The sequence below is a fragment of the Vipera berus genome (genome assembly GCF_964194415.1).
Source record: "Vipera berus genome assembly, chromosome: 1".
NCBI classification, from domain to species: Eukaryota; Metazoa; Chordata; class Lepidosauria; order Squamata; family Viperidae; genus Vipera; species Vipera berus.
The window spans coordinates 326,628,698-326,750,831 of NC_138202.1; the positions used below are offsets into that span (position 1 = coordinate 326,628,698).

Here is a 122,134-nt window from a genome sequence, read left to right on the forward strand (position 1 = left end):
TTGACCCAAAGTGTCAAGATATGACAAATATAAACTGTACTGGACAATGATACGTGAACAGAGTGCCAACACTTCATAAGCTCCTCTGTAACACTATTTGAGACTGCTGAGAAGGTAAATTTCACTGGAGACAGAAAACACAGAAGATTGGGAGAAGAAAGACAAGAAGTGAGGTGTAGTTTGTTGAGAGTGATTCCAACTCTATCATGGTTCCTAGAAATCTCTTAATGGGTTCAGGAACTTAAAGGAGAATTAAGATGCAAATACCTACACAGAAAATTGTAATTATACTAATAATAGCAACTAGTTCAATAGTAAAACTACAGAGGTTTATACACCTAAAAACTTAAAAGAGACCATAAATAAAGGGAGCAGAACAAGATTGAAACAAATAAAACTACAAAAAGTGAATATGGATAATTGCACTGCCTCTGATCCTACAGGAAATTCTTTCCATTTAAATTGTCCATCTCTTCTACTGTAGCAGCCTCAGTCTAACTGCTTTCTGTGACTCACACTATCAGCCCTCTGATGTAGACAAGGTCAAGATAAAGAGCAGGAGAGGTTTCAGGACTGTTCTTTTTTATTGTGGGGTATAATAAGAGCTTTGGAAATTACCATATATTCTCTCTATTACATCTTATACCCAAATCAAGGCAGGATTGTTTTGAGTTTCTTTCTTAAATTTTCTTTTCTTCTAGGATTGAGTAATTTTTCCTCCCTTACTGCTTCTTCATCTTTTTCCTTTTTTCAGTCTCAAGGCCAGATTTACATTCAGAATACCCATACCAACTGGGAAAGTGCCTGAAATAGCCATTGCCTATGTTGCAGGAGGACACAACTGTCTTTGACTGAAAAGTGATTTGCTAAGATCTATTAAGTCCTACAAATCAGTTTTCCCTGCTACAGTGATATCTTTTGAATGTGTGTTTTAATTATTTATAAACAAGAAATACAAATGCTATTTGAAGGAGGTCAAGGTTTCTAAATATTTCTATTTCTGCCTTAAGTGCTTGCTAGTTTTGAAACATTCATTTTACTTATTAACTGTCCCTACCCAAAATAAAGGGACGCGGTGGCTCAGTAGGTTAGGATGCTGAGCTTGTTGATCAGAAGATCGGCAGTTTGGCGGGTCGAATCCCAAGTGCTGCGTAACAGAGTGAGCGCCTGTTATTCATCCCATCTTCTGCCAACATAGCAGTTCGAAAGCATGTAAAAATGCAAGTGGAAAAATAGGGACCACTACGGTGGGAAGGTAACAGCGTTCCGTGCGCCTTTGGCGTCTAGTCATGCCAGCCACATGACCACGGAGACGTCCTCGGACAAACGCTGGCTCTTCAGCTTTGAAACGGAGATGTGCACCGGCCCCTAGAGTTGGAAACGACTAGCACGCATGTGCGGGAGAACCTTTACCTTTACCTTTACCCAAAATAAAATTAAAAGAGATCCTAAATTTTTTCACCTTGTCTAAGTTGTCAGGAATGCATGTTACAGACAGCTCTTTCTTCATCAAAGCAAAATTTGAAATGATCAGATATGTCCCTTTTCCCTAAAAATGACTTAAATCTGCTTTAGCTCCAGCTAAATATGAACACAGGTGATGTAGAATGCCCAGAATCCAATGATAGGGAACAAGGGAGAGAACCTCTAAGAAATGGATTCTTCTTTTTGATTTCCTCATTTTAGGAGTCTTACCAGAAGTCTCAGTGAAAACAGCAGTTCTCTACTTTCTTGGAATATTTTGGCAATTTCCTCCAAACCCTGGTTTTTAATACATTGTACTTCTACTTTATGCAATTGATCACCATACACAATGAACCAAGCATCACATGAGCACTCCAAAATAAACACTCTCCAGACAGACCAAATCAACATGACAGCTTTTTTTTCCAATTCCATTTTCTAGCATCTAGTAACCTTATTTGGACAGTAGCTTAGTCAGAAATAATAAGGAGAAAGAGGGATTGCCAAACATCAATGCTATGGAGGAAAATCAATTAAGTATATTCGATTTTCACTTGTGGGTGTATGTTTCTAAGAAACCAGGGCCTTTACAATTAGCTATCTAATTGTAAATACAAATTATTATTTTTTGCATTAAATTGGAACTTTTATATCAGTACTTAAATGAGAAATACTGTAATTAGAGCAGTTCAGGCACAGTACATACTATTGTTAAGTCTCAGAGATAACTTTTGGGCCTCAAATGTATGTATTTGAATCTTCATCTAAATCTGATGAAGCTACATTCAAAGATAATAATAGCTGAGAGAAGAGAAATATAAGTGCAATTCCAATCCTTTGTTTCTGGTTTTATATAAATATCATTAATATTTTGCATATCCTTGTCAGAATATAAACTTTTGGTTTATATTCTATATATGTATCAAAGTATGGGTTTCTCTGAACATGGTCTTATTCTAATTTTCATGTATCTATTAAATAAGGATAAATCTAGTTCAAACAGAAAATGTTATTTATTTGTTTACTTACTCAATTATATAGCTGCCTATCTCACTTTTACATGACTCTAAGCAGCTTACAATGAAACAAATAAAAACACTAAATACATAATATAAAGCAAAAATAAAAACCCATAGGACCTGGACACCAGATAATCAATCAATCAATCAGAATAGAGCTGGAAGGGACCTTGAAGGTATTTTAGTCCAACCTCCTGTTCTCAAGCAGGAGACCTATACTGTTTCAGACAAGTGCCTGTCCAGTCTCTTCTTAAAGACCTCCAGTGATAAAGCACCCATAATTTCTGAAGGCAAGCTGTTCCACTAGTTAATTGTTCTCACTGTTAGAATATTTCTCAATTCCAGGTTGCTTCTCTCCTTGATTAGTTTCTTGTTTTGCCTTCTAATCCATCTAATCCCTCATCCACATAAGCAAGAGGGCATTCTAACCCATGGGCAGGACCCCAAACCTGAGCACAAAGTCAGGTTTTCAAAGCCTTCCAAAGGTCAACAGGGACAGGACCAATCTAATCTCAGAAGGAATAATGTACCAAAGGGTAGGTGCCCCAGTAGACAAAGCTCTTTCTGGGCCCTGCCAATCAATACTCCCTAGCTGATGGTACATGGAGCATGTTCTTCATGGAAGATCAGATAGAAACAACAGAAAGAAAATAATCCCTCAGGCAAGCCAATCCCAAGCCATGACCACCAGCACTTTGAATTGCAACCAAATGCACACTGGAAACCAATGCAGCTTGCCCCATGTAAAGATTATCACATTATGAATCAATGGATAAAGCAAGATTGTCAGCCTAAGATAAGTGCATTATTTCCTTAGTACTGACAGAAAATGGTTTAGTTTTTCACATCTTTTTTGTCCTACTTACTTATAACAAATTGCATTCATTTATTGTAACATAAAAGAAGCTAGGAAATAAATACCAATCCAGGTATTTCTCACACAGCTTAATAATTAAAAATAAGGTTGGAAAAGTATAGGTAGTCTCTCAATCAACCAACCTGGTCATAATTAAATAGTCCCACATTTTTGAAGTTCATCTAATTCATTACAGTACCAGCAGCTTTTATGAAAATGGCCAATTATGGTGTCAAAGGCTTCAAATATATGAAAACTCTTCTTCAGGCTGGATATTATGTTTAAAAAAGAAACTGTGAAAATGACATGAAGGGGGAAATCCTCTAAAAAAGAAGGATTATGTAGATAGAAATTCTATAAAGAGTACAGAGAAGAGCAACAAAGATGATCAGGGGACTGGAGGCTAAAACATATAAGGAACAGTCGCTGGAATTGGGTATGTCTAGTTTAATGAAGGGTGACATGATAGCACTGTTCCAATAACTCAGGGAGTCAAGCTATTTTCCAAAGCACCTGAAGGCAGGACAAGAAGCAATGGATGGAAACTAACCAAAGAAAGAAACAACCTAGAATTAAGGAGAAATATCCTGACAGTTAGAACAATTAATCAGTGGAACAACCTGCCTCTGGAGGCTGTGAATGCTCCAACACTGGAAGTTTTTAGGAAGACACTGGACAGCCATTTGTCTGAAATGGTATAGGGTTTCCTGCCTGAGCAGGAGGTTGGACTAGATGACCTCCAAGGTCCCTTCCAATTTTAGTAGTAGTAGTAGTAGTAGTAGTAGTAGTAGTAGTATGGTGGTGGTGGTGGTGGTGGTGGTAGTAGTAGTAGTAGTAGTAGTAGTAGTAGTAATGTTTTAGACTAGACTACTACGAAACAATCTTAGAGGTGCACCTAAAACTAAAAAGAAGCCACAGCAGCACTTCTTGGAAAAAAATAGCAAAATTAGAAATAATTTGAGAAACATCAATTGGCTAAAATTCAAGGTACATTTCTAAGGTAAAGAGTAGATGTCAAGGATAAGAAAATATAGTTGCTATTTCTATTAATGTCATAAGTCTCATGAAAACCTATGAAAAAAAGCAGATGGGAAGACATCACTTTTTTATTTTCTCATAGTGATGCCCTTCATATTGTTTCACTAATTGTTCAAAAGTTGTTTCTCCCATCCCAGTGTCTTAAAAATAACAATGACCTTCTAAGGAGTCCATTGGCCTTTGGAATATAGGGGACTGTGGTTTTCAATTTGTTCATTAAAAAGGTAAAGGTAAAGGTTCCCCCGCACATGCGTGCTAGTCGTTTCCAACTCTAGGGGCTGGTTAAAAGGTAAAGGTAAAGGTTCCCCCGCACATGTGTGCTAGTCGTTTCCGACTCTAGGGGCCGGTGCTCATCTCCGTTTCAAAGCCGAAGAGCCAGCGCTTGTCCGAGGACGTCTCCGTGGTCATGTGGCCGGCATGACTAGACGCCAAAGGCGCACGGAACGCTGTTACCTTCCCACCGTAGTGGTCCCTATTTTTCTACTTGCATTTTTACGTGCTTTCAAACTGCTAGGTGGGCAGAAGCTGGGACGAGTAACAGGCGCTCACTCTGTTACGCGGCACTCGGGATTCGACCCGCCAAACTGCCGACCTTCTGATCGACAAGCTCAGCGTCCTAACCCACTGAGCCACCGCGTCCCTTAGGGGCTGGTTAGGATGGTTCAAAATCTATATAAAACCATTAGGTGAGCTGAGTCCCACCTTGCAATCTTGCTTGATTGCCTGGGCACCATCTCCATCTCCCCCCCAGGCTGTATGCCATTCAATAAAAAATTAAACACACACACTCATAGACAGAATCAGAAGGGGAAAGTGTTGGTTTCCAAATTGAACTTCTGGCAAGTTGCACGTACACTACTTTAGGGCATGAAAATCCTATTCTAAAAATGTTAACGGGGGGGGGGGTTCAGAACAATAAAGCTGATTTCCGCACGCCATCCTCTCTCAAAAAACCCTTGAATAGGAAGGAGCAAGAGAAGCCTATCTAATCTCCTCCCTTCTCCATTTCCCTTTCTATAGATAATTCCAAAGAATGAAAAATAAAATGAAGATCGAGGCTTTGAGGGTCAAGGGAGCTTCCAAATCTCATAGTACAGAATGGTCTGTGTTAGGCATTAATTTTCTAAGACTACACATATTGCATGAGGAAAGATGTATGCAGTGGCATCTGGAAGAGCTCTTTACTTTCCTCAGAATAACAAAAACAGAATTCCAACATTGCACCCAATCTCCCCTCCCCCAATGCAACATTGAAATATATGTAGCAAAGGGTACAATTGCCTTGTACTGCAACTCCACATCATTATAGATATCAGTCTGGCCATCTTGCTCCTCCTGCTGACACTGCTGAAAGCATGTATGTCAAAATTCAAATCACCTCAAAATGGACTAAATAATAATAATAATAATAATAATAATAATAATAATAATAATAATAATAATAATAATAATAATAATAATAATTTAATTTCTATACCGCCCTTCTCCCAAAGGACACAGGGCGGTGTACAGGGCAATAGATACAATGAAAATACAGTGTACAAAAGTTAAGATAGAATTAAATATTAAGCCCAATTACAGTAAAATTAATTAATATTAATATTAAAATTCCCAAACCCATCAGATCAGGCCAGCTAATTCAAATAAATAAGTTTTTAGGTCACGGCGGAAGGAGCGACGGTCAGGAGCCATCCGGAGCTCAACCGGTAAAGGGTTCCAAAGGTCTGGCGCGCCCACAGAGAACGCCCTCCCCCTGGGGGTCGCCGGTCAACACTCTCTGACCGACGGCACCCTGAGGAGGCCCTCTCTGTGGGAGCGCACTGGACGAAGGGAAGTTGATGCCGGCAGCAGGTGCTCCCGTAAGTAAACCGGACCCATGCCATTTAGGGCTTTATAGGTCATCAACAGCACCTTGAATCTCACCTGGAGGGCAACCGGAAGCCAATGCAGCTTGCAGAGTAGAGGTGTTACATGGGAGTATCGGGAGACCCCCAACACCACTCGCGTGGCTGCATTCTGCACCAGCTGAAGCCTCCGCGTGGTCCTCAAGGGCAGCCCCATGTAGACAGCGAATAAAGCAAATAAATGATGCCAGGCAAAACAGTGCTGGCTTGGTAAAGGAATTATTGTAGGATTCCATTAGTCTGAGGTAGGAAATGTTTCCTCAGACTTTCCAAACCACTATGACTATTTAGCAGCTTATTTATTTTTATCTAAATGATTTTTAAACTCCATAAAGGAGACCCATATAGAATGTTACACTACAATGTAAGCAAAATTACATTAGAATGTGTAACCAACAACCAACAACTTCATTCATCCATTCATTCATTTCAGCAAAAAGTCCATAAGGGATTTCTAGTCACTGATAAATATAGTTATTGATCTTTCTTCAATCAAACATGTTACTTTTGCCACCTCTGATCGTGGTCTACACTAACCATTCCTCCATTGTGGATATTTCAAAGTCTTTCCAATTGGGTGCATATAGTAGTCCCACAGTAGCAAATTTCTACTTTTTCAAAAAAATATTACTGTTGTTGCTATTGTTGATAAGCACAGTAGTTAACCAAAGAAAAAAGATTAGTATACAACAGTGATGTTAACAACATAAAGTAACTTCAAAATTAATAATCATGATAATAAAAAGGGGAAAGGAAATAAATTTCTTAGAAAGTCTGAAAATTGTACATATTCCAAATTTTATTATAGTATGATATTTGAAAGTTCCCTTCTTTCCCCTTTTGTCAAAAATATACTATTAGCAAACAGTACATATTAACAATCCATTGTTGCAAATCAGATGTAGATGCCTCCTTTCAGACTTGCATCATAATTCTTTTAGCCAGTTTTCCTATGTTCCCAAAGCCACATGCTGATTATAAATATGTCAAACATAGGGGATACAGCTAAGAAGAAGGCTGACATCTTTAGTATGCATCCATCATTTAGACAATCATCTTTATTTTAGTTCTAAACAATCTTGCATGCCTGATCATGCTTCTATGTTAAAATAGATTTTTTAATCTATTTATCAAAAAGAAAATCTGTTGTGTGCTGCTCAGAATCACCTTGGTAAGATGGGTAGCTATATAAATTTGATTAAATAAACAAATAAATTCTACATTTTTTGCCAAATCCAACCCATTCATATCCTTACTGATGTTGCAGAGATGTCATTTCCTATATCCAGGGCATGCAGTCACAAATAGTCTAGCTCTTCAGTTGGATAATTAATTTTGACTCCAGTTTTGGTTGGGCTAAACTTCTGTTGGCATCTTTAGCCTGGAGTTCTGCTAAGATTTCCAGTGCCCTTCCTGCTCTGATATCAACAAGCGGAAATGAAAGGGATTGAGGGTATGGCATAGGCAGATTGGAGAAGGCAGTGAATGGTTTACTAGATTCTAACTCAAAGAAACACTTAGACTCATCTTGGCACTTCCCTCCCACAGCTTGTCAATGATGCAAGCCAATTTGTGAATTTCCCTTTGCATCTCGAAGAAAGTTCACTTGGGTTCAATTGGAGACACAATACAAATGGTATTGGATAGGCAATTTAGTTGTTTGGGGGCTAAGGGAAAAATTAGTTCTGGAGAATATGAAAAAAATAGTTCTGGAGAATATGAAAGAATACACGGAGTATTCCTTTTTTATGAATCTTGGAATCAATCATTATTATTATTAATAGATTTACATGATGCACCCACTCAAGAAATTTATTTAATGTTCAAGTTGCATGACATGAGCTTTTCCATCTTATTTCATCCTGCTGTTTCCTCTCTGTTGGAAAAAGAGGCACCACAGCTGCAGATATCTGAAGCAGTAAGCAGGAGATGGTTGACTTCTGCTGACATATTTTGATGCTATACTGTTATAGATGGCTGATCAAAGCTGCCTGCTATTGATGAACCAATTCTGAGAAAAATAATGAAATGCCTTTTCACAAATTGACAACTCAGTCATTGCTATAAACTGAACACCTACAGTGGCTGGCTAACTCCTCTCACAAAGTCAGCCTTAGTGTCTTTAGCTCATGTTAGAGAATGGTAATCAATGGGGTCCTGCAGATATGGTAACCAATGGGGTCCTACTCAATGTTTTTATTAATGTCTTCAGAACAGAACTGATAGGCTGTTAGTCAAATATGTGGATGACACAAAATAATCCAGGATGACAGTATGAGACAGCAATCAAATCTAAGGGGAACAAGGAATCCTTCAAAACTGGAAAAAACATAAGGGAAAAAGATGAAGTCTAGATACACAGAATGTGGCACTCTGGCTTTGATCTGTCTTTCAAAGTGTGCAAATAAAAATCTGGATGGTTCTTTAAATACCAATTAGCGGGTGAGTTCTGGTGATTTCCCAGAGCCTTTGGCTGCTCTGCAGGACTAACAGCTCACAATTTCAGGCAGCCCATAGGAATAAAACCCTTACGTATACTAACAGTAACCTCTGGATGTTGTTCTTTATGTATCTAAAGAGACTAAGACACGGAAAGTACCACAGTTAGAAACAATTCTAGAGAATACAGAGGAAAGATTGCATTAAAAAAGCAAGTATAATTTGGGCTTAATTGGGCCCCAGAATGCTATCTATTGAAAGGGAACAAGGGAAATGACATGGAAGAGAATGGGAATGGAACCTAAACAGAAACCCATATAGGGGTGGGTTGATGTGCTTTTTTGTACAGCATTATTTTTTTCTTGGAAGTTAAATCATGAGTTTAAATGTCCTGTGATTTCCCCAAACCTTCAACATATATTATGTGTTTTACTGTAAAAGAGAGCTGGAGAGAGAGAAAAAGAGGTTGTGAATGTGTGCCATGTTGCATTTAATTCTATTTAAAGGTAATTACATAAGAAAACCAGACAAATACATCAGTATTCATTTTAATTCAGCATTTCTGTTATTATAGCAACAAAATGCCATCAAGAACCCAACAAATATATCACTTGATGGTGTCAACTTTACCCTGCTGTTGCCAGGCAGCAGCCTGCCACTAAACATGGAGGTTCTGTTTATCTAGAATTATGATAATTGCTTGTGAGCAGTGAGTGATACACACATGGCTTGCTACCCAATAGTATGGTAGCCTACACAACTTGCACTGTTGTACATTTGAGATAATAGGTCTGCATACATGCAATCATACACAGACCTGTATGCTGAAAAAGAAACAGAATATTTCTTCTCTTCTTTTTCAAGAGTGAAAAAAACCTTTCCATGCATCATCTGAGAATTTCACAAAGCACAAAAGCTGATTAAAACTCATGAATTATTCATTTGGCTTCAAGTGAAAGAGATCAGATTTAATTACATTCCATGGGGCAACTCCTATAGAATTAAAAACAGCTTTTAAAAACCCTTCATGGGTCTAATATGGTTGTTTAAAGCATCAGGGTACAGGGAACTTTAAATGTTCATACATATGCATATCAAAATGAGGGGGGGGGAAGTATTAGTTCACAAACTGAACAAAGGGATGTAATTAAAATTGTGTAAATGTCTTGGCAGTACAGTCCTCTACTTAGAGAATACTTTGATGCAAAATCAGGAAAAAAAGATATGAGCTCAACATTGGGAGGGGCAGGAATCTAATAAAAAATAGTTTTACCACTACCAAGAGTGGAAAACCAGGTAACATTTATTTGCTCTGCTTTCTAACTTCTGTAACATAATAAATACAAGCATTCCATATGTATGCTGAAACAGAATATTGATTTCAATGAGACTCCTAGAATAGTTTAATCACCATTAAACTATTCACACCTATTTTAGTAGATGGCCTAAAATTGTAGTGTTAGATGTTTTCCCTAAAATTATTTCCAGAAACATTTTAAAAAGGAATTGCACTTAATGTAAAGAGAAGGTAAGCCCTGATTCCAGTAGTGAATTCCAAATTCTCCCTTCACTTAGGTAAAAATACTTGTTAAAGGATCTCTGTCCAGTGCTCAGATCATAATGGATGGTGTTGGTGGGACACAGGACACCTTGTTCCTCCAAGCATCTCCTTAGAAAGCCAACGTTAAGTAAAAAAATAGAGGTGAGAGGCAAATCTATGATTATAGAAACCATAGAAATTAAGTGTTTTATTAAGATCCATTTTGTTTCCTTCCCCAAATGTTAATTCATTTTCTTTTTCTTAACAAAAGGTTTTGGGACACCTATTCTGGCAGATTCTGCCTGTCCCAGAGGAAAAAGATTTTTTTTTAATTGGAAGTTTTTAGGCAGAGCAAGGGACGCGGTGGCTCAGTGGGTTAGGATGCTGAGCTTGTGAATCAGAAGGTTGGCAGTTTGGCGGGTCAAATCCTGAGTGCCGCATAACAGAGTAAGCGCCTGTTACTTGTCCCAGCTTCTGCCAACCTAGCAGTTCGAAAGCATGTAAAAATGCAAGTAGAAAAATAGGGACCACTACGGTGGGAAGGTAACAGCGTTCCGTGCACCTTTGGCGTCTAGTCATGCCAGCCACATGACCACGGAGACGCCCTCAGACAAACGCTGGCTCTTTGGCTTTGAAACGTAGATGAGCACCAGCCCCTAGAGTTGGAAACGACTAGCACGCATGTGCAGGGGAACCTTTACCTTTACCTTTTAGGCAGAGCAAACCTAACTACCCTTCTCAAAGTTCTTCTTTTCATCAGTAGCATGGTATCTACAGGCTCAGAGGAACTCCAAAGTTTACCAAAAATAGAAGAGCGTTCTATGAAGAAAGACATCCAGTAATAATATTGAAAGGACTGAGTAAGTCAGTGGGATTGCACCATGGTGGCGCAGTGGTTGGAATGCAGTATTGCAAGCTAATTTTGCCCACTGACAGGAGTTCGATTCTCACCGGCTCAAGATTGTCTCAGCTTTCCATCCTTCTGAGGTTGTAAAATGAGGATCCAGATTGTTGGGGGCAATATGCTGACTCTGTAAACTGCTTAGAGAGGGCTGTAAAGCAGTGTGAAGCGATATATAAGTCTAAGTGCTATTGATATTGCTATTGAGGAAGAATTAATTGCTGGAGAAAGGACCAAAATGAGAAAAGACATTGGAATGGAACATCCTGTTCCTGGCTTATCCAGAACTAGCATATTGCAACAGTTGTACTCATCAAATACTGCTCATAGAATTATGCTTATTTACAGAGGTATTTCTGACTTATTTCTTTCCCATTCACTTGACAAGGTTAAAGACAATACATAAAATTTAAAGCAACAGAGAGATAAAACACCAAGCACACCGATTACATTTCAAAATCCATGTGAAAACCATAGCATAACTTAAGTATTCTAATGCTCCCTTCGAAAGTATATGGAGATTCTCAATCATCCAGGCCATGGTTGTCCCAAAGATGTTTTTCAAAAGGCAACTGGACTTTCTTGTTTTTTTCCTTGAAAATGTTTTGCTTCTAGTCCAAGAATTGAAGAAGCTTCTTGGATGAAAAGTTGCCTTTTGTAAAGCACCTTTTTGGCCCCTTCAAAAGAAACAAAGGGACAAAGACATGGATTATTATAAAGTGTTTTACATGGAGACAAGCCTGAAGACTTTTCAGAAACTACAGCTGGTCCAGAATGCAGCAGAGATGGCAGTAATGACTTTGTTATGCCCATGGGACTCCTTTGGTCCATGAGTTGCACTGTTATTTCTGAGTGCAATTCAAAGTGCTGGTTTCACCTACAAAATCTTTTGTGGCACACGGCCCAGTTATTTGGGGGCTGTTTGTCTCTAGCTGTTCCTGCCCATCTTGTGCATTCAGAGTATATGGGCTCTAGGACCCATCAATTAAGCAATGTCATCTAGTGCGGCTCAGGAAGCATGCTTTCTCTGTGGGGCACCTGTCCTCTGGATTGATATCCACCCAGACATCCAGATGGCTCCCACCATGATGATGTTCAGGAAGCTATTGAAGACCTGGCTGTCAACTGAAGCTTGAAGACAGAATGAAGGTTGAGCTCGTGCTGAATGGCTTTTTGGTTACATGCTGTTTTGGGGACCATTAACAAATTCTTTTTGTCTTTTATACAGGTAGTTCTTGACTTACAACAGTTCCTTTAGTGACTATTTGAAGTTACCATGGCAATCAAAAAAGTCACTTATGACCGTTTTTCCCATGTATGACCGTTGCAGCATCCCCATGGTCACATGAACAAAATTCAGACTCTTGATAGCTGACTCATATTTATGAAAGTTGCAGTGTCCCGGTGGTCATGTGATCCGCTTTTGCAACCATCTGACAACCAAAGTCAATGGAGAAGCCAGGTTGACTTAACAATTGTGTTACTAACTTAACAACTGCAATGATTCACTTAACAACTGTGGACAGAAAGGTCATAAAATGCTAAACCCAGTCAGCCACTTACACTGTCATTACTGTATACTGTTGAATCTTGCAGTAGAGAAAGCCCTTGACTTATAACAGTTCATTTAGTGACTGTTCAAAGTGATTAATGACAGGTTTTCACACTTATGATCGTTGCAGCATCTCCATAGTCATGTGATCAAGATTCATATTTATGGCGGTCGCAGTGTTCCAGGGTCATGTGATCCCCTTTTGCAATCTTCTAACAAGCAAATTCAATGGGGAAGCCAGATTCATTTAACAACTGTGTTATTAACAAGTGCAGTGATTCACTTAACAACTGTGGCAAGACAGGTCGTAAAATGGGGCAAAATTTATTTAACTGACTTGCTTAGCAACAGAAATGTTGGGTTCAAATGTCTGGTCATATGTTGAGGACTACCTGTAATTGTTTAATTCTTTAATCGTTAACTTCTTTAAGGCGATGGGAGTTGGACAGCCTATGACAGTAAATTTATACATTAAAATATAAAATAATACAAAATATAAAATAAGAAACAATATAAAATAATATAAATAATAAAATAATAACTTTCTCCCTGGGAAGAGAGTTCCAAAAGGACATCACAAGTTGTGTGCCATCTTCTTTTCATCCATGGAGAGGCCAGTGGTCAAAAGTTCAAGATGGTAGTGGAAATCACATGATCACAACCCCATTTTCTAAATGTATCACACATGTATTTCTTGTACACAAAGGACAGGGTTGTGCCATGACTGCTGCCATGTTGACTTTTCAACATCCCTGGACTCTTCTGCTCCCCATCCTAGCTTTTTGGTGGAGATTTCAAATTGGAGGGAACTTCATATAAAAGAAAGTATTCTTTCTCTCAGATATTTTATATCTAAAGCCTTTTGGGCTTTATAGATCACTTAACTAATGCAAAACAATGCAGTACAATCACCTAAAATCAAACTCAATCTATATAAAATCAACCCCAATGCAATATACTTTAATTTTGCACTCACTAGAGTTTCTACTTTTGGTACTGTCCATAGGGTTTTGTTTTATTTTATTTTATTTTATTTTATTTATTTTATTTTATTTTATTTTATTATTTTATTTATTTTATTTTATTTTATTTTATTTTATTTTATTTATTTTATTATTTTATTTTATTTTATTTTATTTTATTTTATTTTATTTTATTATTTTATTTTATTTTATTTTATTTTATTTTATTTTATTTTATTATTTTATTTTATTTTATTTTATTTATTTTATTATTTTATTTTATTTTCCTGGGCTCCAAGATCACTGCAGATGGGGACTGTAGCCAAGAAATTAAAAGACGCTCTAAAAAGCAGAGACGTCACCCTGTCAACAAAAGTACATATAGTCAAGGCTATGGTCTTCCCAGTTGCAATGTATGGCAGTGAAAGCTGGACCATAAAAAAGGCTGAGCGCCAAAGAATTGAGGCCTTTGAACTGTGGTGCTGGAGAAGACTCCTGTGAGTCCCTTGGACTGCAAGGCGATCAAACCAGTCAGTCCTAGAAGAGATCAACCCTGACTGCTCTTTAGAAGGCCAGACCCTGAAGCTAAAACTCAAATACTTTGGCCACTTAATGAGAAGGAAGGACTCACTGGAGAAGAGCCTAATGCTAGGAAAGATTGAGGGCAAGAGAAGAAGGGGAGAATGAGGTGGCTGGATAGAGTCACTGAAGCAGTAGGCGTGGGCTTAAATGGACTCCAGAAGATGGTAGAGGACAGGAAGGCCTGGAGGAACGTTGTCCATAGGGTCGCAATGGGTCGGACACGACTTCGCAACTAACAACAAGAGTTTCTAAATACTCTTCAAGGGCAACATCTTTCAAGGTGATAGTTATTCCATAGATTAAAACAACCAGAGTTTAAATCTGCTCACTCTTTACAGTTTTATTAGATCTATGATTCTCCCTATCAGATCAGCAACAGTCCATTCGCACAGTGAATGGAGGAAGCTGCATCACTCATGTCAGACTATCTGCTTTTTAATTTCATTACTGGCTGCAGCAGTCCAGGAGAAGGCTCTTGTATCTCCTGCTATCTGATGCTTTAAAAACAAAACAGAATGAGTTGATAACTGGAGATAATGAGGGCTGGACATGAGAACTTCTGCCTGGAAAGCATATGCTCCATCGCTGATCTACAGCCTTTCCTTGAAAAGCAAGATAAGAACCTAGAAAGTTTTTCAAATCAGCATTAATAAAAGATAGGGGAGCTAAGAGTGTTTTATGGAAATCATACTTCCAAAATAGGCTAGGAAATAGTGGATGTATATAGTATGTACTCTCTAAAGTGTGTGCAGAGCCACACTTTTTTACCACATGCACACCGTAAAATGTTCAGTACAGATATGATTAAGTTACTCCCTAAATTTTAATCAGGCACCATAAACCTCTGGGTGTGCCAGTCACAACCCACAGAGTCCTGCAGAAGCTCAGTACCTTGACTTAACTGTAGCAGTGAGGGTCACTTGATAGGAGCCCCTGGAAGATGTGCCTTTTGTCCAGGACAGTGGACCAGTAGTTGCAGGTGCAGCCAACCTGCTCTGGATCAGGTCCAGTGAGAGACACATCAGTCATGACCTCAGAACAACCAGTATATGAAGGAGATTCCCTCACTTTCCCTCAAAAAAAGGTTTAATATCTATTGAGTTTCAGGCTGCACAGGTCCATAGCCGTTGCTAACTTTACAAAAAATCAATTTTAAAATTCATAATAAAGTTTAAATAAGTTCAGAATATATCCAAAGAAGCAGGAACAAATGGTGAGAAAGAATGAAAGAGAGATGGCTATCTAAATATTTTTATATAATGCTTTTTTCCTTCCTTTTTAATGTTTCTTTCATTAAAATATCAAATTCAAAACCAAATGTAAACGCTTAGAAAAGATTGATCACAAGTATCAGTTAGCATTGACTAATTAATTCCTTATAATCCATAAGTAGCTATGTGTAGAGCCAGTTTGATGTATGCTTATGGCTTCAGGCTAGAAACTAGAGAGCTGATATTCATTGTATTCAACAGCCCATGAAAACTGCACTTGCCAAAGAATCATTATCAGAATCATAGAATCATAGGAGTGGAAGGGACCTTGGTGTCTATGAGTCCAAACCCTTGCCAAGCGCAGGAATCCTTATACTATCCCAGGCAAATGAATGCCCAATATTTCCCTGAAAACCTCCAGCAATGGAGCACCCACAACTCCAGGAGGCAAGCTCTTCCATTGCTGAATTTGCTCTCACTCTCAGGAAATTTCTCCCTAGTTCCAGGTAAGATCTCTCTTTAACGAGCTTCCATGCGTGGCTTCTTGTTCTGCCCTCAGACAAAAGCAGGCAAAGCCAATCAAAGTTTTTCTAAGGAAAAATAGTGAAATATATTGAAAAATAGAAAAATATATTGTAGTGAATACTGTGACTTCTGAGACAGACAGCCAAAGACATCAACAGGATATAATGTTCAAAAGCTCTTATGAGAGAGGCAAGGGGCTCTGCCAAATAAGGTGCAGGGAGAAGATTGAAAAGAATTGGGAAGGAAGGGCCTGGAGCACCGAACTCACCAAGGGGTCCTTTGAAGTTCAGTGGAAAAAAGACAGGAGATGCAAGGAGTGCCTCATGTTTCAAATTTGTTGACATTGATCCCGAATGCCAGCAGACTTTAGGAAGAGGGCCTTTTGTTAGTCTGTTGGTTTCTCCAAATAAAGCAGAATTTCCTTTATGGTAACTACTGTAGATCTGAGCTGAGATAGACCATGTGTCTATCTTCAAAGGAATTATTACAACTGTTACATCTTCAAAGGAATTGTTTTAACAATTCAAAGGAATTAACAGCCACTGAACCTTTTTTTCCTTCTGTCCCCAAATCATAAACATTGTTATTGTATGAACCCAGTTCACTTTTCTATACATTTTAAAAAGAAAAGGGAGTATTTCTTAAAAAAAATAAAATAGACCGCCAGAATATGTAGCAATTTGAACTGTACTCTGCTCTACATCATCAGAAGAGGAAGGCCAGATAAGCCAAATAAATAAATATCTTGCAAAGTTCATCAAATCCTGTTAAAATGTCATAAATGCTCTTGCTATTTGTGCATTTCCAGTACTACTAAGATGTTCAAACCTCACTTTAGAGTTAACCTTAATTCTAACTGGGTGAACTACACGTGGTCTGAAAGGAATTAAGTTGTTTTCTTTTGTGCTAATATTTAAATTTGCCTGGTGGTCAGTGCAAGTACTTAATATTTCTAATTTCAAAGAAACAAAACGTATCTAGTTGGCTGGCCATGATTGTTTCAAACCACTGTGGACACAGCCCATCTTGGCCTTGGGACATAATGGCTGTATTTGCACAGGATGTTCAACCACGAAATATGAAGCTTGACAAACTCTAACATTAGAATAGAATAGAATAGAATAGAATAGAATAGAATAGAATAGAATAGAATAGAATAGAATAGAATAGAATAGAATAGAATAGAATAGAATAGAATAGAATAGAATAGAAGACCATGGAGGTCTTCTAGTCCACCCTACCACCACCCGTTCAAGCAGGAAAACCTATACCATTTCAGACAAGTGACTGTCCAGTCTCTTCTTAAAATCCTCCAGTGATGGAGCACCGACAATTTCTGAAGGCAAGCTGTTCCACTGGTTAATTGTCCTCACTGTTAGGAACTTTCTCCTTAATTCCAGGTTGCTTCTCTCTATGATCAGTTTCCAACCATGTTTCTTGTCCTGCCCTCTGCTGCTTTGGAGAATAATTTGACCCCCTCTTCTTTGTGGCAGCCCTCAGGTACTGAAATACTGCTATCATGTCACTCCTATTTCTTCTTTTCTTTAGACTAGCCCACAGGTCTGCAACCCGCGGCTCCGGAGCCGCATGCGGCTCTTTCAGCCGTCTCCTGCGGCTCCCAGTCCTCTGCCATGTGCAGTCCCCCCCAAAAAAAGTGGGACTAAAAAAGTTCAACCAATCAATTCAAATATGCAGGGTAGGTGCATATCTCACCTTGGCTCCACTCTTCAGTCAAACCCTGTTCTGCGCATGCGCACATATACGCGCATGCGCGCACATTTTCTGCGGCTCCCAGTTTTTCCTTTTGTGAAGGAACCGGTTCTGAGTGGCTCTTTCACTGTTTCAGGTTGCTGACCCCTGGACTAGCCAAACCCAGGTCTTGCAGCTGTTCTTCATATGTTTTAGTCTCCAGGCCTTGGATCATCTTAGTTGCTCTTCTCTGAACTTTTTCCAAGGTCTCAACATCTTTTTTGTGGTATGGTGACCAAAATTGGTTGCAGTATTCCAGGTGTGGTCTCACTATGATTTTATAAAGCAATAGTAATACTTTGCATGACCATGATTCTATGCCTGTGTTTATGCAACCCAGAATTATATTAGCTTTTTTGGCTGGTGCTGTACACTGCTAGCTCATAGTCAAGTGATCGTCCATTCGGACTCCAAGGTCCCTCCCACAGTTACTGTTTTTGAGCCAGGTCTGACCTAATCTGTACTTATATCTTTGATTTTTCCTGGCTAAATGTAAAACTTTGCTTTTCTCCACATTAAAACTCATTTTGTTGGATAGGGCCCATTGTTCCAGTTTGTCAAGATCTTTTTGAATTCTAAGCTTGTCTTCTGGGGTATTGGATATTCCTGCCAGTTTAGTGTTATCTGCAAATTTGATGAGTTCCCCTTCTATTCCCTCATCTTTGATGAAGATATTGAAGAGTACTGGGCCTAAGACAGAGCCTTGCTTACTTCTCTCCATGTGGATCTAGTGCCATTGAGGACTACTCATTGAGTACAGTTTGTCAGCCAGCTACAAATCCATCTGGTGATGATGTTGTCTATTCCACCTTTTTCTAGCTTACCAAGCAGTAGATTGTGGTCTACTTTGTTGAATGCCTTACTGAAATCTAAGTATACTATGTCCACAGCGTTTCGCTGGTCTACTAATTTGGTCACTTTATCAAAGAATGAAATAAGATTGGTTTGGCATGATCTATTTTTAACAAACCCGTGCTGGCTACCAGTTATAACTTTGTTTGCTTGTTTGCTTCTAGTAGATCGCAGATCTGTTTTTTTATTATCATCTTTCCCAGGATCTTCCAAGGTATTGATGTTAGACTGATTGGTCTGTAGTTTCCTGGGTCTGGTTTTTTTCCCCTTTCTTGAAGATGGGAACCACATCAGCCCTTTTCCAATCCTCAGGTACTTCCCCAGTGCTCCAGGATTTTTGAATAATATGGTGCAATGGTTCTGAGATAACATCTACCAGGTCCTTCAGAACTCTGGGATGTAATCTGTTGGGTCCAGGTGATTTATATTCGTCAAGGTCAGATAGGTGTTCTTTACCATTTTCTTGCTTATTTTAACTTTTGTTTCTAGTTTGTCTTTTGCAGGGTTTTTTTTTGGTATGTTGTGCTATAATTCTTTTTGTGTGTAGACTGATGCAAAGAATGAGTTAAACAGCTCTGCTTTCTCCCTGTTGCTTGTTACTTCCTTGCCATCTTCTCTATTTAGTGGACCTACAGTTTCCTTGTCTTTTTTCTTGTTATTAGCAGGGGTTTTTTTTTCTCATAGAACGCTCAGAACGGCATTACGGCACCTTTTTTTGGAAAAAAAAAAGCTTTTGCACAAGCTGTGCTGCTATTGGCTTAAGCCTATTGCAGGCTTTGCTCTTTTATGACTCATGGACTTCAACTCCCAGAATTCCTGAGTCAGCTATGCTATTGGCTTTCGAAAGCCAATAGGAATTGCTGCTGAGCTTGCCAAAAGACCCGGCCGGCAAATGTTGCACAGGCAAGTTGCAGCAAAGGCAGGAACTTTGCACTCCTCCCTGCTCCCCAACTACACCATCTCAACTAGGTAAGTAAGATATTATTTGCAAATAGGATATCCAAGTATGATTCAAGGAAATTTTCCCTGCATGGAGGGAGTAGTGGTTTGTTTCACTTTGTTTTACTTTTCAAATTTCTGTAGGGAAGAAATGATGATTAGAAAAAGGCAGGAAGTTATTTTTATTAGGAAGAATTCATTTATCCCATGCTAGATCTTTGGGAGCTTAGTACCACCAGGACAGAACATTTGCTTTTCTGAAACCTCATTCAAATTCACTTACTGATAGGAGCATTTGAAAAAAATTATTTATTAAATTTATATCCTGACTATCTCAACAGGATGACTCTGAAGTCAACTGTGAATCCATGCACAGTGGGGCCATTAAGCCCATTTTTTCCACTTTATCAAAAAGGAGACTATGATTTACTTTATCAAATCCCTTTAAATTAACTTCAGCCCTTACAATTGCTAGCAACCCTGGCTCTCAATTATTATAATGAGAGGATACTGTATTGTGAAAAAAAAGGAAAAATCCGTGTTGAATTGCTTTAACACACTGCATTTAAAAGTTGATATCTAAAAAAAAAACCTCACAAAGAAAAATAACAGAAGGAAAAGTCCAAAAAACAGAAATGGTTCATCCAATGGAAAAGTGAATCATACATTAGCTCAGAAGAAATAAAGTTTTGGAAACAAAAACAACAAAGAACAACAGATTTGTTCCAGGTTCAAACAAGCCACATTAAAAAAAATGAAAGACACCAACTCAGCCCTAAATGTCAGCTGACATTGTGTGTCAGGAAGTGTTCCCAAAACCACATTAAGTCCTTGCGTAGATCTTCCATATTCTTTGTACATTTCAGTTAAGAATCTCATCTCTTTCTCTCTCTCACTCATTCACCCATAATGTCTTCTATTTTGAAAATGCTATTATAGAAATGGCTAGTTTATAACGTTATAGAAAAGTAAAAACTTGAGGTTCAATGTTAATGCTTCCTTCTACTCCTGCAACAGAGGAAGTCAGAAGTCAGTGCCTTTTCTTTTTCCCTTCTCCCCCTCACTTTTCCCTTTTTCTCTCACCCTTCGCTCGCAAAAGCCCCCCCCCACTCACTCACACTTTGCTCACAAAAGTCTCCAGTCGCTCTCACTCACTCCTCCATCTCTTTCAAAGGCACCTCGTTCAGTCTCTCCCCCACTCACTCCATCTCTTTCAAAGGCCTCTTGGTCACTTGATCACTTACTGCCCAATCACTTCCAAACGCCATTTGCTCGTTCACACACTCACTTACTGCCCCGTTGCTTCTAAACACTTCCAAATGCCATTTGCTCATTCACTCACTCACTGCCCCGTCGCTTCTAAATGCTTCCAAACGCCACTTGCTCGCTCACTTACTGTGTTTGGAAGCGACGGAGCAGTAAGTGAATGAGTGCCGGGGCCAGAGGCCATCAGCTGTTTGGCGCTGGAGATGCCGGGTGGCCCGATGCAGAGCTCCGTGGCTGGGGCGTCTTCAGCTGGTGTCAGGGACAGTGCCAGAGGCCGTCAGCTGTTCAGCGCCAGAGACCACTGCCACGAGGAACACAGCTCTGGCTCAGGGTTCGGAGCAGCTCTGGGTGGGGGTTCAGCATGGGCTGCGGCGTGGCAAATGCAGGGAAGGGAATCCCCACGGCGGCTGTGGGAAAGAGAATCCCCGTGGCCTGTGGCTCCAAGCCGCAGGGGCGGGGGTGCAAAGGACAGGCGGCAACACCGTAGCAAGAGGGGGTTCTTACAGACACCGGCATCACTCCCAGTGACAGCACCTCTGAGTTCCGGCACCTTTTTTTTTGGAAAAAAAAGCCCTGGTTATTAATATGTTGAAAAAAAACTTTTTTTATTATCCTTGATTTCTGTTACAGGTCTTTGTTCATTCTGAGCCTTTCCTGATTTCGTCTTTGCATGTTCTGGCTGTCTGCTGATAATCAGACTTAGGTAGTTATGTGTCTCTCTTTCTATTTTTTGTACTTGTCCTTTTTGTCTTTCAGTTTGTCTGAGAGATCTTTGTGAAGGCATGCTGGTTTCTTCTTGACTTTCTTGAGTAGTTTGAGGCAGCAGAACAGAGTGGTTAGCACGATTTGCAGCTTAATTAGGTAGATTATGACTGAATCTATTGTGCAAATCCACAACCCGGGTTTTAACTCCGTAACCTAATTAGACATAATTTTTTAAAACAGGAGATGCAATGGGTCAGTCATCTCACATCATTGAATTTCAATCTGAAAATCACCCTCAAGTTATGTTGATATAAGCAACAGAAGGGAGACCTCCCAACTCTATAGAATGCAATTTGCTAATATTGCAAAAAATAAAAACAAAGAATTAAGGGAAGAGCCCTCCTAGGACTAAGATTATTCCAGATTAATGCAAGCACTATTGACCATCTATTTCCTACATTTTAATCTGGACAGCAGAATCTGGTTATTATAAATATTTACATATTTGTCTACTGTTATTTTGAAAGGGGGGGCAACATATGTGTCATGTACAGCCTCCCAGCCCTTAGGATCTCCATCCCCAAATTATACTGTTGAAATTGAGAAGGGCTCTGCTGAATTGGGTGCAATTACTTATGCCTTGTAAAAAAAAATCAACTAAGTGGCAAAACAAATGTGTGAAGACTTTAATAGCTGTAAAATACCTGTAATACACAACAGAACAGAAACACAACAGAACAGAACATAAAGCTGGAAATTCCAGTACCTTCCCTTCCTGTGGTGTTACTGCTATAGATCCTCTGGTATTTGGAAGTAGGAAAGAAAGTTTTGAAAGTATGGTTTTTGAAGCAAAACTATTGTCCACCTCTCTCTTAAAGAGAAGCTTCTACGTTTTCTCTGTTTATAGTCAAGAGTGTTTTAATTCTATCTTCCTAAGCTAATAGAAATGTTCAGTAATTACTGTCAAATCATATATTTGCAGTCTGATTTCACCAGTTGTATCAGTAGACCCTAGAAATGGACACATGATATAGTGTCCATTTCTATAAGTACTGAGTACTGGAAATTCTGACAGATACAATTGTTCATTATTTAAATCAGTGTTTTTTTCACGTTTGGCAACATTGCATATTGGCTGAACAATTTTGGAAGGTGAAATCCACAGATCTTAAAAGTTGTTAAGTTTGAAAAACAGTGAGTTAAATGAAAGGGTAAACCCTATGTATTATTTATTTGTCACAGTTACTTTTTTAAGATTGGCTCAAGTGAATCAGGCAAAGCTGAGAGATGTTCATTTGCAATAATGTCTAAACAGCATCCTCTGGTGGTCAATCAGATTTTGCATTTATAGTTGGTAAGAATTGAAAATCCGTTTTCATTTCACTGAACTGTATAATGCTAATACACTCATGAGTACCCTATGTATATAATTATTATTAATCAAACGAATGGTATGACATTCACACTCAACATTTAAATTGAAAAGTAAATCCAAAATTATCACTTCTATCCCTCCAAGTCCCAGGGTTAATGGATTTGCATTCTTATCGAATAGCTATATACCCCGTAAATTAAAAGCCAGTCAAAGTTAAGTGAAGATTTCAGGGTTATTAAAAACCATTGAACTTGTAGGCAGACAGGCGAGGAGACCTAGCTTATTCCATGTGATCAGCCAGAATTTGTCTTGGTCCTTTCATGAAGTTTCTTTATCCAAAGATAATTCCTAGGATAGCAGTCTCTTCAAACTTTGGGACTTCCAGATTTGCTGAATCACAATTCAAATTCTCCAATGTGGGAGAAGCTGTTTTACAATGAATCAAATCATTCACCCATTTAGGCCGAACCTTGTTTTATCCCAAGCTACTTTAATGATGGTTCCTTCATTGAGATGATAACTAACTCCTCAAACTTTGTGCTTCCCAGTTGTGCTGAATCACAAATCCCGTCCTCCCTGGCCATCGTGCCATCAGTGAAAACAGTTTTGTTTTTTCTTTTATATTGGTTTGTGTTAGTTTTTGTCTTCTTTTTAAAAAGCCTTTAATAAAATTATGTATATGTGTATGAGCGCACATGCGCACATGAATAACATGTGAAATCAGCCAACAGATTCCCCTCAAGCATTTTTCCCCTTCTTTGGCAATAAAAATGCTGAAATAATTTAAATCACAAATAATTTGATGACTCTTCATTATTTCTCAACCAGGCTGCTTGGGGTAATCATGATCAAATGGTTGATTGCTTCTTTAGTGTAATGGAAGCAAACAATTAACTAAACCCATCTTTATTGAGTACTTAATAGGGAGTCTGTAGATAAAAATTAAGGGAACTTAAAAGTGAGAGAAATGGCAGCTGTCAACTGAATAAGAAAGAGAAATAAAAAGAAAATAATCACATTTATATAAAAGAAGTGTATATAAAAGAAATGAAGAGACATTGATAGTTGAAGAGTTTACTTCTGAAAAAGTAAAGTATTATTTGATAAATGTATATATTTCAAATCAGAAAATATTTATAATTATTTTATCATGAGATGCTTTTGGTAAATGTTTTAATTGCTTCTAAATTGGTCCTCTATAAATTGGGCATTTTATTAGTGTATTTATCCACAAAATAACCATAGAAATTATGCGCCCGCACACACACACACACACACACACACACACACACACACACCAGTCCCATCAACTCAACATGCTAAATTTTAAGCCAGGCATAGCAAAAGTGAAGTGGTCTTGTATGTGATGTGAACATACTATGCCCTCCCAATAAATCTTATCATGATATAATAGGGTAGCTGGATTCATACAGTGCTGAGATTGTGGTTGAGTTACCACAGGTGATTCTGTTTTAGTCTAGTCCAGTGTACAGGTGAACTCAGCTATGAGGTGCTGCATGGGAGATCCAAAATGGTTGGTTTTATATCTGCTTTCTTTCTCTCTGCTATTTATCTGCTTAAAATCCTCTACTTTTATAGAGGATTTTTATTCTTGTACATAAATAGTAATTAGAGATGAAATTGGCATTATAGAATTCAAAGACTGACATACCAACCCCATTTCACTATTATATTTAACCATACAGTACCCATAGACACATGCACCTGTGGATACATTCATTTTGCTGTATTTTTTTATCCATGGATTTCCCCTCCAACTATGGAATTATGGAATTATTCATCCAGTCAGAGGAGAGCAGTGACTGTAGGATCACACTCTGACTGCTTGTTATTTTGATGAGCTGTTTCTGTTTTAATTTTTTTTATACATCCTGTACCTAAACATTATCAAATTCAATTCAATGCTTTTATTTAAGACATTTTTATGGTTTTCCTATAAAGGGCTCTAGGTTTCTTGGAAGAACATAGAAATCAAAGGGAAAAAAATGGCAAACAGTAAAAGAACCATTTCTATCAATAAGGAAAGTAATAATTATTCTTGATGCACATTTGAAAAATATACACACATAGAGCTCCTTTACATTGCCTTCTGCCATTCAAACCAATCCTCCATACAAAACATGTAGTAACAATAGTTTTTGAAGATTACAGCACCACTGTGCAAACAATAGTGATTTTCTAGACTAATTATGCCATTAATTTCCAGTCATTTTCCAACAAACTTTCAGTTATATTACCAGGTCAATAACTGCCCCACAGCTCACTGTCACCCCTGTGTTGTATTTCTTCCATCAAAGCAGTGTATTAATATGGAGAAGCCTACACAACTGAAGACCTTTATTGACTTGACATAAATAGTCTGTGAAATTTATTCCCTGGCCAAATGTTGAACATTCCTCAGCTGCAAGAACACAGTTTTAACTGTCTTGGTATCTGGCATCTGAAGAGGATTTATTGTCAGTCAATAAGCAGCTCACCTTACTGTGCCAGTAAATAGTTTCTAAACACACAAAAATTTATGATACAAAAGAAGAGATAAGATGGTATGGAAACAGTAACTTATCCCCCTACTGAAGTTCAGTAGGGGTTCATTACTTTTATCTTCTGTTTTGGTCCTTATTTGATAATATATTAGGTGTCTCTAATACCACAAGGTACCCAGTCGCAGTAAGCAAGTCAGCAGTATACTCTTTTATTACACTGTGTTTCCTGTTCAATTAAATCCCTTTGCCCATCTTTCCTCAGTGCTTCTTATGTCTGAACTTTCTGGTCAGGACACCTACAAAGCAGTATCGTCTTCTCATCTTTCCAGCATCAATCCAATCATGCCATATCCTGGGAGAGTAGGCCGTCTAGTAGTAAGACCAAAGGGCCTATTACCACTTTAAGCCAGTACTAGAGAGGAATGAACGTTGCCAGGCACCCATTGCCCAGTCTCCCTGCCTTTTTTATTGTCTACTTAGCATATCTCTGTTACAAGGCATGCCAGCAACATGAACTAAAACCGAGACAACTACAAGTGACCATTTGAAGTTACGGCTCTGAAAAAACTGACTTATGACCCTTTTTCACACGACTGTTGCAGTATCTCTATGGTTATGTGATCAAAATTCAGATGCTTGGCAACTGACTCATATTTATGAGAGTTGCAAGATCCCAGGGCCAAGCGTTCACCTTTGGCAACCTTCTAATGAGCAGTCATTGGGGAAGCCAGATTCATTTAACAACCGTGTTACTAACAACTGCAATGATTCACTTAACAACTGTGCCAAGAAAATAAAATGGGGCAAAACTCACTTAACAAATATCTCACTTGGCAGCAGAAATTTTGGGCTCAATTGTGGACTTACCTGTATTTGAGTGTTTATCAACACAGCCAGAGAATGCATATGAATTTAGTTAGCCCTTCTCAACCATATTTTTATAAGCACATAACTGCTTTTAAAAGAGCTTGAAAGTTCAAATGCACTGTTGTTTGCTTGTAAAGGGGCTTGAGAATGGGATGAAAAGGAGGGGAAAGAAGTTTTTGATCTTTCTTTTTATATATATAACATTTGAGCAATTCCTAAAGTTTACAAAATATAATTGAATTTGAAGGCATGTTAAAAGGAAGCTTTAAAAGATACATTAGAATTGATTTTAGTTATAGATGAAATTTTTAAAGAAATGTTTAGAATCTTGACTAGATAAGTGTTTGAAAGAGCATATGATTTTTGTTAATATAGATCGTGATTTAGAAAGATTAATCAATCTAAATAGAAATATTTATTTATTTATTTATTTATTTTATTCCATTTATATACCGCCCTTTCCCGGAGGACTCAGGGCGGTTTACAGGGTAATTAAAAACCAAAAATACAAAAGTTAAAAAACCAAGTTTAAAAAAGATTAAATTTATCCCTGTATAAGTAAAACCCCAATTAAAATAAATTAATCCTCAGCCTGGGACAATCGGAAAAAGGAGGAAAAAATGGCTTTAACAGAATTTAACAGAATAATGGTTAAGATACGATGTAAACTTTTAAATAAAGAGATTTTATTTGGTTTTCTTTCTGTTGGGATATTGCTTCTGGTATTTATGCTTGAAACAGAAAAAAAATTAGTTTGAAAATTTAATAATTGTGTAGTTATAAAACTGGCTTATAATAATTATAGGTAATATAAAATGTGGCTTCAGCAGTTTACCATCTTGAGGAAGGAGAATATTGCCTGCCATTTTTAGTAATAGGCAGACTGTTTACATGTAGGTGTGGTCCTTAAGTCAGATGTTTTTAACCTGGGGAGTGTGTGTGTGTGTGTGTGTTATTTTTATATATAATTCAAGGCAGCAAACATACATGTTACTCCTATTTTCCTAGCAACCACCCTATAAGGTGGGTTGGGCTGACACAATGACTGGCCCAAGGTGGCTTTTATGCCTCAGTCAAACTCTGGATTTCTAGCCTGGTGCCTTAAGCAAGCATAACTATACCAGTCTTCCTTCAAGAAATTCAGACTAGACTATTCTTCTTCCAGCTATTTTATCTAACAATCCTATGAAGTCAGCTACTGTGAGAGACAGTAGTTCTTTTTCCTCTCACTGAACCTCCTGAATCCATGACAATTTGAAATAAATCTCCTCTGACACTCTGCCGCATGCTGCAACATGATGCCATACAATCAGCATAACTTACATAAAAAAATCAAGAAAGTACCATTTAGATGTGGACACACAGCAGTCATCCTCCTCTGCTGTGTCTCCCTTCGGAGGAATCAAAATGAAATGTATTTGATTTTTAAAAGGCAAAAATGTAGTTTCACAGCACAATATCACTGCAGTCCGGCAAATACAGAGACATTGTTCCTGCCTCTGCTTCTACCTTCCATGCTCTCAGTCTGGATGAGACATCAAATATTTATGCTCTCTTCTGTTAGCACAAAAGCAGCCTCACTATATTTTTCCCTGGAGTAGAATTGCATTGTAAAAAAGAATTGATCTGTAAATTTAGAAATTTGGAAACCATTTGTGACCTAAATCCAGCAGTAAAGAACCAGGGATAGTAAGATGAGAAGCAAGGTAGATGCAGGGATAGTAGTTCAAGCAGGATCTCTGAAAAAAAAATGGTTGTAAATATAATTTATCCAGAGCATGGGGGTGCATACCTTTTAGCAGTGAATACTGGAAATATGACAGTATCTTTTAAAAAACAAAATCTTTATAAAGAGGCTTGAAAGAACCTGAAAGGAATATCACAAGCCAGGAATACTGTATTAATTGTTGCCATATGTATACTAGTCACTTTACAAAGTATTGTGAAATCTGAATGCCCTCAATCTTTACAGATGTCTTGCACAAGCACACAACCTTTGTATGCATACATGCAAGTGTAGGGAGCTGGTCTCAAGCTATTTTTAGCTGTGATGGCGATATACACACAGCAGACCTATGCAGTTGATTTTGTTATTTGGAGAATAGCTGTTGATAACCTAATTTGGAAGAAAGATACCCTCCCATCTTCTTTAAATTAATGCACTTTATCCACAATTTTTAGTCACAGCAACACACCAAACAGCAGCATCTTCAAGAATCTGCCACTTTTCTTAAAATGCATGGCACACAGAGAAGAGAGGCAGGTCTTGATCACAATGCAGCATTTGTTCATTCCGCCTGCCTGCAGACATCCCTGAAAGTACTGTGTATTCATGATTTGTGACTACCACTCAAGGGCTGGAATTTCTGAAGATGAATTGTAACTATTTTGTATGGGAGGAGAAAAACTATTTCACAATGAAACAGATCATTCATCCGTTTAGGCCAATACTGTCTCCTCTAACTGGCAGCATGTCTCTATGATCCCAGTCAGAATCCATCCTTGTCTTTAACTTATTTTAATTAAGAAGCTCCTTTCATTGAGAGAATGACAACCTTCCCAAAGTCTCAGATTTGCTGGATCACAATTCCCATCCTCCCTGACTTCAAACCAATGGCCATGCCAGCCATCAGTGAGAGAGTAGTAGTCCAACACTTCTGGAGAGTACAGATCAGGAAAACAAGATATTTAGGACAGAACTTGTTATAGTGAGATCCCTGGCAACACATAAACTCATTAATTCTTTCATAAATTTCATTTATTATCATTAATAAATTTGTATTATTGTGAGCAAACACAACAACAATATACTTTACCAAGAATACTCCCAAGAAACTTATTTTAATTTTGGAGTGACCACTGCCATCAGTGTCCACTGGAGGGCAAATGAATAACACATGTTCAATAACAAATGACTCTGTTTTATACAAAGGAAGTATTTGTATCAGATGTCATGGCACCATGAAAAGTCTGTGCCATAAGCTGAAGTCACACAGGTTGTCGTTTTGATGTCATCATAGCTTGTTTTAGATGCAACTGATCATTGACGTCATCTATGTTTACATGCTATTTTTATTTATTTAAATTCTAAATTTTTGAGTGGGAACTCGCAAAAGGTTTATCTGAAAGCATCCACGCTGCATTCAAAACATTGCTGACCAGAAATAATTTAGGTCCAACACATCTGAGAGACATATGAGGAAATTCCTTCTAGACTGTTGAATAAAATTATCCTACAGTAACAGAACAGAAATAAATACCTTTGCAACAATAATCAAACAGAGCATAGTTCATTCTTTATAAAAGTGGAAAACTCTATAAATGTTCAGACGACCTTGAATCCATTCTATTTTTTCTCTTCTTTATGTTTCGAATTAGAACTAGATGGCAGGGTACTTTCTTCATAGATTTCTCCCACCTTAAGCCAAGATTCTGAAATGGAGTATGTTCTTAATACATCCAAATAAAGTAAAAAGTCTTGCAGGCAAGTAGGTATCGGCAACTGGTGGATATGCTGGTCTGATTGCAAACAAACACTTGTTAAAAGTGACCGAATCTTCAGGCGGCACAGATGAGACAAGGATGGGATATGTTCTGTCACAAGAGAGAAACATGCATTTATCAGAAACAAAATAACTGAGTGTTTTGAATTTTCTGCTTCAGTGGTAATCACCAAAGGCCTGCAGTGGGAGACCAATACCTTTCCTGACTCAAGAATTACACTTGGCTTCTGAGGAGTAAGTATGTCCCAGGCTATACACCACAGAGTAATAGAGTCCAGAGCAAAATTGGATTTTATTTCATCTAATTCCAACTTAAAAATAGCAAATAACTATTATTGACAAGTTATGTAATGTAATAATTCTATTTTTCTGTCACATTAAAAAATATCATTATTACCATTTGGTAACAATTTTTGGTGTTCTGGGGGACATAACCAGGGCTTTGGGCTCACTTCTGTAGTTTACAAAAAGAACAAGAAGATAAGGGCCCCATACAAAGCTTCTACAGTCTCGAACTGATGTATTCCGTCGTGAATTGAGGGACTGACTCTCAGTCTCAGCCATTCTTTGACTTTGTCTTTCTTGGGGGTTCAGACAGTCTTCTGAACTGGTATCTGGACTTCCTACTGTTTTACAATAAAATTTATATATTTATATTTCCTCTTTGATAATAATAGGAAAAAGGAGTTTGTTTTATTATTTACTGAATGGGAAATCCTTGACTTTCTCACACCTAATCTTCAAAGAAAGCTACATTCTGGGCTAAAACAATAAGAATGAACAGTGTTTAAAATTAAATAAAATAAGACCAAAGTACAGCCACTGACAAAGCAGACAAGATTTAAATCAGGACTTGAAATAAGGGTAAACAGCAGGCTTAAGTGTTGAGACAGCAACTTTTCTTTTTTACTTTCCTTTTTTTTCATTCATGCTTTCTGATTTATTCCATTCTTTTTCTATTTCATGTATGTGCTATATGTGGGTATGGTTCTGCCTGTGTGTGGATGGATGGATGGATGGATGGATGGATGAGAAGGAAGGAAGGAAGGAAGGAAGGAAGGAAGGAAGGAAGGAAGGAAGGAAGGAAGGAAGGAAGGAAGGAAGGAAGGAAGGAAGGAAAAAGATAGGTTTAGATGTCTAAAACTTACATTTCCTATGCTTTTAAATATGAAAGAAAACAGAACTGAAATTTCAGATACCAGACTGAAATATAAGTTGAAGGAAGCCAACTGGGGAGGGGTTTGATGACTCACTAAAGAGATTCACATCGGAGAAAGCTATTACTATTGTCCCAGAGCGCAGGATGCAATAATGGATTTAACTGAAAGGAAGATTCCTTTTAAATGTTAAGAAAATTATAAAGCTAACAACATTTTGACAACTGGGACCAATTACTGAAAGAGGTGGTTCACTGAATATGTTCAAGTAGGAGCTGGATAGATATAAAATATGAATGCTTTAATCTAGATTCCTGCACTGACCGAAGGACTGGATGGCCCCAAAAGCTTCTTCCAATTTTATCATGGGAATGGAAAAATATTTGTGCTGAAAGAAGTTATGGAAAATACTTACATTAGTTGGAAGGAAAAGGAAAAAAGAAAGGAAAAGGAAAAGTGTGCTTTGGCTAACATTCTCAAATAAACAGGCTCAAGTTGAAGAACAAATTATTTCCAATAACATTTTGGTTACAATGAAAACAATAAGGAAGGCAGAAATCTTTATGGACTGATCAAAAATATTTTGGCCTTCAAACAAGTACATTTGTTAAGACTTTTCTTCTGTTTATACAAAAACTGTAAGACTGCTGATTGGGAAGCTACTTTGCAAAGCTGGAAATTGCATATCCTAAATATACAGCTTTACACATAGTACTTGACCAAATTCAGTCCAGAATTTAAACTATAAGTCACTGCAATCCCAAAGTGAAATGCCCACATGATCACTTACTCAACAACCACAATCCTGACTCTCCCTGTCATGGTGATTAAGTGATCATGTGGGTCATTAATCAGAGCAAAAAAATTACCTGTTTTTGCAGGTAAAGGGGGGGAGGGGGCAGGCAGTTCCCCTCTGTGAGCAGAAGGAAACTCTAGCACTGGGCTGGAGAACTCCATCCTGAAATCAAAGCAGGATTTCGGCATGAAGTGTTTGCAATATGGTGCATTTGGAGCCAACCCCCAGAAATGAGGGAATCTTCTCACTTCTGGAAGCTGGCTGCAAATGCCTCATGCTTTAAATGCCCTTTGCAACATCCTGCTTGGATTTTGAGAGGAACGAGTTCACTCAGCCTCCTTGCAGAAACTCTCCAGCCTGCAACATATTTGGAATGGATCTTTTTCACTTAGCCCCCAGGAAGCAAAGGGAAGGGCGTCTTCTAGGCAGGAGACCATGGTTGGCGACCTTTCCTCTTCAAGATTTAACGTACTGGAAACCCAGTTAGTGGGAAAAACAAAACTGAAGCAGAAGAATAGATGCCTCACATAATGTTCATTCAGAAAAAAAAATGGTTTAAAAACCTTCTGAAAACCCAGTGATGGAGCACCCACAACCTCTGAAGTCAAGCTATTCAGATTAATTGTTCTAACTGTCAGGAAATGGAGGCAATAGGAACAACCACATTGTTATCCCAAAGTTGGAGGTGAGGGCTGGGTTAAAATTCCTAGCTTTTGGTTTTGATACGCACAGTCTACCATCAGCTGGGTCTACTACACAGGTATATACACAAACGTATTTTGTGTTTGTGTCTCTGTCTCTAACATGTGTACACATATACATATGCACAATACATACACATTTTCAGAGGAAAAGGGAAACCTCCAGGATTGGTTGCAGCTGGAGTTCACTTTACTGAAAACATGGGGAAGAACACACTGCAAAGGAGTTTTGAATGGTGATCATGCATATATATATGGCACATATTCTTCCTTTGGGAGATCATCTTAAAAACAAGTTCCATATGGGTACATGCAATAGGTGATATTGGTGGCAGTTAAGTAAGAGCAATTTCAGAACATTACCCATGAAAGAGGCATAAATTGGTCAAGATCATATATTTGGTTACTTTTACTGAGATTCCTGTGCAATGTATCTGAAGGCCATATGCTCTAAAACAGTGCTCAAGGGGATTATTACTTTTTAGCTCCAGAGTTAACTGGCTGGGAATGGTTAATTGTGAGTTTTCACTTTGCAAGTTTGTAAGTTATTAGGGGTATTTAGAATAAAAAAAGTGATAATAAAAGTGAGCAGAAAAAGTAAGAATGATAGAAAATAAGGGTGATGGTTTGACAAAAGATATGGCAATGAATCCCACTGGATTAAATACGGGAGAAATTCAGGGTGTATCTGAAAAAATAAAAATAAACGTGACAGCAATACTCAATTGCAGACGTGCCTATTTATTGCGAAGATTTTGCTAGTTTTATGGGTTCACATATGCCCAAATATTTGTTCTCATTGATCTACTCTTAGGTTCTTTTATAAAGGCTTACCTTTGGATCCCTTAGAACATAATTTAATAAGCATTCTGCAGGATCAAACCATAAGCCTATCTAGTTCAGCATCTTATTTCCCACAGGGGCTAACTAGAGGACTCTAAGAAGTACATAAGTAAAATATCCTGGGTCACTCTTATCTTTCTACAAGTAATATTCAGAGGTATATTTGGACATGGAAAATTTTCATTTCATGTAGCTAACAACCATTTATAAACAAGTAACAACTTGTGGCAAGATGGGCAGCAAATGCATTTAATAATAATAACTATTACTGCTCTCTAAATCTATATTTGTTAGAGCCAATCATATTTTGCAACAGCAAATGCAGATTAATTCTATTTTACGCAGAATCTAACAATGAACACAAGCTTTTTCTGACTTAGTGCTTTCTAGATATACTAGATTAACAATTGCCAAAAATTCCCCAGGCAACATTTAGATGACAACAGGTAAAAGACACTGGCTTATCAGATATATCAAGCCAGTTCCTGTTCTACACTACAGCAGTATATTTTAGATTTTCAAGGCACTACAAAATGTTCAAAACTCTTCTATGTGGCCCCCAGAAACCTTCAAAAGTTATTAACATATCCCAATGTTTAATGTGACAGAAAGGCAATTAATTAATAAATGAATGACTAGAGACTAATATTATATTTAATTCTAATAGCATAATATATATTTAATCATACTTTCACTTAATTCTTGAAGTCAATGCATTTTGGAATGCAACCATGTAAGTGTTCACTGAGAAAGTTGTGCATCCTAATATTTAAAAAGAAAATATTAGAAGTCAATTCAGACCATACTAACAACCATACATTTGACTTTTTAAAGAGATTTTTAAGCAGAAAAAAATAAGAAAAAAGATCTAGTTGGCAAGCTGACAGAGACCATAAAGTGAGATTAATTAAGGCACCATTCAGGCAGAACTCTCTCCATGAGTTTGCTGGATTTGAACACAAAAGAAAAGAGACATTTTCTGATCAGAGGCTTTCCTAACCTTTCCATTATTAAAAGATGGTATTTCGGTCTCCAGGGTATCTAGTTAGCAACTGATGATTGCAGACTATATCTGCACTCTTCCCCCCCACCTGGTAGGCAGTCTGCAGCTTCACTGTTGCCTGCAATAATTGGATGACCTTTATTTCCAGAGCAGGATTAAGCAGAGCCACAGGATCATTTATTAAAAACACAACAGCACACTGATTTCAGAAGTCTAATTTGGAAGGGGGGAAAAAAGCCAAGTTGCACAAATGCCTCTACTTCAACACTAGCATTCACTGTTTAGAAAATCTTAGCCTAGGCCACTTAGCATATGCCCCAGAATAATGTAGATATTCCCAAGGTCTACTTAAAACTAGAAAATCCAGGATCTGAATCTGGATCCTTCAATGTTCAAAACATTTGCTTCATTAATAATAATAAATTGATGTTCATGGCACATTAAGCTGACCCCAGGATACTATCTATACATCTGCTTTCTCTTTCGTATATCTTTTTAACACACAAAAACACAAAAGTGCTCCTACGATGCCTCACTGTGACAAGGGGTGTGTTCGTGGGAGAAACATGCAAATAATGCTAAGACTAAATCTCAAGAGTACCTATTCCCAGCAGTGAAGCCTGAAGGTCACCCCAGTTGCTGAGCTAAAGCAAGCCGAAACCTACATTAGGCAGCAGCAATATTGGAAAATTGTGGAGGAGGAGGATCATTTAAGTACTATAACAAGGCATCATTTCATACCATGCTAAGAAAAGCAATGATAAACCACTCCTATATGCTATCAACAAAACCACAAAGGCAGAGAATCTAACCTAAGGGTCAGATTGCAGTCAATATACTACTTAGGTCAGATTGCAGTCAATATACTACTGAGGAAGAACTAAGGATTTTTCAGAATGTTAATAGCGTTTATGAAGTGGCTACATTAAAGCTTTTGGAATGTCCAGTTGCTGGTGCTGTCATGAAGGGGGAAAAATGCAAAGCTTCGTAAACAGAATTACAGTGAGAACTTGAAATGGAAGAAGGACAAATGTTTCTAGGCCTCAGAAACAGAATGATAGAAACTGAAAAAAAGAAGTCAGTCTTGCCAAGAAAGACAAGATCTTGGGAAGAAGAATGTCAAACAACTCTTAAGAAGGATTATTACAACCACATTTCTCGATATTGAAGATGGAAGCATACACAGAAAAGGGCAATAAACAAAGTAAATTGTTTCAGGATAAGTAAGAAAGTAAAAAAACTATCAAATAGAAGTCATAATGTACTTTATTGATTGGCATCTATTACATCAAGCTGTAGAATAAAAATGGGAAACTCACAACTACAAAACCTAAATGAAACAAAGCCATAGTCAATGGCAAAGCAGTCTCCAGGTCAAGAAATAATGAAATTATATACTCTTTCCTTATTTATTCAGGTGTATGCTTAATATTTGTTGAAAAAGCCTGGATTATAAGAACATGAGCATGATTTTGAAATTGGAGGAAGAAATCTCAGTAGCCTTTATTCTGCTGATGATACTACTCTAATAAATACAAAGGATCTGAAATGAAATGAAATTTAAAAAATCAAGGGGCACTGAAAAAAATGGGACTTTAAATCTAAAAAAGACCAAACTAATACAATAAGCAAAGCAACCAACCTTAAAATTGACAGCAAAGGCATTCTAGAGGCAAACAGTCTCTGTTTTATAGAGTTGATTATCAATAGTTAAGGAACCAGCAATAAGAAATACACCATAGACTAGCACTTGGTGAATAGCAATAAAGGCTTGAAAAAAATTTTAAGAGGTCATGACAAAGATCAGAATTGTACAGGCAATAGTTTTTCCTGTGACCCTCTCTGGATGCAAAAGTTGGACTTCAAAGAAGCAGAACAAAGAGTATTGCCACTTTTGAATGTTTGCGTTGGAAAAGACTCTTGAGAATGTCATGGTTAGGATAACAAATAGATCACAGAACAAATCAGTTCAATTATCCTATTTTGAACACATTATGCAATGATTAATACTTTATTTTTATTATGCTCTCTAAGCATGTATATCAAGGTTACAGTCCCTTGCATTATCGACCAACAAATATCTGTTATTTAGACACTAATAAACAGACGGTATAAAAATAAGCTGGCTCATTCTTTACTTACCAAAGTGACTACGGGGCATCCACATGGAAGTGGCCTTGCGGCTGGAAAGAATCTGCTCTACATTCCACGGGAGCCTCTTCCAATTAGTAAACTCCAGAAGGAAGTTCAGAGCATCACTGCTTACAGAGAAAACCCTAGAAGTGAACAAAAATAAATTACTATAAGAGCCACTGTATCATACTGAATGGTGTCAACTTCTAGTAAAAGACTTCAAGAGTTCAAATTCCTAATAAGCCAGGAAATCAACTGAAAGATTTGAGGTCAATTACTGTCTTTCAGATAAACGTATAATATTCAGAGTTTACAAAAGAAATATAAAGCTGAATAGTAGTAATTTTTAGAGGATATTCTGTGATGTACTCCTAAAATGCACTTTATTTAATTGGGAAATATACTATATCAAATATATCTTAACAGAATTCATATGAGCCAGTACTAGTACTCTGTTCAGTAGAATAAAATGATTCTAATGCTGTACTCCTATAATCCAAATATCTCTGTAACAGATCTTCACTACAGAATGTTTACATTCTGGATATTAATACATAACACACATACACACTCCACTTACAGATGTAGTAAATTATTCAAAAATCATACTGCCAACTGGAAATCCTAACTTTGTTCAACTACTGTAATCAGTCAGTTTTATTCTCTCACATATGCAGTGAAGAGTATCCACAAAGGATCAAAGCAGTTAAGAGAATCATACCCAGGCTGTGTTTCTTGTGACCTTTGATGATATTTGGCTTCAGAACACAAGGCTCTTTTTATTAGTTTAAAATGGCTGTAAATCTAATGTATTCTGCAACAAGATGACATCTGCCCTTTGAAAGCAAAAAGAAGATATTTGGTCCTTTCTACATGGGAAGGAGTGTACATATGTTTCATTTTTTTGTATTTGTTCAAAGCTTTAGAAAAGCAGCATAATGCAATTTTCCCTATCACTTGAAAAAAAATCAGACCACCTGCTTTCACTGAGGAATCAACCCAGTTTGAATTTCACAAAGAACACAGAACTGTGAAGGACCAGCACAATGGTCTTTCTGTGAACATTTTCCACTGATAATTCACCTCCAACCTCATTGTCTTCCAATAATTTACGGTACTTTTCTTCCAAACTTCCTCCTATTCTAAGATCTTAAGATAAGATAACCTTTATTGTCATTTTTTTTTTACTGTGGGCACAATGGCACACATCAAAAATGAAATTTAGTTGCCCACTCTCAAAGTGAAACACATGCATGACACACACACACACACACACACACACACACACACGTCTTGGCTATAGATGTAATATTAGGGAGTTGAGGAGCAAGATCATAGGCTTCTTCCCTAAAGCCCCTGACAACTTTTCACTACTCCCATTAGAACATTTAATCATGGTGCAGCTTAACATAATAATCATGGCTAAATGCTAACTCAAGTTTGCTGTTCATGAGGCCTAAGGCAGAAATAATTTTTCTTAATGTCATAATTATCATTAAAATTCAACAAATGCTATTTGCCCTAACTCACATATTTTCTCTGTAGTACAAATTCTCTCCTTTTTCAGCATTAACTGTGGTATTGTGTTACATCAGCACTCATATTAATGCAAAAGCTGATTATCAGAGCTTGACACTGAAAGCTGAAACTGGTTCACAGAATTAACCTCTCTATCAACCTGGCATATTCCACTGGGGAAAACATGCAATTTGCAAGTTCATTTCCAATAGCTTTAACCATAATTATTTACTTATTTACTTAGGTCATAGAGTTTCCATTCTGTAATTCTAAATCTTAGCTCAGGCTCTGAATTCTAAGTATTAGCAGGGTCAGCTGCAGAATCCCAGAAAGAGGGGACAGACTGGAATGGGGTTTAAACCAAGATAAAAGAAAAGCCAGTATTATTTTCATGGCATTTGAAGAATATGCCAAGATATGCCAAGCTACTTATTTGATAAACGTATATACAGGACAGATGGCAGACAAGCCAATAAATGCAAAGGAGCATTCTGTTAATTTGCTGCAGTAACAACAGTAATATCATTATGCAACAAGCCCAGATAACAGCATGAGACTACCTCCTGGACATCCAGAATGGCAGAATTCTGGGTTATAAATCCTGGTGGTGCAATGGTTAGAATGCAGTCTTGCAGGCTGACTCTGCCCACAGTCTGGAGTTCAATAATGATGGGTTCAAGGTTGAATTCCATCATTTCAAGCACCCAGATGTTGGGGGCAATATGCTGACACTGTAAACTGTCCATAGTGTGCTGTTAAGCAACATGGGGTTTATATAAGTCTGAGTGCTATTGCTATTATAATATTGCTTTCCATACCCATAGAATAGAATCCAAGCTGACATCATAGGCTTGCAAGTGATTCCTGATACTTTGGTAAATGGCAGATGGAAAGCTGAGGTACGCAATAACCGTATCTATAAACCACCAGCCCACCTATCAAAATGCTTACATCAGTCAAAATAATACTTATTATCTTGTCCCTGACTAAATACACTAGGTCAGTTTTGCCATCTCTGCTAGTTCTGCCATCTTCATAACCCTTTCCTCCATTGTGGGTATATCAGTATTTCTCCTTTTTTGTGTATATAATAATCTTGCTGCGTTATCATATATAAAATCAATCTTCTGTAATTTGTCTCTAATTGACAAACCCAAGTCCATATAAAAAGAATTCTGATTTCATTTCAATATTAATCTTTAAAATTCTTTGCATCATCTTATGCACTTAATAATCTTTATGCATATAATAGCCTCCCTGTAGTTACCATATACAAAAACAATCTTCTATGAGTGTTTTCTAACTAGACGTCCAAAAGTCCCAATAAATTCTGATTTAATCTGAATATTATTAAAATGCATTGTATCAACATTTGTTTTTGTATTCATTTTTTTTCTTTTGCAAATTCACCGTGTATGAAAAAATGATCCCTTTGTGCTTTGCACATTTCCAACATTGATTAGAAATGCCTTTATACATCTTAGATAATTTCTCTGGTGACATATATTAGTAGTACATTATTTTATAGAAATTTTCTCTTAAAATATAACACAATGTGAATTTTAGTCCTTTTAATCACATTCTCTCCCTTTGGTCCATCTGTATATTAGAACCCAAAATCTTAGTCCATTTCATTATGCACTTGTTAACATGTTCTTTCAATTTCAAATTTCAACAAAAGCTTGTACATTTAAATAATCAAATGTACATAATTCAATTTCCAACTTCATTTTATATTGTTCCATTCCAGTTAGCTTTTTAGCTACATTAAATTTCTCTTAATTGTGCATAGAAATACCAAACTAAAACCCTCTGCAGTTAATTATTCTGTTGATTTCATCTTGAGCTGTACATCTTCTTCTATTAATGTCTTGATATGATAACCAACTGTCCAATTGTTTTCCAAGCCCAATTCAAGACACTCACAATGGCATATAAAGCAATATTGGATACCATAGCCATATATTAAAATTCAGTTATAGAGTCTGCTCCAGACAAACATATAAAAACATTTTCATGTTTAAGTAGCCCAATCCTACTCTCCAAGACATTGAACAAGGTTCTGAATATTCTATTTAGAATATCGCATAATAATAGGTATCCCACCTGAAGCGACTCCTAGACACATGTGAACATACACTTGTAAAGCATCCTTCATGGACAAACTGAAGCTGATGAGATCTGTTGCAAAAGCTTCATGCATTTATGTGCAAACATATGCAACATTCCATACATAGCAAGACTGAGGATACTATGGTACGTGAGACAGAAGTGGGCAAAAGCTATTAGAACTTACTGATCTACAAGAGATTATGGATTTCTGATAAACGACTTTTAACCACAGTAATAACAAAATTACACATCTCTTATTTTTTGTTATATGAATGGATAAAAGAAGTCTGGCAGGTGTCAGGAATGGATTCTAACTTTAGGAAGGACTTGGCAGTCAGTATAGTTCTGGTATCAACTCCAAATTAAGGCCTCAACATTTCATAATCCTAAATAAATTTGTTTCTGTAATTTGTTTGATTGGTGAATTCCTCTGGAGAGGGGTAGAAATCTCATAAATTTGAAATCCTACCTGGACTACCCACTTATACAACTAAGCATTTTCACGCAATTATACTGAGCAATTCCTATGATATAAAAGGTATGGATGCATGCATGAACAGATTTTTGTATTTCTGCCTACAAAGAGATGTACATAAATATATTTACATAGTGATGAGCTGGAGCCAGCTTGCTGAGCCAATTGATACGTTTTCTTAATTTTGTGATCTGGTTCACAGCAGAGTGAGCCTCAACACCTAGAACATTAATCAGCTGTTCCGCAGCTAATATCAGTAGCAATTGAGCCAGCAAAGCTGTTTCTTAAAACATTTAGCAACACACCAGTATGCATACACAATCATACAGTATACTTATATGCCTATATTATCTTGCTTACCAATCATGTGAGAGAAGATTCACAGGATTAAACCCAGCTAGCAAGAGTGATGGCAGCCATTCTCTGTACTCATGTCCTGCAGTGACTGCATATTTTAAAAATTCTGCCAGGTGCTGTTGACATGGGAGCTTGCAATCCTTCCTCAAGAAATGCCGAAATAGACTGTATCTTCTATGTAACAGGCAGAGGCCTAAATCTATTTCAAGAATTTTGATTCCATATTTCAGAAGGATGAGAATTATTTCACTTCTGCAAGAAATATACACAACATATACATGTTACACCTTGCAAGCAGCCCCACGTTGCTTTGTAGACAGATGGGTGGCAAATAAATTTAATAATAACCCCAGTGAGACACTACCTTGACATGGTTATGAGGCTTGTGTGTGCTCTGAGGAAGATGAGAACTATGCCAGAGGTTCAACCATACTGGACAGGTCTCAGACAGTATTTCCCCCTTAAAAATATATGTGAGACGTAAGTTATAGAAATCCATATTGGCTCAGTCATCACCCGGGTTAACAAGGACCACACTAGATGTTGGAAGGCCTGAACATCTAGTGAAAAATGGGCTACAGGACTCAGAACTATTGGCTGAACAACTAGGGCCAACAGCTTCAGAACTACTTGAAGAAAAGGTATTTACCCATCACAAATATACAGTGATTGAAAACAAAGAAGGCAGATATTCTTACAGATTATTACAGATCAAGTCCAACAAGAAGAGGATATTTGAAACAAATGGACCAGTTCTGGAAAGAACAACATCCAGATAAGAAACAACAGAACAGAGTCTAGCGTGGTAAAACAAGCAAAGGTAGTACCAATAGTAATAGGCGCCTTAGATGCAATCCCATTACAACTGCAACACCACTTGAACACCATCGACATTGACAAATTCACCATCAAGCCAATTGCAAAAGGCTTTACTCAGAACATCTTTCATCCTGTGACAATATGTGTAACACCATAAACATCCACATCCATCTATCCCTTGGACTCAGCAGGTAGATAAAAATGCCAAATCCAGTCTGAACATCTGGCTGATATGGTGCAACAAATCTTCATAATAAAAAATGTTAACACAGTATTTATTCAAGCAAATTTTCCAGAAATTAACCTGCAACCTACCAGTTAGTTAATTTGCTAGAAAGCTGATTAATTCCTACTTTTCAAATAGCACCAGGCCATGGGCTGGACCCCTCTACACCATCCATGAAATTAGTTGATCTCTTTGAATACAAATGCCAATCCAGCAAAATATTTCAACAAATTATCCATAGAGGTCGCCAAACATGCTCTGAGGGCTGAAGATAGTACATAGCCAGAAAATACTGGATTAGCAATATCTATTTGAACATACCGTATTTCAAAATGGCTCTCTTATTTCAAAGTAGAATATGAGCAAATTAATGTTCAATAAATGTTTCAACTAACCCTCTGTAAATTAAATGCAATAGACATCCCTGAAGAATGCATAGTAGCATCTTAATAAAGTGCATTTTAAAAATGTAAAAAAGACAGATTAAGAATAAGAGAACACAAGAACAGCCATTTTGAGCAAAAAAAATGTAAAAAAAGAACCATTCCATTCAAGTTCATAAATTATAACAAGTGCTCATAAGACACAATTTCAAAAAAAATTATAATAGGAAAAAATTCTGCTCAAAGGGAAAGAATACCCTTTAAACACTTTTTACAACGATGCTATGTGCCTAGAGATGACCTAGTACTGGGATTTCTGGATGCTTAGAAATAAGTCCAATTAAGTCTAGCTAGGCTTATTCCTAGATACCTCTGCAAGTGTGATTTATTGGTTTAGAGCAAATACTCTGCTAAAAGAAAAGAAAGTATAATTGGAAATAAAGTTAATTTTACATAATCTTTGCTTTATGATCATAAGTTGAAGGGTCAATAATGAGGAGTAGAGAGTAAAGTGGTGATATTAAGTTTCCAAAGAGATGAACTCAATTTATTTTTCTGGATTTTTTTCACTATTCTAAATCCAGTTAAATCCACTTACTATTTAATGAACTAAATATGCCTAATGTATAAGTAACCTTTAAAATCTTTCCAAAGGGTAATTGAACAGAAATATTTAATTTAGATTATCAAATATAAGGTGTTATAGGTGTGCTAATAAAATAAATTCAAGACGTTGCTTTGAAATTTATTTTTACTGAAATATTCCATAAACATGTAAATATTTTAAAACACAAGTCAATAATATACTGTTTATTTAGTTGTTTTTATTTCTTTATCTCACCTTTTATACACACACACACACACACACACACACACACACACACACACACACACACACATATATATATATATATATATATATATATATATATATATATATATATATATATATATATATATATATATATATATATATATATATATATATATATATATATATATATATATATATATATATATATATATATATATATAGTGTTTGTTAAGTATTTGGAATACCTTGCTAGGCCCCAAACATGGGACAAATCTTATTTCCTGTTTCGGCCTAACCCAAGGCCATCCACAGGCAGTAGTCACAGTAGTGACAGCACATATTTGGGTAAAAAAATTTTTGGATTGCTATTATATATATATATATATATATATATATATATATATATATATACACGTAAAGGTTCCCCCGCACATGGGTGCTAGTCGTTTTCGACTCTAGGGGCCGGTGCTCATCTCCGTTTCAAAGCCGAAGAGCCAGCGCTTGTCCGAGGACGTCTCCATGGTCATGTGGCCAGCATGTCTAGACGTCAAAGGCGCACAGAACGCTGTTACCTTCCCACCGTAGTGGTCCCTATTTTTCTACTTGCATTTTTACGTGCTTTCGAACTGCTAGGTTGGCAGAAGCTTGATCGACATGCTCAGCGTCCTAACCCACTGAGCCACCGCGTCCCAGCTGGCTTTCATGGTTAAGGTGGTACTAGAACTCATGGTCTCCCAGTTTCTAGCCTGATGCCTTAACCACTAAAACTAAACTATAACAGCTCTCTTGTATATGAATTCATCTAACTGGCAGTGGATGCCAGAGTTTTTTTACTCTTATTCTCCTCAGCAGCTTGTGGAAGTATAATAAGCAATGCGTTGTTTTTTTTATAAAATAACAAATCTCTCAACTCTGTGGCTCTAAGTCGCTACCTTTTCATTTAGGTAAAAAGCATTTCAGACTTTGTCAACGGGTTTTCCATATTATGTGAGTCTTCCACAAGGTTACAATAATATTGTGATCTGATATGGAGAATAAGATTCCTTAGCTTAATAATAGCTCCATAAAAAGGATCAATTAACAGCAGAGAAGGTTCCCCAAAACTATTCCCTGTATTGACTGATTTCTCCTGCGATGTGAAGCTGCATGTTCTAAGGCAGAGATTCTTAAAGTGAGGTCTGGGAACCTCCAGGGGTCCCTGAGACCTTTACGGATGTCACAAAGTTAAAATAAATATTTTAACACTTCGCAGTTTTGATTTCTAATGCAATAAATATTGCAAGATATAACCCACATTAAAAAAGCTCTTTGGAATCCTCACTCATTTTTAAGAATATAAAGGGGTCCCGAGGCCAATATGTTTGTGTAGAACTGCTCTAAGCCCTTTCCAAGCAACTACTTTAACAGGCATACTAAAGTTGAAATATTATCTGAAAGTAGAAAGTTTGAAAAACCTTTAATACAAACCAGTTACTGCTCCCATAATATTTTCACCTTATTTGCTAGGTTGTTTATTTTTAAATTTTTATTGGCCACCCATCTTACTCCAAGTTTATAGTTCCCATAACATCCTTGTCCCTTAATAACTGCAAACAACATACGTACCCTTTTTGAAAAGCAAGAGACATTGGTGATCTGCAGCCAAAAATGGGACAAGACTGAGCATCCGGACTGTAACCTTCCTTAAGCAAGAGTTCCAAGCAATTCTCCTGACCACTGTAGATTGCAGAGTAGACAGGACTCACTTTGCCTTCAGCACTACCACAAACCTGGTCAGTAACCGGTATCAGCATGCGCAATATACTGCAAAAATGTAAAATGGATGTTACTGTGCAAGCACAAAAATCTTTATTATGTATCTTACAGATGAAAACCTCTTAAAAGAAAACCATTATTTGCTGCCTGTTACTGTGTCCTGTATCTAATTGAAATCTCAGCAAATGGTAAAGAGAACCAGCTGATCTCATCTGGATTCTAAAACTAAGTAGGGTTCAGCCTAATGGACATGAGACCTTTAAAAAAATACCAGGGCTGCAGACAAGATTATATTGGTTAAAAAAAAATCCTAGAAAAGTCAGTGGCAAATCATCTCAATTTTGCTGCCAAAAAATTGCATAATTTCATTCATGCTGTTATTAGCAGTTGAGCTTGGTTCAAGGGCTTCCATAGAGGATAACTGAGCCCACGTGGTAAAAAGTTGAAGGTCTCAAACCTTCTCTTTCTGAAATCCTCTGGGTCCTCTGTGTAATTCTAGTATGTGAGGGAAATAGGACTCTCAAACCAGTGTTACCTTTTTAGCAATAAACAGATTAAAAAAAAACCAAAATCATTGCAGAAATGCAACCTCATGGCCATTTAACGTGTAGGCATGTAGCTGGATTATCCACCCTTCCTCTCCTCCTTGGATGATAGACCAATCTCACCAGAAAAAAACATAACCAAATTTGATATTTTTTTTTAAAAAAAAAAGAAAAGATAAAATGTATTCCTATTTAATTTTTTTTTTAAATTCCAAATGGCTAATATAAAAAGATAAATGACAGACCTGTTCAGATTGCAATAAAATAGCTGACTAAAAGAAAAAATACAAAGGATAATTGCAATATTCTAGATAGGCAAGCTGCTATTTCTCAATCTGAGTGAAAAAAAGAAAACTGGTTAGGTATTCCAAATTAATATTAAAGATCACATAAACACTCCAGAGAAGATTTGGAATCTCCGTATGCAACCTGATAGATTGAAGACTGAGGTTACATGCTCAATTTGTCAGAGCAATAACATTAGACTTTAGCACCATGAAGGAATATAAATCACAAGCCAGTAAAATGTTAAACAAGTCACCTGTTTAAACAGATGTTCCCAGTTCTTCAGCTACCTAGATTGGAATATTAATTCCTGGTTTTCCCAGTCTCAGTTCAAATTTTGGAATTTTGCCGCTAGATTTAAAAAGGCACAAAACATTTCTTTTTTTCACCAGAGGGAGAAGCTGAGATAGTCATACTCTATAAATGATGCTTCTTTACCTTTTTAAAATTTAAATAGCACCTAGGTTTTTGGAACAAGCTTTTACAGTAAAGAAATCTGATTTTTTTAAAGCTACTGTAAAGATAAATCTAACATTTAATACATTCTGACAAGAGATTTATTTTATTTTTAAAGTTATTTTCTCTTTCCTGATAGCCCTCTTTTAATCTATCCAATTTCTATAGCTTGGTGGTTCATTCAAACAGCATTCCAGACACATGCAGTCAAAAGTTGGATGTGAAGCCAGAACTATTTACAGAAAGCTGTAAGCAGAAGAATTTAAATTCCCTTCTCCATCCAGTTGTGTCTGACTCTATGGGTCGGTGTTTATCTCTGTTTCTTAGCCAAGGGATAAACATTGTGCGAAGACATTTCTGGTCATGTGACCAGCATGACTATAAGTTGAACTGCATGGAACGCTGTTACTTTCCCACCAAAGTGGTACCTATTTATCTATTAGTATTTGCATGCTAGGTGGACAAGAGCAGGGGCAAGCAATGAGAGCTCACCCTGTCACGCAGCACTCAGGTCTTAAATCCTGTCAGCTTTCCAGCTGACAAGTCAATGTCTTCAACCACTGAGCCATTAACTATGTTATATATTTTATATGTGCCCCAGGCAAGCTAAAAGGTTGGACATCCATGCCCTAAAGCAGGGTTCTCCAACCTTTTTGGGCTGGTGGCCCAGTTGGAGGAGGGGCAGGCACCTTACGGACATGAATGTGACTACATGTAAGCGTGCACGCACAAACAAGCTGCAAGCATGCGCACCACACAAACGAGGCTTTGAGCATACACGCAAGGCTCTCAGTGACGGTGGTGCTTGTGTGATGGTTGTAGTGCTGCTGCCGCCAGGCTCACAGCAATGCTATCACCAGCACAAGGATTGTGCCGCGGCCTGCAGCAATGCTGCCCCTGCACGAGGATCATGCCACCGCCCCTGCGCAAGAATCGTGCCATGGCCCACAGCGATGCCACCCCTGCACAAGGCTCGCACCACTGCCCCGCGCCAGGATCACACTGTGGCCCACAGCGATGCCACCCTTCCCGCGTGATGATCGCATCGCAGCCTACCTGCCGCTTGCAGTGCTGCTGCCCCACAGCAAGGTTCTGGGCAGCACTGCCACCCAGATACTTACGATACTAGCAGTGCTGCCACCACCTGCACAACACTCACGGCAAGGGGGAGTGAACACATGTGCATGCACGGCCCAGCTACTCATGCAGCTTGGCAGCCAAGAGGCCATGGCCGAGTATTGGGTCATGGCCCATAAGTTGGGGACCTCTACCCTAAAGGAAGAATGGAACTTCCATTCATACAACAGTTTCTTTTCCTTTATCCTGCTTTTCTTCCTATTCTGTGTCAATGCCTCACAACGAATTGCTGGTTTGTTCTTTTGGTTCTGATTAAAAGCATGAGATTTAGGGCTTAAATTTTTCAATCCAAACATTGCTATTTTCTGGAATTTTCAAGGAGAAATTGGGTCATTGAAGACAATCATAATGCCGATTTATTCCAGAGAAATATCAACCTTTTTTTTTACTTTTATCCCACATAAATATATAAAAAACAATGAAGAAAGTGAAAGATGTTAGAAAAACATTCTAAGTAAAATTGGTTTTACTACCAGTCAACATGAGAGCAGATACAAAACTGATTCATCAACTGTTAACAATCTGAAAGATTAAATAATTTCTAATATTGCTTAGAAAATATAGTTCATAAATAGGAATGTCTTATTTCCATTATTCAAAATGTCTTATATTAATTTTATTTCATAATTTATGCTCTTTCTTCCTTTATGGAGCTCAGGTCTTAACAGAAACCAGGAGCATTTTTTTCATATCACTTACTTGATGTGTCCCATTTGTGCTGCTGCATGGATAGGTAGCTGCCATTCTTCTTCATTGCAGTATAGGTTTGGATTGGCTCCTTCAGCTAGTAACAGCTCCACACATTTATCATTGCCTTCCTGGGCCGCAATGAAAAGGGGTGTGGCTCGATCTTTAGCTTGACAATTAATGTTTGCTCCTGATGAGGAAATTTCAATAAATTGACAAGGGAATTTCAATAAATTGATAAAGACTGACCAATGCAAATGCTCCTCCCTTTCAATGGCCCACTAAACCTTATTTTTATAATCTATGCTTAGACAGGAACTAGTATAACTACTGGGATTACAATAAGGTTACTAAATCTTTTCAGGATTTCTACAAACTGCAACTGTACCCATTTCTATCCAAATACAAGGTATTAAATGCAATTCAAACATTATCGCCTCACTTCCCTTAGGAACAATATTCATCATTCTAATCTGTCTTCAAAAGCTCTGCAGAAGAAGTGGATCTTTACTGCTCACCAGAACAGTCATAGGGGCAGAATTATCCTTATTTTCAGGTTCAGTTAGGCATTTATTTCAACACAGTAAAATTTAGCAAGACTAACATTAAGACTATGAACATTACAGCAAAAATGCACCTAACGTCTGATAAAAGACTCAAGAAATAGCAAGATCCTATACTTCTAATTACTTCATGATTGATGCAACCACTCATTTTTTTGGCTATTACCATTACTATATTGTCTATTCCCAGCTTAAATTCTTTATTGTCTAGCCCAGAGTTTCTCAACTAGGTTCAGTGGAGCCGTAAGGTTCTATGAGAACTTGCCAGCCATTCCACATGAGACTGCTTCTGGGGGGAGGAGGTCATATAAAGTTGGCCATAGATATATCATTTGATCTCATCATACAACAAGAGATGTGCATAATCACTCAAACTCTGTTTTTAGATGGCGTTCTATTCTGCCAGTCAGTCCCTAAATCTAGAGTCTTAACAGAAAATAAGAAGCTAATAAGATAATCTATCTGCTACAATTCGACCACCGCTTCCACTAATGAAAGCCACAATAACTGTAGTTTTGCAGAAATTACCATATGATATAAGTATCCTTAAGCATTCCAGTTTTCCATATTGTGCAGCAATAAATAAAGGTGTGATCCCAAAATCATCTACAGACTCTTTGTTGGCTCCTTCATCTAAGAGTAATTTCAATATTTCAGAATAATTCTAAAATGGGGAAAAAGATAGGTTGTTAAATACAGCTATAGAACTGAAATCTTTCTACTTTGGCTATTATTTATAGCCAGTTCCTTGGTCCCTTAAAGATAAATTCAGCTGATGCTAGCCCATTACAATATTTCCAGTGACAATGGAAAACACATAATGGGATACAGGCAAAATATAAGCCAAAATAGATTTAGAGGACTGCCATTTTATAATGCAGCCTTTTGTTTCTTGTAACATGTAATTCTGCTCAAGTGAAAGACTGATTTACAAAAGAGTTTTTAAAGCAGTTCTCAAGGGAGAAAAAACAACAACAAAATGACTCTGTAAGGTTTGTTTGGCTTTTTTTAGTCTTAAAGGCTAGATGGACATAAAGATAAATGAAGAAATGAGCTAGTTTTGCTATAAAACCTTAAAAAATCAAAGCAATAGTTTTGAGTTTGAGTTCTACAGATGTGGGATGACTAAAAGTCTAACAAACTCTCAGGAAGATCTTAAAGACATACATGGTATAGAAATAAAGGCATTAAATGAAAGGGATTTCATCAAAATTGTCAATTCCAGTCAAAAAGTCCCCATTACTTAGAATTCTCACTGGTTTAAATCCAGAAGTATTTCTGCACCATTTTGCTCATGCAGTGGGGCTTTTCTAATTCGTCCTTCACCTTCCCTTAACAGCTTCTTCATTCAAAATACCACAGGATCAGAAACAAAGGGCTGAATCAAGTTAAGGAAGCACAGTGATTTTTGAAAGCAGAAGCCCTTTCCCACTTGTGCGTGAATATCTAGACATTACAGTTGATTTCAACAAGATCTGCCTGCCACAACCCAAAGAAGTCATTACAGAAACGATGACCATACTCAGAACTGTGGGATATAAATGTAAAGGTCAAAATGCAGTCTACTACACCAAAGAACTAAAGAGATGGAGAGTCTATCTGAGGAACCATAGGCTGCTGTGCTCACTTTTTAAACAATCAAAACCTACCGTATATACTTGAGTATAAGCCGAATTTTTCAGCCCACTTTTTGGGCTGAAAAACTCCACTTCGGCTTATACTCCAGTCAACAAAAAAAAAAAAGAACTTCTACCCCCGTTTGGAGAGCTGCTGCTTTCATCAAACATGGACGAAGGCAGCAGCTCTCCAAACGGGCTGCGGCGGTTTGGAGAGCTGCGCGCGCAGCTCCGCCGCCACCTCTGCAAGCCTCCGCTAAGAGAATGGGGCGGTGGAAGCTTGCCACCCATTTTCTCGGCGAAGACTTGTTTCGGGGGATCCAGCCTCTGTCACCCCCTTCTCTCAGCTGGGCAGCTGAGAGAAAGGGGCGGCAGAAGCTGCATCCCCCGAAAGAAGTCTTCGTCGCTGAGACAATGGGCGGCAAGCTTCCCCACCCCACACTTCACGGAGCGCTCCAACGCCTTGTTCTCTCGTCTCACGGAGACTTGTTTCGGAGGATCCAGCCTCTGTCACCCCTTCTCTTAGCTGGGCAGCTGAGAGAAAGGGGCGGCAGAAGCTGCATCCCCCGAAAGAAGTCTTCGTCGCTGAGAGAATGGGCGGCAAGCTTCCCCACCCCACACTTCGCGGAGCGCTCCAACGCCTTGTTCTCTCGTCTCATGGAGACTTGTTTCGGAGGATCCAGCCTCTGTCACCCCTTCTCTTAGCTGGGCAGCTGAGAGAAAGGGGCGGCAGAAGCTGCATCCCCCGAAAGAAGTCTTCGTCGCTGAGACAATGGGCGGCAAGCTTCCCCACCCCACACTTCACGGAGCGCTCCAACGCCTTGTTCTCTCGTCTCACGGAGACTTGTTTCGGAGGATCCAGCCTCTGTCACCCCTTCTCTTAGCTGGGCAGCTGAGAGAAAGGGGCGGCAGAAGCTGCATCCCCCGAAAGAAGTCTTCGTCGCTGAGAGAATGGGCGGCAAGCTTCCCCACCCCACACTTCGCGGAGCGCTCCAACGCCTTGTTCTCTCGTCTCACGGAGACTTGTTTCGGAGGATCCAGCCTCTGTCACCCCTTCTCTTAGCTGGGCAGCTGAGAGAAAGGGGCGGCAGAAGCTGCATCCCCCGAAAGAAGTCTTCATCGCTGAGACAATGGGCGGCAAGCTTCCCCACCCCACACTTCACGGAGCGCTCCAACGCCTTGTTCTCTCGTCTCACGGAGACTTGTTTCGGAGGATCCAGCCTCTGTCACCCCTTCTCTTAGCTGGGCAGCTGAGAGAAAGGGGCGGCAGAAGCTGCATCCCCCGAAAGAAGTCTTCGTCGCTGAGACAATGGGCGGCAAGCTTCCCCACCCCACACTTCACGGAGCGCTCCAACGCCTTGTTCTCTCGTCTCACGGAGACTTGTTTCGGAGGATCCAGCCTCTGTCACCCCTTCTCTTAGCTGGGCAGCTGAGAGAAAGGGGCGGCAGAAGCTGCATCCCCCGAAAGAAGTCTTCGTCGCTGAGAGAATGGGCGGCAAGCTTCCCCACCCCACACTTCACGGAGCGCTCCAACGCCTTGTTCTCTCGTCTCACGGAGACTTGTTTCGGAGGATCCAGCCTCTGTCACCCCTTCTCTTAGCTGGGCAGCTGAGAGAAAGGGGCGGCAGAAGCTGCATCCCCCGAAAGAAGTCTTCGCCGAGAAAATGGGCGCTGAGATTTTCTTGGCGAAGACTCACCTTCTCCCGTTCACCTTCAGCAGCTCCGCCAGGCCCGTCCAGTGCCCTGCTAGCAGAGCTTGACAAATGCAAAAGCTGCTTTGGTTAAACACTGGAAGGTTTAGTGATTAACCCACCCCACCCCACCCGGTCTTCTTGCTGTTTCTCCCCATCCTCACTCACTTGCTGTTTCTCCCCATCCTCACAGGACAAAATAGGGCAGGGCAGAGCCGGCAGTTAAAAATAGGATGCAGATAAAAGGAAAGGTAAGGAGGGGTTCAGGTTGAGAGGAGAGGCTGCGTAGCCTTAGTGTAACTCCTGTTTGGGCTGACTGGGTTGCCTCCGATGGGCTCTGACAGTGGAACAGAATGGAATAGAAAATATGGAATGGATTGGAACAGAACGTAGAACAGAACAGAACAGAACAGAACAGAACAGAACAGAATAGAATAGAATAGAAATATAGAAAGTGAATAGAATAGAATAGAATAGAATAGAATAGAATAGAATAGAATAGAATAGAATAGAATAGAATAGAATAGAATAGAATAGAAATATAGAAAGTGAATGGAATAGAATAGAATAGAATAGAAATATAGAAAGTGAATAGAATAGAATAGAATAGAATAGAATAGAATAGAATAGAATAGAATAGAATAGAATAGAAATATAGAAAGTGAATAGAATAGAATAGAATAGAATAGAATAGAATAGAATAGAATAGAATAGAATAGAATAGAATAGAAATATAGAAAGTGAATGGAATAGAATAGAATAGAAATATAGAAAGTGAATAGAATAGAATAGAATAGAATAGAATAGAATAGAATAGAATAGAATAGAATAGAATAGAGAATGGTAATAAGAATAGAATAGAATAGAATAGAATAGAATAGAATAGAATAGAATAGAATAGAATAGAATAGAATAGAATAGAATAGAATAGAATAGAATAGAATAGAATAGAATAGAAATATAGAAAGTGAATAGAATAGAATAGAATAGAATAGAATAGAATAGAATAGAATAGAATAGAATAGAATAGAATAGAATAGAATAGAATAGAATAGAATAGAGAATGGTAATAAGAATAGAATAGAATAGAATAGAAATATAGAAAGTGAATAGAATAGAATAGAATAGAATAGAATAGAATAGAATAGAATAGAATAGAATAGAATAGAATAGAATAGAATAGAATAGAATAGAATAGAGAATGGTAATAAGAATAGAATAGAATAGAAATATAGAAAGTGAATAGAATAGAATAGAATAGAATAGAATAGAATAGAATAGAATAGAATAGAATAGAATAGAATAGAATAGAATAGAATAGAATAGAATAGAAATATAGAAAGTGAATGGAATAGAATAGAATAGAATAGAATAGAATAGAATAGAATAGAATAGAATAGAATAGAATAGAATAGAATAGAATAGAATAGAATAGAATAGAATAGAATAGAATAGAGCTGGAAGGGACCTTGGAGGTCTTCTAGTCCAGCCCCTTGCTCAAGCAGGAGGACCTATACCAGTGGTGGTGAACCTATGGCACGCCTGCCAGAGGTGGCACTCAGAGCCCTCTCTGTTGGCACGTGCGCCACCACCGCTGCCAGCAGCAGGTCCTTGTTGGTTGGTGGACTGGAAGAAAAGGGAGGGGGAAGCATTTTACATGCGTGCATGCGCGCACAGGGCCACGAGCAGGCACATGCTGCAAAGGGGGCGGGGCTAGTGCCTGCGTGATACTCACTAGCCCAGCCCCGTTCTCACGTGATGCGGTGCCTTGTATCTGCACCCTGCGGCACGGCGGTTGGCGTTTTTGTGCCTTGCGGTACGGTGGCCCATTTTTTGCTCCCCCTTTTTTTTCGTGCCAGAGACGGCACTCAGAGGCGCCTCCCTGTCCCCTCCCCCGAGGGCACCAGAATGCCGATGCTGCCTTGGCACTTTGTGATAAACAAGTGGGTTTTGGCTTGCGGTTTGGGCACTCGGTCTCTAAAAGTTTCGCCACCACTGACCGATACCATCTCAGACAGGTGAATGTCCAGTCTCTTCTTAAAAACCTCCAGTGATGGAGCACTCTTGATTTCTGGTGGCAAGCTGTTCCACTGGGCAGCTGAGAGAAAGGGGCAGCAGAAGCTGCATCCCCTGAAAGAAGTCTTCACCGAGAAAATGGGCGCTGAGACGCCTCATTCTCTCGCTCAGCGGAGACTTCTTTCGCGAGATCCAGCCTCTGCCGTGCTGCACCGAGAGAACAGCAAGCCGCCCCATTCTCTCGGCGGAGCACTCCACCGCCCCATTCTCTCGGCGGCTTGCCACCCCGTTCTCTCATCTCAGCAGGGGGATCCAGCCTCCAGCTGCTGCATTTCCCAGCCTCGGCTTATACTCGAGTCAATAACTTTTTCCAGTTTTTGGGGGTAAAATTGGGGGTCTCGGCTTATACTCGAGTCGGCTTATACTCAAGTATATACGGTATGTTATTTCTTTGATGGTCTCAGTGTAATGGGATAAAATAATTAGTTCGTGTGAATTATTGCTCAATAAGAGATTTATGACCCATATTACACCTGATAATTTCTTGAATATGCGTAATACTTTTATTATTTAAAAAGTATACACTCTCTTCAGCTCTTGCCATATTGAGAATGATCATTTGCATTTAAACTGAGTTTCCTGTACTATACTGTCACAGATCAAAGAGTAAATGGCTTGGAAAAACTACACAAACTTGTTCTTTAAAGAGAAAAAGAGAAAAACTTTTATTCGCATGGAAATGAAATTATGGACTTACAGCTTACCTGAAAAGCTGCCTGGTGCAAAGAATTCCATTCAGACCAGCAGTGGGATCCATTAAGATTGGCTCCATGTTGAAGGAGAAGCTTAATCACATTAGTATGTCCGTTTTCAACAGCTTCAAAGAGTGGGTTAAAAGCTATTATTATTATACACTAGACAACCCATGCCCCGCTGGGTCATCATTTCAGAGATATTTTCTTACCTAAACAGAGAAAAAGAATGACCAAGGGCAGGGAAAAAAACAGTGGGAGCAGGAGCAATTTCCAACTTCCTGCCAGCTTCCCCATTGAGTTTCCTTGTAAGAATCTGGCAGGGAGTATTGAAAATCTTCCTTCCTTCCTTCCGTTTAGGGCCTTACTATTTAAGAGTTCATGTCTGTTATGAATTTGTCTGACTATTCAGAAATGTGGCAGATGTCCTTCTGAAGACATGCCTGTTAAAGGAGACTCATTTTATGGCTCACAAGAAAGGGCATTTTTCTTTTTTCTGTATTGCTCCCACAGTATGGAAAGCATCCCTTTGGCAGCTGATTTTGACCACCTTATATTATTTTAAAAGTCTTGTTTAAGATTCATCTTTCATTAGGCTTTCAGTTAACTAAAAAAAAACTAAAAAGAGATATTAACTTATCTTCCTAACAGCACATCATAGATCTCATCTCTGGCAACAAATGCAATTATTATTCAGTAGTTTCTTATTCATGCGAAGGCAGTTTTGGAAACATCAGCATCACTGCAGTTATTATTCTGTAGCTTTATCAGCAATTCAAAATTAGATAGCAAGAAGATTTAAATATCTTGCATATACTATATATATGAAATGTGCAAACAGACCAAAAACATATTCAAAGAATACTTTTCTAAAATGAAAAAAATCTTGAATGCTTATATTATCTGTGCTATTATCTCCTACGAAATGAAAGTGAAACCTTTTTAAAAAAATTATGAGAATACTATATGCACTTAAAAGTCAAGCAGATTCTGTGGATACACACACATCCATCTCACTGCAAAGTGACTCAGGGTGGTTTACATTATATATCTAATGCATATATGTCTATTGCAATATAAATTCGTAACTCTAAGAAAAGAAGGGTGAATACTATGAAAAACATGCAACAAGGAAGATTACAGTGAAAAAGTGATGAGTAGGGGATTGAAGATATAAGGTCCAACAGTGGTAAATGCTTCTAAACAATAAGTTAATTTATAAATTGTGGAGGTTCATTGCTATCCTGTACAGGTGGAAAAGTTTAAAAGGCATTGTTAAGAACAGCATTTTTAAAGAAACTTATATGATCTTAAAAAGTTGAACAAAGGAAGAACTGAGAATATATTATTTCTTTCCATGTTTTTGCCTGATTATTGCACTGCCAAGGCAGTTTCTATTTCACATTAAGCCAAGAATTTGCCTTGATCACTTTTAATTCTCCATGTAGATTTAACTCTCTCACTGAGGTATTAACTCCAAAATCCCAAATCCTCACACATGAAGAAAATGCAAAGTCAGGAACTCTTTGAAAATAGATTTTATTGTTGCTGAGACCAAGTAACAACTAAAGCTACAACAGTAAGGAGATGTTGGACAGGATTTCTAGAATTAGCCAAGTTCAATTGAGAGCCTACGGCTTTCAGGCTGATTTTAGAGAACTCTTGAATTGCTTTGCTCTGAATGGAATTTTGAAAAAGAGGTTTCTCTTTTTAAACAAACACAATGCTCTTTTTATCATTTGAAACAAAAAAAGATGTTAAAACGTCAAATTTCCTTTTAAGAAATAATTTGAAACTGAGGTGTGTTTTGCATAATTCAAGACTGACTAGTATCTACATGCAGTATAAAATGAACCTTTACCATCATATTTTATAAGCCAGACCTGCACCACAGCTACATTACATTGATCAGCGCTCTGATTTCTAAATTGGGGAATGAATATGTGTTTGCTTTACTGTAACTTTGAGGTAAAAAAAGAAAAAGAAGTCTTTTATGCCTACTGATGTACAGCAATATTACTCTACACTAATCAGCTAGCAATGTTGATATTGGGGATAAATTGAAAAGTTCTGTATAAGAACATTCTAATCTATAACAGATCATTGCAACCAGCAGAAAATATCTAATTACTTAAGAAACAATTGTTCACAATACAGAAATACAGTTCTAGCAGGTTAGCCTGTGGGCTAGAATTCAGCTTGACAAGCACTGAAAGTAAAGAATTATTAATTCTGAAGCTAGTGTGGCTAATGAGGCTTTTCTCATTCCTGGCAGCCTCCAAACTGATTGTTTTATTTCCTCTGCAATAAATCTAATCATTTAGCCAAAGATCAGATGATAACCAATAAAAATAAAAAATAATGCAAGCATATCCAAAGACAGCCGACCAGTCCAAGCTGCACTGAGACAAATTCTATTCCTTTGAGAGCACATAATCACTCTCAACACTACTACACCTCTATTCATTACTGATTATCCTGATATTTTTGCAACCCATCCAGAGACCAATTAAACAATTCTGAGTTTCCAGTAAAGGATTTCTTCCTTAGTCAAAGCATCGCTGAATTTTTGAAACAAGTGTTGTAATTTATAAGAGTACACTGAAGTCTAAGATTTTTAAAATCAATTCAACATTTTGCTGCTCCTTGGATAACACTGACACCTACCGGCCCATTCATAGCAGTTGGTTCCTCCCTATTTAAAAGATTGCCATTTCCATTAGTCCTGTGACCATTGTTCAATTACTGAATAATCCTCCAAATGTTTCACAACCTTGCCTTTCCAATACAGTCCTTGGGAGTAAATCTTGGTGTATGGACCCAAGAGCTTAAATGAGACTTTTTCTTCCCTTTCAAAGCAGCTAAAAAAACTAAATGACCAATAGAATTTTGCCCATTTGTACAAGGAACTGGTAATTGATGTTATAAAAGGAGGCAGTTTCCCACCTGAAAAATGGCAACAGATGTATTAAACAACACATGGGAAATAAGAAACATATTTGAAAGATGATGAAAATACTCTATCCTGGTTTTGGTTCAAAGCAAAATAAACACCTTCCTTATTAACAGAAAGAGATTGTACCGATTCAAGTGACAAGGATGAAGTCAGTCCCTAATACAGACCCTGTTATATGTCACCTAGAACTTTTCTGAACATAATTGCCAACAATCAATGACAGTGGTCTGGCACTCTGATAACAAGAATAACCAAAAATTATTACCAAAATGCTAAAATAGGCTCATCACCATTAAAACGGGGGGGGGGGGGGACAAAGGAACCTTCAAAACACAAAAAAGAACAAAAAAACTTGGGCCATATATACAGTGCCATTTGCTTTACACAATCCATCACAGTCCTAGTGCTACAGATGGTACCACCCTCTGTAAGCTTTTTGCTTTTTTAAAAGGTGAATCATAATGTAAAACAAACGCATATGCACTGAATCACAAATCTTGCTTTCGAAAACTGTTCAAGACCCAAATATAGTTTACTCTCAAGAATGACTTGAGAATTGAAAATATGAAGCCAAATGACCTATCTTGCCCGCATATATCGAAACCTTTTTAAAGTAGAAGCAACTGTAAACCACTTGCCCAACACTTCAAACTGAAGAGCACTGGACAATACCAGTGAGAAAAATGGAAAAAATACAAAACTGCACAGATGTGTCCATGCATTTGGATTTGTATATCCTGCACAAAAACAATCCCATAACAGCTATATATGCAGTATATTCAAGAACTATGACTAGCTGAAACTTTGTATTAATATAAAGTAATGAAGGCATTTTTGTTATTTTTATATTCCTTTTTGTTTGTACCAAAGCACGCAACTAGAAGAATTAAAGTGATGATGATCAGTTATGAAAAGAAATTTAAAATGTCTCCATTTGAGGATTTTTTCCCCTGTGTAACCTCTTAAATGTTTGGTAACAGTATACTCACCTAGAAATAAGGGAGTGGTGGCATCGTGAGTGAGCTCATTAGGATCAGCACCAGATTCCAGAAGAATAGCAGCACATTCCAGGTTTCCTTTACTTGCGGAAAGATGTAGTGGACAAGTACCTTCAAATGTTTTGGATCTTATGTAGTTAGCAGATGGTGCTGCAAAGCATAACATAGTAAACTGAGTAAAAAAAAATAATGCACAAAAGTTGGAGAAATTTCTTTTTAAAAGGGAAGCATTTAAAAGTGCCATTTTCCACCCCTCCCTAACTGCAGTTATCTACCTAAATCAGGGGTCGGCAACCGGAAAAAGGCAAAGAGCCACTCAGAACCGGTTCCCTCACAAACACAAAAAAGTGGGAGCCGCAAAATGTGCGCGCGTGTGCATGCACGCACGCGCATGCGCAAAACAAGGCAAAACGTGCACCAGCCCTGCCCCCCCATCCACCTCCAGTATGGATGGCTCTGCCAAAAGAAAAGCAGCCGAAGCAAGCCTCCCATTGAGAGAATGGGGCGGCGGAGGCTTGCAAAACGGCGGATCCAGCCTCTGCCGGCGGCTTGCAAAACGGCGGATTGAGCCTCTGCCGGCAGACACGCTTGCAGAATGGCGGATCGAGCCTCTGCCGGCGGCAGAGGCTTGCAGAGCGCGGATCCAGCCTCTGCCGCCGGCAGAGGCTCGATGCGCCGTTCTGCAAGCCTCCGCTGCCGGCAGAGGCTGGATCCGCCGTTTTGCAAGCCTCCGCCGCCCCATTCTCTCAATGGGAGGCTTGCTTCGGCTGCTTTTCTTTTGGCAGAGCCATCCATACTGGAGGTGGATGGGGGCAGGGCTGTGCGCGCTTCCCCCCCTTCCCTCTCGTCGCCGGGGCTGTGCGCGCTTCCCCACCTTCCCTCTCGTCGCCGGGGCTTGCAAAACGGCGGATCGAGCCTCTGCCGGCAGACACGCTTGCAGAACGGCGGATCGAGCCTCTGCCTTCTATTCAGCTCTGGGAAGTGAGGGGGAGGGAGGGGGAGTTTGGGCGGGAGGGGGAGCTCCACGGTGCAAAAATAAAGCCCTGCCGCTCTTCGCGTTGCTTGCCCGACTGGCTGTCACGGGACCACACGGATCGCCTCGCTCCCACCGGCAGCTGATTCCTTCGAGTTTGGTCTCGAGCGATTTTGCATTTTCTCCAGTGCTGAAAGCCACTCGGGGAACTTGAGTTACCGGCTCCCCGATCGCTCCACCCTCATCTTCTCTTCGTTCCTGCTTCCCCTTCCGAAGGTTCCTCTCGCCGTCCGTGACTAAAGTCCCACTCCCACCCCCCGCGGCAGGTTGGATCCCCCCCAACTATCTGGAGTACCTACAGCCCCGTGCTGCCCTCCCCCGGGCCACCGCAGCTGGAGAGGATGGCTCTGAAGTTAGATATTTCGCCCGTAAGTCGCAGAGGGACCCCGGGTGTTCATAATTGATCCATAAAAACCTAATACCGAATAAAAGTAGGATACATCAATAAAAAGATCCAATTTGATTTTCCCCCCGCCACACACACACACACACACACACACACACACACACACACACACACGTTGGAGACCCTCCGGCGTGGCTTGGGCACCCAGAGGCTCCCGCTGCCCCCTTTTCTCCACCGGGCGAGAGAGGCAAAACGTGCACCAGCGGATCCAGCCTCTGCCGGCGGCTTGCAAAACGGCGGATCGAGCCTCTGCCGGCAGACACGTTGGAGAATGGCGGATCGAGCCTTTGCTGGCGGCAGAGGCTCGATCCGCCGTTCTGCAAGCGTGTCTGCCGGCAGAGGCTGGATCCGCCGTTTTGCAAGCCCCGGCGACGAGAGGGAAGGGGGGGAAGCGCGCACAGCCCCGGCGACGAGGAGCCAACAGGGGGGCGGGCGGGCGGGCGAAGTGCGGCTTTCGCTTGCCGGGGCTCTCAGCCCCGGCGACGAGGAGCCAACGGGGGGCGGGCGGGCGAAGTGCGGCTTTCGCTTGCCGGGGCTCTCAGCCCCGGCGACGAGGAGCCAAAGGGGGAGGCGGGCGGGCGAAGTGCGGCTTTCGCTTGCCGGGGCTCTCAGCCCCGGCGACGAGGAGCCAAAGGGGGAGGCGGGCGGGCGAAGCGCGGCTTTCGCTCGCCGGGGCTCTCAGCCCCGGCGACGAGGAGCCAAAGGGGGAGGCGGGCGGGCGAAGTGCGGCTTTCGCTTGCCGGGGCTCTCAGCCCCGGCGACGAGGAGCCAAAGGGGGAGGCGGGCGGGCGAAGCGCGGCTTTCGCTCGCCGGGGCTCTCAGCCCCGGCGACGAGGAGCCAAAGGGGGAGGCGGGCGGGCGAAGCGCGGCTTTCGCTTGCCGGGGCTCTCAGCCCCGGCGACGAGGAGCCAACGGGGGGCGGGCGGGCGAAGTGCGGCTTTCGCTTGCCGGGGCTCTCAGCCCCGGCGACGAGGAGCCAACGGGGGGGCGGGCGGGCGAAGTGCGGCTTTCGCTTGCCGGGGCTCTCAGCCCCGGCGACGAGGAGCCAACGGGGGGGCGGGCGGGCGAAGTGCGGCTTTCGCTTGCCGGGGCTCTCAGCCCCGGCGACGAGGAGCCAAAGGGGGAGGCGGGCGGGCGAAGCGCGGCTTTCGCTCGGCGTGGCTCTCAGCCCCGGCGACGAGGAGCCAACGGGGGGGCGGGCGGGCGAAGCGCGCCTTCTTGCTCGTCGGGGCTGCTAGCCCCGGCGACGAGAGGGAACGGGGGGGGGAAGAAGCAAATCTACTTACGTTTTACTTCTTCCTCTCTTCCTCCACTCTGCCAGTAAAAAAACAAAGGTTTGTGGGCGGTCCCACAAACCAACCAATCAATTTAAACTTTTCAAGTTTTTCTGTGAGAAGTTTAAATTGATTAAGTTTTTTTAGTACCATTTTTTTTTTCAAGAGGGAGGAGGCCTGGGAGCCGCATGGGCCGGCTTAAAGAGCCGCATGCGGCTCCGGAGCCGCGGGTTGCCGACTTGTGACCTAAATAAACAGAATCACAATATGGTGGCAAAGTATGTATTTCTCACATAAAAGGTTCCAGTTCACATCTTCATTTAAAACAATCATAACTTGCTATTGTTCCTCGGAAGAAATTCTGAGCCTCTTGGTCAATCACTCTGAACTACCACAAGGCATTTTTCTATTGCTAATCTAAATATGCAAAAAAGGAGATTTTTTTTTGCCTATCTACCTCCTGCCTGCTTTTTCTTGAGAAAGACAGCCCTTTACTAGAAGGCAATCCCTTACAATAGCAATAGCGCTTAGACTTATACCGCTTCACAGTGCTTTACAGTCCTCTCTAAACAGTTTACAGAGTCAGCATATTGCCCCCCAAAATCTGGGTCCTCGTTTCACCGACCTCGGAAGGATGGAAGGCTGAGTCAACCTTGAGCTGGTGAGTATAGAACTGCCGAACTGCTGGCAGCCGGCAGACAGCAGAAGTAGCCTGCAGTATTGGATTCTAACCACTGCACCACCACAATGCCAATTTAGGATGGAGTATTGCATTTTAGCTGTTTTCTTTTCTGTAATATCTGTTCTACATAAGATCCAAAACATTTGAGGGTACTTGTCCACTTGTTACAATTGCTATTTTACAGCTGGAAATAGTACTGAAATATAATGAAATATTGGACCTTGATATCCAATATCAGTAGATGTCTCTAAGATTCCACTATGGCCCCCAAAGTTAATTCTTTCTTTATCATTTGTGGGGCATTTAAATACCTTCTAAATCAGGGGTGTCAAACTCAATTTCATTGAGGGCCGCATCAGCATTGCAGTTGCCCTTGGCGGGCCGGGTGGGTGTGGCCAGGGTGGGCGTGGCCTACTGGGTGGGCATGGCCAGCTCCACATCATTCGCATCAAAAGTGCCAACGGGGGCCTGGGACAGATCTGAGGGTCTCTGGCAGAAGGAGATGGGACCGGGGCAAGTGCCAAGGCATAGTCCACTGGAGGAGCCTCACTGTTCCTCTCAGGCCATGGGGGGGCTGGACGGTGGGGTGGAGGTCAAATGCCCAGCCCAGCCCTCAAGCACCCGTGGCACTAAGCCCAGCCCCACTTCCCCAAGGGGGTTCCCAGCTGCACTTACCTCCTCCTCAAGGCTGCTGCAGTTGTGCTTGCTCTCCTTAGCCAGGTTACTCATGATGGGTATGAGGGCAAAGTCAAAAGGGAGGCCCATTCCCTCTCCATGTGAGGAGACCTGGCTTTGTATCCAAAGCTTCCTTAGCAATAGTATCGGAGACCCCCCAGGATAGGCCAGGAGGGAGGATGGTGAAAGAGCAGCAGGGCAGGACTAAAGCAGGACTTCCCTCAGACCCTCTCTCCTTCCTTCCTTCCTTCCTTCCTTCCTTCCTTCCTTCCTTCCTTCCTTCCTTCCTTCCTTCCTTCCTTCCAAGAACAGAGTGGTAGGAAAATATTTGAGATGAGGGAGGGAGAAAAACAGGCAAGAAACACAGCTGGGGAAGTGTCATCCTTCGTGAGGAATGAAGAAATGCACCATCGCCTAGAAGTGGCCAGCACATGGCCCTCACCTACTTCACATATCCGGCTCGGTGGGCTCTGGGGGAAGGGATGCCATGAGCAGCATGAGAGTCAATGTTACCTGCACAATGCTGCCCAGCCCCCAGCCTGCCCAGTTTTGGCAGGCAGTGGGGCACTTTCCTGACAGTGCCGAGAGGCTGAGCCGGATGGCACAAATTTGAGGAGAAGTGCAACGCTGCCCAAGCCCTAGCCTGCCCGAAGTAGGCAGGGTCATATGCTGGCCACTTCCAGGCGATGTTGCATTTCTTCATTCCTCACAAAGGGTGATACCTCCCCAGCGTGCGCCCAGGGGGCAGTGCCAACGCAGCATGGGCCGGTCCCTCACTGTTTCCAAATGGCCTTGTGGAGCTAAGACTGAATGTATTTCAGCATAGATGACCACCACGAAATTGTACATTGGCTCCCAGCTGGCCTGGGCCAGGGCCAAGGCAGTGGGGGCCATTCCCTCATTGTTTACAGGATGGCTTCGTGGGCCACATGAAACCACTTTGCGGGCCAGATCCAGCCCCTGGGTCTTGTGTTTGACATGTCTGTTCTAAATAGTTCCTCAAATAAATAAATAAAAGGTGCTCCTCTTAATAATTTGCTCCTCCACTCTAGTGCCATAATAACCATCAAGCACAATTTTTGCATCCCCAAAGAAGGAATAAAGTGTGGCTTCCAGGATACACAAGTTTGTCTACCCCTATTCAAAATTTATTAAATTTAAATTTACCAAAAGTCATTATGCTAAAAATTCTCTAATGAAGAAAATAATTCAAATAATATACTTTGGTTCTTTAAAAGAGCCTGAGAAGAAATCATTTTACTAATATGATAAAGGCTTGATTTGCATGTAGCAATAGCGCTTATGACTTCTATACCGCTTCGTAATGTTCCACAGGACTCTCTGAGCAGTTTACAGTCAGCATATTGCCCCCAACAATCTGCGTCCTCATTTTACCAACCTCAGAAGGATGGAAGGCTGAGTAAACCTTGAGCAGGTCAGGATCAAACTCCTGCCAGTGTGAGCAGAGTTAGCCCGCAATTGCATTGTACCCACTGTGCCACCACAGATTGCCATCACACTGTGGCCTTGGTGTTATATAAGCTAGCCCAAGGCTTGTATGCTCCCTTTGTTCACACATGTCCCAATTTCTCATGGTTTCTACACCAGAAGAACATAAAAATAGCATTGCGGGATCAGCCTTGGATCAATCTTGCTCATGATTTTATGTCACACAGTGACGAACTAGATGTGTATAAGGTACGCACAAGTAGAATATGGAGATAATCATTGTTCCTCTGCAACTGACATTCAGAGGTATGCTGTGCCCCACTCAGAAGTAATTTTGAGTCTCAAGACTAATAGCTCTTGTAGATCTGTCCTTCATGAATTTATCTCTTTTAAATCATCTAAAATAATTGCTACTTCTTGTGGTAATGAATTCCAGAAGTTAATTCTCGTCTTCAGAATTAAGCAAACCATATTAAGAGATGATATTTAAAGATTTTCTAATTTGCAACACAGTTGTTAGTGGTTCTGCTACCGCTGCTAACTCCTTTCTTCATTCTGAGGATTCAAAGGATCATTGCTAGTCATTTCTCTTAGGGAAATGACACCCCTTATTCAGTTCTCTTATCAAAGATAGGGCCAATTTGCTATAACAAGGCATCAGGCAAGAAAAACCAAAGATGGTGAGTTTTACTCCCTTAGGCACAAAGACAGTGATATACCACTTCTGAAAATCCTAGCCAAGAAAACTGCAGGGACTAGTAGTCCAGGCAGTTGCCAGGAGTTAAAAAGTAACAGGAAGGAAGGAAGGAAGGAAGGAAGGAAGGAAGGAAGGAAGGAAGGAAGGAAGGAAGGAAGGAAGGAAGGAAGGAAGGAAGGAAGGAAGGAAGGAAGGAAGGAAGGAAGGAAGGGAGTGTACACATACTGTACACACAGGTACAAAAAAAATTTAAAAAAATTTGCTGGACAGATTTTTTTAACAGATTTTAAAAACCATTATCCTAAAAAATATAGTTGACTGAAGAGCAGAGAAACTGTCCTTCCTTGATTTGTTCATTGTTATAAGTTGGGGGTGTTGTCAAGATGACCTCACAGGAAGCCCTCTAACTCAGTCATTTTTGACTTGAAAATTTCAGTAAGTATAGCTCTCACCTGGAATGCTATAAACAACAGCTTAACGCTTAGCAAAAATGAGTCAAGAGATGGTAAGATTATGATGATGCCTTCCAATGCTGTACACAGACAAATGGCAGATATGATTAGTCTACTTTTCATCAATTAGATATCTGATGGGAAATTGGAGTCAATTGGAGAATTAATACTGTCTTAATTTTATCCTCATTTTATATATATTTGTAAATAGGTGGCAGTAATCTTTAAAATCAGGGGAAGGCAATCACAGAAATCACACATTATTTCAGCCTTTAAGAGTCATAGTAGCAATGATGACACTAGAGGGAGACAGGAAAATATTTTGAAGGAATTTAGATTAAATGTGTTAGCAATGCTGGAATCCTAATGCATCTGTTTTGCTTGCTACTTGGGATAGTAAAAAATCATGAGGCCAAATTTTGACCTTCTGCTCCTTCTGAAATATCTACCCTGTTTAAAGAAACTAAACTCCTAAAAAAATTGGAGCCTCTGAAAATTCCCATTACTCTAAAACACAAAGCATATAAGTATCACTACTGCTGATACATTTCTTCTTACCTGCTTGAATTAAAAGCTTTAGACATTCATTTGTGTTTTGAAATGCAGCTTCATGAATAGCCATCCAACCTCTGTTATCAGAAACATCAATGCTGTATCCCTTGTTGATTAGTTTCTTCAAAAGTTTAATATTGCCTTCTCTGGCTGCAAGCCCAACAGCTGAACATCTATCAGAATAGGCTTCTGTAAAATCCATCCTAACAAATTGAGGTAGGAGAAAATGAAGAGAAATAGCCCATGAAATTAATGGGAAAAAATACCAAAAGTGTATAATTTCAACAAAAGTTATCCTCATTAGAATATAAATCTGCACAAATATATCTAATAGGAACCTCTACAATAAATTCATTTTCAGAAAGTATGAAGAACAACAGAAGGCCATGCCCAGAGTATTTACATCGAGCAGGATCACTAAGGCACAAAGAGCATCCCAGCTAAAACAAGCAGACATATCTATCAGGCAGCAGCAATGTAGGAAAATGCTGGAAGAGAACAATCTCTTTAGTAATAACAAGAGTAAAGGCATCATTTCATATTGTATCAGAGAAGACAATGGTAAACCACTCCTGTATTTTACTAGAAAACTACTTGGGTAGTTTGGGTGGCAGTTATGGTGACAGACAATATAGAGACTGGTGTTTGGCCTCTCAGGTCAGATGGCACTCAACAGGCTACTGAGAAAGAGCTAAGGATTTTCCATAGGATACATTTCAGATTGATTAAATTCTTCAGGACATCTAGTCATTAATGGTGCCAAATAGAAAAAGAAGATGCAAAGATGCAAAAACAGAATTATAGTGGGAAATGCAACATATGAAGCATGAGCATGTTCAACACAGTGAAAGATTAAGTGAAACAACTACATGCTGACATTTTAAGTTAACTGAAATGGACTGTTGTGGGGAACATTCAGTAAGATCACATTGTTTGCTACTGCGGTACTCTGAACATGAAAAATAAAAAAGGAACACTGCTTTCCTAGTCAGGAAGGATAAAGGAAAAAATAGTACCTGGCTACAATGCAATCAGTAACTGCATAATATGAATTAGAGTTCACAATCTAGCCTTTAAAATTATCATTATTGAAATTAATGCTCTAATGAGAAGAGGTTTCACCAAGTATGATGGTCAAGTTCAATCAGAAATTGATAAAGTAAGCAAGATGTACTGCTAGTGATTGGAGATTGGAATGAAAAAGTTGAAAACTGTAAAAGGAAGAAAATATACAGGTAATCCTTAGGACCACAATTGGCACTGGAAAATTTGTCATTAAGTGGCATGGTCATTAAGTGACTAACTTTATGGCATTATATAACCGCACCTAATTTTACAATTTTTTTGCCATGGTCATTAAGTGAATAATTCAGTCATTAAATGAGATAGCACATGATTATGATTTACAATTTTCCCTGCCGGCTTCCCCATTAATTCTGCTTGTTGGAAGCCAGCTAGGAAAATCACATATTATGATCATGTGACCACAGAACACTGAAACCCTCCTAAATGCAAACCTCTGAATTGCGATCATGGAAAGACAACAGCGTTCTGTGTACCTCGGCATATAGTCATGCTGACCACCTGACCACATAAGTGTATTCAGACAATGCTGGCTCCCTCGGCTAATTAACAGAGGGGAGCACCACCCCTTTGAGTCGAACACAACTGGACAAGGGAAACCTTTACTTTTCTTTGACCACAGGGGGTGATTGTTTGTAACATTGTAGCTAGATTGTAAATTCCTTTTTTAGAGCAGTCAAAATTTGAAGCTGACATTAAAAGAATGGTCGTAAATCAAGGGTGAAATTCAAGGTGCTAGTGATGACATACAAAGCCCTACATGGCATGGGTCCGGAATACCTACGGGAGCACCTACTGCCAGCGTCAACACCCCTCCGTCCTGTGCGCTCCCACAGAGAGGGCCTCCTCAGGGTGCCACCGGTCAGAGAATGCCGGCTGGTGACCCCCAGGGGGAGAGCATTCTCGGTGGGTGCGCCAATCCTCTGGAACCGCTTACCAGCCGAAATCCGGATGGCCCCCGACCTTCGCACCTTTCGGCGAGATTTAAAAACCTATCTATTCCAGCAAGCCGGCCTGGCCTGATAGATTTGGGGTTTTATTTGTAGATCTGGGGTTTTATATGTTTTATTGTTGGTTTATTGTATACTTACTTTGCTCTGTACACCGCCCTGAGTCCTCCGGGAGAAGGGCGGTATATAAAACGAATAAATAAATAAATAAATAAATAAATTACAGTGTATCACTATGTGGTGGAATGTAGTCTGGATTCTCAGGAGTGCAGGACTACATTCCCGAGGACCAAGAGGAGAAAGAAAGTTAAGATGCATCCTCCTTAGAAATTGCCAGAGTAAATCTTTACGATGCTACTAGTTGCTTTAGTTTGGCAAGATTTCTATCTATAGGTGAAGAACAGTAAAGGGAACAGCTTAGAAGTAATTCTACCCGTCTTTCTTGGTTCTGAGAGGTAGAGAGGCTTAAGAAACAGAAATGAAGCAAGAGAATGGCTTATCAGTTTCTCCTAATACAATTATTTCTTCATTACTAACAGTCTCTAACCAATCAAAACTCCTATTTGTCTGTCTATCAATTCATCACAGACATCGATTACACAGCAATCAAATTGACTATTTTGTTGGTACAAAAAATGGAAGTGCTTAAAGATAACACCAAAGACATAGCCAGGGGATGACCGTGGAACAGATCATAAACTGTCCGTATGCAAATTCCAAGTCAAGCCATAGCAGAACGCTAACTGGTTTCACGATTTAATCATGAGCATACTCCCACCATGTTCAAGAACATCAGGAATCATGTTGAAGTCTTGAACCTCAATGATAGGAATAGTGGAATGAAATCAAAGTAGTTGCTAAGGATGAATGCAAAAAGAGACTGCCAACAATCAAGAAAAAGAAGAAAGCAAATTTGATGCCAGAACAAATGGTGAAAACTGCCAAGAAGAGAAAAGCTAAAGCCAAGAAAAAAAACATCTCAGGAGGATACTTAAAAATTCAGAAAGCTCTTAGAAAAGACAAGAAACAGTATGCCATCTGTAAAGAGATAAAAGATGGAAACAAACATGGAAAAACAAGAACAATCTTCCAAACAATCTCTGAGCACCAAAGTTTCCAATCTCATATTTGTACACCAATGGACAAACAGGAAGAGTAAACAGACATGGAAGGAGTATATTGAAATTCTGCACAGTAGGGATGTCAACAGCTAAGGTACCTTAGGAAATATTTCTAACTTACAGGAATCTCTAGTACCAGAAGATGAAGTCATATCAGAACTCTAGTCTTTACCAAGTTAGAAGGCTGTAAGAATTGACAGAATATCCACAGAAATATGGCAAGCAGTAGAAGAGGAATCAATAAAGGTTCCAACCAAACCTTAAACTAGAGAACACAGTGGTCAAAAGATTGGAAGAGGTCAGTCTACATTCTAATATAAAAAGGGAAACTTAAGAAAATGTACAAACTATTGTACAATATCCTTAATTTCACCTATTAACAAAATACTCTTACAATCATCCAAGGAAGGTAAAAGCACTGTATGGCAAGTGAGATGCTGGATGTTGAAGCTGTCTTTAGAAAATGCTGAGGAACAAGAGACATTATTCCTAATGCATACAGCAAAATTAAGACAGCCAAAAAAAAGGCAGCACCTCACTGATCAGAGAAAGGCCTTTGTGTCAATCATATCAAACTATGGAATCTCTCCCTTCACAGTGGCACCTCTGTCACAGATACTCATTAGGGGGCAGTAGATTTCCCCAAGTTGGTAGCACTAATGAACTTCAATCTAGTGAAAGGCCTGGAGCAACCCAGTAGTTTATGACAATCATTGAACTTAGGGACCCAGCACTAAGAGGTCTCACACTAGGACAGTTTTTCATCTCAAGGCAGACATAATGTGATCTCACAGTAGAAACCTGGTCATGGGCAGATCACTCTTCGATCATTTAGGAATTCTGCTGTGCAACCTCCCTTTACAGGGGTGATCTATCAGTCAACCCCTGGTGCCTAATGAATCCAATGAGGTTTTCCAGAAAGCACCTGGGCAGTTTTCCAAGAATCTGATGGGCAGTTAAGACTGATCATCCACTAGAACAGGGGCGTCAAACTGCCAGCCCATGGGCCGGATGCATCATGCCAAAACCACGTGCACTCCATTGCCAGCAATGGAAAAAAAGTCATGATACATCGCAACATGTCACCTGACGTTGCAAGTTTGACACCCCTGCATTAGAATAAAGGGGAAGCTGTGGAGCTTGACCAAATTACACTGGAGTGACCTCTCTCTTCTCACAGATCCAATACTACTCCTTGGTTTACCAAAGAGCTCATGGAGGAAGGCCCATTTTGAGTCCAACCACTAGTAAATGCTCACATTTGCATCTACAGTGAAAATCCAACCAGCAAAACAGAGATATTTTGCCACTTCATTGCATCTGATTAAAGACAGAAAAGACAATTTTCATAAAAAGGCCTACTGTGAAGAATTTTCATGACCTCTAGCTACCGTAACAAAACCACAGATTCAAGAGAAGTCGAACTTCAGCTGCACAGCATCAACAGAGGTAACTGGCCCTTTTCACAGGTCACTCACACACTGTATAACATACCTAAACGTATGCAACTAGAAGAAAGATAGAAGGCTTTCTGGAAATTTCTTTATAAACTTAGAAGGCTACCCTTTTTAAATTTATCACAAAGAAATGCAAACTCTCTTCTGTATAATAATAATTAAACCGTAAGTTTAATGCTTTGAATGAGTTCACACAATATCAAAATCATTATGGCTCAGTACATGGGCACAATATACTATCCAATATAGTACATGACTACATAATAAATTATATAGTTTATAATTCGGTGTACTACGAACACAACAGTGGTTTGATTCATGACTGCATGGCTGAGGTAAGAATACTGATTATGGGCTGAGGAGACCAGAAGGCGGCGGCTGACTTGGGGCTGATCACACTCAAATGGACCTTCCTCAGAGGTTGTTATGGATACATGAACGGCGATTCCCACAACGGCCATTCTAAATTCCCAGAAGGGATAGAAATGCAATGATTAGCTGGGTACGAATTAGGATACTGCCCCAACTGGATTCACAGCATATACTCAAGTATCGCATAAAGCAGGGGTCTTCAAACTTGGCCCTTTTATGACTTGTGGACTTCAACTCCCAGAATTCCTCAGCCAGCTTTGCTGGCTGAGGAATTCTGGGAGTTGAAGTCCACAAGTCATAAAAGGGCCAAGTTTGAAGACCCCTGGCATAAAGTTACAAGTTAAATTCGTGTAGCAAAGTAAGCAAGAGGGAGGACGCCTCCTTTGCGACTCAGCGGGCTGCAGTACCCGGATCCTCACTTCCCGAGTTTGAAAACCCGCTGCCTGGCTCAAGAGCCTCCAAGGGGGAAGCTGGCGCAAAGCCGCACCACCACGACGGTTCCTCTTCCTTCTCGGCTGCCCAGGCAGCCTGAAGGGAAAGCGGTGAAGAGGGTTCCCTCGGGCGGGCTCACCTACTCGGCCGCCGGCGCGGGCTATTCCTTAAGATGGCGGAGGCGTCTGTAAATAAGGCCGCGCCAAACAGCCGTCGCCAATCCAGCCTGCCCTTCGCCGAGCAGGACGAAGCAGCCGACGCGCCTCCCAGGAGAGGCGGCCTCTTCCCCTTCCTGCCCTTGCGAAAGAAAGAGCCGGAGCCCCAGCAGATCAATGGAATCGGTCACAGCCTCGCTCGCTCCCTCCCTCCCTTGCCCGCTCTTCTCACCCGAGATCTTCGCCGGGCCACCCAGGGCTACCGTGGCTAAGCGAGGGGCAAACCGCTCAGCGCTCGAGGCTCGGAGCGACTCTCCCAAAAGAACATCAGAAGCTTTGCCGAGGAGGAGCAGCAAGCCTGCTGACACCCAGCCTTTCTTTTCCCGGCTCAGAAAGGGATGCCGGGAGCTGTAGTTTGAGCTCGGTCACACTACTACGGCAAAAAAAAAAAAAGCAGCAGCGCCTCTGACTCCCCAGCTCTGCCGGCGAGACAGTCAGTGGAGGAGGGCCACGTGGTTCAGGGGAAGCGGAGCCCGCTCCGAGGTTGGGGCTCTTTTGAGCGCGGGCCCTGCGCTCTGCTGTGTTCTCTGCCTGCTCAACAAAGGCTGGAGAGAATATGCAAAGCCCTAGCGGCCCCCAGGGCCGCTGTTGCCCGTCCCCTCCCTCTTCCCCAGTCAGCGAAGCAAAGAGTGACGGGGCTAGAAACATGTGGGTGTTCGGATATGGCTCTCTCATCTGGAAGGTGGATTTTCCTTACGAGGACAAGATGGTAGGATACATCACGGGCTACAGCAGGAGGTTCTGGCAAGGCAGCACGGATCACCGTGGAGTGCCGGGCAAGGTGAGCTGCGGTAGGCAGACAGAGCGGAGAAGCGGGACTCTCTTGTAACCCTGCTCGGTGCCAGGAGAGCACCGAGAGATGCCAGGACTCTCTTTTAGTTAGTGGGGAAATTTGGTTATCTCCCAGGTGGGAGCTGGGTGGGAATCGAACTGGGCCAGAGAAGGAAAAGGTGTGGGGAGGTGAACCTGCGCGACTGACAAGAGCTGACCCGCCAGCCATCCTGTTGCAGAGGAGCTTGGCAACTGCCTGCGTGCCCACTGGTCGGATTGATGTTTGTGTGCATAACCGCCCAGGCGGATCTGCCACGTTTGGAGCAAAATAAGCCGAGTGCCAGTTTACTACGGGTGGGAGCGATTTCAGAACCCAGGTGCACTTTTCACACGCACAGCCCAGCGCGCTATTATTGTTAGAATAATAGAAAGGAGGTGTCTTTGTCTCCCACTGTCTATGCTTTTTACTTGTCTATTTTATCTATACACAGAGAAACCTGGAATACTAATATAGTTAGCAATGCAGCTTGGGTACAGTTGTTTTGTTTTTTCCCCGGTTGGGGAGATGTAGACAGGACAGTGTATCCTGCAGGCAACAAGGAAGAAGACAAAGTTCCCAAGCTAGTTTTTCTTTTATTTCATTGCACTTCAGTGTTTGGCTCATCTTCTATAAATTTATTTACATTTGCTCAGATTCCTTCAGAGCACACAATGAAGGGAACTTAAGTGACAAGATTTGATTTTCTGCTAAAAATAAAATTACTGTCCTTGCGTATCATGTTTAAATCCAAACCCATGGCTAATACTGGCTGTATTCCAACATGTTATACCAAAACAAAGAGATCACATTATGGCTTAAAATGATGGGCTGATTCACACAATATACTAAGACATAACAGGATTTGTTTAGTTTTGGCTTAGCATGTATAGTTTAACCATAGTTATTATTTGGCATACTGTTCAATAGGAACATGTGTGATCATTTCCTGAGCAACACATATTTGTTGTTAAAGGTCAAGAAAATTATTGTCCCCCTTTAAAACTGTCTTAAGGTATTTGCCATCAGCAAATCTTTTAATGGCTGCGTCCATTTCATTCTTTAATATAATTTGGGGGGAAATCAGACTATTTCATAAAAGAAATAAACTTATGTCACATACTACAAATAACTTTACAGATTCACAGCTCAATCATGTTTTCTCTTAATAGGTTACATTAAACCAAATGAGATTTCCTACTAAATAAAAGAATATAAGATGAAAGAAGTTGTTCCAAATATTTAAAAAGGACCAACTTTTACTTACTACATGTGGATTTTGATTGCAAAACAAGAACATAACAAGAGTTGTGCATCCAGTATTTTAAAACCTTTTGAAATCTTGGATTTCTAGCATATTGTGCTGTGTAAATCATTCCTGTATGTAGAGGGATTTTGTATATTTCGGGAAACAATTTACAATTTTCTGAAATGATACTATCACAGAACTGGCAGACCACAATTCTTCTAAAATTAGCAGGCAAGCAGTGTTCCAAAATGTCCAGGGTAGCATGTGGGTTTGTACTTTATTCTCTCAGTGAATGTCATTTTGTCTGAATAAGTATTACTTTTTTCCAAATTTTGTTTGGAAACTAAAGTTTTGGACATCAAATATTGATTGCTATGAAGCCGATGCTGTTCATTTTTTTTATACTGCATTTATCTATAGAGCTTACTAGTCAATTGATAAATTTAGACTACATTTCATTTAAAATGAATATGTGACCAATATTAAAGCTAATGAAAAATTAGTTGGAGTTGGGTGGCCAATTAATTTAAATAATGTTATTGCATGATCAATTGACAAGATAATTTTGTCTACATTTATACTGCTTCAGTCCCCATTTCTCTTTCTATATAAATGTATCAATATGATGAGCCCTAAGTTTGTTTACTATGAACATCCTAGTTTGTAACCATTGCATCCTTATCTAGAAATAAGCTTCAATGAATTCAGTGGTACATTATAAAGGTCACAATTACTGCACCCTCTGATTTATGATTGCTGTTTGAAATGATGTTAACTTCTGATCATATGAAAGAATTGTGAGAAAATGCTATAATAGTTATTAATTTTCCATTTCTTTGCTCTTATATCAGACTTAATAAAAGAATTCTGATTAAATGAACATCCTTCAATATCTTTTTTGGACAAAATAAAATGAGGAAAAGTGTAAGAAGCAGTTTGGTCTAGTACATAAGGCTCCAACTAGTAATCAGGAGACTGCTACTTCTAGTCCCACTTAAACATGAAAAGTGATTAGATGTCCTTGGACCAGGACCCTGCACTTTTAAGAGGATGCTGGGAAGGAAAAAAAAGAGAAGAGAAAGTATGTGAATCTTTTGGAGCTATCCATAATCCTGTAACACTTTGACTTACAATGTCCTCAGAGCTCATGTAAGCCTATTAATAAAACACAAACATTGACTGTTGTCATCAGAATAATGCTCACATTCCAAGTTTGTGTAAACATGCTCAATTTTGTAGCCCTAAGAAAAAGTGTTGTTGGTGTTTATGAGACTAGAATGGGTGCCATCAGTTCAGTCAGGCAGATAGTGTACAAATTGAGAAAATGCAACACGAATATTACTCCCAGGTCTGGTTATCCAACACAAAATTTCCCAAGAGCAAAGCTTACAATTTTCTGGGAGATCACAAAGACTCCAGAGAACAGCAAAGCATCTACAGGCCGTTCTTGCACTGAACAATGCACTGATGTCAGTGTTCATGACTCTACCATAAGAAAGATACCAAAGAAGAATGATCTGAATGAAAGGTTATTAAGGAGGAAACCGCTGGTTTCCAAAAAACACAATGCCACAAGTTTCAAATTTGCCAAAGATGATCCAGCAGGCTACTAGAACATGGTTCAGTGAACAGATCGAGATAAAAATAGAACTTTGGATATTAATAAGAAATTTTATTTTTGAAGAAAATGAAATATGGAATTCCAGTAAAAGTAACTCATCGTAAGCATACCGATAAGAATTTTCATGGATTGGAGTATTTTGCAGCCTTATGACCCTGGGCAATTCATAATTAGGAAGGAACGATAGATTCTGGAAATAGAAAATTTTACTGTTGGGAGACTGCTGGGTATTTACAACAGTTAGCCTAATTGAAAATATGGGTGACCTAAAACAAGGGGTTCATCTAAGGCAACCTCAAACTCAATGAAATGAAGCTGTTATGTAAAGGGAAAAGGGCCAAACTACTTGCAAATCAAGGTGCAGGATTGGTTAAAAAGCACAGAAAGTATTTTGTTGAATCAAATCTAATAGATCTTAAGGGAAGTTTAAATTTCAGCTCATAGTACAGCAGGATTATGGATAGTTCTGAAATGTTTACAAACTTATTGTTGTAGTATAACCGAGACTAGGACGTGTTGTCCAGTATGCATTCTTTCACTCTGTTTTTATTGGTTTTATTTGCTATTATATTCCTTCAATTTTTAATAGAGATAGCATTTCATAGTGGCTGCATCTGAACATTACATTGAAATAGAACCCTTAAGATAAAATTGATCCAGAATGGGACTTCCGGTGGCTGCGCGGCGCCGGAGACAGCCTTCCCGGGCTGCCCGCGGCTCAGCTGAGTGATTTTCGCCCGAAACAGCGCCGATCAGCTGTTCGGGCGAATTTGAAGCCCCCTCCTCGGGAGAAGAGGAGGGGGTGAGGCCCCAGGTAGGGGTTGAGTTCTCCGGGGCCGCCTGAGCTTGTAGCTTGGGCGGCTGAAGGATTGAACTCCCCCGTAGCCTGGGTGGCTCCCAGCTGGTCAGCGTCTCTGCTCCGGACTTCATGGAGCAGAGCCAGGCGTCTGCGACCACCCCTGCCTGAAGGAAGGACTATGGAATAAAAGGAGCAGGCAGAGCGGTACAAGAGGAAAAGGTGAAGAGGATTATTATATTCTACTCTCTAGCTTGATGGACTTTTTAAACTTAAAGTGAAAGTGCGTTACAAGTGAAAAAGATGGCGGCTAAACCTCCCTCAAAAACTCTTCGGAGTGCTGGAACTTCTCCGGTACAACAATCATCATTGCAGGCGTTGCATCTTCCTGATGTATTGACATCGAAGGATTTACAAGATGCTCTTGAAAAACATGCCCAGGTAATTCTGGAATCAATGGGTGATAAATTTGCACAGATGGAGGCGAAATTGGAGAAATTGGAGGAGAGAATGGAAGAGAGGATGGAACAGAAGTTCAGGGTGATGAAGGCAGACATTTTGTCCTCAGTGTATAAAGTGGCTGAATGTGTGGAAGAATTGGAGGAAAAAGTGGAAGATTTGACTCAAAAGAATGCCATATTAGAAGCAAAAGTACTGGAGAATGAAGATTTAAGAGACAAAATGGACAGAGAATTGAGTCTTGCTCAATATTACCAGATGCAGTTTGCTGTTAGAATTAGAGGTTTAAAAGAGAATATTAAGGAAGATCTAAAGCAGCTGATTTCTGAGGCTCTGGAAGTGGTATTGAATCAGCCAGCATCTGAAATAAAGGGAGGCATGGATAAAGTGTTTCGTGTGAATTCATGGATTGCAAGACAGAGAAAGCTGCCTAGAGATGTGGTGGTTTATTTTACTAAGAGGGAAATTAGAGATGAAGTTATACAAGTTGCCTATGATTCTAAAGTGGTGATTGCTGATCAAGAAGTTTTGGTTTTAAAAGAAATTCCTCCAAAGATTTTAAGGAGAAGGAAGGATTTTATATTCCTCGTGCAAGAGCTCAAGCAACGAGATATAAGGTTCAGATGGGAGATTCCAGTTGGGTTGATGGTGATGTATGAAGGTAAAAGGTACCGTCTGATTACTGTGATGCAGGCGCGAGATTTTTATAATAACGTTTTAAAAGCAACCTCATTATCACTTCTGGAAGCTGCAAAGGGATCTGGAGAAGGAGAACATCAAGAGACTGAGGATGGACAGACAGAGGAGAATGGTGCTGGAGGAGATCAAGCTACAATTTCTTTGGATGATCCTGGAGAGCGGAGGGTGACGCGTGCTGCTTTAAAACGATCAAAAAGAAAATAATAAAAGAGCAAGACCAGCAGAAGTCTATGGAACTTCCACAACAAACATCTAGGAAGTTATCGCAATGGACACGTGGGAAAAGATTTGGGTTAGGAACGTAAAGAGAGAACTTTTATAAAATGCTTTATAGATGGCATTTAGATCCTAAAAAGTTTGCAAGTATGTATCCGGACTATCAGCCAAAATGTTGGAGATGTGGAGATGAAGATGTTACATATTTTCATGTATGGTGGACTTGTAAAAAGATCAAGGCTTTTTGGATAAAAATTTGGTGGAATATGTAGAAGATTTTTAAGCAAAGGATAAAGTTTTGTTCGCAAATTTTTTGTTTTTGTTTTTTTTTTGTTGGGGATAATTACGGACGTTACGGTTGTGGACACTAATTATGTGAAATTTAATTACGGCAGCAAGACTTTTGATAGCTCAGTAATGGAAGAAAGAGGAACTGCCGATTATAGGAGAGTGACTTCAAAGATTTTTGACCTGGCAGAGATGGTGTAGATTTTGGCCTAAGATTTTTCGCAAGAACGTTATATTATGGAATGGAGAAAATGGATTTATAGGGTTAAGAAGTTTTATGTAGCATTTGAATAAGTCTTCTTTCTTTTCTTCTTTTTCTATTTTTGTTTTTCTATATATATTTAATATATATATATATATATATTATCCTATATAAGCTAGAGAGTGATGGATTTTAGAGTTTATGGATGTTAGTATATGGTTGTTTATGATTGTTTTTTTTTATATACCTTGTATTTAGCTCTGGGAAGTCGGGGGGGGGAGGGGGGGAGGGGGGAGAGGTAGGGGGGAGGGAGAAGGGAGGGGGAGGGGGGATTTTTAAAGGAAAAATTGTATGTTAAAACTTTTTAATAAAAAAAAAATTGATCCAGAATGTAGCGGCATGTGAAGTTTTGGGCATCCCATAGTTTGACCATGGTACGCTGGTGCTATGCAAGCTACATTATCTTCAATTTTCTTTTTGGCTGCAATTCAAGATTCTTATCTCCTTTAAAGTCCTGAATGGCATGGGGCCAGATTATTTGTGGGACCACATGAGGTTATTTACGTTCTCCACCAGATTAGATAGAGTGGCTTGCTCCAAGTTCCTTCCCTTAAATGTTGCCATCTAGTAGGATTCTAGGTAATCTGCCGTCTTGTTAGTAGCCCTGCCCTTTGAAACAACCTTCCCTCACAGATCCAGCATATCCCTTCCCGTCTGGTTTTCTGAAAAGCCTTGAAGATATGGTTTTCTCAATAAGTTGGGATAGCATCTGGCTGGAGCCTAATAAAGTTGTTGGTAGATATAAGTAATGTATTGTTTAAGTGCCACTTCAAGATTTTATGCTGGTTTTGAGGTGCTTTTTGTGTGTGTGTTTGTATGTGTATTTGTAAACTGCTTACCATTATGATGAATAAAATAACAGACTGTCTAAATGTTTAAAATAAATAAGTCTGTATAGCATATGAGTAATATGTGGTACAACTACTTTCCACAAACCACCAGGGATAAATCATTTTGAAGGGTCTGCATATGATTTGCATAGAGTTGTGTGCAAACCAGTAATTTTCACCCGTATCTGTCCTATAACAATCCAGAAACATGGAAGTATGTATCTCAATCAAACTACTGTGTTATATCAACAGAAGGATGTTACTATTCAGTTTTATACGCTACCCAAAGGAATTAGATTGTCCAATGGCCTTTTAGTTTGAACCAAAATTTTGTGGAGTTAAACCAAAGTAGGCAAGCGGTATGGACTAACAACCTGCTTCTTGTGGTTAAACAGAATTTTAAATAGCTGATTTCAAGCACCGCCAGGATGCACTGGATTTCACTCTTCTAAATTGGTATCATAAGAAAATTGGCTGTGTTGATCTAGATCATTTGTTAATATTTGGGGGATTTTAAAATATATTTGGTCAAATTTTTAAATGTTTTTATGCAAGTACTTAATCATTTCTGTTTAAGCATAAAAAAGATTTTTTGGAACCACCATCACTAATTTTCTCAGAATGAAGGATTTTAGTTATTAGTGCAGGTGCCTGTTTCATTATAACAATATGCTGTTCGTTGCCTACTGATGTATACTTCTCCAACTTTCAGGGATTTCTCAGAAAGCCGTATTTTGAATTTGTAGCCTAAAGAAAGGACTGAGAATAAGTTATGGTCTAATTATTCGGAAATGCTTTTCAGAAAGCATTGTCTGCCATTGATTAATAACAATACTTATGAATTAAGATTAAAACAAGTAAAGCCTTTCCTATTTTCTATTTCATAAAAAATAAAAATATTTGGACAAAAATATTAAATTTTACAGTATTTTGGAACCCAGCGTGCCTCTCGCTATACAAGGATTATAGAGCTTATAAAATTCTAAATAGTATTTGTGGAGCAGAGGAAACAATGGAGTTCAGAAACATCCAGCAATCTAGGAGAATGGCATTGACAAGGCAAGGCTATGTTATTTACTGCTGTATATGCAGCAGATTTGTCAGTCATCAGAAATACTGACTGACTTCAACATAAATGAGCCAATACTTAAAAATAATTGGCTTTCTTCTGGGATTAGACAATATACAACATTAATATTCATTAGAGCTTACACCTTTCAAATAATGTTTGCTTTTCATGCAAATTCACATCTCCAGTCAGAAATCCTTACAATAAATTTTGAAAATTTATTTAAAAGTAAATGCTTCTTATAATATTTCAGCATAAGATTAGAACATTCACAGTCAATCTATGGAAAAGTCTTTTAAGGAATACATTTTTGCATTTTTCTTTTCATCAGTACGCCAAAGAAAGCTATAAAGATTAAGGTTTTTCTGAAAAAAATAGTACTAAGGTAGATAATGGAATATAATACAGAAATCAGAAAATCTACATGCAACATTCAGATTAATCATCTAAACATCTTCATGATATGATAAAATAGTACCTATGTACTTCTGAACATTTAATGAAAAATTAATGAAAAATTTAGTTATCAGTTAATGTCTACATTGTAAATGATTCTGTCTTTTTAACAGTTCAGAGAAATAGTAATCACAAATCAACTTGAATAGATTCCAATATTGTTGAGAGTAGCACCTTAGTTTAGGCCTTTAAATAGGTTTTTAACTAAGATAACACAATGCCAATTTTCCCATAGCTGTTTTTAAGGGAACTATAGGAAAACCCCATATGAAACCAGACGCTGCCCCTGTGACTTGGGTGCTATAGAAACCACAGCCCATGTTCTTTTGTATTGTCAGTTCTACACAAAAATTCATGACCAATTGATTACCCCTTTTTATGTAAATTTCCAAGGCACTCATAAGATTTTTATTTATAATATCTATTACCGGTAAATAATTAAATTTATTTCTTTAAACATAGCAAATTTTTCCTACAATATGTTTGAACTTTGTCTATAAATGGTTGCCAACAGTTATTGATGTTAAGGGATAATTTTGCTTTGTTTTATAGAATGTTTTTATTAGTCAATGACCAATATAGTTTCTGCCTCTCAGTACCAATTTCCTAGCTATTAGATACCAGATTGCCTCAGCTTAACAGAGTTAGACAACTGGGCACAAAGATGCTGTTTGTGGTGGACAAGACACTTCATTCTTATACCTGTACAAATGTGGTCATTCTTGTGAGTGCACACATGAATACATTTCTAAGGCCAAATCTCATTTTTTAGATTTATTAAACAAATTTACATGGCCACCAAATTCATATCTAGGTGACTCCAAGAGGCTCTCAACATTAAAAACCAAACATAAAAACACAACATAAGCCCCTCCCCCCATGGCATTAGCAATACAATCAAATTAACCACTTGATTGGCTCCTGTAAATGATGATCAGCTGAGGCTGAAGGTGGGGTCAAACACATAATTTTGGAATGTCTATACCCACATAAGAGACCTTGATGTCTGTTAACTCTTATGTGGAGCCAATTCACCTTGACCTAATAGATCAGATTCTTGTGTATAGGTAGCATGAACTAAACTTGTAGCACTTTTGAACTCTATCCTGGTTTCCAATTTCTTGTACCTGACAGCTCCATCTTCATTTGGGGTTCCCAGGCCTGTTGCCTTTTGGAAAAGCAACAGGATAGAGGGCCGACCATAACTCAGCAGAAATGATATTCCTCAGAGAGGTGGTCACCATTGAGAAGACTCCTTTTCATGGTCCCAGAGATGTACATCCCTAACTGATGGGACCCATAACATATCCTGTCTTCTGTCTGGTAGGCTAGGTGGATGTAATAGGGGAGAGGCGGTCCTTCAAAAAGACCAAGCCTTGTAGGGCTTGAAAGGTGATAACCAGCACCTTGAATTGTATCTGGAAGCATATTGGCAGCCAGTGCAACTCTCACAAGAGAGATGACACATGTAAAACTTAGGCTTGCATAAAACTGTTCAGGCCATGCATTCTAAACCAACTAAAGCTCCTGGATACTGTACTATGTACAGTACTGTAGTGTACTATGTAAAGCACATTACAACAGTCCAGATGGGTGATGACCAAGGCATGGGTGACTATAAGAAGGGCATGTTGTGCAAAGACTGCCACTGGCTCCTTAAGCAAAATTCACGAGTCCAGAAGAAACCCCAGTTTAAGCACTAGATCAGAATGGGGCAATACAACCACATCCACAACCAAAGATGGCAATTCTTCAAGAGCCAGAGTCCCTAACCCAGAGCCACTCTGTCTTGCCAGGGTTTAGATTTAGCCTGTTGCTCCCCATTCAGACGTCAACAGCCACCACGCAATTCTCATCACCCATAGGACTTTACTGATTAAAGTATGTAACAGGAGGCAAACCTGATAGTTATGGGCTAAGGGCAAATTTAAAATTTTGAAAACATAGGGGTGGTGGATTCAGAAGATAGTTGCCATAGTACTGTATGCATAGCCAATCTCACAATACTCATTTATCAGAAGCCAAGCTTCATTTCCCAGTAAGGTATATGTGCAAGTCAAAGACTACTTGATTCTAGAGGCTTGTGCTTTGTAGCATGCCAGTTTCCTGCTTTTACTATCATCATCATCATCATCTTCATCTTTAAAAAAAAACACTCATAGAGAATCTAGCGAGTGAGTTGTCTGGGGAAAATTTGTGAATAAAAAACTTTAATTTTAGTTAGTTAATTATGTCCAGCTTGTATTATTTTTATAAATAACTTAAGGAAGCGAATATACCTAATACTGCTTCATCCACCTATTTTCCCTACAATAACCCTGTGAGGTGAGTTTTGGGCTGAGAGAGGGTGACTGGCCCAAAATCACTCAGCTACCTTTCATGCCTAAAATGGGACTAGAAGTCAGAGGCTCCTGGTTTTTAGCGGCTACCTTATTCACTAGGACAATTGGCTCATTATCATACAACATCTATATTATAGAAGCTACAATGGTTGCCAGTTTATTTCTGGATGCAATTCATGGTTCTGTAAAAGTTGTTAATAATTAATTAATGATAAGAGACCTTGGTATCTATGAAATCATCTCTGCTTGGAGCTGCAAGTAAAATCTGTCTCTGCAAGGCAAATAGATGTAACACACTTAGAATATCCACACATCCCAAAATCTGTAGAAGGGACTCCAAAGCAAGCATTCTCTCCTAGAGCTCCCTTTCTACAGAAGCAGCTGTCATCTAAGATAAAATGAGCATCTTTTTATTTTAAAATCTGTGAAAATATTTAATAGGCATTTAAAGGTTGAGGAACCAATGATAAATGTGCTTGAGATGCATACAGCCACTGCTTATTGTTATTACTACTGAGTTGAATTATTTTGTTTCATTAAACCAGCCTAAAAGCACATGAAACACTTGTAGATAAATAAAATGATTAAAAATGGATTAATGTTACAATCTGCATTCTTAACAAATATAAGCTCCTCAGCCAACAAAATAATTCCATCACTATGACAGAAGACAAATACTTTAAAATTATATTTCATTTATTTAATGATTCTGTGATTTGGCTTTTTGTTTTACCGACTCTGATAAAGTTTTTACTGAATTTTTGTTTTGTTTTCAAATTTTAGCCTGGAAGAGTTGTGACACTTATTGAAGATCCTGAGGTACAGTAGTTGCATTTTTACGTACTCTACAAATATGTTTTGTCCTCAGTAGTAGTATGAAGCTGCCTTCTTAACTCTGATATAGACAGAAAACTAGAATTTTATATATATATAAAATTGACATTTTTCATGGATAAAAACCCTAGTCCTATAGAAAAGCAGCCAAAATAGTATACCACTGTTAATAAACCATTCAGCTGAATAAACTAGTTTCATTTTCCTGAAAAAGTCTCTTAACATGCCTAATACTGGTCTCACATAAATTGATTCCTGTTCACCTTTGAGATCTCTTTTTTTCTTTCCTGCCTCTTCTCTATTCAGCTTTTATAAGTAGTCCTCAACTTATGACTACAATTAATCCTAGAGTTACTGTTGTAAGTTGTGCCAGTATTAAGCAGTAATAACGTGACTGCATCTGATTTTATGACCTTTTTTGCAGTGGTTCTTAAACATAGCAATTGTAAAGTTGCCACTACAGTCATTAAGCAAATCCATTGTCTTCAAGGGATGTTTTTTCTTTGCAGGAAACCAGAAGCAAAGCTAGTTTCCAGCAAAAATCATCATAAATCGCAGGCATGTGACTGCAGGACGCTGTAAACGGCTGTAAATGCAGGCTGGTTGCCAAGTACCAAAAATGCAGTCATGTGATCATGGAGGAAGGTGGCCATTGGAACTTTGAATCCAAGATACAATTCCCTTTTTTATCCATTGTACACTTGAACAATTGCAAATGGAGAACTACCTGTAAAGGTAGTCCTCAGCTTACAACAGTTTATTTAGTGACCATTCAAAGTTACAAAGGCACTGAAAGAGAGAGACTTATGACCATTTTTCACACTTACAACCATTACAGCATCCCCATGGTCACATGATAGATGCTTGGCAACTGACTCATATTTATGACGGTTGCAGAGTCCCAGGGTCATGAGATTGCTTTTTGCAACATTCTGACAAGCAGAAACTGGGGAACAACCATGTTACTAATTTAATAATTGCAGTGATTTACTTAACAACTGTGGCAAGAAAGGTCGTAAAATGGGGCAGAACTCACTTAACAAATGTCTCACTTAGCAACATAAATTTTGGACTCAATTGTGCTCCTAAGTGACTAGCTATACAGAAGTGTGCATTAGGACTCCTGGAAAATAGCTGAGAAATCATTTATATATAAGAAAATAAATCCAACAATTTAATACTATCTGCCAAACAAAAATGAATTCGCTCTTCATCTCCACACCCTGTGTGGCAGTTACAAGAGTTACAAGGGAGTCAGGCTATTCTCCAAAGTGCCTGAAGGCAGGACAAGAAGCAATGGATGGAAACTAATCAAAGAGAAAAGCAATCTAGAACTTAGAAGAAATTTCCTGACAGTTAGAACAATTAACCAGTGGAACAACCTGCCTCCAGAAGCTGTGAATGCTCCAATACTGGAAGTTTTTAAGAAGAAACTGGATAGCCATTTGTCTGAAATGGTATAGGGTTTCCTGCCTGAGCAGGGGGTTGGACTAGATAACCTCCAAGGTCCCTTCCAATGTTGTTGTTTTTGTTGTTGTTATTATATTGATCATCGCACAGTCAGCCAGATGTTCAGACTGGATTTGGCATTTTTGTCTACCTATTGAGTCCTTACTAAGGACCTGGGATAGGCAGATGTGGATGTTTGATGGTATTACAGATATCATCGCAGGATGGAAGCAGTTCCATCCATTTTAACCCAGGGATGTTGTAACAGCTGTAACTTCAAGGAAGAGCCATAACTACCATTCATTCAGTGCTGTTCTAAGTTCACACAGTTGCTGAACAAATAGTCGTTAAGCAAGCACTACATGTAGTGAGATGCTGGTACAAAAGATAATTTAATTTTCAAATGAGCTTACTATTAGTTTCATAGAGTAGATATTAAAAAATCAAACGAAAATATACAGTATATGGTCCCCATGATGTCTAGTTCCACTTCTGGATCATATGCTTCCATGATTGAAGAAAGCACTGATGACACACATGGCAGCCTGCAAAATATACTCTCAGATAATGCTCATAGACACATCCTGTACCAAATTCTTCCTCTCAGTGATCTTTTCTTGCTGCTGTACATATGTTTAATATTTATTGTGGACTCTACCATAGGGAGCAAGTAATAATATCCAGTTGAATGGTAAAGCAGCTATTTATGCTTTTTGAATAGCAAAGAAATTAGTGTCCTGCCCATATAAACACAACTTTATTTTAAATATATTATAAAATAAAAATTTTCAACTTTGTGTTCTCACATCTGAAGAGCAAAGGTAAAAACTTACAGAGCGCTACAGAATTATTGCGATATTACTGAAAATACATGTGAAATGTTCTAAAAAGTAAAAAATAAAATAAAATAAACTCAGTTCATATTACTATTCTATATCATCTTTATTTCTTTTACATTAGAAGTGTTCACATTAAGGACCACTCTTGACTTCTACATGGTATGCTAGATGGGATCCTCTAAAAGAAATTAAGTGAAGCCAAGATTAAATAGTGACTAAGACAAAAAAATCATTTTGCCATAGTTTAATTGTGATATAATGTAAATCAGGGGACCCCAACCCCCAGTCCGTGGACCAGTACCGGGCCACGACATGCCAGCAATTGGTCCACACAAACAAGCAAAGCCCCATGTGTGGGATGCAGGTGGCACACAAAACCATGTACGGAAAAACGGAAGAACCTCTCTCCACAGAACCGGTCCCTGGTGCCCAAAAGGTTGGGGGACCTCTGATGTAAATTATAATATAATATGTACAATTTATTTATGACACACTGAACAGTTTCTATGTTTCTATTATCACTGATGCTACTTAGAAAAGTTATGCAATTGGAGGCAAATTTTGGAGGGATATGAAGACTGCATTTAGCCCTGAAGCCTCAGCTGTGCATAACTTTTCTAAGTAGCATCAGTGATAATCCTTCAGTATTTATATTTCTTCAAAATAAATATAAATGTCATGAAAACAAGGTGGTTTAAACACCACCAATTATCCTGGTAATGCTGCAAAATTTAGATCAGAGTAATGGCAGCTACAGATTTCAACCTTTTGTACTTGACAAGATCAGCAAAATACAACACAGTGTCTGTCACTGTGAATTCTTCTGTACTTTTCTGGTAAGTTTTTTCATACTGCTGTGCAGTTAGATCCTATTATGTTAGCAGACAGCTTCCTCTATAAGCAAAGAATAGTTTAGCTTGGGTTTTTTTTTTCTCTTTCCCCAGCATTTGTATTGCAAAACAAACTCCAATCATTGCAAACTAGCTATTTCAAATCAATACCCTGTAGTCATCCTGAGTTACTAATGTACAACTAACAGTGCAGTTAACATCTAGAAATTAGCAATATTTTTAGCTTATCTCTATCAATCTATCTTGCTAAATTAACAGTACTTGTTAAATGAAGTACCTGCCCAGAGGCGTCAGAGAGTTAGAAAAAGAGTTCTTAACCATAATAAAACCCTGGAAGAAATTATGAGAAGGAAAGAGAGCTAGTGAAGAAGTGGAAACATGGGTTTGAGAATTTGCAGTTCTATCATTAAATCCTGTTTTCCAGTCTTTCATTAATGTGCATGCATTACTGACAATAAAGGTTTGGAAGATGACCTCTGCAACTCTTTGATAGAGTCTGATCTTTGTCGTTTTATCTTTCTGGTTGTATTCTTCTACAGGGCTGTGTATGGGGTGTTGCATACAAACTGCCAATAGGACAAGAAGTTGAAGTAAAAGCCTATCTTGATTTTCGAGAGAAGGGTGGATATAGGACTACAACTATTGTCTTCTATCCCAAAGATCCTGCAATTGAACCTTTTAATGTGCTATTATATATTGGAACTTGTGAAAACCCTAACTACCTCGGACCCGCACCCCTAGAAGAAATTGCCGAACAGATTTTTAACGCAGTTGGTCCTAGTGGAAGAAATACAGAATACCTATTCGAACTTTGCAATTCCCTCAGGGATCTTGTACCAGAAGACGTGGATGAACATGTTTTTTCTTTAGAGAAACTGGTAAAGAAACTATTGGAACAAGAGCAAAACAAACCTGTATAACAGTCGCTTTGCAAAGAGTTTCTTCACTATCAGAATAAGTTTATGCTGTTTATATTGTTTATATAATTTGGAAATTATCCATCACAATTTTTAAAAATTAGTTTCCATATTTCATTGAGGCATCACTGTCCTTGAGCAGTAGAGATATTTAAAAAAATTTAAGAAGGAACTTTGAATTTCCATAAAGTTTTAAGAATGCTTTTCTGTTCATTTCTCAAATCTGAATAACGTAGGCCTGATTTAAGTTGAAGGAAAGCTTTCTTAAGTTACAGTATTAGATTTTGTTTTCCTCTAAAAAAAAGTTTTGAACTAGATTCTTCACTTAGGTATGGATGCAGTCCTATGCACAAAAGGAAGTCCCTTTCAACAAAGAAAGAAATGCATAGGATTGAGTGATGTGTATTGACATAAATGTCAGTATATTCCTTTAAAAATGTTCGCAATAGGATTTGTGAATTACAGCACTGAGAGAGAAAATCCTTTGTGCACTTGTTTAGGATTAAGTTCAACATGGTACAAAGTAAATATGTGTAGGATTACATTCTAAATGGCAATTATATCTATGAAGGACCTGGATTATATGTACACCTGTTTGAAACATATTGCTTATTATTTATTATTTATCATTTAGTTTAACTTGCCCAAATTCAATAATTTATATATAACAATTTGCTTAGTGATAAGAGGATCAAATAGTTACAAATGAAAGGAAACTACACTTTGCATTCATGGTTTCAATATCTTCAGAGATGATGTACACTGGTACAAGGCTTTCTCTCATTTTTTGGAAAATAACTAATCAGGGAAACAATTGAATCTAGAGTGTGTAACAAAACTAATCATTAGGCAACTTTCAGAGATAGTCAAATTTGCCCTTATCCAGTAACTAGAGCTCCATAAATTAAAATTCACAATAACCCTTTGTTCAACTTTTACTTTGCCAAAATGATGTGGTCACCAATACCTAATGTTATAGTTTCACAATTTCTTGCTTCTAGTAGCTAAGAACACACAAAAACACATTCAGGTACAAGAACATTTCTTCTTCAATCTTTGTTTTTAGTGACAATGCTGAGTTTTTATAAATTTCTATGCATTTGTAAAGCTTCTTTATTGAACACCGCACTTTGTAAACTCTAATTGGAAAAATTTGGAAGTATATGGATTATGCAGCTCAGTCCATTTGAAAAGCACAGAATCACCATTTGTAATACAAAAGCAAATTTTGGATACTACTCTATAGTAATTCCTTTTTGCTTTCAAATGGAATCAGACAGAAGGATTGTTGTTTCTTTAAGGACTGGAAAAGATCTGGCAGGCATCTAAATAAGGAATAAGCTCCCTTGTAAGTTAAACTTCCTCAGGAAATACTGGCACATAACTTGCATAGGAAAGGTTCTGAACGAAAATTTATGCTACAAATTTGCAAGCCGAGTTATTATCATTAATTAGCATAGTTCTATTTGTCCCTGGATAACTTCTTATTATATTTTCTAGTAACAATTATATTTAATTATATAATTTAATTATATTTTCTAGTAACAAGAATTTGGAAATGCTTGCTAGAATTTTTCACTGAAATAACCATTGCAATGATAAACTTGTCACTAAACAAAGGAAAATACATTAGCTCCAGTCTATTTCCAATCTCCAATAAGACCAATAAAAATGTTATGTTTCCTCCTATAGCCAAGGATTTCAAGAGAACACTATGGAATGCCTCTTTGATGACTACAGCTGGCCAGTAAACACTCTTTAAAAATTCTAATAATTGTGCATCTCTCTCACATAGTGCTTTGAACTTGTTGTTTATTGAAGATTGTATTACATATACCTAGGCCACCTGTCACAATATTTTTGAAACCATGTCAAAGTATTTATTTGAGACTCCAAATTAAAATTTACACCAGTTAAGCATAAGCTGTTTAGTTTAAATCAAATCAGTCAATTTTATTTGCATCCAGAAGGCCCATAAGTAACTTACAGACATAATCTAAATTTAAATATTTTACTTACTAAACTGTTTTATCCATTATCAAATTTATGTTTGTAAGTTGCTTTTAGGCCTCCTGGCTGTAAATAAAATTGATTGATTTAGCTAAATGTACCTCTTTTTTCAGAATTCTGAGTTCAAGGGTAAGTTGCACAGTAAATTGCCAGGACTTCTAAACTTTCTCAACTTCCACTGAAATGGTTATCTGCTATGTTAACTTGATGACGTTAACATTTCCGTCCCAACTATGCATGTACATCTCACAATTTCAGTTCTTTTCTTTAAACTTTCAACAAAATCATAAACTGGTTGTATGTTTCTGTAATTTTCATAATGAAACTTGTATGATTTTGCATTAGTAATACAACAATTATGGTTTAAGCTCATACAGTGTTTCTCTCTCTGTTTAACAAATACTTGCAAATGTTATGCTGTGCTGTTTGTGTATTTGAAAGCATCTGTATCCAACAAAGTGTGAAAACTAAGTCTGAATCCGAAGGGTATAGTTTTAATAAGGAGTTAACCAAGATATTAAACAATGAATTCTGATACAAACCATAAATGGTATTTCTAGATCACAGTAAAATAAATTATGTATAGGTTAAATATGATTAATTCTTATTACACCATTATAAAATATCTACATAGAAATAAGGCTTAGTTACCAGAAACATTTTATCACTGATTTTTAATCTGAATTATTTTATTGTAATTCAGTTACATTAACCAGAGCTCAGCAACTAGTAAATGAGAATTGTATTATATAACCAAAGAAATGTTTGATTTTCATTTCCCAATCATGCCGCAAGTCCTTTTTTAAAAAAATAAGTGGAATTTTAATAACAGTTTCTAACCTATTGAAATGAGGTAACTTTTAAGCTTAAAATGAAAAGTACACTAAATAGCCAGCACCATTCTTAGGAATCTGTTTCAGCATCACAGCGTGGCTTCTTTTACCAGAAAACAAATGGATCATTATTCCCTTCACTTACCTGTTTTAAATGAGTTATCTTATGACTATGCAATGACCATTCAAAATTAAAATGGTGCTGAATAAAGGGTCTTATGACCTACACCCAAACTTATGGCCACTGCAGTGCCCCGTGGTCACGTGATCACAATTCAGGAACCCTTACAACCAACATCAGGGATGCTGCAGCTGCCCCTACTTGCCTATCTTCCTCCCATCCACCCGTTTCCCATGAGCCTGCTTCCCATCCTGCTCTGTCCCACACCCCACCATGCCTTGCTCCACTTACCTCTACCAAAGATTGTCTTTCCCAAAGAAAAGTAGCTGAGCATCATGCAGCCTTCCTATATAAAAGTGGCTTGGTGCCATCTTGGAAACTGATGTAATTTTGGGAGTGGCCACAATTCTCAGATCTCCAGAATTGTAGTCACTTCTAAAATGGCACCAGTTTCCAGTATGGCACCAGGCATGTTCTATACATTATGTGCACAATTATTAAGCAAGTTGAGTATTTCGACCATATCATTTTCATGCATAATTTCCACCTCCAATGTATAAACTTAAATGCTTAGTGGATATAAGCATATCAGGTGATGTCTATTTGTGAAATGTGGGAGGGTGTGGCCTAAGAAGATCAACACTTATACCAAGGTGTGTGCATAATTTATTAGACAGCTTCTTTTCCTCAGGCAAAATGGTCCGATAAAAAGATTTAACTGACTTTGAAAAGTCAAAATTGTAAGTTTTTCAGAGGGATGCAGCACTCTTGAAATTGCTAAGATATTGGGGCATGATCACAGAACCATCAAACGTTTTGTTGCAAATAGTCAACAGGGTCGCAAGAAACGTGTTGAGAAAAAAAAGATGTACATTAACTGCCAAAGATTTGAGAAGAATCAAACATGAAGCTACCAGGAACCCATTATCCTCCAATGCTGTCATATTTCAGAACTGCAACCTACCTGAAGTGCCCCGAAGTATATTCAGTGCTGAGAGACATGGCCAAGGTAAGGAAGGCTGGCAGTACTGTAGGTTTTGGAGTTGATTTTGAGTCCATCTTCAACCCGACAAGGTCCAACTAGCTCATCATTAATGCCAGCCAATACCAGTACCTCACCTCTTCCTTGCTGGTGTCTGAGTCGAAGTGAGCTCTGTGCCCATTACTGATCCAGCCACGGTCCCATCCATCTGGATGGTCAAGAATCACTCTCATTCATAAAACCTTTGAAAAATCTGTCTTCCTATAGCCTTTAATGGTATAGCCTTTAATGTTAGAACTGGAGAATGAAATTAGGGAAAAAGAAAAGGTCTTAATTTTGAACCCATCGGACGTGAAGACTAAGGAGGTTATTAAGCTATTAAGAGGACAATTCGATAAATTGATGGCTGATCAAGTGGCAACCAACTTGCGGTTTGCTAGGCATAATACTTTTTGCAATGCTAATAAGCCAGGTAGATGGCTAGCTTATAGACTAAGGAAAAAGCAAAGGGCTTCTAATATAGATAAAATTGAACATAAGGGAAAGGTTGTGTTTCAACAGGAAGCCTTTGTGGATTTTTATTCTAAATTATATGCTAAGGAAAAGATTAATGAAAAAGACATTGATGTATATTTGGAGAATGCTAGCATCCCGGTTCTTACGCAAGCACAAAAAGAGGAGATTAACCAGTTGATAACAGAAGAAATTCTTATAGCAATTAAGGAATTGAAGTTGGATAAAGCGCCAGGTACGGATGGTTTGACTGCGGTTTACTATAAAAATTTACAAATGGAGTTGATAAAGCCGTTAAAGGAACTGTTTCAGACAATTCAGAGAGGGGGAAAGGTGCCTCCGTCTTGGAGAACTGCTTTTATCTCTTTGATTCCAAAGGAAGATCAAGATGCTACTCAAGTTAAAAACTATAGACCGATATCACTTTTAAATACAGATTATAAAATATTTGCTAAGGTGTTGGCTAACAGATTGATGAGGGTTCTGCAACAGGTGATTCATGGGGATCAAACTGGGTTTATTAGTGGTAGGCAAATGAAAAATAATGTGAGGCATATAGTTGATGTGTTAGAGTTTTTGGAAAGGAACAACCAGATCCCTGCGGCGCTAATTTTTTTAGATGCTGAAAAAGCTTTTGATCAATTGAATTGGCAATTTTTGATGAAAGTTTTAGATAAAATGAATTTTGGGGATAAATTTTTGCAACCAATTAGGGCATTATATCAAAAACAAACTGCCCGAATAATAGTTAACAATAGCTTGACTGAAGCATGTAATATTGAGAAGGGCACAAGGCAAGGGTGTCCGTTATCGCCTTTACTATTTGTGTTAACATTGGAGATATTACTAGTAAAAATACGGAGTTCGGAAAGAATTAAGGGTATACAAATTAGAGATCAGGATTATAGATTGAGGGCGTTCGCAGTCGATCTGGTTGTTACAATGACCCAGCCAGAAAACTCTGTTGTGGACCTGATGGAGATAATAATGCAATATGGGAGGGTTTCTGGATTTAAAGTTAATGTACAAAAAACTAAAATTCTGGCCAAAAATATGACAGTATCGCAAAAGGCTCTTTTAGAAGGATTAACTGGATTTGAGATTGCTAAAAGGGTCAAATATTTGGGGGTGTTTTTGTCACCCTCTAATACAAAGTTATATAAAAATAACTATGAAAAACTATGGGGTAAAATTCAAAAAGAAATGGAGAGTTGGGAAAAATTGCAATTGTCTTTGTTGGGAAGAATCGCAGCAGTGAAAATGAATGTCCTGCCTAAATTTTTATTCTTATTTCAAATGATACCGGTTCTTAAGAAAGATTCTAATTTGGAAGAATGGCAACGGGGTATCAATAAATTTGTTTGGGCAGGGAAAAGGCCACGAGTTAAACTTAAGATTATGCAGGATACTCGTGAAAGAGGTGGTCTTAAAATGCCCAATCTTAAATTATATTATGAAGCTGCTGCGTTAGCAGGGATAAGTGATTGGATTAATTTGACACAAGAGAAATTATTAAATCTTGAGGGCCACGACTTGTTATTTGGCTGGCATGCATATTTGTTGTATGATAAGAAGGTAGATAATGTGTTTAAAGTGCATATTTTAAGACAGGCATTGTTGAGAGTTTGGAAGAAGTATAGATATAAGTTAGACTGTAAGATACCATTGTGGGCAATTCCAAAACACGCAATAGAAAACATAAATGTTGGTTTCAAACATGACGTGACCACGTATAAGGAGATTCTAAGCTTGGAAAGAAGTGTATGGTGTTTAAAATCGTATAATTTCTTGCGAGATGAGAAGATTGTTCAAACCTGGTTTCAATATATTCAATTACGGGCCAGGTGGAAAGAAGATCAGAAAACTGGTTTTGCAATGACTGATGAAAATTTGATAAAGCAAATTAGAAATCAGGGTCCAGCACATATCAAACGGATATATCTTGCATTGATAGAAATTGATTCAGAAACAGAACTGGTTAAAGACTGTATGATAAAATGGGCCCAGAACATCCAAGAAGTTATTACAATGGATACGTGGGAAAAGATCTGGGTGAGGAACGTAAAATTTACACAAGCTCAAAACTTAAGAGAGAACTTTTATAAAATGTTTTATAGATGGCATTTAGATCCTAAAAAGCTTGCAAGTATGTATCCGAACTATCAGCCAAAATGCTGGAGGTGTGGTGGTGAAGATGCAACATATTTTCACATATGGTGGACTTGTAAAAAGGTCAAGGCTTTTTGGATAAAAATTTGGTGGAATATGCAGAAGATCTTCAAGCAAAAGATAAAGTTTTGTGCGCAATTCTTTTTGTTGGGTATAATTACAGATGCTACTGTTGTGGACACTAAGTTGATGTTAAATTTAGTTACAGCAGCAAGACTTTTAATAGGTCAGTATTGGAAGAAGGAGGAACTGCCGACTATAGAAGAATGGACTTTAAAGGTTTCTGACCTGGCAGAAATGGCAAAGATTTCGGCTTATTTGAAAGATCATTCGCAAGAACGCTATATTATGGAGTGGAAAAAATGGATTGAATATATTCAGAAGAAGTATGGGACTAAAAAGTTTCATTTAGCATTTGAATAGGTCTTCCTTTCTATTTTCTTTTTTTCTATATGAAATATTAGTATTGTTTGTAGTTATCTTATATGAGCCAGAGAGTGATAGATTTAAGAATTTATTGTTGGTAGCATATGGATGTTTATGATTGTTTTTTGTTTTTATACCCTGTACTTAGCTCTGGGAAGTAGGGGGGGGAGGGGGGAAAGGGGGGGAGGGGTAGGGATAGGTAGGGGAGGGGGAGGGGGGATTGTTAAGGATAAAATGTATTTTAAAACTTTTCAATAAAAAAAAGAATTTAAAAAAAAAAGAATCACTCTCATTCATAAAACCTTTGAAAAATCTGTCTTCCTATATTCCTTGGTCCACTCTTGCTGTTTCAACGTATGTTCAGTGGTGGTTGGGTTTCAGCCTTCCCTACCTTGGCCATGCCTTCTGGGTACTCCAGGTAGGTTGCAGTTCTGAAATATGACAGCATTGGAGGATAATGGGTTCCTGGTAGCTTCATGTTTGATTCTTCTCAAATCTTTGGCAGTTAACGTGCATCTTTTTTTCTTAACACATTTCTTGCGACCCTGTTGACTATCTGTAACAAAATGTTTGATGGTTCGGTGATGACACCCCAATATCTTAGCAACTTCAAGAGTGCTGCATCCCTCTGACTTTTTAAAATTTTTGACTTTTCAGTCAGTTAAATCTTTTTGGCCCATTTTGCCTGAGGAAAAGAAGCTAATAATTATGCACACCTTGATATAAGGTATAGATCTCCTTAGGCCACACCCTCCCACATTATACAAATACACATCACCTGATAAGCTTACATCCACTAAGCATTCAAGTTTATACCGCTTGGAGGTGGAAAATATGGATGAAAATGATATGGTCAAAATACTCACTTGCCTAATAATTGTGCACAGTGTATGGGAAGGCCATGTGATAAATTGCTGCTGCTCTTTCTGAAAGACAATTTCTGAAGATTTTCATTTGGAAAGACAATCAGCTGATGTGACACACAACAATCTTGCAGATTGGTGCCTGCCTCCAGAATGACACAGAATGACAGAATGATTTTACTACATAAAAAGATTAATAAAATGCCTTGTTAGAATTAGCGTGGTATGTCATTAGAGTAATGTGTCTAACAGCCATCGTTGCCTTTTTTGACCTAATTAGTTCCAAGATGTCTGGGGAGTGTGACTCCTCCATAGCTGTACTGATTAATAATTATAAATTCAGAGTACCAAGTTGTGGAAAATCAATATGCATTTCTCCTCTTCTCTGCATAATTACCTGCTCTGATACATACGTACTCTAAATTAACAGTAATTTCTAATGCCAGGGGCAGACAAAGCCCAGGTAATAGTTTCAATTAAAAGAGTAAGAGTTTTCTCATGTCATATTTTCTTAATCAGGCAGGTGACTATGGAGATTCTCAGTCATCTAGGCCTTGAAGGAGGCGGTGGTGAGGCCTCTCCTCAAGAAGCCCACCTTGGACCCATCCTCATTGAATAACTTTCGTCCAGTCTCCAATCTTCGCTTCCTTGCGAAGGTTGTTGAGAGCGTGGTGGCGCACCAACTCCCTCAGATCCTGGATGAAGCGGTTTATCTAGACCCGTACCAATCGGGCTTCAGGCCGGGCTACAGCACGGAGACAGCACTGGTCGCTCTGATAAATGATCTCTGGAGAGCCCGGGACAGGGGCCATTCCTCTGTCCTAGTCTTATTAGACCTCTCGGCGGCTTTCGATACCATCGACCATGGTATCTTGCTGCGACGCCTCAGGGGACTGGGAGTGGGAGGCACGGTTCTGCGTTGGTTCTCCTCCTTTCTCCAGGGTCGCTCGCAGTCGGTGTTGGCAGGGGGACAGAGGTCGACCCCGAGGCCTCTCGCTTGCGGAGTCCCTCAGGGGTCGGTCCTCTCGCCTCTCCTGTTCAACATCTACATGAAACCGCTGGGCGAGATCATTCGCAGCTTTGGAGTAGGGTACCATCAGTATGCTGATGACACCCAGCTTTTCATCTCAACTCCAAACAACATCAGTGATGCCCTCGACGTGATGTCTCGCTGCCTGAAAGCGGTCCGGGAATGGATGGGGAGGAACAGGCTTCAACTGAACCCGGACAAGACTGAATGGCTGTACGTACCGGCAAGCCAGGATACTCAGAACATCCCATCCCTTAACATCGGGGACAAGTTACTACCCCCTGTTGATAGGGCCCGCAACCTGGGTGTCCTCCTTGACTCGCAGCTCTCCCTGGAAGATCACATAGGAGCTGTGACCAAGGGGGCCTTCTCCCGGGTTCGACTAGTTCGCCAATTACGGCCTTATCTGGACCTGGATGCCTTACGTACAGTCACCCATGCTCTTGTGACCTCTCGCCTAGACTACTGTAACGCTCTCTACTTGGGGCTGCCCTTGAGATCCACTCGGAAGCTTCAACTGGTGCAAAGTGCAGCGGCACGGACACTCTTGGGAGCCTCCCGATACTCCCATACCACACCTCTCCTCCGTGCACTGCACTGGCTTCCAGTTGCCTTCCGTGTGAAGTTCAAGGTGCTAACAATGACTTACAAAGCCCTACATGGCATGGGTCCGGACTACCTACGGGAGCACCTTCTGCCAATGTCAGCACCCCACCGTCCTGTGCGCTCCCACAGAGAGGGCCTCCTCAGGGTGCCACCGCTCAAGGAATGTCGGCTGGTGGCCCCCAGGGGGAGGGCATTCTCAGTGGGTGCGCCAGCCCTCTGGAACAGCTTACCAACCGAAATCCGGATGGCCCCCGACCTCCGCACCTTCCGGCGCGAATTAAAAACTTATCTGTTCCAGCAGTCTGGCCTGGCCTGATAGCTCTAATCTGGGGTCCCAGCTTGTATTTTACTATTGTTTGTTTTCACTATTGTTCATTCTGTATGCCTACCTTATTCTGTACACCGCCCCGAGTCCCTCGGGAGAAGGGCGGTTTATAAAAACAAAACAAATAAAAAACAAACAAAATGGTTATCCCAAAAGTGTTTTTTCAAAAGGCAACTGGACTTTGGTTTTTTTCTTGAAGACATTTCTCTTCTCATCCAAAGCAGCTGAAAAAGCAAAATGTCTTCAAGAAAAAATAAAATAAAAAGTCCTGTTGCCTTTTGAAAAAGCGCTTTTGGGATTTATCAGGGAGGGCAAATTACTGAGCTAAAATTCCCTCCCCTTCCCCCTTTTTGAAACTCTAATAATCCATTTTATTAAATGGCTGATTTCAGTGGTATTGTTTGTTGTGAAACAAAGCTTTTAAGCCCTGCATATAAAATGATGGTGCTCATTCAGTCGTGTCTGTCTCGTGGCGATCCTATGGACCAGGTCTTTCCGCATCTTCCGATCTTGCACCACCTGCTTCTTTGCTTACTACCCCTTTGCTTGCATACCGTACTAAAACCTCCCTGAAATCTACTGAGAGCTTCACCCGTCAAAAACCTACTACCTGGATTGATCTGGAAGTGAATCAAGTCCTTTTTTAAAAGTAGGGTTAGGCTTCGTTCTAGATTTTATTTATTTGCCACCGGCAGTTCAAAGGATGTGCATTTTTTGTTATTATTTTAATCCCATTCCTAGAAATCAGGACTCTAAACCGCTGACCTGAAACCACGATTGAAGCAGCCTGTTAACGTAAGAAAATGACGGTCTACAACTCTTTTCCAGATTTCTGGTCGGGGTCTGCCGTGTTTGAACCATACTCCAGAGAGAATCAGCTTAACCTCTGTTTCAGATTTGGCCAATTTATTTATTTATTTTATTACATTTATATACCGCCCTTTCCCGAAGGACTCAGGGCGGTTTACAGGGTGATTAAAAGCAAAAATACAAAAGTTAAAAAAAAAATTTAAAAAAATTATATATATAAAAAAAAAATTATATTATATATCGCTTAACCCCTGATCTCTTGTTGCTCTGCTGCAAGAACGGGCGCTTCCAGGCCCCCAACCCCTCCAATTCCTGCCCTCTGAATCCCACCAGAGTCTCTTTATTCCGCTTCCCACCACGGGGAGCTCGGCCAACCTCCCTCGCCAATACGAATTTCTCGGTCTTCAAGTTTTCAAAAGACATAAAAGGAGAGAGCCGGTTTCCGCCAGTCCTTCCGGAACAAAACGGTCCCGGAGAAGCAGGAACGCGCTCCTCCCTTCCCCTCCTCGTCTCTGAAGCGCCTTACCTCCTCTCATCTCCTCAGGCAACGCGCTCCGACTGCCCCGGATGTTGAGCAGTGGCTGGGACGCGCACGCGCACGCGCACACACAACCCCCCACAGCGCCCAGCCCCTTTCCCCCCCCCCCCGGCTGGAGGAAAATTCATAGACCACCACAGAGGGTAGAGTCGCCCATATCCTGCGCCTACTTTGAGCCTCGAAGACGATTAAGTCCGCTCCAGAACTGATGTTGCAGCCTCTACCAGGGGTAGGCAACCTCGGCTCTTTCATGGACTCATGGACTTCAACTCCCAGAATTCCTGAGCCAGCCATGGCTGGCTCAGGAATTCTGGGAGTTGAAGTCCATGAGTCCATGAAAGAGCCGAGGTTGCCTTACCCCTGGCCTATACAAATGTTCCAGTATTGTTAGCTAGTGATTATAGGAGCAGACTGATACGCTGAGAATTTTAGCCAGAAAGAGCTGAACTGTATGGAAAGCAGGGAATTTCCCATGAAAAACTCTCTTTGGAAGTTCATAAGGCCCTTCATGCCTGTGACCGCGGAGCGGGCAGAGAACAAAAGGATTAGACTGAGATGTTAGCTCAGGAGTCTTCAAACTTGGCCCTTTTATGACTTGTGGACTTCCGCTCCCAGAATTCCTCAGCCAGGCACACTGGCTGAGGAATTCTGGGAGCTGAAGTTCACAAGTCATAAAAGGGCCAAGTTTGAAGACCCCTGTGTTAGCTCTTAGGGATCCATAGATTTCGACAATATCAGGTTTGCGAAATCCATTCTTTTTTTTTTTTGCGGTAATCTCCACGGGGCAACCGAAACCAACCAACCAACCAAAAAAAATAAACCCGGAAGCTAAGCTCAACTGCCGGTAACTCTAGCAATCTTCAAAATGGACGGAAAATCACGTGCCTTTTTTTCCTCCGGAAGTAGACGTGGCCGGCTTCTTTGGGCGTGTGATGATTGGTAGTTGCCGGCCGTTTCGGGTGGTTTCCCGCAAAGAATGAAGCGGCGAAAGCCGGAGCCCCGGAGAGGGGCTGTGCTGGTGCGCCTGTTGCTGTGGGGGCTCCTGGAAGCCAAGGCGGCCGCGGGCGGGGGCAGCAGGTCCCTCCCGCAGTTTAGCGACGACGTGTCTTTCCGAGTCAACTGGCCGGGCAGAGAATTCATCCTGGTGGGTGGCTTTGTTGGAGAAGGGAATTTTAAACGAGAACTGGAAGGACCCGGGGAGGAAAGGGGGCGAGAGGCGGGAAGAGAGACCAATATATGGGGAAGCGGGGAGAGCCAGGGCCGGGACTGGCCAGTTAGCAGATTTTCGTAAGATTGCTCGATCTGAATTGAAGGAAGAATTAACGGACGGACGACCGCCAGGTTGTCTCAAAAGAGAGACCGCGGCTTTTAACTCTTTGCTGTTCCCTTGCACTGTAGTCATTCGTGCTTTGCTACTTCAGATTTGGTAGTTGTAGGTAGGCTTTTGCCTTTTTTTTTACCCTGAAGACTCGAAACGTTGCTTGGTAACTAACACTGGTTGGTTCCAGAATATTGCTTGGCAGTAGTCTTTCTTCCTTTTGCTAATGAGTCAACGTGGCTGGGCTGTCTTTCCTTTTTTGAAAGAGACGGTGATTGATCTGTCCGTGGTTGTCAGTTCCTGTACCTAATGGAGCCTTTGTGTGCCAAGACACTTTCTCACACCAAAGGCGAGCTTGTTTCTTCTACTGAGAGTCATCTGACTGTTTACTCATATGGATATGGTGGACCACTCAGTACTGGACAGCCTCTATTTATTTATTTATTTATTTTTATTACATTTATATCCCGCTCTTCTCCGAAGACTCAGGGCGGCTTACAAGCTTAGCAGTAGCCTTCATTCTATGTATATGCCTGCTTGTTAGGGCTTTCACACACACCCCAAGCGGCATTATTACAAAGTCAGCTTAATTGCCCCCAACAATCTGGGTCCTCATTTTACCTACCTCGGAAGGATGGAAGGCTGAGTCAACCTTGAGCCTGGTGGGACTCGAACCTGCACTAATTGCAGGCAGCTGGTGTTACTTAAGGAGGCATTAGCCCTCTGCTCCACCAAGGCTCCTTAAATTCCTGGACTGACATATTCTGAGAGACACTTTATTCTGTAATCGCTATCTTGAGCTGCTGTTTTGCCTCTCAGAGGTTCTTGAGTATACTTAGTAACCAGTCTCTTGAGAAACGTCTGTGCAACACTAAATGAAATTGGATGACTGGTGTGATCCAGCAGGGTTGCGCTTTACCCTTGACGTTGCTATTCTGCCAAAAATTCTACAATTTTTTAAAAAGTCCATCCTAGTCTTGAATTGAAGAAAACTATTAGACCCTAAGTATGCTTAAGTATGCTTGAATTTTCACAGCTCTGGAAACAATAGCAGAATGGGAAGTTACTTGTGGTTAGGGCACAGGTCTGCAACCCGCGGCTCCGGAGCCGCATGCGGCTCTTTCAGCCGTCTCCTGCAGCTCCCAGTCTTCTGCTATGTGTAGTCCAAAAAAAAAAAAACTGGGACTAAAAAAGTTCAACCAATCAATTCAAATATGCAGGGTAGGTGCATATCTTGCCTTGGCTCCACTCTTCAGTCAAACCCTGTTCTGCACATGTGTGCATGTACGCGCATGCACACATATTTTTTGCGGCTCCCAGTTTTTCCTTTTGTGAGGGAACTGGTTCCGAGTGGCTCTTTCACTGTTTCAGGTTGCTGACCCCTGGGTTAGGGAATGGAAAGCTGATGATGACATAGGAAGCAGATGTTCATATTCCATCTCTTTTCTCTTTTCATTTATCTGAACCCAGATCGCTGTGTTTCAGTTTGTATCGTGGCAGTGGTATAGCTTTTAATGTTAGAATGGTTACTGTTTGTCATCAAGTTGTGAAAAAGCCATATGTCAAAGATTTGAAGAAGAAATTGGGCAAAATATATACATTAAATTTCAGAAATATAGATTTTGCATGATTTACTACAAATGTTTGTTTCCAATATTAGAGTTTACAATAAAAGCAATTGTGCACTAGTTACTTGTATGATCTTTGAATCTTTTTCCAATTAATTTTGACCAGCGAATTATAATCAGTTTCCTTTGATATCAATGGAACTTAACTATGATTGTGTCTTATGTGAATGAGCCCTCATTCACTTACTTTCATTAAAAGTGAGTTGCATGTTTCTAACTCTAAAAAACATCTAAGTTTCTAACTAAGACTGCATTGTTTCAGTTCTGACTCAGAAGAGATGCTTCCAAATGTCAAGGAGCATGAATCTACCACCTATCGGTAATTCACTGCAGCCACTGCATTCTGGAAACATGTTTTGTTAATGTGCCCAAACTTTGCATCCCTATTCTTTCCTGTTCCAAAAGATCTCTTCTGAATCAAAACTGAAACACTATGCAGCTAAAATTGACCTTTTCGATAACCATGGAATATAAATGTTAGCAGGTATTTGAGAATGTGTCATAGGGTAGCTTGCATTTTGGTTCTGACAAGCTGTTTGTGCTTTGAAAGAATTGTTTTCTCTGAGTGGCAAGGCATATTTTAAGTAGGCTAAGTTAGTTTGATAGCTCCCAAACAAACTTTTTCAGACAAGCTTTGTTAGAAATGACAAGTGCTAATTTGTTTGTTTCCATTTATTTATTTATATTCCACCTTTCTTTTTACAAATAACTCAAGATGGTGAACATATCCAACACAGCTTTCTCCTATTTTTCCTACAGCAACCCTGTGAGGTGGATTGGGCTGAGAGTGAGTGGCCCAAATAATTGTCAAGAGATAGATTAGGAAAAAAATGTAAGTCATTAAGGAAATAAGGCTGATTTGGTAAATCAAAACTAGCTCAAAAGGTCATTAAAAGCTAAAGTTCAACATTTCCTCTTTGCCATTTTAGACTGACCAAACCTGGATCTTTTCCAGATGTGATGAACAATTTTCACAATTCTTCGCTAGTGGGCCATACACCTAAAGGTTATGCAGTTTGAGGAGGGTTTTAGACCAGTATTTCTCAGCTTCAGCAACTTTAAGAAATGTGGACTTCAACTCCCAGAATTCTCCAGCTATTATTAAGGTTGATAAACATTATACTTTGACTGATTGTGTGCCATCAAGTTGCCAACTCTTAACACCACATAGATAAACTTTTACTTTCATAAGAGTGTTACAGAGAATACTTTGGTTTACACTGCTCTGATCTTTGTAGTTATAGATAATTCAAAATATTTGAATATCTTTTCCAAGCTCTTCAGGCTACTTTTATCAAGTACTAACTAGTCTGTAGCATATTTTTGACCGCTTGTTTCTTTACTGATGATGGTTGAACGTGACAAGCAGAAAAAACATTTCATTAGACTATGAATATTGGTTAAATAAGGGGGTTTTTTTACCCATGGAGAATAAGATGGATTATTCACCATCTTTTGCGGGTTTATATCATTTTTAGAGCAGAATTACATTTTCCATAATTGGTGAGATAAGTGGCACTAAGTTATGTATTTCTAAAAATATCTTTCAAGGTCTATGATTACATGGCTTCTGCTTTGTTACAGTGCTAAATTGCTACAGGGCAAGGTGTACACATAGAAACAAGGCTATGGAGAAAACTATGCAAAGAATACAGTAAGAGCAAACAAACACAGTGTACAATTTATGTGGGTAGGCTGTAAATTAGTAAAAAAAAAAACATAATTTCCTCTGCAGAAAGGAGTGCCTGAACCTCCAGAGACTTATGTTTGATAAGTGTTGAAGATTCTCAGATATGTGGACCAATTACATATCATTGTATAAAAAGATAAATGTTGCTATGAGTAGCCGTGATACCTGCTTTCAGACTGTGGGAACTGGCGAATCATCCTCTGTGCAGCTGAGAGCATACCATGCCACTATTATTCAAGCACTAAAAACTTTTTTTTTCAAAAGCCTATTTTGTAATTGTTATATTTATAAATAATCATTTTTATGTGATTAGGAAAAATGTCCTTTTAACTTCTCTACTCATGGGGTAGAAAGGGAGCTTGCTTTAAAATTTCATCCATAAACATGACACTGCTTGCGTCTTAATCAAACGGTTTATTGAACAATGGTGTTTTCTGTAGACTCAAATACTATATATTCTTTGCAGTAGCAAATCAGCAAGCTCATTTTTATCTACCAAAGGCCCACTTCCTTCTTAGTAATGTTTGTTTCTGTATTTCTTCCACCTTAAGCCTACTGCTGGGGTTCTATACAAAGAAGATTATTACGTCATTATGACAACAGCAGATAAAGAAAAATACAAGTGCATTCTTCCAGTATTAGCTAATGGAGATGAGGCAAGTTATTCTATACCAATTATAGAAAACTAACAATAAGTGTTGCATAAAATATTTCAGATGCACAGAAGGAATTAAATCCAATACAATAGCATGGCTCTTTAATTGCTGTGAATTATTAGCATGTTAGCTAGGTATGTAACAACATAGGGATGTTTAAATTGATAATTGGCAAAAGATATCTTGTGTTAAAAATTAAATACGCAACATAAAATGCGCTTGTTGAATTTGAGTACTGTCTTGAAAGAGTGTATCTTTTAAGAGCCATCTATATTCCAAATTCTTTTGGAGAATGATTTAATTTGTGATATAAAATAATCTTATAAAATTGGCTCAATACATTAATTAAATAGACTTTGTCATACCTGTTACTAGCATGTTTTTATTTACATTAGGCTACTGAGTCCCTCGGGAGAAGGGCGGTATAAAAATTTAATAAAACTAAACTAAACTAAACTACTGAGATATCAAATAAAATACTTGGACAAATAAGCAATATTATGCTGATAATTTAATCTAGCTGTTAATTTTTTTGATATTAGGAAATAATTTTATAGATGGTTCTATAAAGGGTGAGCCTCTACAGTATTGGTCAGGGATGTCAAACTCGCAACTATTTCCCCATTGCCGGCAATTTCGGCGGGCGCAATTTCGGCATGACGCACCCGGCCCATGGGCCAGCAGTTTGACATGCCTGGTATAGGTCACAACATGGTCACAAAAGGCATGTATTAACTTACTAAAGATTTATGCTTTAAAAACTATCCTGCAAAATTCAAAAGCAGTTTAATTCAGGGAAGATATGACTGGTGTTTATATGGAAAAGATGCTCATAAATTCTTCTTCAGATAGTTTAATGGTTCTTTAGATCCTGTTCAATTTCTTTAATTTGAATTGAAGAAATTCAGATTGAATCCTGTTCAGTTTTTGAGAAAGTCCACGGTATTATGTTGCATGAATAATATGAGTATAAGTATTAACTATCTGGTAAATATGAAAGCAGGTTTGGGCCTTGGGTTTATAAATTCTTGATTTATTTTCTAGTAATTTGTTTTTTCTGTAAATTTTTAGAAATGTAATAAAATAAATACATTTAGTACATATACAATTAATAAATTTGCTAATCTGAATTCATTTGAAATAATAATGCAATCTAATTATTCTTATTTTAGGAGGAGGAAAAAGATTATAAAGGGCCAAGCCCAGCTGAACTTTTGGAACCTCTGTTCAAGCAAAGTAGTTGCTCTTATAGAGTATGTTTACTTTGGTTTGAGATAAGTAGTTCTAAATCCCGAGTAAATTGAGCTAAACACTTGTAAATTTGATATGCTACATAGAAATTTGTATTACTTTCCTGTGGAGTTTTTTAGAATAGCTTTTATTTTAAAAATGTACATATATATTAAGAAAAACACTCAGAGAAAGAGATATAGTAAATGTGGAAGAGAAAAGAAAGAAATAAGAGACAAAAAGGGCATAGAAAAGAAGAAAGAGAAAATAGAAGATCAGGAAATATGAAAAGAAATATAAAAAGATCTTCCAATCTTGGCAATTATACAGTACATATAATCATAATCAAATCTAAGTTTACATCATATTTCCTTTCTTTCTGTAACCTATTATTTGTAATCGTCAATACCCTAGGACATTTTCTTTTTTATGGAAAAAGTCCATGTAAGGTTTTTAGGCATTTATGAATGTCAGTAATGGCTTTTCCTTAACAAAGAAGTCAGTTTGGCCATCTTGGCAAGTTCTGACAATTTCACCAACCATTCCTCCATGATGGATAGTGCAGAATCTTTCCATCTTTGTGCATATAATGTCTCACCACAGGAATTATATATTAAAATAATCTTCCATGACTCTTTTCTAGCTGTATTCATTCATAAGCCCTGAAATGAAAACTTCCAGCTGCAATTGAATATTAATCTTTAAAATCCTTTGTATTCCTGTGTGTCTTTGAATCTAAAATTATTTGGCTTTCACATGTTCCATCAAGCATGATACAATATCCCTTCATGTTGTTCCCATTTACAACATACATTTGGAATGACTTTTTACATTCTAGATCAGGCATGTCAAACTCGCGACATCGCGTGACATATCGCAACTTTTTCCCCATTGCCTGCAATGGGGTGGGCGTGGTTTCAGCATGACGCATCCGGCCCATGGGCCAGCAGTTTGACATGCCTGTTCTAGATCATTTCTATGGCATTATTTGCCAATAATATCTCATTTTATAACAATTCTCTTTTAAGAGCATAGCATAATATAAATAGTCAACCCTTTTAAATTGTTAATTTGACTCTAAAATCAGAATATATGTGTCAATTCATGGAATATATTTTTAGATTGAATCATACTGGACTTACGAAGTTTGTCATGGTAAACACATTCGTCAGTATCACGAAGAGAAAGAAACTGGGCAGGTATGTATAATTTCATCCTCAAATATATTAAAGAATATTAAACTAGCATTTTTGTACTAAATTTTGGATCCTAACTTATTACTTTAACAAAGATTAAATCATTTGAGGAGAAGTGATGGTTATGAAAATAAATGAAAATGTCTTTCTTGTTTATAGAAAATAAATATTCAAGAATATTATCTTGGAAATATGCTGAGAAAGAGCCCACCACTAGATCCAGGTGGGTTACTTTGTTTTTAAGTGCTAATGAATAAAATAGGAAGTGTGGCCCGTGTTACGCTGTTATTCCGCGAGCTGCACTGGCTGCTGGTTTGGCATGCAATTCAAGGTGTTGGTTATCACCTTTAAAGCCATGCAGGCTAACTGAGGAACTGTCTGACCCCAATGGGATTGGGCTGCCCCATTTATGCCAGCAGAAGGGGCATGCTTCGGTCAAGGAATTTTGGCTGGCAGGGTCCAGAAGAGCCTTTTCTGCCATGGTGCCGGTCCTTTGGAACATCTTGCCCCTCAAGGTGAAATCCGCTTCCATCCTTCTGACCATCCATTAGGGCTCAAAGACCTGGCTCTGCAAGTTGACTGGAGTCCCAACAAGAGTGTATCATGCTGGAGATGGCTGACAGATTAAGTGAAGACTGCACCTCCCCACCCCATGTACCCTGCTTTCTTCCTCCCTATCTTTTTAATTGTAATCTTCATCAGTATTAGAACTATTTATTCTTAATGGTTTTACTGACTTTTATTGTTGTAAGCCACCCAGAGTTGCCTCGAGAGATGGGCAGCAAACAAATCAAATAAATAAATAGCGATTATGACTTAATCATGAAAGAAAGTACTAAGAGTAAAGCTTAAAGAATACAACTTCTCTAATTCTCAGTGAAAATGTGGTTCCAGTAGAAGTTAAACATTGTTGATTACCGCTTTTTTCATTTTATCATATAGGTAGTCCTCAACTTACAACTGTTACTGAGCCTGGAATTACAGTAGTAAATCGTGGTGGTTGTTAAGCAGTCACTACATGACTGAATCTGATTTTACAACCTTTTTTCAATAGTCATTAAGTAAACACGATGGTTGCTAAACAAAAACTGCAGTCGTTAACTGAACCCATTTTTCCAGTGGGTGTGTTTTGCCAGGAACTGAAAGTAAACACTGGAAACCCACAAAAAAAACCCAAAAAACACTGTCACATGACTGCAGAATGCTGCAAAAAGGTCATAAATGCAAGCCAGTTGCCAAGTACCCCAAATGTGATCACATGACTGCACAGGCGGTTGGAACTGGCACTTTGAAAATGGATCTCAAGTAGTTCTGAAAAGGTCCATTCTAACTTTGAATGGTTGCTAAGAGAGGACTATTTGTATGATGATGTTATGTTGCTATTTGATTCCTTGCTTAGAAAGAATTAGTTACATGATAGCATGAGGGATAATTTATTTAGCATATGGCATATCATACATGGACTAGCAATATAAATTAACATTTCAACTAGATTAGTAGAATCCAATAAAATATAAATGTCAAAAATATCTGTGTTCAAGTATCAATGTCTGGGCCAGGGGTGTCAAACACAACATCATGTGACTTGTCACGATGTATCACAACTTTTTTTCCATTGCTGGCAATGGGGTGGGCATGGTTTTGCCATAACGCATCTGGCCCACAGGCCAGCAGTTTGACACCCCTGGTCTAGGCCATCTAAACATTGAAGGGTAGCATTGTTTATATTTTTTAAAAAAATCAGATACTGGACCAGTATATACATGCCCTCAGCTTACAATCAGTCACGATGTGATCTACAGTTTGACATGGGACCCCACAACCACACTGAGGGGAGGACACTATGCCCCATTTATAGAGTCCCGGCATACACCATGTGAGATGCGAATTCGATTCAGCATTGTCCATTGCTGACATGGCACTTTTTTGTGGGGCCATTTATGTCTTCCTATAACTGGGCATTCAGTGAGCTATTTGGCTTTCCATTGGGAATTGATGTTAACTTTATTGGGCAGATGTTGTAAAGCTGGTGGTGCTGTGTGGCTCAGAACAGGATGCCAGCAAATTGAAGTGGTTTTAATACATCCATTTATAATCCTCATGGTGTCATTGAGTCTAACTTCCTAGTATAGCAGCTGTTAAGCCAAACGGGCACAGTATCTCCTCTAAACAGCAGCTTGGAGTAGCTTACAGGTTATAAAACAAATAGAAGAATAATATATTGAAGTATTAAAACCATACAAAATAAAAATTTAAAATTATACAGAAACCAAAACTAAGAGAGATGTGTAGGATTTTGTGCACACTACTATATTATATATAATATATATGAGAGCCAGTTTGGTCTAGTGGCTAAGGCATCAGACTAGAAAGCAAGCAACCATGAGTTCAAGTCCCGTCTTAGCCTGAAAGCCAGCTGGGTGACCTTGGGTCAGTCCCTCTCTTTTTCTGCCCAACTCACTTTTTGTTTAACGTTTTATGAAAATGCCCATTCATGCATTTGCACTTTTTCATATTTATTGAATCAAATCAAGATCCTCAAACCTATAACTAACAATTTATCTTTGAATAGCTTTACCATCTTATTCCATACTGACTCAGTCAAATATTAGAATTGTGCTAAAAGAAAACCTTTATTTCAAAAGATTTAGTTTTCTGGTATAGAGAAATGAAAACACAGGTATTGGTTACTGATGGTAAGCAGAGGTGTTTTTTCTCAATATTTTCCAGATCAAGAAGAAAATGAAATTGAAAAAGATACTGCAAAAGAGGCAAGTGAGAAATCTGGAATTTCACTTATACTATTGCTTGCTTTTTTTTTAGTAATTCATATCTGCTCTTAAATTTCTATAGTTCCACTTTTCATGGTGGTTAATGCATGCTTGCCTTTCTTGTAGCATAAGATACAAGATCATACTGACAAATGTGGTTTTGTTTATTTATTCAGTTTGATTCCACCCAACTCCAAATAACTCTGGGCAGCTTACAATATACTAGATATTACTAAAACCAATGTAATAAGAAGAAACAAACAACAAAACCAAACTAGACCAGAAGAAAAAGAACGAGATGGTAAACCCATCTGACCACCACCAACATGCAGCAAAGGGGGTTCCAGCTGGCCTAGCCCAAGGCCTGGAAGAATAGTGAGGTCTTTGTAGTCCTCCAGGCACCAACAAGATGGGAGCCTTATTACAGAAAATGCTGTCAAAAATTTATTAATAAGTAAATAAATCTCTTAGTCTTTTTGACTATATTCAGACCATTTGGTTTTCTATATGGTGAAGGACTATTTCTATCACTTTCCAAGATAATGCTTATGTTTCTCTATATTTTACAAATCTAGATTCCGACAAAAAATATAGAAGGACAGATGACCCCATATTTTCCTGTAGGAATGGGAAATGGCACACCTTGTAGCCTGAGACAAAACCTTCCCAGATCAAGCAGAATGATGTATGTTTGCCACCCAGAAGCAAAGCATGAGATACTTTCTGTGGCTGAAGTCACTACATGTGAATATGAAGTGGTTATTTTGACTCCTTTGTTATGCAGCCATCCTAAATATAGGTAAGGAATTGAGATAACAGCTATCATTGTAGGCTAGAGTTAAAGTAAAATGTTCTATAACTCTTTTTTTAAATTCTTATCATTAGTTCTTAGTGGTATTTCCATATTATTGTCTCAAAGGTGCTTTTTAAAGGGGCAACTAGACTTTCTTGTTTTTCTTTGAAGACATTTCGCTTCTCATCCAAGAAGCTTTTTCAGCTCTGACTGCATGGTGGGGAATGACCAGCTGTCTGCAAGGAAAATTAATCCTTCCATTCCCCACATCCAGTCAGAGCTGAAGAAGCTTCTTGGATGAGAAGCGAAATGTCTTCAAAGAAAAACAAGGAAGTCTAGTTGCCTCTTGAAAAAGCACTTTTGAGATAACCATGACCTAGATGACTGAGAATCTCCACAGACACTTCCAGATTATTGCTTTAGCTGAGGTTTACTTTACTCTTACAAAATGAAGTACCAAAGGCAAGTTCTGTCCTTTTCCCCCTATAAAATATGGGATCGCTTATCCATGGTATATTATTTCTGTGCTACTTTTTTCTCTTTCTGCCGCATGACTGCTTGGTATTTGTATTTCTTATATCCAAGAATGCTTGCCTCACTTTTACCAGGCATAGCTAGAGAGAAGGCAGTTGACTTAACCAGACAAACAGGACATTTTAGCTTTTAAAAAAATTGCACTCCCAAGCTATGATTTAAAACATGTGATTCCTATGTTATATTTTTCTATGATCACCAATGTATGCCAAATTCATACATATCAGTAGAAATCTTAGGTACCTATAGCATTATACTAAAATACCACCTCAACACAAAATACTCTGGATGGACTTAGGTGCATTTTCTTTCTACTTTATCTGAATATGCATTACATTGTGAGCCATCGCATAATGTGAGTTTTGAAAAGCTTACTATAAACTTCTTATTCTTTGAACAGATTCAGAGCTTCCCCCGTGAATGACATATTTTGCCAGTCACTACCAGGATCACCACTTAAACCCCATAAATTGGAACATCTAGAACAGCAGCAAGAAATGATGAAGATGCCATTTAGAAGAGCCAAGGAGGTTGGCAACTGGGAGTGTGGGCACTGATGTCACAATTGGGGCATAAACTGCAACCACTCTCTATCATATCTGGCTTTTTTGTTACTATATGTGTAAATACTATTTTTTAAAAAAGAAAACATTTAGAAAGCTGTTCAACTCCAGATGACTTTAGGTGGCAAATAACAAAAAATATGAAAATAATTAATCAAGAAAAGTACAGTAATTAACCTGGGGGGAATAATCCATATCCTTGCTCACATACTATTAATTAGCAACCATTGAGCCTCATAAACCCCTTTTAAATCAGTTCTGAATCTTCCTGTCTTTGACATCAGTGGATGACCTAATATTTTCAAAGAGGGAGAAGGCTTCTCTATTGCTGTATGTTATGCTCTCAGACAAAATAAAAGTTATTTTTTCTGTTTGTATGCATTAGGTTACTATATAGAAGCAAAGAAGATTGTGAAATTGACACATTAATATTATTACATTAGAGCAGCCATGGCTTTGTTGCCTGGATATAACAGAAATTTTAAACAAACATAGCTGGAGAGCATTAGATTAAAAAAAAAGCATTCAGGTTTAGAACACTGCATACCTTAAATTTTTCCTTGCATTTATATATTGTAATTTGGTCACTGAAATTAGTATTTTATGTAATTAAGACTATAGTCTGAGTGCAGCATGTTGTAGATATTTTGTGGTAGAGGCTGAGGATGCTGACTAAGGCTCAACTGGCATTAATCTTAATGTACATGGTAAGAAAACATCAGTTGTCTTTAAATCTTAATAATTTTAATTTGCAGGAAGAAATTAATTCAGCAAAAGAAGAAAAATTTTCCTCCTTCCACAAGCCAGTTGCTGTTGGAACCTCCCAGCTCTTAACAGTTGGAACAACACACATTTCCAAACTGACAGATGAACAGCTGATTAAAGAATTTCTTAGTGGGTCTTATTGCTTCCATGGGGTGAGAAACACAATTTATGAATGGTTTTTTACATATATTTTTATATCATTTGCAGGGTTTATATAAAATTCAGTTGGATATGGAAGTATTTTTCTATATCTCGAAACAGATTTTATGAGGCTTATACATATCTGTTTCTGAAAGAATTATAATACTTTAAAAATAGCCCTGATGAGAGTCTCAAACAGGTTCCACTCGTATTTTTATTACCTTCAGTGTACAATTTCATTAAAAAATATCCAAACTTTATAAATGTGTATTCAGTTTGTGTATGGATCACATTTTCCCTGAAATTTCAGAATGTAGCTCTCAAAAACCTTTCTCCTTGCTGTAATTTTTCCAAATTTAAGGAATTCTTGGGATCAGCCTGCGAAAAGACAACTCATAGGGTTTTTATTCATATCATAATCAAGGATAAAAGGCTATTGAACTCTCTACCAAATGGATTCAGATGGACTCAGTCAGATAATTAGGCACCCCTATTCATTTAATACGTCTAAAAATAACTTAAATCCCCTCCCAATTTTTCTGCTTTCAGAGCAATGTATTGTTTTATTTCCTAATTGCTTTACCCTTCTGAGATTAATTTTCTCTTTGCCAATAACATGTCACTTTTACTAATATAAATGTGTCCCTACCCTAAAAGGTAGTTGCTGCTAATTTCCCCAAAAGGTTAATTAAGGGCTTTAATTAAAACTCAGCTGGCAACCTTTCATGGTTAACATAATCTTGGTGTTCTGTTTGGTGTCTTCTACTCTTCTTCTTCCAGGCATCTGCACTGGAGAGAAAAATCCCTTGCTGTACTTTTCTCTTCCCTGCATAATGATTTCGGTGCCGTCTTCTCTTTGGGGATCTTGAACAATCCAGGAATCTTGAGCTGCTAAGGCTGCTTAGGTCCAATTTTGCCTGGAAGGCATTTTATCCTTTCCTCTCATTCCAACTGCAGTTGCTTCCTACTAGATTACAACCCTATCTCTGTGAGAGAGACAGTGTATGTAATAAGGCCGGGATGATTTATGCACGGTCACTCACGCGCTCGTGACCTCTCGTCTAGACTACTGCAACGCTCTCTACATGGGGCTGCCCTTGAGGACCACCCGGAGGCTCCAACTGGTACAGAATGCAGCCGCGAGAGTTGTGTTGGGAGTCTCCCGATACTCCCATGTTACACCTCTGCTCCGTGAGCTGCATTGGTTACCAGTTGTCTTCCGGGTGAGATTCAAGGTACTAGTAATGGTGTTTAAAGCCCTACATGGCAGGGGTCCGGAGTACCTTAGGGAACACCTGCTGCCGGCATCAACTTCCCTTCGCCCTGTGCGTTCCCTCAGAGAGGGCCTCCTCAGGGTGCCACCGATCAGAGAATGTCGATTGGTGGCCCCCAGGGGGAGATCCTTCTCTGTGGGCGCCCCGGAGCTATGGAATCAGTTACCGGTTGAGCTCCGGATGGCGCCCGATCTTCGCTCCTTTCGCCGCGATCTAAAAACATACTTGTTCAAACAAGCCGGCCTGGCCTGATGGGGGATTGGTAGGGGTTTTTTTTACTGTCATTTTATTGGGGTTTTAATATGTATTGATTGTTTTAGTGGGCTTGTATTTAATCATTTTTTAATTTTTGTAATTCTGTATTTTTATTCTTGCCCTGTTCACCACCCTGAGTCCTTCGGGAGAAGGGCGGTATAGAAATATTATTAAAATAAATAAATAAATCTAGTTTAGTTTTATTTTCCTCAGCTTTTTTCCAGGCTCATCTGATCAGCACAGTGCAGTGTGTATGTCTAGAAAATTGTCAGGAAAAGAATGTCCAGAGGCCGTTTATGCCTATCTTCTCCATTTTGTCACATATATTTTGTGGGAAATAACTTTCACTCTTAAATTATTCTCATTCGTACTACAGAGAATTGGGCATATATAGGTGTCAAGCATTAGAACACCCATTCTGAGTTCCAAATGAAACTTCTCTTGAGTTCATAATGCTTTTCTGCATATGAATAGGGAAAGGGAGAGGGAATAGTTAACTTAAATCTTAACGAAAACAATATATGAGTTGGAAATGAATGCATTGCATACATTTTTTTACTATCCCAAGAGCTTATAATCTCATGATATTCAATTTTAATGCATGTTTCAAAATAAAACTAGAATTTTGCAATACAGAAACTGAATTATCAGATGGAGTAGAGGGAATTATTTAAGCAATGCTGTCTGTCAGACTAGAATAAATACTAATCACTCTAGTTCTTATGGTGACCAATCTATTTCTGGGCCTTACAACTTGGGGCCTGAACTATATAAGTACAGCAGGCTGTGTAATTTCAATCTTGTTAATTTGCATATTTTGTACAAATAATTGTAAAACTGTTGTAAAGAAATCTCATCACAAGCCTAGAAATCACCTTTCCACCCTTTATCTCAAAACCTTTTGCAAAGCACATTTCATAGAGTAAAATTGTCTAAGCTTCCAGAACTGAGCAAACTGGAAATTGTGGCTTATTTAATTTCAATTTGGGCTAGGCACCTGGCTAGAAACCAGGAAAGTGTAAGTTCTAGTCTTGCTTTAGGCATGAACCCCAGCTAGGTGACTTTGGACCAATCACTCTCTCTGAGTCCAACCAAGCCACCTCATATGGTTGTTGTTGTGGGGAAAATAGGAGAAGAAAGGAGTACTAGGTATGTTTATCACCTTGAGTTATTTATAAAAATAATAAGGGTGAAATAAAAATACATAAAATATATTAATTGTTGTGCTACTGAATTTTACTCTCTCTAAATATTATAAACGTGCTTCTCTTTCAGGGTGTTGGCTGGTGGAGGTATGAATTCTGTTATGGCAAGTACGTGCATCAGTATCACAAGGTATATAAATCACTGCTAGTCTGTTCCACTAGATGGCTACATGTTCCTGTTTTTGTTTATAGAGAATTTGAAAGTACAGATTTAAAATTTATGAATTCACTATTGGGCTGTATAGAGATGAAACACAGGAAGTCACCTAGCACTGTATTAGATCTTTGGCCCATCTAATGCAGCATTCTGCCCTGGAGGTAATCTGTTCAGCACTACATGCAGGTAACTGCCTGGCTTGGAACTCAAAATGGACAGGAACATTCATCTGTTACCCCTCCTTTCTCCCCTCCCTTTTTTGTCTTTTTTTAATTTCCTCCCAAGGAGTCAGGGAAGGGGAAGGTTGTATATTATTCCTATTTTTAATCTATTTTTATTGTACATAGTATCTTTTCTTCTCCCATCTCAAAACCTTTTCAGGACTGTTTTGGCCAGAAATATGAAAGGTTTTTGAGAATATTTTCCCTTTCATTTCTGTCTCATTTCAGATTTTCTCTTTTTATCCCCACCTGCATTAATCCTCTCTCTGGGCATTCTCCTCAGAATGAAATGAAGCCAAGAGCAACATCTCGCTCATCCCCAACCTAAATAAACTGAGAGCAGTTATTTCGGGTCTCAGAGAGAAATCTTTACAACCTGCCTACCCTGGGACCTATTACATGCAAAACACATGCAGCTGCATCAAGCTATAACTGTATGAGGTTCATGCTATAATAAAAATGAACCAATATTCAGTTACGTGCCTTGGTCTGTCTCCGATATTGTCCACCCAGGATGGACATGACAGTAGCTAGGCATTAAAGTAATGTAACATTTAGGTGGTTAGAGATGCTACTTTAATTTTACCTCATAATGCTGTAAATGCTAAGAATGGACTGTTGGATACTTGCCATCAAGGGTTTTTTTCAGTTTGTTATGATGGGAGTGTCCAAGCATACTTAATAGTTCTTATTGCTCAAGAGGAAATGAATAGTATGACTTAAAGTCTCCTATTACACTACCTATTCCTGGATCCTCCTTCCTGTCTTCATTCGGCTCACAACTAAGAATAGCAGAACATGCTCATCAAGACATAACTAAGGATAAACAAAGGAAAAACAGACTGTTATAGTTCGTTAAAACCATTGCCATTTAAATATAATGGGGAAATGCTAGCTGAAGCCAATTGGGTTCATATGGGTATTTTTACCATATGGAAACAGTCATAATATTGATTATTGTCTACTTTAGAATTTCTGTTTAGGGTGGTATAAAATACAGAATTATGCATAAATTTTTAAAGTACTAAGAAAATATGTTACTTATTTTAGGATAAAGAAAATGGCAAAACTACTATAGTTGTGGGCACATGGAACAAAGAGGAACACCTTGAATGGGCACAAAAGAATGTGGCTAGAACATATCACCAGAAAGATGATGACCTGCAAACAGTCAAGTATGCACTATTTGGTTCTAAAATGATGACTTAGAAAGAAGGTTGCTGCTTTGTTGTAGTATTTTTAATAATAAGTATAGAGTGCAGCTGATTTTTAAGACCCAGTTTTAGTATCCAACCTGAGCTGGAATCTTCAATGTTTCATGATATTGTATCTCATGCTTTTAAATTTTTAGATGATACTAAGCCAGAAAAATATTTTATCAGCCCACCTATAGATGGATGGATGGGTAATTGCTGGTGACTGCCTTTCTAAGAAATGCTGGTTGTAAAGATGGATTGTATATTATATTCTTTTGTACTGAAGACATATTTGGAATAAACAAAAATAATTGAATTTTGAATGCAACGTATCTATATGTGCCAAATATTGTATAGTTTTCTGATATTCAACTCTAGTTGACAGTTTTTGTATATTTTATAGTAATTGTATAGAAGGCAAATATGAAAGGTCTAAGCTTTCGACCTTACACAGTGAATTTTAAATGTAATTATTGGAATCAGAGTCTAAGTTGTAACTTTCCTGACAGAATGGTGTCTCACTACTATGGCAATGGAGATGTTTGTGACTTAACTGACAAACCTCGACAAGTGACGGTGAGATTGAAGTGAGTTACACTTAAAATAAACAGTTTGTACTGACTAATTGAGCTATATTTGTTTCCTAAGGAAAAGGTGCCTGGACCCTTAAAGTGTCCCTGTTTTCCTTTACTAATTATTAGCCACAATCCATGTTTATCTCTTACAAGTAATTTGAGAATTACCTGCAAGGCAAGTGCTAGCACTGAGGACGTTAACTAGTTGGGTAATAAAAATGTTTGCAAGAAAACAACCAAGCTCAAAAAAAACCATTCAATCCTGAGCTACAGTTATTCGCTTCTAAACACCAGGTTCACTGGGAAATGTTATCTAAAAGCATAATTCTTTGCTCTATTGCAGCAAGACTTGCATCATCTTTAGAGATGATTCATAGGCCAAATATACCAACTGAAAATCTTGGAGCTTGAAGAACCATTTCCTTAATCTATTTTGTCTACTAACAAACTTCCCTGTTTTAAGGTGCAAAGAATCTGACTCTCCTCATGCAGTAACTATATATATGGTGGAGCCTCATTCCTGCCAGTATATTCTTGGGGTATGTGTTTTTGAAATCTTGATCTAAACTATGTTGATTTCTAGGAGAAAAATCTCCCATGGAAAATGTATTTCACCTAGAGAAACACAAAAGTTCTGCTACTAAACTTGTAATTTTTCATTAATATATATATTAAAGGACCAAATGCCTTCTGTAATATGACACAGTGCATTTTTCTAGAGAATTAGGAATTGAGTGAAGTGACAACAATGTGGCATAGATATCAGATGTGTAGTATAATGCTTTCCCATAAGTTTTTTTTATTGTTAAAAGCCTCTGTGATTTAAGTACATTTCAAATTGGATGAAACTTTCAGGTTTGCTTAGGACATATTTAATATCAGATCTCATGACAAAAATGTTGGTAAGGCAAAGTGATTTAAAAAATACTGCAATTAGACTACACATACCCCAAAATTAAAGATAGCATTAGTTTAAATTATTGTAATAATTTGGAGAAAGACTGAGAGACAGGGCAAAGAAATGCTACCCATGAAATGGTCAAATAAGCGAGGGCGTAGCCCATAGCTGCATAATGGGACTAAGAAGGGACCCTTCCTAGCTTCTCGAGATATGGAGGAGATAGAATGAGATTTGTATGTTCAGACTTGCAAGATTCTGTAAATATAGCCTCACAAGTAGAATTAGCCTGTCTGGTCATGTTTCCTATCTTGTGCGCCCAGGAAAGCTGATAGATTTTTTTTTATTTTTGCAAAAATGCATTTTATCCCAAATAAAGTATTTAAATGTTAAAAATATTGGGCACAATTCAGCCAGATCTTTAAGATCTTTACAGACTCTGTTAATTAAAATGTAGTTTTGAGTAAGGATTTAACTTTTTCTAGAATCTTGTTGAAAAAAACATAAGGTGTCCAAAAGGTTTGATATTCTGATTGCATGGTTATCTTCAAATACAGCACTATCCTTTTGTAACTCCAGAGCATTAGTTTTATGAGCACTAAGCCCATTGTAACCTTTTGGTCACAGTTGCTTGATTTGATTTTTTTCATGACTTAGTTTGCTCAATTGCATTGTGACTAACATCTTTGTAAACTTTTTTTCTTTCCAGGTAGAGTCACCAGTTATCTGTAAAATTCTGGATACAGCAGATGAATATGGACTGCTTTCTGTGCCAAGTTAATGATATGGTAAATTATTAGACATTCAGAACCACAAAGCTGAAGGAAAAGTACACCTGCAGTTCTCCTTGTGAACCAATGTGAAAAAAGTGCAGAGTCACAAGAATTCACCAGCAGACAGAAGGAAAAAAAAGCTATTGTGAATTATTTTGTGAATATTATATGTATATAAGAGACTATTGATAAACTTTTAAAAATTAAAAAAATATATAATCTTGGACACTTTCATTTACTCTCTTAATGCAGAATGTAGTCTCTCTTTCCTAATATTTTCTTTTTCACTTTATGGAAGATGAAAATAAGATTCTGCTTTGATAATATATCAAAATACCGTTAAGAAATTTCTCCTTAGTACAAGGAGAAAAGCAACCTAGAAATTTCTTAACAATTTGAACAATTAACCAGTGGAACGGCTTGCCTTCAGAAGTTGTGGGCGTTGGAGGCTTTTAAGAATAATTTGGACAACCACTGGTCTGGAATGGTATAGGGCACGGGTAGGCAACCTCGGCTCTTTTATGACTCATGGACTTCAACTCCCAGAATTCCTGAGTCAGCTATGCTGACTCAGGAATTCTGGGAGTTGGAAGTCCATGAGTCATAAAAGAGCCGAGGTTGCCTACCCCTGGTATAGGGTCTCCTGCTTGAGCAGTGGGCTGGACTAGAAGATCTCCAAGGTCCCTTCTAACTCTGTTATTCTGTTATATTGTTTCTTTTGCATAGCAGGAAATTTTATATTTATTTGGTAAGCATCATTTTACCTTTATAAAACTTTAATTTCCTTCTGCTGATAGGTTTTTGCTCAACTGATCCTATTGTGTAAAAACCCCTCCATTATCGATGAGGATTTCTTAAGTCGAGAAAATACATTCTGAACACATTTTCCCAATATGATGCTTTTTCAGGTGTGCTGGATCAACTTCCAGAGTATCTAGCATCTGGCTGAGAATTCTGGGAATAGAAATCTAAAACATATAATAGATACCAATTTAAGAAAAAGGAAGTTTCCTTAGGTTTTTTCTGATCTATAAGCCACTTGATACAAAGCAGTGGAATTTTCACTGTGTATTAAGTCCTCACTCAAAACTGACAGGCTTAAATTAAGCACACAGAATACACGAAGCTTCTTGTTTTGGGTTGAAGTACACCTGAATCACTATAAAGGTAGTCTTCATATGCTGCTGCTCTGGTTTAGCATTAATTCTGAAATTGCTATGCTACAATTGGAAAATTTAGTAATGCTGAAGTAACAGTAAAAGTTACCTCAGATTATTGCAGTTTGTTTCCTGTCTGTTGCAGTTCTTATTTCGTTTGAATAAAACAGCAAAAGTAGGTGGAAAAAATGAATTAAGTTGTCTGTAAAATAATATTTGTCACAGATTGATTCAGAAACCTTTCCTCAATGATTCATTATGAGAAACAAAGCTAAGAGGAACAGGACCTAGGGTGGAGGGCATTTCCAAATCTGTTGGTTAAGTGAGCAAGGAATGTGAAACCAAAAGCCATTGCAGGATGACGAAGATGGAACAGATTAAAGCAATTTCTGTGTATTGCATTGGCGTAAACTAAGCAATCAATTCATTTCCTTAAGGGAAAGTAAGCAAGCTCCTTGGTTCCTTGTTGCATCATGTTTAATCATTCACTTGTGGGAAAGAGCCAATCTACAAGTTATAACAGATGTTACGATTCAAAATATGCTTGCCTTTTGTGAACCTATAGGCTTTCCCACATTGAAATGTAATGGTTCCATCCTTATTAGCAGGGAATTTCCAAAGGATGTGATGCAAATAGTATGTTCAGTTTGATAGGACAGAGGCATTCAAAACCATTCTTGTTCAGCTGTTGTATCCATAACAGCAAAATGTTCCAGAACTAAGCTCCATCATGGGAAGAGAATGAATCGAAAGGTAAGTAAACTCCATGCTAAGGAAAGGTATAGAATGATTGACGGAGGATTCATACTTGGGGAATAACTGAGGAAAGCACAGCAGCTGGAACAAATCTTTTGTGTGTTATACATGCCATGCCTCTTTTTGAACTGTCTTTTGAGATTTCAGTTTAGAATAGAACAGAAACAAACAGAAACCGAATACTTTATTGGCCGAGTGTGATTAGACACACGAGGAATTTGCCTCCAATGCAGTAGCTCTCAGTGTATACTCAAAGCAATAATCATCATAATGCCAATAAGAGGGGGAAATTAAAAAAGATCAGGATAAACGATAATACTACAGCCATACTACAAGGGTGAATATACATAGGACATTAGACAGCACTGTGAGAATTAGGTTTCAGCAGATTGCTGGCATGAAGGAAAAAAATATCCCTGTCTAGTTTTGGCATGCAGTGCCCAGTAGTGCCATTCCAAGGAGGAAGGAGCTGAAAGAGTTTATGTTCAGGATGTGAGGGGGTCTAAAGGAGGGTCTTCTCAGACCTCCTTCTGACCTGTTCAATATATAGGTCTTCTGTGGAAGGCAGGCTAGTTGCAATTGTTCTTTCTGTGGTCTTAACTATCCATTGGAGTCTACCTGTCTTGTTGGACAGGACAGACAGTTATAGAAATACAAAGGGCAGACTTAATAATTATATCCACAGCTCTTGGGTCAGTCTGAACTTCCAGAGTTGACACAGGAAGAGCATTCTTTGTTGTGCCTTTCTAATATTAAGTGTCCATTTCAAGTGCTAGGAAATTAAAGAACACAAAAACTTGAAGGACTCTACTGCTGATACTGTCCTGGTGAATATAGTAAGAGGTGTACAATAGAAGGGCTCCTATTAAAATCCACTCTTACTTCTATAGTTTTAAGCATATTTAGCTCAGTGTTCTGACTGCACCACAGGGCCAGTTGTTCAACCTCTTCTATATTCAGGTTCATCACTGTCTTGAATGAGGTCAATGACCATTTTATCTGCAAACTACTTTAACAGAAGCTTCCCTTGAGATGTAGGCGTTAGTATAGACCAGGCATGTCAAACTTGCGATGTCACGCAACATATTGCAACTTTTCCCCATTGCTGGGGGAACAGCAACTGAGAGAGCAGACAGCCCTGAGGGGCTCCTGTGCTAATTGCCCGAGTACTAGATGAAACTTTCCCTAGCTTCACCTGTTGTTCCTATCTGTGAAAAAGCTTATGATCCACCTACAAGTATGAACAGCCACAGTGAGCTGAATCAATTCAGAGTGAAGAATTTCTGGAACGATGGCACTGAATACCAAGCTGAACTCTGCAAAGGTTATCCATGCATAGGGGATTCAAGATGTTGCAAGATGTACTGTAGTCTTGCAAGATGTAGTCATTGGTAGCCTCACACTGCAATGAACAAGGACGCACATTCAATTTTGCAGCTACTAAAATTGTTGGACGAGCAGGCACAAAAACAGCCAGGGAAGTTATTGAAGCCTGGGAAACAGGCTCCTTGTCAGTCAACTGGAGTGCTGATTTGTTGTTGTTAGGACAACGTTCCTCCAGGCCTTCCTGTCCTCTACCATCTTGTGGAGTACATTTAAGCTCATGCCTACTGCTTCAGTGACTCCATCTAGCCACCTCATTCTCTGTCGTCCCCTTCTTTTATTGCCCTCAATCTTTCCCAGCATTAGGCTCTTCTCCAGTGAGTCCTTCCTTCTCATTAGGTGGCCAAAGTATTTGAGTTTTAGCTTCAGGATCTGGCCTTCTAAAGAGCAG

General features: G+C 38.9%; 3 protein-coding genes across 10 annotated transcripts; 2 read left to right on the plus strand and 1 right to left on the minus strand.

Moving 5' to 3' along the window:
• Positions 1-28,990: 28,990 nt before the first annotated feature.
• ASB3 (ankyrin repeat and SOCS box containing 3) lies at positions 28,991-98,623 on the minus strand. 6 transcript variants are annotated; one of them, XM_081314045.1, is made up of 10 exons: positions 98,597-98,623; positions 65,774-65,970; positions 58,539-58,697; positions 54,606-54,718; positions 49,047-49,182; positions 47,968-48,145; positions 44,696-44,893; positions 40,852-41,100; positions 36,396-36,529; positions 28,991-29,844 (listed from the first exon to the last, which is right to left on the minus strand). In XM_081314045.1, the coding sequence occupies exons 2-10, from the start codon at positions 65,967-65,969 to the stop codon at positions 29,597-29,599; spliced, it is 1,611 nt and encodes a 536-aa protein (XP_081170171.1). In that variant the 5' UTR covers position 65,970; positions 98,597-98,623; the 3' UTR covers positions 28,991-29,596. The 6 variants fall into 6 exon arrangements, with proteins under 6 accessions (XP_081170171.1, XP_081170170.1, XP_081170169.1 ...); XM_081314044.1 differs by lacking the exon at positions 98,597-98,623 and adding an exon at positions 71,570-71,771; XM_081314043.1 differs by lacking the exon at positions 98,597-98,623 and adding an exon at positions 71,322-71,469.
• On the plus strand, positions 71,924-89,831 carry CHAC2 (ChaC glutathione specific gamma-glutamylcyclotransferase 2). Its single transcript, XM_081314050.1, has 3 exons — positions 71,924-72,178; positions 83,276-83,311; positions 87,005-89,831. The coding sequence occupies exons 1-3, from the start codon at positions 71,954-71,956 to the stop codon at positions 87,383-87,385; spliced, it is 642 nt and encodes a 213-aa protein (XP_081170176.1). The 5' UTR covers positions 71,924-71,953; the 3' UTR covers positions 87,386-89,831.
• Positions 98,624-99,521: 898 nt separating the features above from the next.
• ERLEC1 (endoplasmic reticulum lectin 1) lies at positions 99,522-118,671 on the plus strand. 3 transcript variants are annotated; one of them, XM_081315316.1, is made up of 16 exons: positions 99,591-99,752; positions 102,314-102,386; positions 102,484-102,660; positions 103,796-103,900; positions 105,073-105,153; positions 106,252-106,329; positions 106,486-106,549; positions 109,057-109,097; positions 109,673-109,896; positions 110,825-110,954; positions 111,743-111,904; positions 114,698-114,757; positions 116,056-116,180; positions 116,711-116,788; positions 117,240-117,315; positions 118,384-118,671. In XM_081315316.1, the coding sequence occupies exons 4-16, from the start codon at positions 103,838-103,840 to the stop codon at positions 118,453-118,455; spliced, it is 1,254 nt and encodes a 417-aa protein (XP_081171442.1). In that variant the 5' UTR covers positions 99,591-99,752; positions 102,314-102,386; positions 102,484-102,660; positions 103,796-103,837; the 3' UTR covers positions 118,456-118,671. The 3 variants fall into 3 exon arrangements, with proteins under 3 accessions (XP_081171441.1, XP_081171442.1, XP_081171443.1); XM_081315315.1 differs by lacking the exons at positions 102,314-102,386; positions 102,484-102,660 and having other exon boundaries at positions 99,522-99,752; XM_081315317.1 differs by lacking the exons at positions 99,591-99,752; positions 102,314-102,386; positions 102,484-102,660 and adding an exon at positions 103,161-103,208.
• Positions 118,672-122,134: the final 3,463 nt, after the last annotated feature.

Excerpts from the sequence above, each read along its gene's own strand:
- ASB3 (XM_081314045.1), bottom strand. The coding sequence starts at position 65,969 with ATGGATTTTACAGAAGCCTATTCTGATAGATGTTCAGCTGTTGGGCTT. Across the intron at positions 58,698-65,773 it reads AAAGCTTTTAATTCAAGCAG|CACCATCTGCTAACTACATA; the intron begins GTAAGAAGAAAT and ends TATGCTTTGCAG. Across the intron at positions 44,894-47,967 it reads GCACAAATGGGACACATCAA|TATATTGCGCATGCTGATAC; the intron begins GTAAGTGATATG and ends ACATTTTTGCAG.
- CHAC2 (XM_081314050.1), top strand. The coding sequence starts at position 71,954 with ATGCAAAGCCCTAGCGGCCCCCAGGGCCGCTGTTGCCCGTCCCCTCCC. Across the intron at positions 72,179-83,275 it reads ACCGTGGAGTGCCGGGCAAG|CCTGGAAGAGTTGTGACACT; the intron begins GTGAGCTGCGGT and ends TTCAAATTTTAG. Across the intron at positions 83,312-87,004 it reads CACTTATTGAAGATCCTGAG|GGCTGTGTATGGGGTGTTGC; the intron begins GTACAGTAGTTG and ends ATTCTTCTACAG.
- ERLEC1 (XM_081315315.1), top strand. The coding sequence starts at position 99,585 with ATGAAGCGGCGAAAGCCGGAGCCCCGGAGAGGGGCTGTGCTGGTGCGC. Across the intron at positions 99,753-103,795 it reads CGGGCAGAGAATTCATCCTG|CCTACTGCTGGGGTTCTATA; the intron begins GTGGGTGGCTTT and ends TTCCACCTTAAG. Across the intron at positions 111,905-114,697 it reads GGTCTTATTGCTTCCATGGG|GGTGTTGGCTGGTGGAGGTA; the intron begins GTGAGAAACACA and ends CTTCTCTTTCAG.